The sequence below is a fragment of the Pecten maximus genome, chromosome 19 (genome assembly GCF_902652985.1).
Source record: "Pecten maximus chromosome 19, xPecMax1.1, whole genome shotgun sequence".
NCBI classification, from domain to species: Eukaryota; Metazoa; Mollusca; class Bivalvia; order Pectinida; family Pectinidae; genus Pecten; species Pecten maximus.
In genome coordinates this window covers 4,619,620-4,763,798 of record NC_047033.1, presented here as the reverse complement: position 1 = coordinate 4,763,798, position 144,179 = coordinate 4,619,620, and the positions used below count along the sequence as shown (strand labels likewise).

Here is a 144,179-nt window from a genome sequence, read left to right as displayed (position 1 = left end):
AAACATGCATTAGTTACACCTTTATTTAAATCTGGGGACAAACATATTTTTTCAAATTACAGGCCAATTTCACTACTCAGTACGGTTGGGAAAGTTTTTGAAAGGTTAATTGTTAAATATTTAAATAATTACTTGCTAGATTATTCATTAATATATAAGTTTCAGTCTGGTTTTCAACCTGGCCATTCGACAGTTCATCAACTTATTGAAATTTATCATACTTTGTGTGAAAATCTAGAAAAAAGACATCCTACATGTTTAGTTTTCTGTGATATATCGAAAGCTTTTGATCGTGTGTGGCACAAGGGACTGGGGGTGAAACTAGCAAACTATGGTATTAGCGGCAAACTTTTAAATTGGCTTTTAAATTACATGTATATAAGTGAAAGGAAACAACAAGTTTGTGTGTGTGACTCTAAATCACTTGTTAAAACTACTAACGCTGGCGTTCCACAAGGTTCTGTACTTGGTCCCTTGTTATTTATTTTATACATTAATGACATTTCCGATAATCTACAAAGTCTTTCAAAGTTGTTTGCAGACGATACGTCATTATTATATTCAAATCCATCCCCTCAAAATGTTGAATCTGTAATCAACAACGATTTAGAGCACATTCAAAATTGGGCAAATAAATGGTTAGTAAAGTTTAATCCTTCCAAAACAGACGCACTGCTTATCCATAATTCTGAGCTAGATTATGTAATTGATATTAAATTTGATAATGTTAGTGTGAACTTCGTAGAAAATCATAGGCACTTGGGAGTTATATTGGACGGAAATTGTAAATGGACTAGTCATATTGATGGTATTTGTAAAAAGGTATCGAAACAGATAAGTGTTTTGCGTAAACTTAAATATATATTAAATCGCCACACTTTATATAGAATATATACTTCGTATATTATACCATTATTAGAATATTGTTGTGAGGTATGGGATGGGTGTAGTCTCGGTGACTCAGATAAACTAGAAAAACTTCAACTAGAAGCTGCACGTGTGATTACGGGATTACCATCTTACACTAGTATACAGTCATTATATTCTGAAAGTGGTTTAGAGCCTCTTGCTATTAGACGCTCTAGGCGAAAATTGCAGCTTTTTTATAAAATTAAACATAAATTATCTCCAAATTACCTAACATCACTTCTTCCACCTTTAGTATCAGAAAATTCTCAATATAACCTTAGAAATGCCAATAATTACTCGTTACCAAATTACCGTTTACATCTTACTAATTCATCTTTCTTTCCCTCTACTATCCAACTATGGAATCATTTAGATAACGAAATCCGACAAAGTGTTACGTACTCGGCCTTTAAACATTCTCTCCAAAATTTTACAGACACAAAAGTTCCCTTCTTCTATCAAATTGGTGACAGAAAACATAACATTATGCATGCAAGATTAAGAAAGAGATCTAGTACTCTAAACAACGATTTATTTCATGCAAATTTGATTAATTTTAAACACTGCCAATGTGGACACCCTGTTGAAGATGCATATCATTTCTTTTTTGAATGTAATAATTACTCTGTTCAGCGTTTGCAACTGTTTCGTGATCTAAATTATTCCATCCCACTAGACCTGCAACTTCTGCTATTCGGAAAAAATGAACTTTCTCATCAAGAAAATGTAACTATATGCCAATCAACCCAACTATTTATTAAAAATACAAATAGATTTTTAAAATATCTTTATTGGAAATTAATGTACATTGTATTTTTGTCTTTGCGGACTCGGGTGACATTCGGGAGTGTGTGAAATGTTATAAATGAAGGACCAGAAAAGAAAAGGAGGAAGACACCACTGGCATGGATTATCATAGACATTAGACAAGTTTGAACGAAAGGAAAGTCGAATTGTGTACCAAAGTGATTGTTGCCCGAGTCCGCTTAGGTCTACCACAAAACTATTTGTCTTTTTGAAGTATTTAGATATACATGTATATCCCATATATATAAGATTATTTGTATCAATATCTTATAAAATCTCTTTCTGTCTCTCTCTTCTTTCCCCCTCCAACTCCCCCTCTCTTCCCCTTTCTCTCCGTCACTCTCTCCGTCTCCCTCTCCTTCTCTCTCTCTCTCTCTCTCTCTCTCTCTCTCTCTCTCTCTCTCTCTCTCTCTCTCTCTCTCTCTATTTCTTATAAAATTAGATTGTAAATATTTAAATAAAACTGCCATCATGTGAATTTTCTCTCAATGTAAAATTGTATCGGGAGAGGGCTTAATATAAGTTGGAAAACTTGTGCCCAATCCCTTTGTAACAAATTGTAAATTACAAATAAAATATGTTTAAATCAAATAAGTTAGAAAAAACGGCCGAATGCGATATCAGGCTGTTCTGGAAAATAATCCGAGCTAGGAAATGTCCCAGATCGGGTCACGGTCGTGAAATTGTACATGGCAATATTTCTTATACTAAGCCTGAGAAAATATCGAATGCCTTCGCAAAGTATTTCAAAAAGATCTACGATCAAGTAAACAACGACAACATTACACTGATATTCCCTCTAGCAGAAAATTCGGAGGCACTGGATATTCTCAACGCGATGTTTACCTTCAGCGAAATAAATGCCGTCATTATAGAGACACAAAGCTTAACAAAGCACCAGGAGTGGACAACATATGTAACGAGCATTTGCGATTTGGTGGACGAACATTAATCTTGAGCGTACTTAGATTGTTTAATATCATAAGAGAACTACACTTCATACCGAAAACATAAAAATGCAGATTAATAATACCAGTGTATAAGGCTTGGTTTTGGTTTGTTTTTGTTTAACGTCCTATTAACAGCCAGAGTCGTTTAAGGACGTGCCAGGTTTTGGAGGTGGAGGAAAGCGGGAGTACCCAGAGGAAAACCACCGGCCTACGGTCAGTATCTGGGAACTGCCCCACGTAGGTTTCGAACTCGCAACCCAGAGGTGGAGGGCTAGTGATAAAGTGTCGGGACACCTTAACCACTCGGCCACCGCGGCCCCTAAAGGCGGACAGAAACCTAAGAATATCACAGACAACTATCGCCCAAATTCCCTGCTTCCTTCGTTATATAAAGTAATGGAAAAGGTTATCAATGAGCGAATATAGCAATGGCTGAAAGTAACGGACAATAACTCTGTGTTCATCAACAAGGCTTCCAGAAACAACTGAGCTGTGAAACGGTAGCGTTTGACCTCAGAGAGTGTATTTATTGCAACATTGAGAAAAACAATAATGTCTTCGCCGCCTTTCTAGACACCCGAAAAGCGTTTGACACCGTTGGCATAAGGAACTCGTCCACAAAATATGGGAGTTTGGTATTCGAGGGCATATATATGACATGCGAGCTAAACTGTGGCAGCCCCGCCCTGGCAGATGATTGGTCTTTATCAGCCACAAATCCAAATACTCTTCAAAACCTGTTAAACGTATGATTTGAATATAACGCGACCGAAAGTGTCGTTCTTTTGAGCTGTTTGCGATATGTGGAATTTCCGACAAAACAGTCCTTGGAGAAAATTGTAAAAACTTCAATAGGCAATAAAGAAAATATTTTATTGAAAGAAAGACTCGACGCAAATGCTGACATTTTGAGATACCGGGGAATTCATGATACCTACCGTGCTCCTTATCTGTTGTGGACAATACCTTGTAAATCCACCAGGTATGTTACAAAAATGTTAACAACAGTGCCCACATAGAACGAGTGTCTCTGTAACATTTGTAAAGGGTATTATATAAACCCTAGATTACATTTTGAGACAAAATGTTGTGCCACTCTTGACCATCGAATAGCTTTCATGACCAGTGTTATCGAGGAATGAGGAATATGGAACGGATGTCGGTACATACTTACACACACATGTACTTGGACAATATCTCACATGAACATTTTTTTAGGTTACTATTAGGGCTACTATTTCAACTCATGCCCATTACGTTGACTTTATTCAAGATGGCACTGACTATTTTAAGAAGACTGCCATCTCATACTACAAATGAACTGTTAATGTGTAAAATAAACTGTCTCTAGTATGAGAGAGAGAGAGAGACAGTCAAAGGCAGTCTTGAATTGAGACTAATAACAATTATGATGTAGTAATTATCCACAAATGAAAATTTTACTCTTTATTTTGTAATCTCTTATCAGAGGAATAAAAAGATTTGATTTGATTTGATTTTGATTTGATTTTGTCCAGGTCATCATCAGGTTGACTTCGTCAAGACATTATGTACATTTGTATATTTTGTTCAGCTTTGTGAGAATAATCATATTATATATATATTGGCCATGTCGATCGAATACCCACAACACTGTTGTAATTAAGGATATTAACATACTTTTAGACAGCCTCTTGCCTCGGCCTTTATTGGTAAGAAAACAAAGATTGATACCCTCTGTAATTTATCTCTAAACTTACCTGGTACCCCAATATAATGTGTAAATTCGTTTTATGTTTAAACAAAACATGATATTATAAACACAAAAGCCGTGCTAAATATATTTGTCTTGCCTTTTACCTAGACGGCCGGGGCTTGATTCCACGATCGGACGTGAAAAGGTATTGGATCACCTTCCCGATCATGGTTTTCTCCGGGTTCTCCAGTTTCCTCCCGCACTAAGACCCCTCGCGCGCTTCCATCCGGGCCAACAACAGTGACTAATTGGTGTTAATTGTTTCGCAATTCTTTTGAAATAAATAAAGCTTATAATTATAAGAATTTTGATAAAAATCAAATATATATAACTGTCCTTTGTGTAGAATTGCATATGTAAACAGAAACTTCCGGTAGATTTATTACTCTGACGGACGGCCATTCAAAAGTGTAGCTATAAATATCCTACACATTAGGATAGTGTTAACGAAATTCCCATTATAGGTCAACACTTGTAAATCATTACACTCTTTCTACTAACCGACAGGGGCTTTTTTAACGTTATTTGTCATTGGATAAGAGACACGCTTTACTTTAATTAAAACTTACTTCATCAAACGGAAATACTTATGCAGCGCGTACACAAATTACCTCACCGAATTGTGATGACCTCCTTTGTGTTCGTTGATATGTCACACACGGACTAACTGTTGTCAACCGAAGATTGATATATAAACCTAATTATGTTTATTTATTTGTAAATGACATTGTCTCGCTTTTGCATTTTGTTGAGATGTATGATATAATTAAATGTTGACAATACAATCTTTGCTTGAACTAATGTGATTGTGCCGTTTAATATGATGGCCGAGTCTGCCTGCACTGATGAGAGAGCGGGATTATCAGTTTTCTATCTACAGACAGTCTAGTTTTAATAAATACTTATTAGTATTTAGGTTTTATTTTTCAAACATTCATGGCACCTTCCGAATAAATAATATATGCGCGTTTAAGCACCAATGCCTCAGCCTGCTGCAGTGGCCCCTTCTGATTAGATATGTAAAAATTTGGATTTTGAACACTTATATGTTTTGCATATTTCCATATTCACAACATATAAACCAGAGTGTGTGTTGCTGTGATTCACCGGCTTCATATTGGTTATTCGAGGTTTCCCGTTGGGGAATCCCGTCCACAGAAGTTGTAATTTTTGGCGTTTCTGATTGGTTAATATTTTTGGTATGTGTATATCTATTATTACCTTACCTGTACACCTGTACGCTCAGGTATTTGTCTTCCAATTGCCCGTTGGATTTCCTCTCTGGAATGTTCCGGACAGTTAGGATAGCAATCGAACGGAACGGAACAATGTACATCTTTGCCGACAAAAAAAAAAAAAAAAAAAAATGATGGGGTGCGGCTTCCACAGTGAAACTTAAAATTACAAAAACTTACAATTGAAAATTACAATTTTTTTTCCATCTCATTCATTAGGATAGAAGCTTTTGGTAGTACTGTGAATCATGTTGAAATCTTTCACATTCGATTGGGAACAAATCCCACACACGTTCAGACTAATGTATGTGACAGACGGTGAATCTTATAACAAACTGCACGTGCATTTTTAACTAAATTTAGCTATAAAGCTGTGCATTTTAGTAGTATACGACTTTTTGGCAGAGGCTTACTTGTAGCTAGCCACTCTCTCTCTCTCTCTCTCTCTCTTATAGAGTCATATAGAGATATTTCTCATTTGTAGGCATAATTTGGGTTGGTCTCTTGTGTAGAGTTATCCCAAGGGAGGGGCAGGGATGAATATTTTTAAACGAGATATATGGGTCGGATGCACTTTTGAATTATATTAGCATTGTATGTAAATTTTGTCATCATTTTTCATCTGATCATCACTATTACATTTAAAACGTAATAAAATGTTAAACTCTCTCAGCTGTGTTGACATTCATTGACCTATATTTACATTCCTAATGTGGTTTGCTGATATGAACATACCAAGTGAAAACAACAAACATATGACCATGAATACACTATGAAAACCGTATGAAAACATTGTCTCTCGTGCAAATCACCTGATTAATCGGGTCATATTAATACGCCATCGACAGTAAGACAGGAAGAGTAGCTTCCCTTGGATCGATAACGTTGGTACGAGATAAGTGTTAAAAATATTGAATGATTGTATTTAATATTATTTTTACTTTAATACTTCTTTCTTTTTGTTTTATACAAAATTAAACAAAAAAGACCGGAAAATGCGGAACGACATTAAAAAAATGGCATGGTGCATAGGCGGGATCTCCCGGCTGTTCTAATAATTTGGCGTTTCGTCGTATACATGACAAATTTTTCTTTTTAATAAAATTTCTCGTTTTCTCGATATAATTTTTTTTAAATCAAGGTTATGTAAATATATGAATTGAATAGATTTTTTAAATTTTCATTGCGGCTATGAATACCAGTAGCTAGCTACATATCTTCCGAGGCGCGCTACCGCGCGCCACGGGATATGTAGCTAGCTACTGGTATTCATAGCCGCAATGAAAATTTAAAAAAAATCTATTCAATCCATATATAGCCAGCTATAAAATTCGAGAAAAAGGTAGAGCTGACGAACAAAAATCATTATACGAGTGATACTTCAGGTGTCTACAGCTATTTTAACGGACAAAATACCAAATAATTAGAAAAAATGACCAACTCTATTAAAGCGATAAATGCCAAAAGAATTCCATTAGCTTAGTGATGCTCTCCGTGTATATTGTCTCTGGCACGTAAATATTATATATGATGGTGTCGGTGTAGTACATTGTGTAAGTGTAGGATACTGATGAGTCGGAAGATTCAAAGTTAATAAAAAAAAAAACTTGATTTTTAACTTGTGTAACCCCGACGCAAGCCTTTAGTGAATTCCTTCATATCAGCCTTCTGCAAAATGTTATCGATTAAAACTGGAACGAAATATAATTTCATAACGTTTGTGTTAAAATGTCTCCAGGCAATTACGATTAATTTATTCTTTCTTTATTTAGCATCGGAATGACGTAAAAGCCTCGTTCTGGTGGATGATAAAATCTTCTAAAAATAATATGCAAATAGAGTAATAAATCAACGTGTATATAAGGCGCGTGCAGTTGGAACTACGTTAGTCAAGCGATACCTAGACGGCGACCTAGATGTACATTGTACAGTTGTTTTGCTGATTAAGAAGAGCGCATGTGACAGGTTTGAATAATTTGGATTGATCTATAGCAAACAATTGCCGGTATTGAAATCTACAAATCACATTACAATATATTCCTTACGTGCCCAATTACTAATGGTGTTTACCTTTATATAACATTAATTTCGTTATGAATGCAGTTAGGCTAAATAACACAATGCGGAGATCTGATAGGCTCTAGGTTGATTTTGAGATGGCATCTCCCTCAAGGCAGGTGAACATTAACTTACATTGTTGACGCTACGAATGAAAAACTGATTGGATTTAAAGTGTCCCTAATTATACATCACAAGACAGCATAAGTAAATTGTCTTTATATAAAATACATCTCGCCAATCTGAAGTAGAAATGAAATTTCGCTCGATCAGTTTCGCAAAGAAAACAAATCTGTTGTTAGTAGAAGCAGCAAGTGAAATAAGTATTTAATAGCCATGCGATTGCACTAAAACACTCTCTATTATTTATTCAAACCGTGTTAACGTTTTAAGATAGACGTACCAGTATATCAGTCTGAGATAGTACAATAAAGCATAGCGTCACGTGCGAAACAATAGCAGGTGACATCATAAAAAAGGCATCTTGCCTCCATAATAGTATATACCCAGTTTAATTCCTCTACATTGAAACCACAGATCAGTTTATTTATTTCTAAAAGGAACTTCATATTTGTGTATATGGAATCTCCCTGGTTTTAAGTTCTCTATAATGATATGTTGGATTATTCAAATCGTCCTGGCCTTTGTGCGCCAATCACCAGGCCCTACAAAATTCTAGTTATCGCTATTTCTCGAGATATTCTTGAAAACTATCTCAGATTTTAGTCTTCCTTTCCTCTTATTTGTACATAATTAATTTTGAGAGTTATTCAATATTTCAATTGACCGGTGTAACATCCTTGAATTTGATAATAAGATTATTATCGCCAGTTTCTCGAAAAGTTAACTTTAGTTATTTTCAAATTTTATATCAAATTTGTATCTGATTTGTGATTATAATTTATTATTATGTATAATGTTCAATTTTTGGTCCGATATGGTGAAGATTAATCAACAAAACTTATAAAAAGAAAAATGTCATGCTACAGAAAGACTAGAAAATATACCGAAAATGACAAACATATATCGAAGTTCATGCAATAATGGGCATCAACAATTAATAATGCAAATTGTGGGTAGCCCAATAATATCAGGAAATAAATTTCATGATCAACTTAATCATCGTTCAATCAGTAGAGCTTTTTAAACAGATAATCGAATTACAAATAAGATGGGTATTATAGGTGTATTGGGTGTCAATACGGTAAATATATACAATTAGGCGTCGATTCGGTAAATATATACAATTGGGCGTTACTTTGGTAAATATATACAATTGGGCGTCACTTCGGTAAATATATACAATTGGGTGTCACTACGGTAAATATATACAATTGGGCGTCACTTCGGTAAATATATACAATTGGGCGTCACTTCGGTAAATATATACAATTGGGCGTCACTTCGGTAAATATATACAATTGGGCGTTACTTTGGTATATGTATATACAATTGGGCGTTACTTTGGCAATATATACAATTGGGCGTCACTTTGGTAAATATATACAATCGGGCGTTACTTTACTATATATATACGATTGGGCGTTACTTTGGTGAATATATACGATTGGGCGTTACTTTACTATATATATACAATTGGGCGTTACTTTGGTAAATATATACGATTTGGCTTTACTTTGGTAAATATACAATTGTGCGTTACTTTACTATATATATACAATTGTGCGTTACTTTACTATATATATACAATTGTGCGTTACTTTACTATATATATACAATTGGGCGTTACTTTACTATATATATACAATTGGGCGTTACTTTGGTATATATATACGATTGGGCGTTACTTTACTATATATTCACAATTGGGCGTTACTTTGGTAAATATATACGATTTGGCTTTACTTTGGTAAATATACAATTGGGCGTTACTTTACTATATATATACAATTGGGCGTTACTTTACTATATATATACAATTGGGTGTTACTTTACTATATATATACAATTGGGCGTTACTTTACTATATATATACAATTGGGCGTTACTTTGGTATATATATACGATTGGGCGTTACTTTACTATATATACGATTGGGCGTTACTTTACTATATATATATATATACGATTGGGCGTTACTTACTATATGTATACAATTCAGCGTTACTTTACTATATATATACGATTGGGCGTTACTTTACTATATATATACGATTGGGCGTTACTTTACTATATATTCACAATTGGGCGTTACTTTGGTAAATATATACGATTTGGCTTTACTTTGGTAAATATACAATTGGGTGTTACTTTACTATATATATACAATTGGGCGTTACTTTACTATATATATACAATTGGGCGTTACTTTACTATATATATACAATTGGGCGTTACTTTACTATATATATACAATTCGGCGTTACTTTACCTATATATACGATTGGGCGTTACTTTACTATATATATACAATTGGGCGTTACTTTACTATATATATACAATCGGGCGTTACTTTACTATATATATACGATTGGGTGTTACTTTGGTGAATATATACCCATTGTCAATATCTTTGGTGACGGCGTAATGTATTTAACACGTTACAACTAAAACATTCGGAACTTTCAGCCAATCACAGCTCAGTCGTTCTTAAAGGGACTAAATGGTTAAATGGTTAAATGGTTAAATGGTAATGGTTAAATGGTTAAATGGTTAAATGGTAATGGTTAAATGGTTAAATGGTTAAATGGTAATGGTTAAATGGTTAAATGGTAATGGTTAAATGGTAATGGTTAAATGGTTAAATGGTAATGGTTAAATGGTTAAATGGTAATGGTTAAATGGTTAAATGGTTAAATGGTTAAATGGTAATGGTTAAATGGTTAAATGGTAATGGTTAAATGGTTAAATGGTAATGGTTAAATGGTAATGGTTAAATGGTAATGGTTAAATGGTTAAATGGTTAAATGGTAATGGTTAAATGGTTAAATGGTAATGGTTAAATGGTTAAATGGTAATGGTTAAATGGTTAAATGGTAATGGTTAAATGGTAATGGTTAAATGGTAATGGTTAAATGGTTAAATGGTTAAATGGTTAAATGGTAATGGTTAAATGGTTAAATGGTTAAATGGTTAAATGGTAATGGTTAAATGGTAATGGTTAAATGGTTAAATGGTAATGGTTAAATGGTTAAATGGTTAAATGGTTAAATGGTAATGGTTAAATGGTTAAATGGTTAAATGGTTAAATGGTAATGGTTAAATGGTAATGGTTAAATGGTTAAATGGTTAAATGGTTAAATGGTAATGGTTAAATGGTAATGGTTAAATGGTTAAATGGTTAAATGGTTAAATGGTTAAATGGTAATGGTTAAATGGTTAAATGGTTAAATGGTTAAATGGTTAAATGGTAATGGTTAAATGGTAATGGTTAAATGGTTAAATGGTTAAATGGTTAAATGGTTAAATGGTTAAATGGTAATGGTTAAATGGTTAAATGGTTAAATGGTAATGGTTAAATGGTAATGGTTAAATGGTTAAATGGTTAAATGGTAATGGTTAAATGGTTAAATGGTTAAATGGTTAAATGGTAATGGTTAAATGGTTAAATGGTTAAATGGTTAAATGGTAATGGTTAAATGGTTAAATGGTAATGGTTAAATGGTTAAATGGTAATGGTTAAATGGTAATGGTAATGGTTAAATGGTAATGGTTAAATGGTTAAATGGTAATGGTTAAATGGTAATGGTTAAATGGTTAAATGGTAATGGTTAAATGGTAATGGTTAAATGGTTAAATGTTAATGGTTAAATGGTTAAATGGTAATGGTTAAATGGTAATGGTTAAATGGTTAAATGAGTTATGGTTAATAATGATATTTTTGACACCGGAAATGAATTAATATGTTTTTTATTGTGTCGTAGCAAAAACCATAACGATTAACGCGACCTTTAATATGCCAATGCTTGATAACACCTAATTGGGAGCTGGTGTTTATATCAAGCATTACTGTTATACTGCGAACGTATCAATTTTTAAGTACTCAAAGTTTAGCGTATAGCTAAATCTTTATAATAAGCGCAATGACTAATTAACGTTGAAGTACTTTAGGTTGAAAGCGATGACTTGTAAATGCAATTTTACACGAAATCATAATGTTTTCAACTCGAAAAGTGCTAAAATAAGAACACCTCTAAATAATGTAAGTTTACAGTATTTGCTAACTGCACGTGCGCAATCAGAAAGTTTGTCTTTTTTGTTCGTTTGAACATTTTACAGAACAAATATTTCAACATAACTCAAATAATTCATGTACACATGAATTGTTTCATTAATTTCAGACAGTCATTTCAAAAACGCCACCATGGCAACATCTAATATGACGCAAGAAGATGATATCAAGCGTGGAATAGAATCAGTGAAAAAGAAAATGGAAGAATTGATGATCAAACACACGGATGAGAGGGACGACTCAAGGGGAATAACCCATGTTTCAGATCAAATAAACATTCAAAGCGAGGAGGAAGCGAAAGTACAAACAATCACACTTCCATTCCGAGGAAATCCTTCATGGATTACCGGGATAGCAATTCTACCATCAGGGAAAATTATTCTTGTTGATCACAATAATGCAGTCGTGACCGTATTAAGTATATCGCTCATTAGCATGTGTGCAACAAGCATCCATCCGGCGCCTTATGACGTTGTATCAATTTCATCGACTCAAGATCACGTGATGTTGTCTGTTCCGGACACACGAGAACTCAGAAGGTGTGAAGTTTTAGAGGATGGCTTTGTTTTAGTGGGTCCAAAATTGAAGACCAATATAGCATGCAAAGCGATGGCATCTGATGGTCGCTTTGTAGCTCTTTGCTCCAATTACGAATTGGACATATTTGAAAGAGATGGTGAGGCTTGGATGATGGTTTTAGGCGAATCTTACGCACCTGCTAAATTCATTTACATAGCAATATCCTCCCTTGATCGGAAGGTTTTCATAACAGACCATTCCTATCATGAACCGCATATAAAGTGCATCGATTTTGACGGGGCAATCCTATGGAAGCTTGCAGATGGTCGAATCAACTTATGCACTGGAATTTGTGTCATGGGAACACAAATTATGGTGACGTCATGGGATTCAGGGAAAATGTTCACTTTTTTATCTAATGGAGACGACTTGGAAAAGTACAGTAAAAACATTATGACGTTTCCGTGGAAACTTCATATATCTTCCAAACAAAATGTTATCTGCGTTTCTCAACATAAAAATACATTATCTGAGGAGGACAAAAGAACGGTTATGGTGTTTCATATGTAATCCCCACGATACCAACGGGACATGTTATCGTAAGTGTAATATCATAATCATAAATATTTAATCAGATATGTTCTAACTGAGATGCAGCAGAAAGCCATAGCTGTAGCTGCATAGCTATCGCATTGTTTATAGAGTGAAATAGCGTTGTTCCGGGCATTTTTTCTTAGATGAAAACGCCGGTGTATCGTTGAAAATGGACCCAGTGGAAAATGGAACCCGGGTCCATTTTCAACGTTACACCGGCGAACTTATGCCATAGCGCAGCGTCCGTCATCTTATTCTTGAAAACGCTTCAAGTCCAGATTTATTGTTAAAAAATTGTTAAGTTCGAATTGACAGGATTTTGCTGAAACATTCTTGTAGGAAGGGAAGCAACTCCCATAATTTTTTAAGATTCATGTTGGTGAAGGGAGCACATATCGCGTGGTATAAACTAGGACTATAACCTTCATGGGGCGGAGGAACAGACCAAGAAAAGGTCACTATGATATATTATTGAGTTTTCAAGCAAACTTAGGCATGAAGTGTCTTTGCAATCAGGAAATCAAATATCATACTTGTTATATTACCATAAATGAGAATGCTTTGCCATTATAACCGAAAAATCCTAGAGAGCAATACATACAGTTTGGTTATGTTTGCCATCAATTGCACACTACAGTGCTATAATACAGTATATAGACATTGAGGATGTGAAAACAAGTTAAAAGCTGATATTGCGTTAATGGCATCTTCAAAAAAATATTCTGCAATAATTTTAATGAGATTAATTAACAGAAGAGCATTTTAGAAAGAAAAAAAATTCACTCATTCACATTGTATTTTGTGCAACATGAGGTCAATTATACCATGATATGGTTATAAACCGTAAATAACTCATCATACTAATCACGCGTACATTAATTTAGTAAAAACTATTACACTCCCCATACAATGAAAAACATAATATTACACTGTTCATACGTATTACCATACCCTGCTTAAATAACCAGTATCCAAACACTGTTCATAATTACTATCATACCTTCTTATAGTAACCAAATCTATACACTATTCATACGTACTATCATACCTTCTTATAGTAACCAAATCTATACACTGTTCATACATACTATCATACCTTGTTATAATAGTCAATATCCAAACACTGTTCATAATTACTATCATACCTTCTTATAGTAACCAAATCTATACACTTTTCATACGTACTATCATACCTTCTTATAGTAACCAAATCTATACACTATTCATACGTACTATCATACCTTGTTATAATAGTCAATGTCCATACACTGTTCATACATACTATCATACCTTGTTATAATAGTCAATATCCAGACACTGTTCATACATATTATCATACTTTGTTATAATTACCAATATCCATACACTATTCATACGTACTATCATACCTTGTTATAATAGTCAATATCCATACACTATTCATACGTACTATCATACCTTGTTATAATAGTCAATATCCATACACTGTTCATACATACTATCATACCTTGTTATAATAGTCAACATCCATACACTGTCCATACGTACTATCATACATTGTTATAATAGTCAATATCCATACACTGTTCATACATACTATCATACTTTGTTATAATAGTCAATATCCATACACTGTTCATACGTACTAGCATACCTTCTTATAGTAACCAAATTTATACACTGTTCATACATACTATCATACCTTGTTATAATAGTCAATGTCCATACACTGTTCGTACCATCATACCTTCTTATAGTAACCAAATCTATACACTTTTCATACGTACTATCATACCTTCTTATAGTAACCAAATCTATACACTATTCATACATACTATCATACCTTGTTATAATAGTCAATATCCATACACTGTTCATGCATATTATCACACATTGTTATAATAGTCAATGCCCATACACTGTTCATACGTACTATCATACCTTCTTATAGTAACCAAATCTATACACTATTCATACTTACTATCATATCTTGTTATAATAGTCAATATCCATACACTGTTCATACGTACTATCATACCTTCTTATAGTAACCAAATCTATGCACTTTTCATACATACTATCATACCTTGTTATAATAGTCAATGCCCATACACTATTCATACGTACTATCATAGCTTCTTATAGTAACCAAATCTATATACTATTCATACATACTATCATACCTTGTTATAATAGTCAATATCCATACACTGTTCATGCATATTATCATACCTTGTTATAATAGTCAATATCCATACACTGTTCATACGTACTATCATACCTTGTTATAATAGTCAATATCCATACACTATTCATACGTACTATCATACCTTGTTATAATAGTCAATATCCATACACTGTTCATGCATATTATCATACATTGTTATAATAGTCAATATCCATACACTGTTTGGTGGTCAATTATCTTCCCAGACCAGCATAGAGCATTTGATGAAGTTGAATGAGGATGGTAGGAAAAGATAAATTTAGCTTTGGGATAAGCATGATTGGGTGAATTACAAAAAATCATCTTTTAAAACTCACTTTCTATGTCAGTAAAGCAGGAATGCCAGATAGCCCCGATTGTATACATCATAAAGACAGAGGCCTTAGTTGCTAGTTTTTTTAAAAGAGCTTACCAAAACTGTTCCACAACTTATGTAGGTACTAAAGTAAGCGTTGAAAAAACAAAGGGCTTATGCATCGGTATAAGAAAATTAAGACTTCTAAACTTTAGAAAATAATTTTTGGGTAAAGTCCTCGGCGTAACTTACTAATACAATATTGATATAATTCAGATATTGGAAACTAGATTAACAAAATGAGAAATCTACTGAGATAATAGAAAATAGAAATCTCACACCCTAATAATTAAAGAGGCTTGCCCGCAGAGAGATCAGAAAAATTGGCTAATAGAAAAAGATTTTTTACACATGACAGATTGTTGAGTTTTTCATTTTATTTTCCTTATAAAACGCTGAAAAGTGATATTAAAACCTCATTTTTAAATATTATTTATTTAATCGCAACCCGCAATAAGTCTAATTTGATTGACACATCAAAGAAACAAGCACGTGCACAGTGCCGCACAGTGATAACTTCAAAGGCAGCGGCGATTTACAAAGAAGATTTGCCGTTATATTCCATTCATTTCCCTCTCAGGTTGAGTTTTAAAACGTCTTTTAAATACATATTCTGTAATTGTTTTCAAGAAATAAAGTCGGAAAGGCTCTAATTTTGTCACATAGAAACGTGTACTGAAGTTTATTTAGTGATCGGAGATGTGCCGTTTACCGGTCCGTCTGCGGGTAAGCCTCTTTAAGGCATTGCTATACTCCAAAGTTGTAAATGACTTCTATCAAAGGACCTTTCTTCAAGAATGTCATATACAAATAGACACCTTACTATACGAATTATATGGAATAGTAATCTTCACAAAATCTCAAAACTAGCATGCCACCCATCAATGTTAAATTGTGACTTGCATATATATATACATGTATATATACTTTTCGGGAGAAGACGGGTTATAAGTTTTAAATTTATGTCTGATCCCATTTGTATATTTGCAAATAAAATATGTTAAAAACCAAAAAGATATACTGTACATGACCAGAACATAAGGTTAATATGATATACTAGATAATATTAATTAAATGGAGGCATGGGATATCGTAGGGAGGCATTGGCTACAACTACAGGATAAGGCATTAAACATAGATTACTTTCTTTACAAATGCAGTACAACCAAAGTGTTAAAACCTCGGTAAGATACCAGATATTTACAGACAAGCTTTAATACACTGACAGTCTATTTAACAAAAAAGTTCGAACTCCACTGAACAAGGCATCTTGGAAACAAATTTATTTGGAAATATAGAAAAAACAATATAAAGACAAAAAAGCATGCAGTAAAAGTGAAATAAGTTACACATGTATAAAATATAATGGAACCGAAATGTGTTCCTCTGAAACACTACAGAATAAACTGATTAATAGGCAAAACGGGATAGCAGAGTTCTCAAAAATTGAAAAATTGATACCAAATAAGTGGTTGCGTATTCTGCCTAATACTGATGACAGCAATGAGAATCATCTCCAGACAACTGATGACTTATGTTTGCTGTATTAAGCGAAACTGATCTGTATGAATAAGCAGAAATCAAAACTATTTAAACAGATTGTGTATGGTAATACTCCGAAAGCCGAACAGATACAAAAATGGGAAGACTGTTAAAACAATGATGTCACCAATTGGCAATCTATTTGGTAAACCACTAAATATAGAGAACGGAATGTACGGGTTTTAGATGGAGATTTATTTAAAGAATGATAAATACATAGCATTAAGTAAAATTGATGATTGATGAGTAATTCAAATGGTAAATATGCTTCTTGAAAAACATCTAAGGACCCCCCCCCCCCCCCCCCCCCACCCCCCCGCCCCCCTCCCCTTTTCCCCCCCATTTTTTGTTTTGTTCATGCCAAATAGACGGATTATTCTGTGGAAAAATTCATAACATCATAAGAAGTCTTTTCTTGCTCCTAAATGTCATTTGGAAGAAAAACACATAATGTTAGCAGTGACTGACCACAATGAAAAACAGCAAATAACCAATTTCATTATTCTAACAACAAAATGATTGATAAGGAAAACAAAAACTATTATTAGATTAAATAAAAAGAATCATACTAAAATTATCATATAATTGAAATAGTAAACAACGATTGCTGAAATGGATATGTATTTGTAATTTTTGAGGATATCAAATTGAAAGGTATGTGACAATGAAAGATACATGACTGTGTGCTGTAGATTCACTTAGTAATGAGAGAAATTATAATATAAAGTATTGAGACTCATTAGCATCTGCTATATACTTAACTAGCTTTGTTTGACAATAATGGAAACCAATAAATTTCCATCAATTTCCTTTTAATCAGATTAAATCTTGAGCGTTGTAGAGTAACTGTTTGTGTATTGTGCGAAGAGTTATGAAAGGGACTGCTAAGTGAATGATTGTGAATTGAATTGATCCTTATATTGATTTAAAATTTGTTTTATGTAATAAAATATAACAAACAGATTAAGATGGAAAGAAAATGTGAAGAATATCAATAAAAATTAATTCGTGCTGGCATCATTATGATATATTTTTTTTTTATTTTTGTTTTGTTTCAGTTTTTAAATATGTTTTATCCATCCTTTGAATATTACATTTGTAGAATACAAATACATCAATTGTACAGCAACTTAAAATAGCTTTTAGTATATTACACAAAACGGTGTCAAATGGTACATTATATCTGTATTCCAAGAAGTTGTAGATTGTGTTAAAAAGTAATAATATAAACAGCACTGAGAAGTAATTTAATCAGATTATTTGTTTATTATTCCTATGGGAATGGCAATGTTGTTTATTATTCCTATGGGAATGGCAATGTTGTTTATTATTCCTATGGGAATGGCAATGTTGTGAAAGATTCAGTAAATGCCCGGCGTTTGTTTACAAAATGTCATTGGTGATAACATATAGTGAAATAATTAGTTGTGCATGTCAGACCTTGCAAAGGAAAGAGTCCAAATGGTTGGACGTACAGGTTGGACCAAAGTTATTCGTATATGAAAGAAGACAGCACCCATTGATACATTTTTTTTTCATGCGAGCCTTGACACATCGTTCGAGTCAACGGCGGACCTAAACGCCCCGCATCTGATTAAAGGTGGTCATCGCCCACGCAATAAAACATCAGAAAAAAATTACTTTCACTTACCTATACCAAGTACGGACGGTATCAAGAGAATGCAGGCTTTTTGTTTCTTCTTTGATGATATTCCCACAATTTATCCTTCTTCCAAAAAAAAAAACAAAAAAAAAAAACACCTTGGGATACCGTCTGTCACACTATCAACTTCGAGCACGTTTTCGTTCGGCAATTGTTGTTTACATCAGAACACCAGCTTTCGCAATGCATTGTTGATTAGATAGTCTTATGGGGGCCTCATTTGCATGTTATTTTGTCCTCGACGATTCAAACCGTTCAGGGACTTCAATCTGTATTTATCTAATTACACACATTTCCGGAACATAGTGTTTCGTGAAATTCAATTAGACAATAATAAATTTGCACTTTCTTCCCCTTTTAATTTTTTTTTTAATTTGCTGGGGCGGTGACTACCTTAAAATAATTATTTAATTACCGGTACTACGTCTGCATTTGCATTCCCCAATAACATACAGGTATGTTTTTAAGTCGTCAGCCGATGAGATGAATTGTCATCAAGGCATAGTTTCCGAAACAGCTTTCTATTATTTTAGGTCCCCTGTCCCTTAAAAACATCTTTTTGTTGTTGCGGAAGTTAAAACGATCATATTTGAAACCACTGGGAATAGGATGGGTTTGTTGAGAGTGAGCAAATTATCATAATAAGAGCTTTAAGAAAAAAAATCGAAAATGAAGGCAATTCTTTGACTTTTATACTTATTTTAAGAATTTGACTGATTAATTAATTCTGACGGTGATATTGTTTATAATGCTAATGTAATCTGTGATGGATTCGAATATGATATCTCACTTTTAGAAAAAGAAACGGTAGTTTCGACACTAAAAACGGAGAAAAGTCATGGATCGGACCGGACTTTTTAATGATTTTTTTCATTGAAGCAAACCAACTAACTTGACAACATTTTATGGAACTCTAACAATTACCAGTCTCTTCCTTCCTGCCTATGTAAAGGGATACATACACAGAGGTTTTGAAGTATAAAGAAAATAAGGTTTTCACTCATCAAGTGATTAGGCTAATCACCTTTTGAACAACTGGGCCCAGATGCTATGGTATACTTTGAACTGGGGAAGTTCCGATGGTAATTCTTACACAAATTAAGAATACTTACAGCCTCAATATGTTTTTGTAGCATAAAAATTCTGGCAAAATTACAAACAAAAATATATTCAATGATAGGCTATATACCCTAATGATAAAATAATGTGAGAATCCATACCGTAGTTTATCATAATTGCAATTAATCAAGAAACTACATACTCATTACGGGGTATCCCCAATGCGGCGTTCCACTTTCTAAATGTAAATGAGCCACGGAAAATATGTCAACGCGCATTCGCATTTTCTTTTAAAGAATTGTAGACTGGCGATCAAGGAAGCCAAGAGGTTCACACTCTAATTGTGATGTCATCAGAATAGATATTACAAAATTGGTTTTAAATTGTAAATTGAATCAAATCCAAACGAGTGTTTGTTAATTGGCTTATCACCTCGTGAATAGTCATTTTGAGGAGGGGACTACTTTGGTTGATTGCGGTATTTACCGAAACGGACAAAAATGGACTTGGAATTACCGAAACGCAGAAAGTTGAGGCTTACAATAGCCTTATTGTGAGAGAATTGACCCATATACATATTCTACAATGCCCAGTTGTGTCATACGTATTTTGAATTATTTTTATAATACGCCGAATGCTGTCGGAGATGAGTTACCGCAATGGACGATAATGGTGATGAAATCGACAATTTTTACAAGAGAATGAAACCCATCTAGTTTCTAAAGTGTGTATAGGGGTCATACCTTAAGTATAATTGCTTTATTTTACCTACGTAAAAATATGATAGAATCATTCTTTGATTTATAAATGTAGAAATATTGTGTTCAATTGTCTACTTTAAATTGTTTTGGAAGTAACCCATATTTCAAAAGAAAAAGCAAACTTGGAGCAATTAATGAATTGATAACTTGAAAATTGAAGTGAAGACATGATTTGATATTTCCTTAATTTTTCAATACAGTACAAACAATGATCAGATGACTTTTTGTGCCATGTTGTCACCAAATTTGCATCATTATTCTATAATTTAGTTAGTATGAGATTAAAAACTTCAAATAACGTGTTTGTTCTACTAACGATAAAAGATACTCTAAATTTGTGTGTTACATGTGTATTAATAAGATTTCCGCTACTTTACTTTAACATACATAAAACAGTATGAAGTCTATGTTCCTGTGTTATCAGAAACTGAATGTAAAACTATTACTGTAATGATGAATCTGTAACACAAATGGATATTTTATATACGATTTTAGAAGGAAATATATCACATTTAAATTAACCAAAAACAGGATTGCTAGAATTCGATTCTAATTGGAATCATCGTGGAAGTACAGGTTCAGTAGGAGGTCATCTTCACGGGAGATTAGATTCATAAATAATATCTATTTGATAAAATTACAAAATAATCAAAATACAGCAGGTGCGTGGAAATGCCATTCAGCAGTAGGTGTTTTTTGTATTTTGTTGTATTAATTCATTTTAAATTAATAAAATAAATATTTATTGTTTTACTCTTCAACTTTTAATCTATCTTATAAGCAAATATATTTTATAAGACGAAAGGCTAAGTGTATAATGATAATAATAAAGTGATGTGATGATGATCGGATATCACCAATTAACTGATCTGATATTATATTTTGGTCGCCTCCTATTATCACAGAGCATCACTGACGACTCCTAGAATGAACAGCTGTGTGGTTTAGTTTAACTTTTGCTCAGCTGTGCCTAGCTCTCAATTTGTTTCGAAAGGTATTGATATCTTGTGTGTCTTTGTGAGCAAATGCAAGTTTGTATCAAATAATGGGAGGATGTAATATACTGAATGAAGACAGCTACAAATATTTTAAAATATGTTGTATACTTTTCTTCTCTATATTTGCAAACGAAATTGAAATTAATAATGATAATGAATTTCTTAAACTGATACATTATGTTTATATATCACAGTAATACAGCAGTTTCAAATTGGTTTATAAATATAATTTAAGTAATTGAAATATTGTTATCAGGACATTAAGTAAGATATTTAGACACTTGAATTAACTATAAATAATTTGGTAATCAACAAAAAGGTTAGAAATGTTATAGTCTTCTTATTATTCTTGTATAGTAAATTAAATGTAATTTTCTTTCTCACATACCTCAGCTACTATGTTGATGTTATAATCAATTTCCCATTGTTTGTAAGCAGAATGAGCCTTTGTGATTGGTTGAGATTTTTTTTATATACCTCCAAAACAATCCGAAAATGGTGCAAAATGTGACGTCACAATACCGCCATTGACGTTGCGAGTTGATTTTTGAAAAAAAAAATCCCTTATGAGATCAGGTAAATTGTACACAAAACATGTTTTGAAATCAATTTCAAAAGTTAATTATAAGAGATAATGTCAATTCATCTTTAGTTTCATAGCGGTATGAAAAACGATTTGTTTGCAAGCTATATTTCTGCATATCCGAATTAAACTAAAAACCAATTGACATCATTGCTTAATTATCACTATATTCATTATCATGTGACATTGTATGATACAAAGATGAAAATTCAAAATAATAAAAAAAAAAAAATTAATCCAGTATTAATACATTTAAATAATATGCGTGAGAGAGAGCACAGTAGAATGTGATAATTTCCATTTTCATTTTCAAGTAGTCTTCTAAGACATCATTAATAATACAAATTGGATGTCATTACCAGCTTATATAATTACTTTAATTTAATAATCAGTATGATTATGAATTTTTTCTGGTAGACTAATTATGTTTCAGATTAAATTTCTGCATGAAATAATTGTTTGTTTTTCCTTGTTTTAGCGACTTCATATATGTACTGTACAATGAGAATTTAACACGATTCAACTACATATATATTACACCCATCCCACTCTTTAATCCACCTAACACATTCACAGTTATTGAAGTTATTTCTGCAAAATTTAAAAATATTTTTTTCAACCTCGGGATATGATTGACATGCCAGTACAGGTAACAAGGTTTTTTTTAAGACTGCTTTTATATAAATAAACAAACAATATATAGATCACCTTGAACTATGCATCAACATCAGTATGAAGTTGTCATTTATTCATATGGGATTATGGGGATTCAATGTTTAATTAAAATGTCAGTTCTCATAATATGTTCAAATAATTCAAGATATATACCTATATTTTAATATGATATACGAGAACGGTACAGTATATGATTTGATACATTCTAGCTCCATCACATTCTTCAGCGAAATAGTACACTTGCATAAAAAATCCCAAAATCATAACTAAAGAACAATAATGTCTAAATGTCTAATTGTCCTCTACATGTTTTTTCATTTTAACAAATATGATTGCACTAATACATACAAATGGATTTAAAGCAGGCATTGCATATTGAAATGTTCTCCTAAACAAGATTTACATTAAATGTTGCAAGAACTGAAGCTAGGAATTTCATCATCAGATAATACTGCAAAACATTTATTGGATAGAAATATTGATAAAAAAAATCGGAAATTCGCCCTACATCAGACTTATACAGTTCATAATACTTATAATTCAAAACATATATTCACCAAAATAAGAACATACTGTATTCAATATCTTCATAAGAAAATAATATTTAAAAAATGGTTAATCTATAAACAATATAAACCAGAATACTTGTACAAAGATAAAACTGATAAAAACAATTATGCAAATAGAATATAAATACAATCCATGGAGGCACTTAAAAATTTCGATGAGAATAACATCCGTCAAATGTATAATAAACATCGTAAAAGTCTTATCCTCAGAGTCAAAAACAATCTTATCATTTACACTGCGAAGATATGGTTGAACAGTTTTCTTTTCTGTGTGACATTCTCATTAGAAGGTTCCAGCACCTCATGAGAAAGTTTTAAGAAATTCAACTGCAAGTGAACTAAAGGTGTATGTTCAACGATTTTCATGATGAGGTAAAGGCTTTAGACAGATGATTGTTTTGTTTTTGTTTAACGTCCTATTAACATCCAGGGTCATTTAAGGATGTGCCAGGTTTTGGAGGTGGAGGAAAGCCGGCGTACCCGGAGAAAACCACCGGCCTGCGGTCAGTACCTGGCAACTGCCCCACGTTGGTTTCGAACTCGCAACCCAGAGATGGAGGGCTAGCGTTAAAGTGTCGGTACACCTTAACCACTCAGCCACCGCGGCCTCAAAGCTTTAGACAGATGATTGTTTTTGCCTACCGAAAACAAAAATGTACTAAGAGTGTTGGGTATTCCCATTTATTGGTACTCATTTTGTCTTTAAAATAATCAAAACTACAACTGAAACAAGTATTATAGCATAGTAGAGATATGTTCACCGATGATCTATTGAGAATATAAACACAGTATATACTGGGTGGTACAATATGTAATTCAATCCATCATGATACTTGAGAAGGAAATGTACAAGTTTTGCCCAATTTGTAAAAATAAGCATTCATAGACATGATCATTACATTTTCATGATAAAATCACTACCGGTATACTTCATAATGGTCCTGACATTGATTATTGATATCAGTATGTATTTTCATAAATGATAATCAACAATGATAATAATCATGATAAAATCATGTCATTCGGCTAATAAATAATTAAACTAAAAGCTTGGAAGTATGGACGGACGGCCTGCTGGCCGGACGGACGGACGTGTTTACTATAGGAAACCATATATCCGATATCAGGACCTAAATAAGAAAAAATATCTCGTCACTCCTAAAAAAGAAAGATTCACTTTGTATTTGGACAAAATCTTGTCAGGGAAACAAAACAGAAGAGGAATTCTAAAGAACTTTCAATATTTTCGCAATTGAGCCCCACACCTCAGAATCTAGGGGTTTAACGTCGCCGTCACACAAAATGGATTCGCCTTCACCAAGCATTTTCCGGATCAAATATAGAGTAGAGAAGAAGATTAACCTGATGTATAGTTATTTCGACCCGTCTCGGAACCCTTGTTTTCTAATAGGAAATAATTGATTTCACAAATTAGATGGTTAAAATATATATACCTTTATCACAAGTTGTAGTAGTGTAACAGAACACATAGCGCGAGCATTAATGAAACTACTGTAAGATGACATTACATTATTGTCATGGTGGACTATGCTACATAAAGTAATGGTGTGAACCATTTTTAGAGTTAGTACCATTTCAGAATAAAGGTGGGACTGCCTGGCTTTGCTTTTATAAGGAGCGTTTAATGAGCAATGGCATCATTGGCAGATGTCTCGATGATTTGTTGAAAAATAAAATAAAATAAAAAATGTTCTGTATTTTTGAAAAATATAAACGTTACATGCTCATAGTTGTATAATTACCAGCTAATTGTACACTCATTTACAAAGATATTCTGAAAATGCATAAAACTGTTTTTTGTTTGTTTTTTGTTTTTTGTTTTGAAGATCTAAGGTAGCATAAGTCACTTACTATAAAGAATCCCCTTGGATACTCTGAAAGAACACCAGCAAACATGGCCATCCCACGTGTTGACCAGATCCTAGGAACTTAATGCAATTTCTAAAAAGGCATGATATTGCAATATGTTGTATTTTGAAGGCTTTTTGATCATCGGTGTCTGTATCGACTCTATATATTATTATGATATGAAATTATCAGACAAAAAATCAGTATTCAGCTAACACATTAGGCTGACTTTCAACATATTCTTTATAAAGTAACTAGATATGTATATGAATCGGTTGAAAAAATACCTTCTATAATATGTATTTTGGGATACAGAAAAATCTAAGCACAGATCGGAAATGGAGATAGAAAACAAGAGGAAATGTCAATATTCCAAATCATTTTATGGTCGACAATTGATTAAAGCATTTGGAATTTATTCTGTGCAAAGAATACATCTAACAAATGACATATGAATAATTAAAAGGTATTCTTATCGGCATTATAGGACTGCTGCATTTTTAGAACAGCGATGATATTTGACATATGAATATTTAATATGGATATTGTTCATATAATTAATATGTGCATCTGTAATATTCATTTTATGGAAATACTCCTTGCGTAATTGATTACATGGAATAATTTTAATTATTTCATTAAATGAATATATTTCATATAAATATGCATGAGGAAATGCTAATTGGGATTACATTTAAGGACTCGTGCAACTAAATCAGCCAATCAGCAACTGTTTCACTTGATTATAGTTCCTATCTAAAATGAATTTTAATGAGGATCTGGTGACAATTTTTTGTATATGTAACATGTCAGAGTGTACTTTAATAAAGGTCTCGTGTAGCTCTAACCTTTAGTTACAAGATTGTAATTTTAAATATGACCCTCTGGTAGTCGCGATTTAACTCTTTTTGACCTTTGGTAGCCAAGCAAAATATACAACCCTCTGAAAGGCAAGGTGCAATTATTAAGCCTTTGGTGACAATGCTATTACTATCAATTGTGAAACACTCATTGACGGATCTAAGATTTTGTGAAATTCAATTAAAGATTATATTTATTTATATTAACATAGTCACAATGACAACCAGGAGAAAAAACATATAAACAATAGTAATACAATATTCCACTGCCTTTCAAAAACTTCCTTTAACACTTTCTCTCAATTTACTAGTCTTGACCAATATCTGTTACTAATGGAAACAAGCTATACGTAAATCCTGGTTCTATGAATATTTACTGACGTCACCACATAGGAGCAGGACACACCTCATCACCATTAGGGGCTAGGGGTACAACTGACCAGAGGACATTAAATCCCCCCCCCCCCCCCCCCCTCTCTCTCTCTCTCTCTCTCTCTCACACACACCCACACCCACACACACACACACACGAATAATAACACTACTAGCTGGCCGTAATTAAGGTAAAACCGACTTCAAATAGCTAAACTACCACTCTCTTAATCAATCACAGTGTCGGTCGGTAAAACCAACAGGAACCAACGTTTTCCTCATCTGTAAAATAATGAATGTAGTTATAAACTATAAACGGAAGTAATATTTATTCAACATAGTCACAATGACAACCAGGAGAAAAAACATATAAACAATAGTAATACAATATTCCACTGCCTTTCAAAAACTTCCTTTAACACTTTCTCTCAATTTACTAGTCTTGACCAATATCTGTTACTAATGGAAACAAGCTATACGTAAATCCTGGTTCTATGAATATTTACTGACGTCACCACATAGGAGCAGGACACACCTCATCACCATTAGGGGCTAGGGGTACAACTGACCAGAGGACATTAAATCCCCCCCCCCCCCCCCTCTCTCTCTCTCTCTCTCTCTCTCTCACACACACCCACACCCACACACACACACACACGAATAATAACACTACTAGCTGGCCGTAATTAAGGTAAAACCGACTTCAAATAGCTAAACTACCACTCTCTTAATCAATCACAGTGTCGGTCGGTAAAACCAACAGGAACCAACGTTTTCCTCATCTGTAAAATAATGAATGTAGTTATAAACTATAAACGGAAGTAATATTTATTCAACATACTAACGCTACATGTAAATGTAACGTGTAAAATATATTCCTTGTAAGCTTCGTTTGTCAATTAATAGAGGATCGGACACTGAAATATGCCATTAAACCTGTCAGAAACGTCATTTTATAACCTTTGCAATGTAGGTAAGTATGAATCTAGACAGTTGTGACATGTTTTGAACTCCAAATATTAGTTATTAGATAAATTGCTTAGTAATAACATATAGTAAAGGATTTGTGTGAGCCCATAATCACATTCGAAAATTATCAAATAGACATTTTACTTTCTAATTTCTCCTATTATCTAATTACTACAATATGATATGAGTTCTACGTATTCTGACGCATTTAAAGTTATAGTTTTAACAAGACATTCATTAATGGGATTAAATATTCAATAGGTTATGTTCAATAAGGTTCATTTGCTAAATGTCATCAGAATCACTATTACACAATTAGTTTATGCGGTCGTTTGATGTAAAACGTCCTCGTTAGATCCTAATTCAAACGAGGACATGAGTACGTTTTCAATCAAGCACACCAGAATAACACGAGGCGCAGAGGAAATGTCAACATTCAAAATCATTTTGTGATTGACAATTCGGTTATGGTAACTAGAGTTTATACTATTAATATAAATAAATCTTGTAATGACCTGTAAACGACCGATAGCATCGTATGCATATGTAAACAGCAATATTTCAAATATAAATAATGAATATGGATAATGTCCATATAATTAATATATTCATATATTATATGTATTTTATGGAAATAAGCTTTGCGTAATTCATTACATGAAATAATTTAGATTTTTTTTTCATTGAATAAATACATTTTTAATAAATAAACATTAAGGAAAGGCTATTTGGGTATCCTTTTTATCATATCCGAAAATTATCAACATTTTCATCTCTAAAAACATAAGGTAAGTTTCGAATTATAATATGATACAATATCAATTTATACGTATTTTAACGCATTCAAAGTCAGGGTATTCACTCAAAGTGAATAAATGAATTTTAAAGATACCTTACATTGTATTGTTTACTCTGCCATAATTGTAATGAAGTTATGACCTTTTTGCGATTGTTTTCCGGCAACTCCGATAATAATTACCTATCGATATTAAACATAAAATGCATCTCTCGTATAATCTTTAAGGTAAAAGAAACTTTCATGGTTTTTTCCCCCCATTAAACTGTATATATCAATTAAAACAGGAGGGGATACCGAGAACATTCAAAACGATAAAACGAGAGAAAATTAAAACATTAAACATTAAAAAAACGTAATTCAGAGCATTAAAATGATGAAACGGGGGCAAAATATGAACAATGATATTGAAAAGTATAATGCCACTGAGACCAAGTGTTCCGAGAGGGTGAGCGTCTTCTGCTTCATCGATGACGTAGTGACAACTGCACTACAAGACATGTTATCGAGGATCCAACACCTTATGGAACGCCGACAGGGTCAAAATTCCAACTGATTATTTCCTTATTCTTATATGTTATTCTTCATTACTAATCTATATATTTCAATCCAATTTCTAATTTCTTATTCTTACTTGCTATTCCTAATTCCTAATACTTATATTTCATTCTAATTTATAGTTATTCTAGCGTGATGTTTGTTGTTAGCGATACTGCTTCATTGTATGTATCTACTTTATATTCCCGTTTGCCCTAGTCCATACTTGCTTATGATATAACGCTTCTTTCTTTGTTGCATTCTGAATATTCTAACTTTCAAATGTCATTTGATTGTTATTCTTTTTCTGTATAATTAGCGTTTAACACAATGTTAACTATATTTGATTACTGTTTCCGTTTCAACTGCAGTCGGCGAGAAATTGTTGTTGTCAAGACAACATGAATGAGACATAGCACAAAGCCTAAGGGACGTTACACTATCCAAGTTCCTTATTATGACAACAGACGTCGCTACACAGCAAACAGGTGAGGGTGAAGTGTATCCCGAGCTGAGCCCGAGCTCGGGTCCCGAGCCCGCGCTTTATTTATTTTCGTTTTTCTCCTGACAACCCTTTAATTTGTAAAGCAAAGTCTGCTAATATTAACCCGGGGTGTGTGACTGATTTGATTTTCAAAGTATTGCAGAAAGCTTGGTCCATTTGACTCAAACCCTCAAAAATACTTCATCAATCATATCAGCTTAGGTGAGCACAAGTATTCCAAGAAGAAACTCTGATTATTGACTTATTCGCTCCTCAACAAGATGCTTTTTATTCCAATATTGACTTACATTAGCCCGTAATAGTAGATCGTGTAGCAGTAATTTCGTATAAAAATACGTCAATTTTCAGATTTCCAAATGCATGTTCCAGAGTTGCGACTGACAAATGATTTGATTGTTTTCATATCAAAAGGAATACACAATCAGAAATCTGTCATAATAAGGGAACAAATGCGTTTTTACTTAACTTTGGAATTAACATTTTTAAAGTATATAAAGTACGTATACGCGTGTAATTCTAAACTGGTAACAGATTTCCTAAGAAGGATAATGTGGCATACAGGGTAACGGCAAACCACACGGACTAGGTTATCCGTCAGCAGAGCTGTCTTCTGAGAAGTTTCAAAGGATAATAGGAAAGACACAAATGAATACTTTCGTCGAAAACCAATGCATTGCTATGATTATCAACTTGGTGCTTAATGGTACTGTGACATTCTACAGTATTAACATTTTAGGACCTAATTTATGTATTCCGGTGACTGAATTGATATATTAGATTTTACATACACCATCTCAAAAACACATGGCCATAGTTGAAGTATATTTAAATCATATTCGTAAAACACATTTTAACTATGGTTTTCACCGATGAAGCCGAAGCCGATTTGTCTTTTTTCAAAACCACAGCTTATTCTTTGTACCTTTCCTCTATATAAATCATTTCTTTCTTCATACAAAGTTAGACAAAATCCTGTTTAAATTGAGGTTAAACTATTCTGCCATATCACCATCCAAAGGTCATTGCCCGTCAATTTCATACTAATTCCGTGTTACATTTCAAGCGCACCGCACCAAATGCCTCATTAGGTATTTACAATTTACATTATAAATATTCAACATGACATATTGTTAACATTTGATTAGTTGACATTTTAATGCCGTGAGATTTTAAACAGGTTACTTAGAATACGTATTAACATATCTTTTTTAAATGGAAATAAGTTTGCAAAATTGTCAGTTTATAAACGTGTATCGTTGGACATTAAAATTTTAGAGTTGGAGTTTAAATGAATCTGATATTTCATTATCAATATCCTAGAAGAGCATATTCCAAATCATCAGGTGTTTTCTTTGTTTTCGTGTTATTGTCATCTAGAAAGTGTATATTGACTTATTTCAACTATATGCTTAGAGTGCAAGTTAAAAGGCTCCCAACTGAGATATATGAAATTTCAGTATTCAGAAATCATGTCTGAGATATTCCCCTATGATAACAGGAAATGCCGACATTTTAGTTTGTGCTATGTTTAGACAATCGGGAACCGTCGGCACTTTCCGTAAACGAGAAAATACGTATTTTTTCGTTTACGGAAAGTGCCGACGGTTCCCGATTGATGTTTAGAGTCGCATTCCCGGATCCGATCCCTATAAAATCCCGTGATATTGTCATACTTGCTTCCACTCCAAAACAACTGGCTGCCAACACAACCACACCTGAAATATGTCTTCTATACCACGTGACCTGATCGATCACACGAATAACAACACATTTACATGATGTCGTAATAGAGATGAATGAAGATATGGACAGTACCGCTTTGTCGTTGCAGTACATGCAAATGTAGTATAGACACAGGGGCCCGTCAAGATCGCAGGTCTTTGCATTCGCTTGAGTAATATGTTTTCTCACTATAAATATATGGAATAAGAATAAAAAACAAGACAAAATATGTAACAACATGTCGTGTTATGTTATTAGCTCATACGTATGTTTTCTTATTATTTTTATTCTTATCCGATAAAACGTTGCTTGTTGTGGTCTGCATTGTGTTTGAGCTTACCGGGTAAAACATGTGCAAAATGACCGTCAGGCTACGCATCCGCAATTTTGTGATATTGTTTCCTCATGGATGTAGCTGGAAATATTATTATTATTATTTCATTTTTTTCTGCTATAATTTTTAGATTTTTGTTTTCTTTCACTGTGGCTCCTTCATATCGAAATATGATATAGACTGTGAATATTTATAATATACATAACATATATTTATAGTATATTATAGCGATGGTTCTGTGTTATACCCATGGAAACTTATCGTATCAATCAAGCAGAAGATAATCTGCGTTTCACAATATAAAGATATGCTATCTGAAGAAGACAAGCGAGCGATTAAAATGTTTCGAATGTTATAATTAATACACATCCAAAAACATAATAATAATAATATAATCATCATAACATCTGCTTGTGCAGGAATCAAAAGGTATAAAGGTCAGTGTGAGTAGAAATTGGCATTTCACTGTGATTGCACTATAAAAGCGGCCAACAGTGTCTCCATCATTTGTCGGAAACTGTTCGTTCTTGAATTACTTGTGTTAATAGGATGCAAAACAACACTAAACCAATTCAAACCGGCAGTAACCATGCTCTATACTTCCCATAGAAAGTTGTGCTGCTGCACACTTAACACAGAATGTATGAGCATAATGATGTTTTGCAGAGGAAAGTGAATACATGTTATAAACATAGGGTAGTCTTGATAGATACTCAAGAACGCAGAAATAGAGAAAAAAAATCATATGATGTATCAGGTGAATCATCAAATTTGCCTTATGTCTTCCCTTAAATATGGCAGCCAAGGGGTGAGTAAGACATTGTGTGCTAATTTTTGTCCAATATGTTTTGGGAAAACAGCAGTAATGAGGCAATGTCCACATCGGCAACTAGCTGCTTAATACCCATATGTGTATCTTTTTTTCGGCATAGCCGTATAATATTCTTTTGACCCCGGATATGACGCGACAGGTGGCGTTACTGGTCAAGATGAAGTATGTGATTGGTCAATGTAGCGGTAAATGCAAAATGAAGATATGCAGTTAAAAACGAAACAAAGTTAAGATTGAATGTAAGCTGAATAAGTGGATGCATTTTTTTTTCAAATGACACATTTAACTTATATTTCTAATTCAAATGCAGTCTTATTATCACCAAAAATGATTCAAACTGATTTGTTATCATTGCTGAAACCAGAGACTTGTATATCATGGTATATACGTCTCTGCTGAAACGCATTAGTTCGTTAATTTATTTCACCAGTAGTTTTACATATTATATTAACCACCCGAATTAAAACTATGCCGTTTATCTTTTTTAAAGATATTTCTTGTTTTGTATTTCCAAAGTTTTGGGAATGTATCACAATTTTGCATCAAAACTTGGTTTGCTTATATGTCATATTTCCATAATAAATGCTTTATTGTTTTTATCATGTCGAAAAGTAGGGACATGTTTTTGGAACACCCTGTATATGTAGATTTGGTATTACATGTATGAATTTTCAGTGAGACTTCGTGTGATTTTGTAGAACTTTTAGTTTACATTCTGTGCAAATGTATGTTACTGAGAAGTTACGCAACATTTCCAATTTCTCACGGAAAAAAATGATCGTCATGCATGAAGTCAATTGAATAAAACATGTTAAATCATTTGACTATCGACATATAGGCAACGCAGAATGTAAACATGGCCACTTTACCAATAAACTTTCCCATATTGACGTGTTCTATAGTTTAATCACAAGGAATCATACTGTAGCTAGCTGCCAGTCTTCTCAATATCTCCTGAACGTTTGCATGAATAAGTATGCCCATTACTTTTTAATTTTATGGATTGAGGAAAAATATTTTTGTTTTGCGTAAAAAAAAACCCAATTAAATCGGTGAATAGCGTGGTATCTAATTGACAATTACACGTTAGGTTGTATTTGTTTATATCTGTTATCTAGATTACATGGATACTGACAGTGACATCAATTTAACTTTTGATTGGCATGTTTACAGTTTCTTATGTTAAACTCTGCACGACATGTCTTTCTTTAATCTTTCTTTTATCTTACACTCGTTTGACCCGGTGACGCATTGGCATGGAATTCTCCAGTCTGACATGAATATCCATATTCATATTCATATTATAACAAAGTTCGAAGCATTTCCGTGATTAAGGTTTCTTGGATATTTCGGCGCCAAATGCATAAATACTTTTGTATTACGAAATCAAAATTTGATGTCGTAAACAAACATGAAGACAATTTAGATATCAGCATTTTTACAAAAAAAAACAATTCTGAAAGTAATCTTCAAATATAGAATTTGGGTTTCATCAAAATGGACATACATTTTAGATGATCCCAACAACATATAATAACAATTGTGTCCTTGCCTTTTTAACAATCCTTTAGGACAATCAGTTCGGTCAACAACAGATGCAAAAGTGTGTCCGTACCATGTTGGAAGATACCGTATATGTTAATGCATGAACATGTATGTAAATCTAAAATTATGACATTTTCGCAACAAAAACACGTGTCCTTGTCAAAGATGAAGAGCTATTATGTTAAATATAAACTTCACATGTAAGCATTAACAATAAGGAACATACAGGACCTGCACTTTCCGGAAGGTACGTAAACAATCCTTAGAATCTCTCTCAATGCCGATCTTATCTTTGTGTGCGGTGTTCCAATGAGTGACAATATAATTTATGCAAATATATAACACGGCTTTGTAGTATTTTCCGTCATCATCATTTATTATTCTCTCTGCATGAATGTACCCTTGCCTTAACATAACTTCTTATACTTGTTAGCTTCAAAGTTATCATCAAATTCTACTTTCATTTTCAGCATAATATCCGTTTAATGTTGTCATTATACCGGTGGTTGTTGATCAGTTATAGATGGTTTATTGTATAAAAACAATACTTGATTACATTCACATTTGTATATACAAGACACTGATTCGGAACCAATGGTCCATATTATAGGCCGAATGCCTAACCAACACCACCCTAGTCTAACCATAAACTAACCCAATGCCACTTAATGCCGAACCAACACCACTCAAGTCTTACCCAATACCTAACATATGCTACTCAAGATGGACCAACGCCACCCAAGTCGAACTCAATACATAACCAATGCCACTCAATGCCTAACCAACGCCACTCAATGCCTAACCAACGCCACTCAAGTCTAACTGAATACATAACCAATGCCACTCAATGCCTAACCAACGCCACTCAATGCCTAACCAACGCCACTCAAGTCTAACTGAATACCTAATCAATGCCACTCAATGCCTAACCAATACCTCTCAAGCCTAACTCAATACCTAATCAATACCACTCAATGCCTAACCAACGCCTTGCAAGTCCTACCCAATGCATACCCACTGCCACTCAATGCTTAACCAGTGCCACTCAAATCTTACCCAATTGCCTACCCAATGCGATTCAATGTTTCCTCGATTCAAACAAAACCAATGCCGACACAACTCTACCAATTGCAAGCCAATAACATCCAAGACTTACCCAAGTCGCCCAAAGCCTTCCAAACTACCAAATACCACCTTATCCTATCCATTGATTGATACCAAATGCTAATCAATATCACCAAACAGTACCCCGCGGTCTACTAAACGCATATCTAACGCCATCTAAGGCCTATATAACGCTACTGGATGCCTGCCCAATGCCTTCCCGATGTCCCCCAAGACCTACTCAGCGCCTACCCAATGCCAGGCTTCCTAATAAAGACCAATGTCATCCAACACTTAACGCCTACAACATGTCATCTCCCGAACGCCTTCCCAATACCATCTAACACCTTCCTAACGCCTACCCTATGTCACCAAACACCTTCCTAACGCCTACCTAATACCATCTAACATCTCCCGAACGCCTTCCAGATGTCATCCAACACCATCCTAATGCCTACCCAATACCATCTAACACCTTCCTAACGCCTACCCTATACTATATAACACCTTCCTAACGCCTACCCTATACTATATAACACCTCCCTAACACCTACCCTATACTATATAACACCTCCCTAACACCTACCCTATACTATATAACACCTTCCTAACGCCTACCCTATACTATATAACACCTCCCTAACGCCTACCCTATACCATCTAACACCTTCCTAATGCCTACCCTATACCATCTAACACCTTCCGAACGCCTACCCAATACCATATAACACCTTCCGAACGCCTACCCAATACCATCTAACACCTTCCGAACGCCTACCCTATACTATCTAACACCTTCCTAACGCCTACCCTATACTATATAACACCTCACTAACGCCTACCCAATACCATCTAACACCTTCCTAATGCCTACCCTATACTGTCTAACACCTTCCTAACGCCTACCCTATACTATATAACACCTCCCTAACACCTACCCTATACCATCTAACACCTTCCTAACGCCTACCCTATACTATATACACCTTCCCTAAGACAGCCGACCCTATACTATATACACCTTCCTAACGCCTACCCTATACATATAACACCTTCCTAAACCCTACCCTATACTATATAACACCTCCTAACGCCTACCCTATACTATATAACACCTCCCTAACGCCTACCCTATACTATATAACACCTTCCTAACGCCTACCCTATACTGTCTAACACCTTCCCTAACGCCCTACCATACTATATAACACCTTCCTAACACCTACCCTATAACTATCACACTTCCTAACCCTACCCTATACTATAATAACACCTTCCTAACGTCTACCCTATACTATATAACACCTCCTAACGCCTACCCTATACTATCTAACACCTTCCTAACACCTACCCTATACTATATAACACCTCCCTAACGCCTACCCTATACTATATAACACCTCCCTAACACCTACCCTATACCATCTAACACCTTCCTAACACCTACCCTATACTATCTAACACCTTCTTAACGGCTACCCTATGTCATCTAACACCTTCCTAACACATACCCTATACTATCTAACACCTTCCTAACACCTACCCTATACTATATAACACCTTCCTAACACCTACCCTATACTATCTAACACCTTCCTAACACCTACCCTATACTATCTAACACCTTCCTAACACCTACCCTATACTATATAACACCTTCCTAACACCTACCCTATACTATATAACACCTTCCTAACGTCTACCCTATACCATCTAACACCATCCTAACGCCTACCCTATACTATCTAACACCTTCCTAACACCTACCCTATACTATCTAACACCTTCCTAACACCTACCCCGTACTATCTAACACCTTCCTAACGCCTACCCTATACTATATAACACCTTCCTAACACCTACCCTATACTATATAACACCTCCTAACGCCTACCCTATACTATATAACACCTTCCTAACACCTACCCTATACTATATAACACCTTCCTAACGCCTACCCTATACTATATAACACCTCCCTAACACCTACCCTATACTATATAACACCTTCCTAACACCTACCCTATACTATATAACACCTTCCTAACGCCTACCCTATACTATCTAACACCTTCCTAACACCTACCCTATACTATATAACACCTTCCTAACACCTACCCTATACTATATAACACCTTCCTAACGCCTACCCTATACTATCTAACACCTTCCTAACGCCTACCCTATACTATATAACACCTTCCTAACGCCTACCCTATACTATATAACACCTTCCTAACGCCTACCCTATACTATATAACACCTTCCTAACGCCTACCCTATACTATATAACACCTCCCTAACACCTACCCTATACTATATAACACCTTCCTAACACCTACCCTATACTATATAACACCTCCCTAACGCCTACCCTATACTATATAACACCTTCCTAACGCCTACCCTATACTATCTAACACCTTCCTAACGCCTACCCTATACTATCTAACACCTTCCTAACGCCTACCCCGTACTATATAACACCTTCCTAACGTCTACCCTATACTATATAACACCTCCCTAACACCTACCCTATACTATATAACACCTTCCTAACGCCTACCCTATACTATCTAACACCTTCCTAACGTCTACCCTATACTATATAACACCTCCCTAACACCTACCCTATACTATATAACACCTCCCTAACGCCTACCCTATACTATATAACACCTTCCTAACGCCTACCCCGTACTATATAACACCTTCCTAACACCTACCCTATACTATATAACACCTTCCTAACGCCTACCCCGTACTATATAACACCTTCCTAACACCTACCCTATACTATATAACACCTTCCTAACACCTACCCTATACCATCTAACACCTTCCTAACGCCTACCCTATACCATCTAACACCTTCCTAACGCCTACCCTATACTATATAACACCTCCCTAACCACCTACCCTATACTATATAACCACCTGGCTAACGACTACCCTATACTATATAACACCTACCTAATACCTACCCTATACTATATAACACCTTCCTAAACACCTACCTATACCATCTAACACCTTCCTAACACCTACCCTATACTATATAACACCTCCCTAACACCTACCCTATACCATCTAACACCTTCCTAACGACTACCCTATACTATATAACACCTTCCTAACACCTACCCTATACTATATAACACCTTCCTAGCGCCTACCCTATACCATCTAACACCTTCCTAACGCCTACCCTATACTATATAACACCTTCCTAACGCCTACCCTATACTATATAACACCTTCCTAACACCTACCCTATACTATATAACACCTTCCTAACACCTACCCTATACTATATAACACCTCCCCAACGCCTACCCTATATTATATAACACCTTCCTAACACCTACCCTATACTATCTAATACCTTCCTAACGCCTACCCTATACCATCTAACACCTCCCTAACGCCTACCCTATACTATATAACACCTTCCTAACGCCTACCCTATACTATATAACACCTTCCTAACACCTACCCTATACTATATAATACCTTCCTAACACCTACCCAATACTATATGACACCTCCCTAACACCTACCCTATACTATATAACACCTCCCTAACGCCTACCCTATACTATATAACACCTTCCTAACACCTACCCGATACCATCTAACACCTTCCTAACACCTACCCTATACTATCTAATAGCTTCCTAACGCCTACCCTATACTATATAACACCTCCCTAACACCTACCCTATACTATATAACACCTCCCTAACGCCTACCCTATACTATATAACACCTTCCTAACACCTACCCGATACCATCTAACACCTTCCTAACGCCTACCCTATACTATCTAACACCTCCCTAACACCTACCCTATACTATATAACACCTTCCTAACGCCTACCCTATACTATCTAACACCTCCCTAACACCTACCCTATACTATATAACACCTTCCTAACGCCTACCCTATACTATCTAACACCTCCCTAACACCTACCCTATACTATATAACACCTTCCTAACGCCTACCCTATACTATATAACACCTTCCCAACGCCTACCCTATACTATCTAACACCTTCCTAACGCCTACCCTATACTATATAACACCTCCCTAACACCTACCCTATACTATATAACACCTTCCTAACGCCTACCCTATACTATCTAACACCTTCCTAACACCTACCCTATACTATATAACACCTTCCTAACACCTACCCTATACTATATAACACCTTCCTAACACCTACCCTATACTATATAACACCTTCCTAACACCTACCCTATACTATATAACACCTCCCTAACGCCTACCCTATACTATATAACACCTTCCTAACACCTACCCTATACTATCTAACACCTTCCTAACACCTACCCTATACTATATAACACCTTCCTAACACCTACCCTATACTATATAACACCTCCCTAACGCCTACCCTATACTATATAACACCTCCCTAACACCTACCCTATACTATATAACACCTCCCTAACACCTACCCTATACTATCTAACACCTTCCTAGCACCTACCCTATACTATATAACACCTCCCTAACGACTACCCCGTACTATATAACACCTTCCTAACGTCTACCCTATACTATATAACACCATCCTAACGCCTACCCTATACTATCTAACACCTTCCTAACACCTACCCCGTACTAAATAACACCTTCCTAACACCTACCCTATACTATATAACACCTTCCTAACACCTACCCTATACCATCTAACACCTTCCTAACGCCTACCCTATACTATATAACACCTCCCTAACACCTACCCTATACTATCTAACACCTTCCTAACACCTACCCTATACTATATAACACCTCCCTAACGCCTACCCTGTACTATATAACACCTTCCTAACACCTACCCTATACTGTATAACACCTTCCTAACGCCTACCCTATACTATATAACACCTTCCTAACACCTACCCTATACTGTATAACACCTTCCTAACGCCTACCCTATACTATATAACACCTTCCTAACACCTACCCAATACCATCTAACACCTCCCTAACACCTACCCTATACTATATAACACCTCCCTAACACCTACCCTATACTATATAACACCTTCCTAACGCCTACCCTATACTATATAACACCTTCCTAACGCCTACCCTATACTATATAACACCTTCCTAACGCCTACCCTATACTATCTAACACCTTCCTAACGCCTACCCTATACTATCTAACACCTTCCTAACGCCTACCCTATATCATCTAACACCTCCCTAACGCCTACCCTATACTATATAACACCTTCCTAACGCCTATCCTATACTGTCTAACACCTCCCTAACGCCTACCCAATACCATATAACACCTCCCTAACACCTACCCTATACTATATAACACCTCCCTAACACCTACCCTATACTATATAACACCTTCCTAACGCCTACCCTATACTATATAACACCTTCCTAACGCCTACCCTATACTGTCTAACACCTTCCTAACGCCTACCCTATACCATCTAACACCTCCCTAACGCCTACCCTATACTATATAACACCTTCTAACGCCTACCCTATACTATATAACACCTTCCTAACGCCTACCCTATACCGTCTAACACCTTCCTAACGCCTACGCAGTGTAATATATTAAACCGTCCCAACGCCTACCAATGTCATCGAACATGCACCTTCCTAACGTCTACCCAATATATAGTATCTTAAACCGTCCTTACGACTACTCAATAACATTTAAGACATTCCTAACGCCTACCAATGTCATCAAACGAATGCCTTTAAAACATAAAAACAGTAATTATTCATTTCGTCATAGAGGTTCCCTTGAACACAAAGCTACTAATACGCTATATAGAACTTTGACTTAGCGTAATGATTGAGAGAAATGATTCCTTGGAAAATCGTTAGCTCTGTGAAGCCAGTGACAAGACAATCTATTGCATTTCTGTAACGAAAATCAATGTCAAATTACGGAGAAGACAGGTTCCGGATAAAACAGGATAAATGTACATAGATAATGTAGTTAATGTCACCAGTTGTTGTGGATATGGTCGGATGTTACAGGATGTCGTTATAGTCAGTGGTCGGTAAAGTCAGGTACATCTGTTCATCATATTGACATTAATAGTGTAATGCATGTCTCCGGTTTTGATGGATATATAGTCGGGTGTTACAGGATGTCGCTGAAGCTAGTGGTCGGTAAGGTCAGGTTTCACTGTATGTAAATATTGACAATGCAGTGAATGTCGCCAGTTCTGGTGGATATGGTCTAATGTTATATATCAAAGCGCTGAATTTTATATATTTGCCATAAATACCAAATTTAATTTATACATCAAAATAGCCAATGAATATATATGTGTGATTATATTACAATTATTTTAAAAAGTAGCTAGTGCTATACATGTTGATAATTTTGAAGGTGCAACAGTCACATGTATATTTCAATGATGCTAGATATAAATAAAAAATATTATATTGTCATAGAAAAAAAAGTTTATTTTAAACCTGCTGTAGGTTTCCTCTATTATCTATGTCTATATGTTATTTTGTATATAAAATAAATGTAAAACAATTTTGTTCAGGTTACACTTAAGAGTTCCGTCCCCTAGTGATCCATTATCAAACCGAGATGCGGATATATAACAATATCTATTGTATAATTTATATCCTTGATTTTAATAAAGGGATCTTGTAAATACATCAATGAAAAATACAGCGTTCAATATGCTGTGTCGAGCAGCTTGGTTCTGTGCATATTTTTTTCATAAACAGTCTACTTCTTTTATATAAATCATTTTTTTAGGGAATTCAATAAAACATGTTTTGCCCCCCATAGGCGTTAACGTTGCATTGGATAGTTCGATCGGTTTCGGAACGTTAGAGTTACGTCCCCTCCATGTTCGGCTATTTCCGTCATATTCGTATTGATTTTCGATGTAAACATGGCAGACTGCAGATGATGACTGCATATGTAATGACTTTTGTGTCCCTGTCAAGCTGTTTGGGTACTTCTCAACAACTGTAATTGGAAACACAGAAAGGGTATAAAATGGCCGTGTTTTAATTTACATTATAAATCAAATTTGTTTTAAATTGTGCCGAACAAAACCGTATATGCAGTCGAGTCTTTCGTTGACGTTGTGCCCCCCCCCCCCCCCCCCATTTTTCGCCCGGTGCAGACGAGATGTTTCTTTATATAAACTATGATATAAAACTAACTCTGAACACGAAGTATGTAATTTAAAGACACTCGCTTAGTTCCAGTTATGATTATTGCGATAGTCTACTGATAACTGTTGACACATACTGACCATATTTTAGTTTCTACTCGGTAGACAAGGAGTTTTTATTGTATTTTGATAACTCTGCACATAGATCGGTTTTCACAATGCACCTGTTTTAATAACTCGCATTTACTAAAATGTCAGTGTGAGGTTTCTGCTCATAGACCTAGACAAGTGCTCTACTGTTATGTTAATACTGGAAATTTCTCACTTAATCAGACTCAGTTATACATGTGTAGCGGAGCTGAATCGAGTTCATCTTCAGTGACAAGGTAGCTCAATTAGTAGAGCATTCGGTTAGTATTTGAAGGTCCCGGGTTTGAACCCTGGTCTGGCGATGTATTTTTCCACTCCTCTTACATTTGGTACCTGTGACCAGACCTTGTTTCAAGTGAGGTGAATTTAATACTTGAAAAATTTTAAGTCCCAAGGGTATACCCGAACCAGGGTTATGAGCTGTTAGGTCTTTGAAAACGGGAACTGTGTAGCAGAGTTAGATCGGGTAGATCATTGACGACCCTTATAACTCATGATCAGTTAGTAGAGGGTCCGGTCCCAAGTTCGAACCCTGGTCTGGCCATGCAGTTTTCCTGTCCTCTTACAAATGTATATACACTGTACAGTTGTCCATATCTGTAGAATTTTAGATATGAAATTAATCATTACATATATTTTAAAAGTCAGTGTCTTAACTTGTAATTGTGATCATTGGGATTTTCAATTATATTGTTTACAAATTAAAACAAAATATTAAATCATATTCCTACTCCTGTCAATTAAAGTTATTCTTTCATTCGATTCAGGCAGACGCGAAATATGTTGGTCCCCGAATTTGATAGATTTGATTTCATTCCCTGTGAATGCACATCATTATATAATGAAAAATTGAGATAATATGCACTTTTGTACAAAATTCTTGTTCTTAAAATATGTAGTACATATGTAGTCTGTGAGGTCTAAAATAATTATAATGTACACAGAATAAAACTGTTTAATCTTTTTTTTTTTATTGAAATTGATGAAAAAAAAGATATTAATATGTACATGTATTTCAAGTTTTAGTATATTATTGCCTTTTCCCAAAGAGTATATATGGCCCTTTGAAGTTACAGTGTGTATGGCTTTCAGGGGCTTGTATAGTTGACATGCTATGCTTTAGTAATACTCAATGAACATGTGCTTATTTAATTTGAGTACTACTGTCACTTGTTAATATTTTATATGTGTTTGTTGTTGCAGATAAAAACTTATACATCAACACATTAAATAAAAAGAGGAAGCATAGCTTCAAACCCAAAGTGTTCCAAAATGTCGTAAGTACACAACTTTTTTATCAAATGTTTATACCATGCAGTGTTAATTACAAAAATCGTAATTTCAAGATTTCTAACTCAGCTATGAAAATAAAAAGAGTAATTAATATATAGCATACTTATAATTTAGAGATGTGACCTGAAAAGTGGTATGTCGCTTTACTTTCGTATAAAGCTATGTGGTTTTGTTAGTGTCATTTTATCAACAGTAAAATTTGTGTATTTTAGCTTGCTTCATTATGATAATAAGCAGAAATTTGTATCCAACTAGACCTGTTGGTCATTAGGATTTTACTGAACACATATAATATATTTTAACCTGACTGATTTTTACAAGTAGACACGGCTATTCTGGCTCCAACTATGACAAATATGTGGAAAGAACTGAGACATCTACTCTTCATAAGATGAAAGAGACATTCTGGACGACAAAACAGGCAGTCATACAAAAGCTGGGCAAAAAGGAGGATGAGCATGTGGTTGCTTCAGATGCACAGCTGGACTCAAAACTTGAGGTAAGTGTAAAAAAAAATCATGTGAGTCTGGGGGATAACATTATTTCCAAAATTTTGTTGAGTTCCAATACTAAGAAATACTATATAGCTCTATATATATCTATACTGAATGTGTATTCAAAATTTGAAAAGCTTTAATCCAGGACTCTAATATCGAGTCCCAAAAATCACTTGAGTCCCAAAATATGTGGAAAGAGATTATGAATTATGATTACAAAGTTGTGATTCTGGACAATTCGAACTGTTGATACCTGATGGCTAGATATAGGATCGCAGGATTAATTAAATTTAAATCACTGTCTCCGCTAGGGATCGAACCCGGGACCTCTGGCTTACTAGTCTTACGCTCAACCGATCGAGCTAAAGAGAAGATCTCTCTAGCCGAGTGGTATATTGCGGCTAGTATTTACCAGGGAACAAGTTAACAGTCTATACGGAAAATAATCCCTTGAAGCATTTGGATACGATGTTGAGATTTCCATTATTTAAATAAATTGTTGAGTTTTAAATTGATTGTATGATACAAAGAACAATTATTCTGTTTCGTATGTTTTAGGTGTTTAGAGCAATACAGAAATCCTCCATGGAACTTCTTCGTGTAATAGAGAAGTACCAGGACAGGCTTTGTGGTATGTGATAATGTACATTTGACATTTTCTACTACAGTAACTTACACATTGTATGATTGATACATGAAAAATATATCTGTGTTAGACATTATCTAGTGGAGTCCTACAGTCATGATGAATGATTGATAGAATCTATTATGGGTCTGTTCCTCGGATAGGGATATATCTCAACCCGAGTGTAAGAGTTTGGCCAGTCAGCACGAGGCTTGCAGAGTGCTTGCCAGCCAAACTCTTACACGAGGATTGAGATATTCTTGTTCGCGGAACAGACCCATGATTGATTATTTTTCTCACATACTTGCAACAAAACCAAAGTTTTTATGAAAGTTTTTCATCGCACCATCTTTAATGCTCCTTGGAATGTGCATCAAAATTTATGACATCATCATTTATGACCTGATTACTCAACGTAAAATGATGGTGTTACGTTATTGTGAGCAGCGTCATATAGCGCATGCCGACTGTCTTTACCCACCCTGTGAAAAATCTATTTATCTTGACCCTAGCGACCACCGGATAACCCTGTGAAGTATGTGAGAAAAAGATAATTGCTACTCAGCATGGAACAATAAATACAATCATGCTCTATGACTGGCTTTAGGGTCCTAATCAGACCTGTCCAAGGGATCCTATACTTTGAAGTTAGAGAAACAAAACAAGCACTTTTCAAAATGTGGCAGGATCATTTTGAAAGGTGAGGTATCAGAGATCATTAAAAAACTGTATCCACAACATCCAAATAAGGAAATATTTCTTTTCTCTTTGAGCAGTAAGATTATGAGACAGACTTCCAGCAATTGTGGTATCAGCATCAACTGTTAATACATTAAAAAAACAGACTTGATCAAATTGAATTTATCCAGAAATAAATTATAATTCCAGAACTAACACACTCTAGATCTGTTATACATGATATTATGTCCAAATTTAACTGTATGCATACACAATTTTATATACATGTATATTTGTGTATATTTTCATGAAATCATGTTTGAGTCCAGGTATTTTCCTACAATAGAAACAGGGCCCATTCCCCTAAAAAAAACTTGTGGAAAATTCCCAATTTGCCACTGAAAAAATTCCCATTTTGCCACTGAAAAATTCCCAATTTTGAAGTCACTTTTGAATGATTATAAGTATGTTTTATATATAAAGACCTATACAAATGCAATTTTTGAAAACAACAGCTACAGATAACAAAATGAAATCAAAATAATATAAAGGCAATATTCATCAAAGAAAAACTGAAATTTTGTATGAATTTCACTATTTTTTGTTTTTTTCCAATGTCACATTTTGTCACGTAGAAATTCCTAATTCAATGGACCAATGACCCAGTTAAGAAATTGCTGGAAAATCCCTGAAGTCCTGTGTAGAGGATCTTGAGATTAAACTTAATTAAGTTGAAATATCCTTCTTTGTACACATACACAATCTTTTTGTTCATGTTGAGGGGAGAAAACTGGTGCTGTGATATGGGATGAGTCTTCAACATTGGTCTCGGATGTCTTGTTCAGACATGTCACAATATAACTAGCCTCATTTAAGTTGTGTAATACACTACTGCCACCCATTAAAAACTAAATACAATGTTTTGCTTGTTGGTATATTATAAGTGTATCACTCTGACAAACTTTGCAAATTTCTTGAAGATTATTTGTCTGTGACAATGACAAATTCTTCTGAAAATAACCTATACCTTGATGAGGTTTCATAGAGTATCATGGGAGGGATCATTTAATTTGTAGATATTCCAAAAATGCATAAAGACCTTTCAAGATGGACCATAACATAACACTTGAATATCTTGTTATCTAAATCTTCTGAAACAGTGTTAATACCGATTACCAACATAGTTAATAACAGATGGATAGATACCTGCATTAATGTATGTCTTAACATGTTAGTACCTGTGAATGCAGTCCTATTCTTTTGCTACCTGATGGGAAGCTTGTAAGGTCTTGGTGCATCTGATAAAGTCAACTGTTTCTATGGCAGTTATTCCCCTTTGTCCATGTTTGTAGACAGAACCTGTGTTAACTGAACTACTGGCCTGCTACTACCCCTGTTATCTTTATCAACAAGTTTATTGTGTGGAGTGTCCATGGGAATCAGTATGGAGGGTATTAGTCAGTCATCCGGCCAATTCTACAGTGATCAATCTACAATTTAATTTTTTCATTAGTCCTTTTTAACTGTATTGCCAAAAACAATGAGTCCAAGAATGTGGAGTTTAAGTATTGTCAGAAATTCTGTGAGTCCTATGAAAATTCTGTGAGTACAGGACTCAGAAATTGTATCAAAATATATCACTAGTTCTAGTTGTTAGCTCACCTGGTCCGAAGGACCAAGGTGAGCTTATGCCATACCGTTGCGTCCGTCGTCCGTCGTCCGTCAACAATTGACTTCTTCTTCATAACCACACATCAGCATTTGACCAAATTTGGTCAGAAGCATCCCTATGGGTAGGGGACTCAGAATTGTACAAATGATGGGGCTGACCCCCTGGGGGCCTCTGGGGCGGGGCCAAAAGTGGTCATTTTTGTGCTATTGATATAAACGACTTCTTCTCTGAAACCAAGCAATGGCTATCACTCATATTTGCCTGGTAGCATCATTATGGGGTGGGGATTCAAAATTGTACAAATGATGGGGCTGACCCCCCAGGGGCCTGAGGGGCGGGGCCAAATGTGGTCAATCTACGACTTCTTCTCTGAAACCAAGCAATGGCTATCGCTCATATTTGCCTGGTAGCATCATTATGGGGTGGGAATTCAAAATTGTACAAATGATGGGGCTGACCCCCCAGGGGCCTGAGGGGTGGGGCCGAATGTGGTCAATTTGGCTATATTGATATAAACGACTTCTTCTCTGAAACGGAGCAATGCCTGTCACTCATATTTGCCTGGTAGCATCACTATGGGGTTGGGATTTAAAATTGTACAAATGGTGGGGCTGACCCCCAAGGGGTCTGAGGGGCGGGGCCAAAAGGGGTCAATTGGCTCTCTTAATATAAACGACTTCTTCTCTGAAACCAAACAATGGATATCTCTCATATTTTATTGGTAGCATCACCTTGGGGTAGGAATTTGAAATTGTACAAATGACGGGGCTGACCCCCTGGGGTCTGAGGGGCGGGGCCAAAAGGGGTCAGTTTTACAGAATTGATATTTAATATAAACGACTTCTGCTCTGAAACTAAGCAATGGATATTACTCATATTTACCTGGTAGCATCCCTATGGAGTGGGGATTCAAAATTGTACAAATGGTGGGGCTGACCCCCAAGGGGTCTGAGGGGCGGGGCCAAAAGGGGTCAATTTGGCTCTCTTAATATAAACGACTTCTTCTCTGAAACCAAATGATGGATATCGCTCATATTTGCCTGGTAGCATCACTATGGGGTGGGGATTAAAAATTGTACAAATGATGGAGCTGACCCCCCGGGGGCCTGAGGGGCGGGGCCAAATGTGGTCAATCTGGCTATATTGATATTAGCGACTTCTTCTCTGAAACCAAGCAATGGATATTGCTCATATTTGCCTGGTAGTATCACTATTGGGTGGGCATTCAAAATTGTACAAATGGTGAGGCTGACCCCCCGGGGGCCTGAGGGGCGGGGCCAAGTGGGGTCAATTTGGCTGAATTGATATGAACAACTTCTTCTCTGAAACTAAGCAAGAGATATCGCTCATATTTGCGTGGTAGCATCCTTTTGGGTAGGGATTCAAAATTTTATAAAGGAAGGAACTGACCCCCACTCCCCCCGGGGTGCAGAAGGCAGGGTCAAAAGGGGTCAATTGGTTTAAACAACTTCTTTTCTGAAACTAAGCAAACATTTGTGTGGTAGCATCCCTATGGGGTTGTGCCAAAAGTTGATTTTATTTCATGGATTAATGCATTTTTTGACATCAAATCCGCACGTACCCATATAAAATGCCTATGATATATTGACATAGCAATACCAGTGACAAATATACTTAATCATCATTCTTGTTTCATATCTCATGAAATCCAGGTGAGCGATACAGGCCCTCTGGGCCTCTTGTTTTAGTTAGATAATCCATCCATTAGCATTTAAGTGTCACAATAAATTGTTAATATTGACTGCGTTGATCAGGATAGAATGATATTGTGTTGTAGATATATTTATATAAAAGTCCATTTTCTATACTGAAAGAGATGTATGTAAGTAACAGCTAGCTTGGTTTCCCTGTAAATCTCCTTTTAACTTAGTCTGAGTTTCCTGTGGCCCTGATACCATGTCTGGTGTACAGTAGTTCCTTCTGGCCCTGACACCATGTCTGGTGTACAGTAGTTCCCTCTGGCCCTGAAACCATGTCTGGTGTACAGTAGTTTCCTGTGGCCCTGGCACCATGTCTGGTGTACAGTAGTTCCATCTGGCCCTGACACCATGTCTGGTGTACAGGAGTTTCCTCTGGCCCTGACACCATGTCTGGTGTACAGGAGTTCCATCTGGCCCTGACATCATGTCTGGTGTACAGTAGTTCCATTTGGCCCTGACACCATGTCTGGTGTACAGTAGTTCCCTCTGGCCCTGGCACCATGTCTGGTGTACAGTAGTTCACTCTGGCCCTGACACCATGTCTGGTGTACAGTAGTTCCATTTGGCCCTGACACAATGTATGGTGTACAGGAGTTTCCTGTGGCCCTGACACCATGTCTGGTGTACAGTAGTTTCCTGTGGCCCTGACACCATGTCTGGTGTACAGTAGTTTCCTCTGGCCCTGACACCATGTCTGGTGTACAGGAGTTTCCTCTGGCCCTGACACCATGTCTGGTGTACAGTAGTTTCCTCTGGCCCTGACACCATGTCTGGTGTACAGTAGTTTCCTGTGGCCCTGACACCATGTCTGGTGTACAGTAGTTCCCTCTGGCCCTGACACCATGTCTGGTGTACAGTAGTTCCCTCTGGCCCTGACACCATGTCTGGTGTACAGTAGTTCACTCTGGCCCTGACACCATGTCTGGTGTACAGTAGTTCCCTCTGGCCCTGACACCATGTCTGGTGTACAGTAGTTTCCTCTGGCCCTGACACCATGTCTGGTGTACAGTAGTTCCCTCTGACCCTGACACCATGTCTGGTGTACAGTAGTTTCCTCTGGCCCTAACACCATGTCTGGTGTACAGTAGTTCCCTCTGGCCCTGACACCATGTCTGGTGTACAGTAGTTTCCTCTGGCCCTAACACCATGTCTGGTGTACAGTAGTTCTCTCTGGCCCTGACACCATGTCTGGTGTACAGTAGTTTCCTCTGGCCCTGACACCATGTCTGGTGTACAGTAGTTTCCTCTGGCCCTGACACCATGTCTGGTGTACAGTAGTTCCCTCTGGCCCTGACACCATGTCTGGTGTACAGGAGTTTCCTCTGGTCCTGACACCATGTCTGGTGTACAGTAGTTTCCTGTGGCCCTGACACGATGTCTGGTGTACAGTAGTTCTCTCTGGCCCTGACACCATGTCTGGTGTACAGTAGTTTCCTCTGGTCCTGACACCATGTCTGGTGTACAGTAGTTTCCTGTGGCCCTGACACGATGTCTGGTGTACAGTAGTTCTCTCTGGCCCTGACACCATGTCTGGTGTACAGTAGTTCCCTCTGGCCCTGACACCATGTCTGGTGTACAGTAGTTTCCTCTGGTCCTGACACCATGTCTGGTGTACAGTAGTTTCCTGTGGCCCTGACACGATGTCTGGTGTACAGTAGTTCTCTCTGGCCCTGACACCATGTCTGGTGTACAGTAGTTTCCTCTGGTCCTGACACCATGTCTGGTGTACAGTAGTTTCCTCTGGTCCTGACACCATGTCTGGTGTACAGTAGTTTCCTGTGGCCCTGACACGATGTCTGGTGTACAGTAGTTCTCTCTGGCCCTGACACCATGTCTGGTGTACAGTAGTTTCCTCTGACCCTGACACCATGTCTTGTGTACAGTAGTTCCCTCTGACCCTGACACGATGTCTGGTGTACAGTAGTTTCCTCTGACCCTGACACCGTGTCTGGTGTACAGTAGTTTCCTCTGACCCTGACACGATGTCTGGTGTACAGTAGTTTCCTCTGACCCTGACACCATGTCTGGTGTACAGTAGTTCCCCCTGGCCCTGATAGTGTGTCTGGTGAACAGTAGTTCTCTCTGGCCCTGACACCATGTCTGGTGTACAATAGTTTCCTCTGGCCCTGACACCATGTCTGGTGTACAGTAGTTCCCTCTGGCCCTGACACCATGTCTGGTGTACAGTAGTTTCCTCTGGCCCTAACACCATGTCTGGTGTACAGTAGTTCCCTCTGGCCCTGACACCATGTCTGGTGTACAGTAGTTTCCTCTGGCCCTGACACCATGTCTGGTGTACAGTAATTTCCTCTGGCCCTGACACCGTGTTTGGTGTACAGTAGTTTCCTCTGGCCCTGACACCATGTCTGGTGTACAGTAGTTTCCTCTGGCCCTGACACCATGTCTGGTGTACAGTAGTTCACTCTGGCCCTGACACCATGTCTGGTGTACAGTACGTAGTTTCCTCTGGCCCTGACACCATGTCTGGTGTACAGTAGTTTCCTCTGGCCCTGACACCATGTCTGGTGTATAGTAGTTCCCTCTGGCCCTGACACCATGTCTGGTGTACAGTAGTTCCCTCTGGCCCTGACACCATGTCTGGTGTACAGTACGTAGTTTCCTCTGGCCCTGACACCATGTCTGATGTAGCTTTAGGCCTACACAAGACATGGTGTCATAGGCCAGAGGAAACTCAGGCTTCTTTTGACTCTGTCTCATGAAAGTTATATATCGTTACATTTCACAGATATAGCTTTATTCAGCTTTATAAGCTACTTTTAGTCTGACACATGCACATAGAGATGTACAGTCAGGGCTTTTTCTGGGGGCTTTTGGGGGTCATTAATGGGCCCCATTCTCAGTTGAAATTATTTCATATTTAACCCAAAAATTTCAGTTTACTCCTGCAAAAATCTTTCCCAATTTACCAATTTTCTTCCCAAAAGGAGACAAAAAGGCCCCATCCCAAACCATTGAGAAAAAGCCCTGACAGTATCTATACTCATAACAGGTAGCTGTAATCTTTCGGTCTTCTTACAGCCCTGTCACAGGATGAGAATGGAATGGGTCGTTTCTTGAAGTCACAAAGTAACATTGACAAGACGAGGGCTGGTAAAATGATGGCTGCTGTCGGCAAATCTCAAAGCTTTGCAGCTCAACAAAGGTGGGATATAATTACTAAATATTTAAATACATTATGTATTTCAGTATAAAAAAACAATCAGTTTTGGAAAACATCACTTAGGTGATCTTTCTGATTACAGGTTGGAAAATATCACTAAGACCAAAGATATGCAATGTAATTCACTTAGGCAAAATAAATTTCAAACACTGAAGCATTTTTTGAACATCGATAGGAAAGAGTCAAAGTCTGTTAACAATGTGTGAATCTTTTATTCAAGTTGAAGTTCTTGCTGTTTGGCAACTACAAATCTTGTCTAATGATAATATTTTGATCTTGCATTTTTTTTTTCACAGGCTTTCATTACGTGTTCCATTAGTTCGTCTTTACCAGGAAGTGGAAACCTTTCGGTACCGTGCCATTTCGGATACGTTGATGACGATTAACAGGATGGAGGGTGCACGGACAGAATATAGGGGCGCGCTCTTGTGGATGAAAGCAGTTTCGGAGGAACTCGACCCTGATACATTTAAACAATTAGAAAAATTTAGGAAGGCAAGAATTTCATAATGTCTATTGAAACAACTGATAACTTGAACTGAGTTTTAAGTAGTTAGACAAAACATATCTATACATCATGTCTAAAATTATTTGTCAGATGGGATGTAGATTTCAATCTGTCTTTATTGCCTGTGTTATTTTTTGATTGACCCATTTCAGGACTGAAAAAAATGCCTTTGGTACATGAAACAATTACCAAAATGTTACAAATGACAATTTAATTTTGTTACAGATATAATTTGCTGTATGACAAACCATACAGATCTTTATTCAGCTAATGTGTAACATGAAATGTGCACTTTCTTTTGTGGCTTGGAGATTACTTATTTAACTTATGCAGTTACTTATTATAAATAAAAGTAACAAATATAATATTGGCAGATAAATTGGAAATTTACTTATTTAACTTATGCAGTTACTTATTATAAATAAAAGTAACAAATATAATATTGGCAGATAAATTGGAAATTTTATTTGTGGTGAAAAAGATACTAAATTGATATACTGTGAGAGGTTAAGAAATTAAGAAAGTTTCAGTATAGTATACCACAATCCTGTCATACATGACCTTCCAAGGGAGGTAATAAAGGGAGTCGCATGTGACAGGCAGTCTCTTGATACAGGTTCAGGTAGCTAGTATAGTAAATAACTATGGGAGGAAAATGCAGTCATATATGAGAGGGAGTCCCTTAACTCAGATGGTCACTAAGGCAGGTTTGACTACCGTGTATAGAGTTTGAAAAGGCTGTTATCTTTTTAACACAAATGGCAACTGAAGACTATTTACAAATTTTCAAAAGTGTCTGTTTCATCTATTGGTAGGTTTTATCTCATCAGCTATAATCAGTTCCATTTTCATTTCCAAAATATTTTGTTTAACAGGTACAAGGACAGGTGAGAAAGACTAAGGCACGGTTTGACAAGCTTAAGTTAGATGTGATGCAGAAAGTAGATCTACTAGCAGCCAGTCGATGTAACATGTTCTCACATGTCCTAGCTAACTATCAGTCAACACTGCTCCATTTCTGGGAGAAAACTTCTCGCACCCTGTCCGCCGTCGCTGAGAGCTTCAAAGGCTATCAGCATTACGAATTCAGTATCATCAAGGTAAGATTGGACTTAGTTTAGACCCTGGCCTGATTGTATAAACAAAAGAAGCCTGCAACCCCGAGCCCCGTTCGACCCTGGCCTGATTGTATAAACAAAAGAAACCTGCAACCCCGAGCCCTGTTCGATTTGCACTCTTCTCATTCTAGAATATATCTTCCGGTCACTCGATTTGAAGCTCTTCTGCTTCTGGAAGATCTTCTACCTCTTCCGTCTCGAAGCTGGAATATTTATCTTCCAAGATGGTTGCGACCATGTTTTAAGTGTGCGAGTGATGAGTTTCACTAGAGAAGGATTTATAACACATACATGCACATGTTTGTGTCATCGTGTTTGAGAAAACTTAAAAACTTGCTTATTTTTTGTTTTATTCTCCCGGTTTACTCGATTTACATATAACGGAATACGATCTTCTTAGAAGGCTTCTCTTCTTAGAAGAGTACAAATCGAACGGGGCTCTGGCCTGATTATATAAACAAAAGACCCCTACCACCAATTAGCCTATAATTACTGTAGCTGCCCTGGCCTGGGGCTCGGAGGAGTCGGGTCATGCGTGTCGGTGTGTTACATTACAACTGTGCATAGGTGGCTTAATTTGACACGGTCAGTTAATTTTGTGATTACAACTAGGATACATCACTTCAAGAACAACTACTGGTCATATCTAGGTCTGTCAACAAGATTTACTCACATAAAAGCCAATGAAGCCTTTCTTAATCGTAGCTTGCGGTACCAGCATTTGTACTGCCGCCATCTTTAATTAGTCAACACTTAATAAGAGTCGTAAACTGCCACAAATATACAGGATTTCAATTTGAGTCAGAAAAAAAACTTTTGGTTTTAAGAAGTCAGTTTATGTCAAAAATATAAAATAATTAGTAGTAACACAAACATAATTAATTTATCATTGTGTGTTTGTTTGTTGTTATTTAAGAAAGAAAGAGAGATAATTTGATAAATACATTTAGTAATATTTCAGAACAAAATATGAAAAAAAGTTACTTTTGTATCCAATAGACTATTTTCAGTTGTTTTGTCTTGGACTCAACAAATCATATCTTATTCATGGGTTTTTAATCGAAAAGTCTTTTTGATAAAGATTTAACCCTTCAAAGAAATATAATATATAATAATGTTCAATATAACAAGTTATTTCTGGCAATTTCACGAGAACTAGTTGCTGCGATAATTTTGACCTGTCTATAAAGGCAACCTGTCTGTAATGACCGTTTTTTTCCGACTCCCCTTGGGTGGTCTTTATAGACAGGTTTTACTGTATATGGAATTACAAAACATTTCTTATGCCTTCGTATTATAGTGACAGAGGTGGTCAAATATTTATTGACATTTTAGGAATTAGCAGAACCCAGTAAACGTTTGGAGAATTCCTCGCGTCTGGAGCCTGCGGAACGTGACACGGACGAAGAGTTTGATCCCACAGCGTAAGTGACCCAACAAATTAGAAACCTTTAGAAAGACACCACCTGTAATTTGACACCACCTGTAATTTGACACCACCTGTAATTTGACGCCACCTGTAATTTGACACCACCTGTAATTTGACACCACCTGTAATTTGGCGCCACCTGTAATTTGGCGCCACCTGTAATAAGAGACCACTTGTAATAAGACGTCACCTATAAGGAACTGTTTTATAGATATGTGGAGGTGGTCTCTACTCCAAGTACAGATCTGGCTGCAAAACTGATTATATCTTGTGTTGTCGCAATGTTAGTTTTTACCTACCGATGTATTTTGGGATACTTTCGCTCATGAATTTTTATCATTCATTCATGGTAGATTTCATATTTGTTCATGAGTATTAATTTTATCATTCACAATAAACGTAACATGTATACAACGTATTTGAGGATTAATGTAACGAATTCACCCACACTTTGGAGTGCAGTGAAGGTGAAAATTCAATCAGCGAAAGTTCCCCATAATACATTGCAAGTTTGACTCACACTTGATGTGTTTTTGTGCTAGATATAATACTGTAAACATACATGTTTTAACAGAAATCTCATTTTCACAATTTTGTAATGGAAGCATCCTGTTAATATATGCTTTTAGGTAATAACACTTTCTATATACAATTTCTACAGCAAATAATGTGGGTGCATCAATACATCATTGTGCTAGATATGAATTTGATAGAAATTGCACTGAAAATGAGTATTTCAAAATAAGTATGTTTACAGGTAATGAATGTATTAAGAACATTACATTAATAGTCCCCTACCAGTAAAACTTTAGATTTCCTCTCCGTAGTTCTTGTACTTACATATGTAATGCCAAAGTTGGTCAGCACTCTAGTAGCTTCATTCCTTGAGGATCTTTGATCAAAACTCAAACATTGAAAATTGACCATAATATCTCAGACAAGTTCAAGTTTCAGAGTTTACTATTTCTAGCGGGGGCGAGTAGGGGACATGTATTTCTTGTTTGATTTTGTGGCTGTTACTTTTGAAAAAAGATTGTTAACTGACATTTCTGTATTTCTATTTGATTCAAAATTGTTTTCTCTCACAAAGGATGTCTTAAATAATCTGCAGTGGTACTGACTAGAAATTATAGAATTTCAATCTGTTTTATTATAGCACAAATTCCAGTCCATTATATATTATATACTAGTCTAGAATTTATGAAATGATTTCCCAGTCAATTTGTTTAATTTTTTTCTCTCGTCAAATTTTGGAAACTGGAAATGGATTTCTCTACAAAATTTGAAATTCAAAATAAAATATTGGTCCCTTTGAAAGGAACTTTTTAAAAGTTAGAAATTTCCAAAAAACAACCACCAGTTGAGAAAACTTTGATGTTGAAAGTATATGTCAAATTAATGTTTTGCTCCTTGACAGTTAACAACTGTGAAGTCTTACACAGTTTACAGTTCTACATGTATGTTGTATGCTTTGTATAGTTTGCATGTGTTGTTTTGCTAGTTGATGTACTATTGTACCACCAGTATGTATAGTGTTACATATATGTTTAAGTGGAGCCTTGTTAATCCAGCCACCACTAGTTCACGGGCATGGTCCCATTATCAAGCTACTGGGCCACTTGTCCCACAACCCAGCCATAACTGATCTTGTTGTCCCACTATACCCAGTCACCACTGGTCCACTTGTCCCACTATACCCAGTCACCACTTGTCCCACTATACCCAGTCACCACTGATCCACTTGTCCCACTATACCCAGTCACCACTGATCCACTTGTCCCACTATACCCAGTCACCACTGATCCACTTGTCCCACTATACCCAGTCACCACTTGTCCCACTATACCCAGTCACCACTTGTCCCACTATACCCAGTCACCACTTGTCCCTCTATACCCAGTCACCACTGGTCCCACTTGTCCCACTATACCCAGTCACCACTGGTCCACTTGTCCCACTATACCCAGTCACCACTGATCCACTTGTCCCACTATACCCAGTCACCACTTGTCCCTCTATACCCAGTCACCACTTGTCCCTCTATACCCAATCACCACTTATCCACTTGTCCCACTATACCCAGTCACCACTTGTCCCGGTATACCCAGTCACCACTGGTCCCACTATACCCAGTCACCACTGGTCCCACTTGTCCCACTATACCCAGTCACCACTGGTCCACTTGTCCCACTATACCCAGTCACCACTGATCCACTTGTCCCACTATACCCAGTCACCACTTGTCCCTCTATACCCAGTCACCACTTGTCCCACTATACCCAGTCACCACTGGTCCCACTATATATACCCAGTCACCACTTGTCCCACTATACCCAGTCACCACTTGTCCCACTATACCCAGTCACCACTTGTCCCACTATACCCAGTCACCACTGGTCCCACTATACCCAGTCACCACTTGTCCCACTATACCCAGTCACCACTTGTCCCACTATACCCAGTCACCACTTGTCCCACTATACCCAGTCACCACTGGTCCCACTATACCCAGTCACCACTGGTCCCACTATACCCAGTCACCACTGGTCCGACTATACCCAGTCACCACTTGTCCCTCTATACCCAGTCACCACTTGTCCCACTATAACCAGTCACCACTTGTCCCACTTGTCCCTCTATACCCAGTCACCACTTGTCCCACTATACCCAGTCACCACTTGTCCCACTATACCCAGTCACCACTTGTCCCACTATACCCAGTCACCACTGGTCCACTTGTCCCACTATACCCAGTCACCACTGGTCCACTATACCCAGTCACCACTGGTCCACTATACCCAGTCACCACTTGTCCCACTATACCCAGTCACCACTTGTCCCTCTATACCCAGTCACCACTTGTCCCACTCTACCCAGTCATCATTGGTCCACTTGTCCCACTATACCCAGTCACCACTGGTCCACTTGTCCCACTCTACCCAGTCACCACTTGTCCCACTATACCCAGTCACCACTGGTCCCACTATAACCAGTCACCATGTGGTCCCACTATACCCAGTCACCACTTGTCCCTCTATACCCAGTCACCACTGGTCCACTTGTCCCACTACTAAGCCATTACTGGTCTATAGCCATTGTTTGTAATTGTTGCCCACCATCTTTCCACTACCTGTAGCATCTGAAGCACAGAAAACTGTGTTCAAACTTAATACAGAGGGACCCCGTTTAATCTCAAAAAGGAATCTCCATCACTCAGCCACCACTTTTAAAGACTGTTGTCCAAGTAATCCTACCAGTAATGACCGTGTGTCATGAGTCACTACTATATTATTGTAACAGTTTCCCGTAACCCAGCCATCACTAACCCTGTTGTGCCAGCTTTAGTGTCCCTGCAATAATGCATCAGAACCACTGGATGATCAAGGCTCCGCTCTATTTTCTAGTGTAGTTGTATGTTGTAACGTGTTGTATTAGCCTGCATTTTTGCTTTTTTGGCCAGTGATTTAGAGCAAGTCAGTGAAGATGAAACAACTGACCGTAGTCCGGTGCTGAAACCGTCCTGTTTGACCGATGACACAGGCCAGGATTGTTCTGATGATAAAGACACTCAGGCCGAACCAGCTCAGGAAATACCGAAAATTCCCGCCCCTAATCATCATACATCCATCCATGATAGACTTGATCCTGATCAGCAGGAACTAGATAACCTAATAGACTTACAGGTCGATTCAGATAGTGACAGGTAGATACACAGGAACTAGATAACCTAATAGACTTACAGGTCGATTCAGATAGTGACAGGTAGATACACAGGGACTAGATAATCTTATAGACTTACATGTCGATTCAGATAGTGACAGGTAGATACACAGGGACTAGATAACCTTATAGACTTACAGGTCGATTCAGATAGTGACAGGTAGATACACAGGAACTAGATAACCTAATAGACTTACAGGTCGATTCAGATAGTGACAGGTAGATACACAGGGACTAGATAATCTTATAGACTTACATGTCGATTCAGATAGTGACAGGTAGATACACAGGGACTAGATAACCTTATAGACTTACAGGTCGATTCAGATAGTGACAGGTAGATACACAGGGACTAGATAACCTTATAGACTTACAGGTCAATTCTGATAGTGACAGGTAGATATACACAGGAACTAGATAACCTTATAGACTTACAGGTCGATTCAGATAGTGACAGGTAGATACACAGGGACTAGATAACCTAATAGACTTACAGGTCGATTCAGATAGTGACAGGTAGATACACAGGGACTAGATAACCTAATAGACTTACAGGTCGATTCCGATAGTGACAGGTAGATACACAGGGACTAGATAACCTTATAGACTTACAGGTCGATTCAGATGACTTAATTAATCATTAAAGTTGACCCAGATGGTAACAAATCCATAGTTTATATGTGACAGTAGTAGAATCGCGATACACAACCAATAATGAATTTTACTGATTTGATAAAAAATTGTTGGTACGCTAATTATGCTGATGTACACAAACTAATGATGTAGTACACAAAATGATGATATGATTTAATACAGATAATGATGATGTCATACACAATCTGATTAAGAACACATACAGATGACGTAGTATTATGTACTTTACATAGAATGATGATGTAATACACACACTAATGATTTAGTACATATTCTGATGATGTAATACACATATTAATGATTCATTACATATTCTGATGCTGTAATGCACACATTAATAATTGAGTACATATTCTGATGATGTACTACACATATTAATGATTCAGTACATATTCTGATGGTGTAATACACATATTAATGATTTAGTACATTTACTGATGATGTCATACACATATTAATGATTTAGTACATATACTGATGATATAATACACATATAATGATTTAGTACATTTACTGATGATGTAATATGCATATTAATGATTTAGTACATATACTGATGATGTAATACACATACTAATGATGTGTTACAGGCTGTTGTCACTGGAGGATGAGAGTGTCGGAGAGGACGATAAACCACAGACTGGCAGTCTACAGAACCTGTATGAAGGCGAGTCAGACAATACAGACGGTATGTTTATCCTTGACGAATTTATCTGTATATGACCAGAAGGTGTAGCATAATATTAGATACCTGTGAACTAGTTCAAACTGGGATAACTGTGAAATATACAAAAAGTATATTCAGTAGGCCTTTACGGGGGGGGGGATGATACATGTTATTAGTGGAGAATAGGATACAATGATAGAATGTATCGTTTTCTCCCACAGTTCACAGGTTTATCTCCAGTTTTTTAGACGTGAGAGATTTCTGTCAACCCCCAGGGTATGACGGATTGCACGTGCTAACCTTCTGAACCAGATGTACTTATGGAAGTAGTTGAACTCAAACTAATTTACCTTCTAGATGACGTTTTAGTTAATTAAGTGCAGTAGGTCCGGTCCCGAGGATCCCAGATGGTCACCCAGAAGACGGCGTACATACATAAATATACATGTATATCGTACTTCATATTGCTTGATTCTACATGTTTCTTCACTGTTTCCGTAATTGGGCTAGTTGGGACCGGCAAATTATCTTTGGTTACTCTTTAAAAAAAAAAAAATGGTGATCTGTGTCGTGGATATGCCAGTGAAATAATACAAGAAAAACTACATATGAATAGGCATGAAAGCTTTATTTACATTGAAAACAACTCACTTCATTCTCAACAACAGATTCGGGACCACAGATATTTTTTTGTTTAGTACACTTTTATATAGCCTATAGGCGTATACAGGTAAATGGAAATATCGCCGGCCTGTTAACCACATTCGCAAATTTAAGGTCATTTTGAGATCATAATTTGCGAAGTTATGTATTCGCAAATAAGTCGAATGAGGTGAGTTTGCGAAATTAAATACTTGCAATATATATGTAATTTACAGTAGTATCGCTGATACCTTATTTCAGTGTCTTTTTAGCTCATCTCTTCGAAGAGGGAGAGCTTATATTGTCACTCCGGCGTCTGCATCAGTTTTACAAATGTTAAGTTTTTGTTGCAAGTGTTGAAAGGCATAGTAATTTATGGTGATATGGTCCCTGTGGGGGTTAAGCTACCCCCTGCTGGAGTTAACCTTAAAGATTTTTTTGGGAAAAAAACAGATTTAAAAAATTTTTGGACTTGGAAGTGTTAAAAGGTTTTAATACATCACTTTATAATTGTACTAGGGTGCTGATATTTGGCAATAGAGTCCCTCTGGAGTAAGACTATCCTTTCCTGGAGTAAAACTAAAAAAAAAAATGGATTTCTTCTTCTATAAATTTTTGGACTTTGCATTAAGTTTATATATGTTGCAAGTGTTGAAAGGCATAGTAATACATGGTATTAGGGTCCCTGTATAGTAATACATGGTATTAGGGTCCCTGTATATATAGTTATACATGGTATTAGGGTCCCTGTATAGTAATACATGGTATTAGGGTCCCTGTGGGGGTTAAACTTATCCTTTGACGGAGTTAAACTGAAAGATTGTTTTGGGGAAAAAACAGATTTTTAATTTTTAAGTGTTGAAAGCTATTAACACATCACTTTATAATTGTACTAGGGTGCTGATATTTGGTAAAAGAGTCCCTCTAGAGTTACACTATTCCTTCTTGGAGTGGAACTGAAAAAAAAAAACAATGTGAAAATGCTCACATTAGACAATTTATACCGTTCCACATTTTTTAAGGGAGACAACTTTCAGTAGGATAATATTTTATCAAAAAAACGAAGAAATAGGTCCAAAAGCAATTATTTCATATATTTATTTAATCTACAACAGCATAGCTTGTCTTCTGAATGCTTGTCAATAAATAATTTACATATATATAAATTGGTATGGTTTTGAAAATAATGCATGAATACACAATACACAATCTGATTAAGTAAATAATATAAATATTATTAATGCAATTTGCAAAACCATACCAATTAATATATTTTGATTATTTATTGACAAACATTTGTGAGACAAGCTATGCTGTTCTCCAACAGCTCTTGTTTGGGGTTGTGATGAGTAATTTTTCAAACGAGGATATGAATGCACCAACCATGTTCATTTGTTTACAAACATACCTTGACCACCGATTTGATAATCATTCCCTCCCTAGGGATCAGTGTGAGAAAGACATCTCAACATTCGGGGAAATTCATGAATGTCCAACCCTTGCAATTGGCAAGCCTCGGATTGGACGTTCATAATTCCCCCTTGGGTTGAGATTTCTTTGTCACACCCCCAAGGCAGGAAAAGATTCTATTAGTCAAGTGAGTCAAATACATTCTGAAATATATGTAGTTGTATAGTGGAACTATATATATATAAAACTGGGCTTCACACCTGTGGCAAAGTAGCTTAAATATTTAATGTCTGGCTGGAGTTTGAAAGTCCCTGCAGGTTCAAGTCCTTGTCTGGTTGTTCTACAGGTGTAATAACACATTTAGGCTGGGATAATTCTTGTTTCATGAATATTGTGGAAGAATTTTTCAAGAAATCACATTGTAGATGGGATTTTCTTTTATAATGCATTTTATCGGGTATATATTCTGAGATTTTCAGTAAAAATGTGAGAAAAAATTCCCAGATCTCACCCACAAGCTATGTCTGTTTCAGGCCTTATATGTATCAATATATCACAAAGATAAGAGATTTAACATAATAAATGATTCTAATTACCTTTTTTAAATGTTTCAGAAAAACGACTAGAAGGCAAGACAGACATACAAGACGATGGCCAGACTTTCATGGATTTTGGGGACCTTGTAGATGATTCTCAAGAAGACTTTGATTTTAGTGGAAAAATTTTATCATTACAACAGAAGCATCCCATGTCAAAACTGGATAAAAGTAAGTCACTCTAATGTCTGTAAATGTACATGTAGCTGGGACCATATCATGAAATACTTGATATAAGATTGTAAAAGCTGTGAGGTTTGATCTACTGGCTCATGGATATTGGTTTTTGTTTTATCTGTAAGCTGAGTTGGATTACAGAATTTCTTTTCCTGTTAAGTAGTGGTTGTGTCCACGACTCCAGTTTCCATGGGTATATATGATACCTTACACCAATTGCTTGTTAGTCCTGTACCGGTGAAACTTGGGGGGGGGGGGGGGGGGTATATATGTTTCCTACCTATCCGTTCGTCCTCCGTCTGTCTGTCCATCCACTCAAATTTCTGTATTTTACCCAGCCATGCTTCGTGGTATGTTAGTGAAAGGTAATATGTAACAGTATGAGTAGCTACATGTCAAGTTTCAAGTTTCAGGTCACTGTTACTATTTTTAGCGGGGACATGTATTGCTTCAGCAATACCCAGCATGCTTGTTTTGAATGTGACAGGCCTTCTGTATGTTGTTCCGAGAGGTAGCCACATACCAGCCACTATAAATTGAACCTGCCTCAAAAAGGCCCTGGCTGTTATTAAATGCGTCTTTTTCCATTGAAATACTGGTTCTGTAAATGCTGTATAAAACTTGTTTCATTTCATCCTCATAATATTCTAAAATGCTTGATATTGATATATTGAACAACCAGATAACAACGTGTGCCGATGTTCAAAGATTTCTTGTGTGTTATTGTCTTAATTTGAAGGTGAATTGGCAATAACGTCTCGCCTGATATTATAAAACACATAGTATACTTTAGAAAGACTGTTTTCAGCTTGCCTGCTTAAGGGAAAATGTGTCTGTCATTCATCTGTGGTATTCTTTGTTAAGGGATCATCTTCCTATAGGTATATCTTTGTATGATGTTGCATTATATATACCCTGATCAGTTATTGCACCAACAAAATAGAAAACTGAATGTGACTATATATTATTTCTAATACCTCCAAAATTTTTTTTAATGAATCAGGCACTGAAAATAATCAAATCAGCCATTTTGACTTTTTGATTATTTTTGATTTTGAATTTAACAAATGTTGGAATATGCTTTGCCTAGTAAAAGAATTAAAAAATATATTTAATAATGAAAATAAAAGAAATTGAATTAAATTGAAAACTAAATATTTTACCACCTTTGTGCATACCTGGTATTTGTCCATTATAATAATAAGGCATTTTATTAAGTGATTAGTGAACTTTTTATTTTGTTCAATTTCCCTTTTGGTATCTTATTTATTTGATGACGAAAGTTGCAGCTGATGAATTTGATATATGTGGCAGAATATTTTTGAACTTTCCTTTTCAGGTCATTTTCTTTGAACCTGTATTAAGAGACCACCTTTCATATGGTACCTTTTGTTATTGGCTCCATTGGAAGGTCAAATATGACAGGTGTGACAGTTAATACAACTGTCTTTATAAAGGGGCGGATTTAATTGGTTATTATAATTACTTTATTGAATAGTATATGTGATGTCAGATGTTCATACAGTTTCATCTATCTTCCAAATTTTAACAACAAGCAATGTTTCATTTAATTTCATTTTCTACATAAAGTCTTGCATTAAAATTTAGTGAGAATTATGAAATGCTTTCACTCCAGGTATTGAGAAATAACTTCATATGACTAATTTTAGATGGTTTAAAAAAAAAAACATTTTTGCTGTAAATATTGCTTTACTTAAGATAGACATTTATAAAAGTATTTGACTCAATATATATCAAACCAGCAGAATAAGTGTGTCCGTCACATATAAGTCGATTCATTGATATCTATCACACATATCTATAGACCTTGACTTGTCCGAGTGCTTCAGTGACCACCAATGTGTCATTAGTAGTGGTCAGTGCCATGGGATGCCACAGACCATCAGCCTGTGTCAGAAGTGGCCTCTGGAACTGACCGTCTGGTTTAAGGAGAAGGATCCGATCATTATTATTGTCGGCCACAAAAAGATAGCCATACCTATCACAGCAGACACCGTAAGGCTGCAGTGTCTGGTTGTCCCGTGTGCCGTATGTGCCCTGCTGGGACAGATACGCCCCCTGGGGGGAGAATACTTTGATGTTCGGTGCTGCAGTGTCTGTCACTAAGATATTTCCCAGACTGTTGACAGACACATAGAATGGGTCAACAAGTGCATTTGTGCCATCCTTGTTGCGGGCAGTGATGGTGTTGAGAAGACTGCCATCTTTTGGGTCATGTACAGTGAGTTGAAGTTTCTGACAGTCGACCACTATGATTTGGCCCTTGTTATTGGTTGTGATGCCACGTGGGTTACGGAAATGTCCTTTGATTGAGAAGACATACTTGCCTGTCTGTGTAAAGACTTTGACGTCCTCACATTCACGGTCTGTAACTGCAATGTTGGAGTTTGTTAACACAGTTAAATCAAATGGTGTCCCAATCTTCCCCTCTCCCTCCCCACAAAACACGAGCTTCCTCTCACCATTGCTACTGAAAATTTTAATGTTCTTGTTGTCACGGTCAGCTATGACAATGCTGTTGTCTTTGGTGATGGCTACTCCTGTCGGCCAAACATCCTTGATATCATCATCACACTTGGTAGAGAAGGTGAGAGTGGTTGGTGGTGTGTTCTTAACAGAGGGCAGCAATGTGGAGGAAAGATTGGTTGCCATGGAGACAGTTTCATCACTGTTCAGTGGCACATGTCCCAGAGAAAGGCTACCAAACATGGTAGACACTGCTGCCTTAGTAGGACATGTTGGGGTGAAGTTGAGGCGTAGCTTGCTGTTGATGCCGTCCAATTCTAGATGTGTAAGTTGTGTGAGGCGATGAGTGACCAAATGATGGAGTGATAAGAGTTCTTCCCCCTGACCATGGACCAAGAGGCACTCCAAGTAATTCGCATTATCACCTAGGGAAAGTTGTGCCCGTTCCAATCCGGATATTTTATCTTCCAACAAACATATTTCCTGGGCACATGTAGATGCAACACGTTCCATTGTCTGGTTTTTGTGCTCATCGATCATGGTATGGAGTGTGTTTGCCTGGTTTTCCAAGTCAGAGAAAAGCTTGAGCTTTGCCTCCTCTACAGATGTACTGATAGAGGCCAGAAACTTACAGTACTTAGAAATAGATGGAATTTGTTTGACAAGCCCCCTTATGAGCCCTTGCATTGCCAGTTTGTACCTTGGCACAGCGGACTCCACAGAGCATGTGCTATGACCTTTGTGACCTGATGACATACATTGGCTACAGACAACTTCTTCACACTTGTCGCAGAACAATGTCACATTTTCTTGTGTATGGTTGATGCACAATGGTAATTGATGTGCACGGATATCATGGTCATACATTCCCATTTTGATCTGTTTGTATGGTGCCACCTGGTGGCTGCGTGTGACCTTTGTACGGCGATGTGCATCACTACAGCTATCACATATATGGTCATGGCAGTCGAGGCAAAGTGCAGTCGCTGGAGTTGATTTACCAGTAAAGGCACAGTAATCACACACAGGTGTGGGGCCATTTTTGTAGGTGTATAGCTCCACCAAATGCTTGAGGAAGTTGTTCACTGGGAAGATTTGAGTATTGATACTTGATGCACATATAGGACACTGGAACACCTGCCCAAATTCCTGATCTTCAGAGGAAGTGCCTTCACCACCATCGGTGGTCTGTAAATCGCATGACTTGCCGTTAGAGGAATTCTGTGTAGTTGTGGGTTTAGTCCCTAGGTTAGATTTCTTTAGAGTACTATTTCCCATGTGAGATGATTTAATGTCTTTGGAATCACAATTCTGGTTTTGGAGTTCCTGATTAGAGTTGTCTGATTCATGTATTTTGGACCTGCTGAGGTCCTGAACACAGTCTGCACAAAGACTGTGGAGGCAGGGGAGAAGGAGGGGGGATGTAAACTGTTCGGAACAGCCAGGACATTTCAGTAAATCTGTCTCAAGCAGCTCTGCTAGTGTTTGTTTTCCCTCCCCACTTACTCCAGGGTTCTTATCCCTCTCCATTGTCACCTAGAAATGTGGAACAAACATGCATTAGTCTTAGGTACATACAAATACACGAAAACATGGTTATTCTGTATCATACTTTCACTTCTTGACAATTATCCACTGGTATCAAAACGAAAAATGAATGTCTGGATAAAAGGGAAATAACTCAAGCAATAGATTAAAAAAATCACCTGTACATTGCCTTATATTAAATGTTTTTTTTATGGTTAAACACCCACTGAATAGCAAGTCATTTTGAGGTGAGGTATCGTTGTAGTAGCTGGTGGCTACCTCACTGAATAACATATAGGATGCCCATTGCAAGGCAAGGACATTTATTACAACAGCGCAGACCAGTCCATTTCTCATCCCCGAGACACACAACCCGACACGGGTAGGGAGCATCGAACCACGCACCTCAGATCTGCACCTGAGGTTATGCAGGTTGATGCATGCTCTCACTGACTGAGCTATCACAACTCCTTAGGGAGAAAGCTGTTAAATTTTCTATGTCTAAGGGAAAGTACTTATTTAAAAGAAGGACAAGTGTGTAGTGGAAATGTTCTTCGTAATTATGACTGTCTGAGTTAACACATTGTTAATATAAAGTTACACAATAAGACATTGAAATAAAGGGAGGTAATCCCATTGTTAGCCTTTGAATTTAGCCATGCATTCAATATTGATGTAGTCATTGTTACCAGAGTTAATGAAATAGATTTTCTCTAGAGCTTAATCTCAGTAGAGCACAGGAATGGTTAAAAAATGATCATATATACATGTAACCACAATGTAAATGCTGATATGTGATTATTATTTCTTTACATTTTCAAACAAATTATGAAGAAATGTAGATCATAGCTGATATTGATTGCTGCTATTTTCCTATTGTATTTTTTGCACAAAAAAATCCTCAGTAATTCTTTAAAATTTCACATTATGGATAAATCAGGAAGTTAAGATAAAGATAATGTCACATAACATATCTGGCTTGGCTTGTTATAAACACGCGACTCACCTGCGGAGGATTTAGTCCTGGTGTCCCTGTCAGTAGTCAGAACTGTCATAGAAAGTATGTTTTTATGTTACCTACGACGACACTGTCGGTTCTTCCATTTACCATTGTAATCCCACCAGCCATTATAGTCTGTTCCAGAAAAGTTTATTAACAGATTTATTTTCTCCCCACACACAGCATGAAGCTGTAAAGCTCTTTCAACATAACTAAGCTTGTCAGGTATTTTATGGCTGACATTGAGTGATCAGTTGAATTCAGATTTTTGGATTGAACAATTTAAGATATTTATTTAGGTTATATTTTACAGTTTGGTCATGTTTTTTGGGTGCATGGACAAAATGTTGGGGGCTGTAAAATATTCAGATGGACAGGGTATTGAGGCAGTCAGTTGTACAGAGTGAACGAAGTATTTGTACTTTTATTTTTTGAGGACAAGGTCTTTTCTCTATAAGTGGACCAGGATACATGTGTATCATTTACTATTCGTGTGTTCGGCAGATAAGATTATGAGTGCATGGCTGTTGATAAGGACAAAGCAAATGTGTGCTGGGGAACTGAGGTTCGGAAGAAAGAGAGACAGATTTCTTGACATTTAAAAATAATGATTTAGAACATAATGAAAATAAAAAAGATATTTAAGAGACAATTTTGATATTTTTTTAAATTTTTACATTATGCAGGTATCAACCAGTATTGTGGTTCAAAATGTGCCATGTTTAGTGTAGTCGCGAGTCTTTTTTCAGGTTTCCAGGATCAAAAAAAATTGTTTATCTTGTAGTTATTTTATAAAATTTTGATAACAAAATCTGTAGATTTATGATATGTTCCAGTATAATTTGGAACAGACTATAATCAGAGTCCTGTGTCTAGGCACTGCAAGTGTTTGGTAATGTATTGAGTATTTAGTTGATTGGTTTTTACCGAGTCCAGTTCTATAGAGCATCGTTAGTATAACAAACAAAAATCAAACGATTCATTATAATCCATTTACATGCATTTTTACTAAATTATAGTAATCTACTTAGCATATTAATAAAGTTACAATTAATAAAGAGGGAAAAATGAAAATGAGCTTAACACATTTAGTATATTGTGATTGACAGTTTTCTTTAAGCTGACAATGCTTAGGCATGAAGTAGATTATTGATCAGTTCATTGATCGCGTATTGAAAAGAGGCTTTCACCACATTTTATATGGCTGAGGTTTTACTCTACACAGCACTATATAAGTGTTTAAAATGACAAAACCTCCCCTAGTCTGATCGGTAATGCTTCCTTAATTATCCAGTATTCAGAGAAGGACAATGCATAACTACAGGTATGTGGCATTAAAAATGAAGTTGTTCTATTGGATATAGCTGTTTTGTTATATTTAAATGATCGGGTATTCAATTCTGAATTTCACGGCCGTCTTTCGTTATTGAGTTTGAAATTGGTCTCAGATCCACAGAATGTATATGTATACTTAGACATTTTAATATCAGCTTTTCACCGTTCTTAAAGTAGAGGGAATCATTTAAGTTAAAAGATATTTAATGCTTCATATAATTATGCTTTTCAATTTAAAAGTTAGAGTATGTACATAAAAAGTAACTATAAAGATATTTTCTAAACTTTTAATTTTGAAATTACTGTTTTTTCAATTAATCTTTTAATGTTTTCATTTTGGACTGAGAAAAAAATGACAATTTCTTTAAATTTAAAAATAAAAAAAAATAAAACAAATTAGTAAACAGCTATTTTCATGACTCGGGAAACTTTCAAAAGGACAAAGTGCAGATTTTCACTTTGATAAATAGTGAATTAAAACTTATTTGACATATGATTGTGCAAAATTGATGATTGTTTTGGCTGTTCTGTACCATGAATTAAGATAATACAATTTAATGAGAACCAATACATTCATTTAGTTCAACTGTTTTTCAAAAGTCATAATGAAGATTTAAATTGGTGTCCTTCCCTAAAATAGGAGGAATAGTAGCATTAGTATAAATAAATCTTCAGCATTGTACAAACAATTCAATTTCTTTATATCGAAATGCAAGAGATACTGCATGTATAGGAGTTAAAATATTTATACATGTAAATATATATATTACAATTACATTTATTTAAGATAGTGGAGAACATCAATTAAAATACAAGACGAACCATATAAATGTTGTCAACATACAAAAGAAAATATATAAGCCTTGTCAGTAGCTAAATGATGGAACATACACATTTTATCAGGTATTAAGGACTTCATTTTAGGAGTAGCCTGAATTAAATACATATGTACCAGGGTTTCTCAATTGTTTTACATCGTTTCATGTGAATAATTAAAACATAAATAATAGTGTCTATTAAACTAAATACAAATACAGTACATTTTATTTGAGTGTCACACATTATTGTAAAATACAGTGATATAAACAATATACAATATTACTAACAAAGGGATGTCCAGACAAACCAGACTTGAGACACTTTCGGTAAACATGTATATACAAAAGTCATCATTAATATACAAATAGTATATTTATAAATTAAAGCAACAATAATTATTGTAAAACTTTGAACAGACCAAGATTTGTTATAAATGTTAATATCAGTGTCTCATCAAAGTATATTTAAATGTATATCAAATGTATATAGAATTACTTGTCTCAATCATGCACTTTGAGAATAGGGGCCGCGGTGGCCGAGTGGTTATTTAAGGTGCCCCGACACTTTATCACTAGCCCTCCATCTCTGGGTTGCGAGTTCGAAACCTACGTGGGGCAGTTGCCTGGTACTGACCGTAGGCCGGTGGGTTTATTTCGGGTACTCCGGCTTTCCTCCACCTCCAAAACCTAGCACGTCCTTAAATGACTCTGGCTGTTAATAGGACGTTAAACAAAAACAAAACAAAAATTTGAGAATAAGACTCACTGAATAGTTTGCCAGCTGGTTGTCCACACAGCTCTCTTTGTATGTATTGTAAGATGAAGAAATATACAGGTGTTTAAAAGGAATTCAATTATTAGGTTCAGTAAATAGTGTGTTGGCACTTTGATTGTAATGTTAAGTCAACCCTGATATTGGCCATTAAAATACATTGTAAAGAGGGATTTCCCAAAATCTGGAGATTACTGTATTTTTTAAATATATAATCAGGAAACAAAACTAGATTAAAGTTTAGAAGTGCTAGAATTTAGCAGTTTTTTGCCTAAACCTGGAAAGCTATAAGCAAGTACATAATATGTAAAATCATGAAAGTTTATTTTTAAAAAATATTCAGGTTGGAACTTGACTGAACACGAAGTACATAATATATTACTGTACATAAATCATCAGATTTTACTTTGGGTTCATAGGGCAACTTTATAGTTAAAACAAAAAAAATTACTTTAAGCTCAACGAAATCTGATTCATCAATTAAAACATTGGAATAAGATTTTGATATGAGCTTAAAAATGGAATACTTCTTACCTGTAGCTAAAACAATATTTGATTTCCCTTTTAGCTCAATGGATGACTAAAAAGTCAAGTAATTAAAATTGATTAAAACCAGATTCAAAAAACATTTTAGAACATGATAAGAGCTCAATTAATCGTAACTTAATGATTTCAAGGTTTAAAAATATAAATATAAATTCCAGTTAGAATTTCATAACATTTTTTGCTATATCATAACAGAGTTGTACTTTGTATATTTATAATGAGGTTAAACTGGTTGGGATAGAAATGATTGAAGAGGTTTATTTACAGTAATGTATTTAGATGTGTATACATGTTTGAGGGGCCAAGTGGTTAAGGTGTCCCGACACTTTATCACTAGCCCTCCACCTGTGGGCCACGAGTTCGAAACCTACGAGGGGCAGTTGCCTGGTACTGGCTGTAGACCAGTGGTTTTTCTCCAGATGCTTCTACTTTTCTCCACCTCCCAAACCTGGCACATCTGGCTGTTAAAAGGACGTTACATAATATAAAACCCAAATCAATACATGTTTGATGTTTTACAGGTAAACAGGACTTACTCTGTGATGATATTGAACAGGAGGAGGTCGAGAAGGATGACATGACAATTCTCAACGAGATATTAAATGCCCCATCAACAGGGGGTGACGACTTCACGCGGGAATGGCAGGCGGTTTTCGGAAATGTGCCACTGTCTTCAGGGACGACGTACACACCCGTGGAAAGTGACCAACCAGCTCAGCCCGCCGAGTTCATGCCGTCAAATCTTCTCGACCTCAGCAAGCACATCAGTAATCAGTCTAGTAAGTTTGGATCATGTGACAGTCATAACACTGATACCATATCTCTTGAGAGTCCTGCATCCTGTACATAGCCAGGGCAGAATTTCAGTATAACTCTGCTGTGTACACACTGAATGCTTTCTGAAACAGTACATATATAGATAATGGTAGGGAAATTTGAATTGTCTCCCTTTAGAATCTACGCAGAAATGACAGGTTTACTCTGAAAACCAACAATAGGAATTTTGAAAAGTTGACCTATTAGAAGTGAGCTAGTGATGCTTGAATATTTAATATGAAAAACAATAGGTGCAAATGTATTTGTATTTGTACACCAAGGATCAATAAGAAAAGAAAAACATTATTGTTAATTCTTGAAAGTAATAAAAATCTGCAGATATGTATGTATATTGCGAATTATGTTTCTTATAGGTGTATCAACTAATGCAGGAACACAAAGCTCCAAACATAACAGTGCTTCCGGTCAGGATCTACAGCAATCAAAACCTAAAGGGGCTAGTAAAAAGGTAAGGGGTCACAAACTACAGCAATTAAAACCTAAAGGGGCTACAAAAAAGGTAAGGGGTCACAAACTACAGCAATTAAAACCTAAAGGGGCTACAAAAAAGGTAAGGGGTCATGAACTACAGCAATTAAAACCTAAGGGAGCTAGTAAAAAGGTAAGGGGTCAGGAACTACAACAATCAAAACCTAAAGGGGCTAGAAGAAAGGTAAGGGGTCACGAACTACAGCAATTAATACCTAAGGGAGCTAGAAGAAAGGTTAGGGTCACAAACTGCAGCTATCAAAACCTTAAGGAGTCAGTAAGAAGGTAATTAAGGGGTCACGAACTACAGCAATTAAAACCTAAGGGGGCTAGTAAAAAGGTTAAAGTCCATGATTTAAGAGCCAATGGAGCTACATGTATTTAAAATTTAAGGGGTCAGGGACTAGAGTAATGGAAACCTAAAACCTAAAGGAGCTATTGAAAAAGTAAGGGGCCAGAAATTACAGCAATTAAAACCTAAAGGAGCTAATAAAAAGGTAAGGGATCATGAAATATAGCAATGAATACCTAAAGGAGCTAAATGTAGAAACAAGGTAATTAAAGGGGCCAGAAACTACAGCAATCAAAACCTAAGAGAGTCCGTAACAAGGCAAGGGAAATACCGCGATGAACACCTAAAGGAGTTATTATAAAGGTAAGGGATCAGGAACTATTGCAATCAAAACCTTAAGTAGTAAGGTAAAAGAAAAGATGCCAGAAAGTATATGCAATTAATACGTAAAGGAGCTGTAACAAGGTGAGGGATCAGGACTTCATCCAAAGGAGGCTAATTAAAAGATAAACGGTCAGCAGCTACAGTAACGATGAATGTAAAAGTTTAGAACCTTTTCATAAATTTGAATGGTGATCAGGATCTACTGACTTAAAAACCCGGGCCGCAGTGGCCGAGTGGTTAAGGTGTCTCAACACTTTATCACTAGCCCTCCACCTCTGGGTTGCGAGTTCGAAACCTATGTGGGGCAGTTGCCAGGTACTGACTGTAGGCCGGTGGTTTTTCTCCGGGTACTCCGGCTTTCCTCCACCTCTAAACCTGGCACATCCTTAAATGACGCTGGCTGTTAATAGGACGTTAAACAAAAACAAACAAACTTAAAAACCCAAGGGAGATAATCAACTGATATTAATATTTAGCAATATTTTTTTTTTTTTTTTTATTTATTTATTATCTGGCCTCAAGGGCGGGTGAGCTTATGCCATGGCACAGCATCCGTCATCCCTTGTTTGGCATCAAACATTTCTTTTAAATCCCTACTAGTTTTGAACGCCTAAATAGATTTTGATGAAATTTTGTCTGGAGCATTATTTGGCAAAGGAGTCCTTATGTTGTATAAACCGAGGATGTGGCTCCCCAGGGGCCCAAGGGCTCTAAATTCCTACTAGTCCTGAACGACTTTAATGGATTTTGAAGAAATTAGGTCTAGAGCATTATTGGGCAAAGGAAAATCTGATGTTGTATAAATCAAGGATGCAACTTTTATGGGGCCAGAGGGGTGGGGCCAAATATTGATAAATAGAGGTAAATCTCTACTCATGGTCCTGAATAACAAAATGGATTTTGTCTGTAGCAATATTGAGCAAAATCCTCTTAATCCCTGCTAGTCCTGACACCTGAATGGATTTTGATGAAATTTTGTCTGAAGTATAACTGGGCAAAGGAGATACATGGAGGATGTGGCTCCTCTTTGACTGGAGGGGCAGGGCCCAATGGGGGAAATAGGGGTAAATGAGTTGAATTTCTACTGGCCTTGAACAAATGAATACATTTTGATGTAATTTGGTCTGGAGCATTATTAGGCAAATGGGATCTAACGCATGACAGGATTTGGGGCCATCTGTAGTTTGAACAATTGTTGGGAGAGGCAGTTCAAAAGTAGGAAAATATTTTAAATATAACTTAAATGATGGTTTTTGCCCTAATTACTGAAATATCCAAGTAATCAGTGTAGGCCCTCTTGACCTCTTGTATTGATAGTAATTCTGTAATTCATATGCTGGTACAAGCAAAAAAAATTCAGAATTATCTTAAGCATCATAATGGAATTTGTGTATGCATTTGTAAAAAAATTAAATAGAACTTTGCATATACAAATGTACATCATGTTCAGTTAAAACTTTGTAATAAATTTTATTATTGTTTATATAAATATCTGTGTGTAATAGGATTTTATTTCTTTCCAGGGTGAGAAGAAAGACATGTCAGCTTGGTTCAACTTATTCGCTGACCTTGACCCTCTGTCTAATCCGGACGCAGTCGGTAGATCAGCTGACGACATGACTGATGCCCAAATGTAGAAATGTTCAATTTTGTTCTCTGTACCATATTAGTAAGATTCAATCTGATGAAAATGTTGATGATTTCCTACCGTCATTAGTGACCAAGTGGAAATTATTGATTCAAGGACAATGTACGGAGCTACTTTTCTAAATTTGAAGATTCTGTTAATATAATGAGAATTTAATTTCAAGTTTAAGATCTAGACAATGTTACCAATGTCTATAGCTTTATGACATTGGTTCAGGTACATGTAGGTTCATTCTCAGACTAGGTTCATTCCCAGACTTGGAGACACTTTTTGGTTTCCGTAAGATACAGATGAATGTGATTATCCACAGAAAATGTATTCGGGTGATAATTTAGAAACAGTTGTCTTACGTAAAAGTCTGACTATTCTTAAAATAGCCTTTCTGATATTACAATGATTAAAGTCTGTTAGTGTGTTATACAAAGTACAATCAATATGAGTGTCAAATGACCAATTCATTGTACACAGTGATTAAATTACTTAAAACTTGTCTATAACAAATTCCATCGGACCAAAGGAAATTTTCTGTTATATCCAAAATTTAAGATTAAGAAAGCTGATCCAAAGTTGATGGTTTTAGTTTATTTCCTCTTAGGAAAGTTTTACGGTTTCCCGTAGTTTGATTCTTGTACTAAACTCTCTAACACATCCTGACAAGATCTTCTATATATTTCAAAACTTTTTCAATTTAAGATCTGAGAAACTGATCATGAAACTAATGTATCTTAGAAATTCCTGTTGAATCTTGTTTTTATCGAACACTAGGGACCTAATTCAATAGTTATCGACAATATTTACAAAAAATGATGTTTGGAAATAATTGTGTCAAAACAATACAATGTATTGACACAATTATTTCCAAACCTCATTTTTCATATTTAGAATTCGGTCTTGCATCTGTAGATTCAATATATAGTAGTTACTGTGTCCATCAGGCCATGCAGGTTTGTTTCCAAAGATTATACCAATAACCAGAATTGTTCATTTTTTGAAATTCCATAATTAAAAAGTGCACTGTTTTATATATATTATAAATGTGGATGTGCAATATAGATTAAGAATATTTCAAAAAAGTGTTGGGGATAGGAGGAAGTCCTAAAGTGAATTTTTTTTTATGGTGGTGCATTTTTAGGTCATCTGACCCGAAGGGTCAGGATGACCTATAGTCATCATGCTTCGTCCGTCGTCGTGCGCCGTGCGCCGTGCGTTGTGCGTCGTGGGCCGTGCGCCGTGTGCCGTGCGTAAACTTTTCACATTTCAATCTTCTTCTCAAGTTCCACCAGTGGGATTAAGCTGAAACTTGCCTGAAATGATCCTGAGATGGTCCTGACCAAGTGTTGTTATTTTTCGGGTCAGTCCGAAATCCAAGATGGCCGCCATAGCTGCCATTTTGAAAACACATTTTAAACTTCTTCTCAAGTTCCACCAGTGCTGTTGGGCTGAAACTTGCCAGAAATGATCCTGAGATGATCCCGACCAAGTGTTGTTATTTTTCGGGTCGGTCCGAAATCCAAGATGGCCGCCATAGCCGCCATCTTGAAAAACACATTTTAAACTTCTTCTCAAGTTCCACCAGTGCTTTTGAGCTGAAACTTGCCTGAAATGATCCTGAGATGATCCTGACCAAGTGTTGTTATTTTTCGGGTCGGTCCGAAATCCAAGATGGCCGCCATAGCCGCCATCTTGAAAAACACATTTTAAACTTCTTCTCAAGTTCCACCAGTGCTATTGAGCTGAAACTTGCCTGAAATGATCCTGATATGATCCCGACCAAGTGTTGTTATTTTTCGGGTCGGTCCAAAATCCAAGATGGCCGCCATAGCCGCCATCTTGAAAAACACATTTTAAACTTCTTCTCAAGTTCCACCAGTGCTTTTGAGCTGAAACTTGCCTGAAATGATCCTGAGATGATCCCGACGAAGTGTTGTTATTTTTCGGGTCGGTCCGAAATCCAAGATGGCCGCCATAGCCGCCATCTTGAAAAACACATTTTAAACTTCTTCTCAAGTTCCACTAGTGCTATTGAGCTGAAACTTGCCTTAAATGATCCTGATATGATCCCGACCAAGTGTTGTTATTTTTCGGGTCGGTCCAAAATCCAAGATGGCCGCCATAGCCGCCATCTTGAAAAACACATTTTAAACTTCTTCTCAAGTTCCACCAGTGCTATTGAGCTGAAACTTGCCTGAAATGATCCCGATATGATCCCGACCAAGTGTTGTTATTTTTCGGGTTGGTCCGAAATCCAAGATGGCCCCCATAGCCGCCATTTTGAAAAACACATTTTAAACTTCTTCTCCGGTTCCACCAGTGCTTTTGAGCTGAAAATTGCCTGAAATGATCCTGATATGATCCCGACCAAGTGATGTTATTTTTTCGGGTCGGTCCGAAATCCAAGATGGCCACCATAACCACCATCTTCAAAAACACATTTTAAACTTCTTCTCAAGTTCCACCAGTGCTGTTGGGCTGAAACTTGCCTGAAATGTTCCTGAGATCATCCCGACCAAGTGTTGTTATTTTTTAGATTGGTCTGAAATGCAAGATGGCCATCATATCCGCCATCTTAAAAAACACATTTTAAACTTCTTCTCCAGTTCCACTGGTGCCATTGAGCTCGAAATTGGTGAGAATGTTAAGGAAGGAGTGCCAACAAAGTGTTGTTATTTTTTCGGCCTTGTAAAAACTTTGAAATGGCAGCAATGGCGGCCATTTTGTAACATGATTGCGCAATCATGGTTTTCCTGACCGTTAAGGCCCCTGGGCCTCTTGTTATGAATAAGAATGTGCAATAAGAGTTTAACGAAGTGGTATATCCCATAATCGTACAAGATTCTAAAAATAGTACAGGGGGATTCCAGGAAAAGTAACTGAAACAACTGGACTTTTTCTGATCTGTCAGTGTTATTGTTTTCATGGGAAAAAAGCTCTGATGCTGATTTACATACCAAAAATTGTGTTAGTTACCCAATATTATGATTCGTTACTGTGTTCGTCCTCCATCATTTTTGTTTGTTTTGTTTTGAAGTCTGTCAATCAGTTGGTCATTGTAAGCCTCGCAATCCACAACATATTTTCCTGAAATAGGCTATAGATTTGTTAGTCAGTAACCATTGAAGTAGATTTGAATTTGTCAACAGGCAATCAAAGTCCTTGGATGGTAGTGCTATAATTGGTTGCTGTACCAGCCATATTGTGGGGTATGCACATGGATATAAATAGTCTACTTTGATTGGCTCACAAGCATACTTCATACTCAGTGATTGGTTACCTGCTGTCTGTGATGTCACTATTCCTAGGGTTACAATTGGAGAAATAATTGCAAACAAAAGGTGCTTGATAAAATCAGAGAGATCTGAATAACTATATAGGATTTTTGGACATTGATCTGCTATTCCACACACGGCGGCCCTGTTATTTGGCTATAGTCAAAAATAGATAAAATTAGAGAGACAAGCCTATGAGAGAAACTCCACAGTACCATCTGACCAACAGGTTATCAGTTGCTGGCTCTTGAACACCAAATTATATCTCTCTGGAATAAATTCTCAGCATAAATATGCAAGCTTCTATATAACCATCTATCTAAAATTTTACTAAAATATCTGCTCACTAATATATAATACTGTATGTAACACTCTTAGCTTTTTAGAAAGCTAATACCTGTGGCCCTTTATTCACAATTTCTTACTTTTTCACGGGTATATCTTGCATATTCTGTCTCCTAGATTTACACAGTACCAGACAACCGGTAGTTCTTAAACTTAAATCAGCTCTAAGTTCTGATATACATAAGATTATGGCCCTTTGTCTTTGAGATGGAGGACAATTTATTTTTACAGCAATTTGCCTAGCTACTATGCTAGGTATTCAGATATTGTATTTGAAACCTTGACCTAGGATTCCTGATGTTATTTGGGTATAATTTTAGTAGCTGAGGTATATTTGAGGAAATATTTGAATTCTTAAAACATAAAGGATTAAGGAGGGTACCAATTAAAGGTTGTTGCTCCAAAATGGAGCCAACAGTGTTTTAAGAGAACACCTGCTGTGTCTAAAAATTGGATTAAATATGGCTGAATGAAAGAGTTGTGAGTCTTGTGCATAAAAGAATTGATAACAATGGCTAACTTTGATGTGTATATTTATGATATTTATATATGGTAGTTATTAGTATCTGTAGGTCAGTGTTATTAAACACACATGAATCTCAAGCTACCGATCCAAGGTGACCTTGAACTAGTGATGGGACATCAGTTGCAAATTGACTATTAGTTATAATGGGAAAGGCCTTCCGATGTATGTACATGAAATAAGTCAATTACATAATTGGATAACTGCTCTTGGTTAAGAGAATTATGAGTGACAGACAAAAGCTATTCCCTATAATGGCTGTCTACAATTGTATATGTATTTCAGTTTCCTTTAAAATAAATAAATCATCTTTTTCTTTTTTTTTCTTTTATAAATTAAGCTTCAAAATATCCAACATACTTTGCTGAATATGAAAGAAGTCTACTAATCTACAGTAACAATTGACTATCCTTATCATGCATTTAAATGTAGGATTTGAAATTTGCTTGATCTTAAACACAGGGAAATACTTATTAATGCACTGACCGATAATCAATTATGAAATATTGAAATTGATTACAACATCAGTTTGTATTAAATGATAAGTTAATTGATCATATTCGATCATTGTCCATCACTACCTTGAGCATAATTTCATTAAAAAAAAAATATCCGTGTTTATATTTTCTTTCATGTAATTATTTCCACAGAAATGTCATTCCAAACTTTTAATATGTAGAAGCATTTCTCAAAAAACATAGTTGTCATTTTTCAGAGGAAATTCATACAATGTATGTAATACGGAGGGAGGGAAAGGGTATTGTGTAGTTTAAGTAGATAGCCTATTTTTAGTTGTGAGATAAAATTTTGTTTATCTATTTAGCTCTATTATGGTGTAAAACATTTTATTTTAAATAGTCTATTTATAGTCCTGTATTGTTACAAAGTCTATATATAGTCCTGTATTGTTACAATATAATCGTTACCTGCTTCTCTTGGTCATCATTTGTTATTGTTTTATATTATTTCTTCAATACCTTTGTATAGAAGCTGATCATGATCTTTATTTTAGTTGTAGTAGTTTACTAAAATGTTTTATACAAATATCAATTAAATTTTTTTTTTTGAAAAGTGAACTGCGCTTTCTATGACATGTACCTCTCTTTTGAGGAGTTCCACAGTGAAAAACCTATAAAGTATAATTATATAAAGAATTCTGGTTTTGTCAAATCGATATCAAGGAATGGATGTAATGAATTCCTTCTGTACAACAATATCACATAGTGATAAACACTAGTGAAATTCAGATGATAACTAACACATGAGTGTAAAGTGTAAAGAAGCATGCAGCCTCTTCTGTGTAAATTATTGATCGGCCTTCTGTGTGTTGTCTGAAAACAGTAAGGATAAAATATTGAACTGGTTGGAGGGGAGATAACTCTGTTAATCTTATGGATATGTGTACACTGGCCAAAGATCTCATTATATAATTATATGGTCTGTCATTCCTTATCTATACATTGGTGTCTTGTGTTATACAACAAGTGATGCTTTATACTGGGTTAATGTTGGTGATCTCTCCTTACTTTTGTTCACATGGGGATATTTCCTGTTTATATATCATGATGTTTACATTCCGTTATCATGATATTTATGTAATGTTTATAATCATGGTGTTGACATATTTTATAATCATGGTGTGCCCATCTGTTTATAATCATGGTGTGTCCATCTGTTTATAATCATGATGTTGACATCTGTTTATAATCATGATGTTGACATCTGTTTATAATCATGGTGTTTATATCTGTTTGTAATCATGATGTTGACATCTGTTAATAATCATGGTGATTACATCTATTTATAATCATGGTGTTTACATCTGTAAATAATCATGATGTTGACATCTGTTTATAATCATGATGTTGACATCTGTTTATAATCATGGTGTTTATATCTGTTTGTAATCATGATGTTGACATCTGTTAATAATCATGGTGATTACATCTTTTTATAATCATGGTGTTTACATCTGTAAATAATCATGATGTTGACATCTGTTTATAATCATGGTGATTACATCTGTTTATACTCCTGGTGTTTACATCTATTTATACTCCTGGTGTTTACATCTGTTTATAATCATGGTGTGTCCATCTGTCTATAATCATGGTGATTACATCTATTTATAATCATGGTGTGTCCATCTGTTTAAAATCATGGTGTGTCCATCTGTTTATAATCATGGTGTTTACATCTGTTTGTAATCATGATGTTGACATCTGTTTATAATCATGGTGATTACATCTGTTTATAATCATGATGTGTACATCTGTTTATAATCATGGTGATTACATCTGTTTATAATCATGGTGATTACATCTGTTTATAATCATGATGTTTACATCTATTTATAGTCATGGTGTTTACATCTGTTTATAATCATGATGTGTCCATCTGTTTATAATCACGGTGTTTATATCTGTTTGTAATCATGATGTTGACATCTGTTAATAATCATGGTGATTACATCTATTTATAATCATGGTGTTTACATCTGTAAATAATCATGATGTTGACATCTGTTTATAATCATGGTGATTACATCTGTTTATACTCCTGGTGTTTACATCTATTTATACTCCTGGTGTTTACATCTGTTTATAATCATGGTGTGTCCATCTGTCTATAATCATGGTGATTACATCTATTTATAATCATGGTGTGTCCATCTGTTTAAAATCATGGTGTGTCCATCTGTTTATAATCATGGTGTTTACATCTGTTTGTAATCATGATGTTGACATCTGTTTATAATCATGGTGATTACATCTGTTTATAATCATGATGTGTACATCTGTTTATAATCATGGTGATTACATCTGTTTATAATCATGGTGATTACATCTGTTTATAATCATGATGTTTACATCTATTTATAATCATGGTGTTTACATCTGTTTATAATCATGATGTGTCCATCTGTTTATAATCACGGTGTTTATATCTGTTTGTAATCATGATGTTGACATCTGTTTATAATCATGATGTTGACATCTGTTTATAATCATGGTGTTTATATCTGTTTGTTATCATGATGTGTACATCTGTTTATAATCATGGTGATTACATCTATTTATAATCCTGGTGTTTACATCTGTTTATAATCATGGAGTTTACATCTGTTTATGATCATGGTGATTACATCTATTTATAATCATGATGTTTACATCTATTTATAATCATGGTGTTTACATCTGTATATAATCATGGTGTTTATATCTGTTTGTAATCATGATGTGTACATCTGTTTATAATTATGGTGATTACATCTGTTTATAATCATGGTGATTACATCTGTTTGTTATCATGGTGTTTATATCTGTTTGTTATCATGATGTGTACATCTGTTTATAATCATGGTGATTACATCTGTTTATAATCATAGTGATTACATCTGTTTATAATCATGGTGTTTACATCTGTTTATAATCATGGTGATAACATCCGTTTATAATCATGGTGTTTACATCTATTTATAATCACGGTGTTTATATCTGTTTGTAATCATGATGTGTACATCTGTTTATTATCATGGTGATTACATCTATTTATAATCATGGTGATTACATCTGTTTATAATCATGGTGATTACATCTGTTTATAATCATGGTGATTACATCTGTTTATTATCATGGTGATTACATCTGTTTATAATCATGGTGTTTACATCTATTTATAATCACGGTGTTTATATCTGTTTGTAATCATGGTTATGTTTACATTCCGTTAATAATCTTGATGTTCACATTCTGTTTATAATCATGATGTCTATATTCCGTTTATCATAATGTTTAAATTCCGCTTATAATCATGTTGTTGACATCTGTTTAGTGTCACGGAGTTTACATCTGTTTATAATCACAATGTTTACACTCCGTTAATAATCTTGATGTGTACATTCGGTTGATAATCATGATGTCTATACATTCCGTTTGTCATGATGTTTAAATTCCGCTTATAATCATGATGTTTACATTCTGTTTATTAAAATGATGTTTGCAACCGTTTATAAGCATGATGCTTCCATAATGTTTATAAACAAGATCTGATCGTATTTACATTATTATGGCTGCAATTTTTACAATTTTTGTCTTCATAACATTGATAAACAAGATATATAAAAGGAAAACATTATGTTCCCGTTCATAGTTATATTAATTACGTTTCTGACATAATGGTTAGGATTCTATAATGTTTATAATATATTCATAGCTTTTTACGTTTCTGAATGTGATCATTATCTTAATGAATACAATGTTTTATATTAATGTAAATCATTCATTTGGGGATAACAGTGCAAAAATTCCTGTGTGTTTATAAAATTAAGAAATCCTGCTTATTATCATACTACTTGTGTTACGTTTGTGTTGTGTAAGCTCTGGGGGGAGGGATTATCGGAGCTCTCTCTGTCTCCCTGACACCCGGGGCTTGTTGTTGAAGCTATCTGTATGGGCAGTCTCTAGATCTTGTCAGAGCTTTGTGTATTCTTGCACCTGAATCTTGATGTCTGAGCTGTCTTCTGTGCTTTATCAAATAATATATCACTGTTCTCAGAATATGTTGAATAAAAGCTAAGATACAATGAAAAATTAAATCGACATTGTTTTATGGTGTATTATTTCTACTAAGACGAGGCTTCAAAAGACATACTGTGATTGCCATTTTGTCCATCTTCGTCGTGCATCCTCCCTCTAAACAAATTCATTTTGGTAAAAACCAAGAGAACCAGAGTCATGGCAGGAGGCTTATGGCATGCTGAAGGAAAGGCTACCAAGTCTGTTCAAATGGGAAACATTGATATACTTTTAAGGTCTCATCCATCAAATATATTCAAATCTTTGGGCCATTAGCAAGCTGAGATGAAAATTCATATTATTTCTTCAAATGAGGAACTCGGCCATCCTCGATACTTCAGCTACGGGTTATGCTTACTTTCACTCTCTGCACCTCTTGAATATGTCGATGCTTTGTTACCACCATCATGCGGATAAAAGAATTATTTGATCTTTTGAAGCGAATCTCGAGGATGAAATACTGTTTAATTGACTAGCTTTGAACTTGATTTTCGCTCATCTGTGATATTCAAAAGAAATGTATCTTCCTGGCACTTATCAAATAGCTATTTGTAGGCCTTTAATTTATCCATGACATATTCCAGGGGTGAAGAGAACAAACGTGAACATATCTTGCGGACTATCGAGTAAGACCTCGTCCTACTTTCAAGGTCACAGGAGTCAAATGTGGTAGAATCCTAATTTAAAACAAAACGTATGCACATCAGAACACGGGTGACCATTAACTACAATAGACATCTTACGAAAATTTGCTTTGGTTTTAATACTACTAAGGGCATTGGATTGACCCTGGAATTCAATATTTTGAACCCTTGCATCATTGACGTGTCATAGAATGACGAAACAGCTGTATGATGTCCCTATCATCACTGACGTGTCCCAGAAGGACGAGGCAGCTGTATGCTGTCTCTAACATTACTGACGAATCCTAGAAGGACGGAACAGCTGTATGATTTTTCTTACATCATTGACGAGTCCTAGAAGGACGAAACAGCTGTATGATGTCCCTAACATCACTGACGAGTCCTAGAAGGATGAGGCAGCTGTATGCTGTCCCTAACATCACTGACGAATCCTAGAGGAACGACACAGCTGTATGATGTCCCTAGCATCACTGATGAGTCCTAGAAGGATGAGGCAGCTGTATGCTGTCCCTAACATCACTGACGAATCCTAGAGGAACGACACAGCTGTATGATGTCCCCAACATCACTGACGAGTCCTAGAAGGACGAGGCAGCTGTATGCTGTCCCTAACATCACTGACGAGTCCTAGAAGGATGAGGCAGCTGTATGATGTCCCTAGCATCACTGGCAATTTCTAGAAGGACGAGGCAGCTGTATGGTGTCCCTAACATCACTGACGAGTCCTAGAAGGACAAAACAACTGTATGATATCCCTAGCAGCAGTGACGAGTCCTGGGATGATGCAGTTTTATATGGATAACCCGGCATATGCTGTGGCACTGAATCAGACTTGTGTCATGATCTGTTTATCCACTAGATAAAATAATACATTTTTGTACCTGTTTTACGCTTACCCTGCCGACCCTATATATTTTTGTGTTTACCCTGTTTTTGTTATTGTTTTTGTTTTTTTTGTTTTTTTGTTTTTTCTTGTCTTTTCTTTTTTGGCCAATTTCGAGAAAGGACTATTTAAGTCAAAATTACTTGTCTATAGAACTTTTTGTAAAAAAACTATTTTAAAAACACGTACCCTATATTTTCTCCCATGTTAGCGGAAACACATATATTAATGTTTTATCCCTGTCACACAGTAATAAATATATTAAATTATCTCGTGACTTCCCCTTTTATATATAAACATGTCTTTTGATCAGATTTTATTTTCCTGCACACTTTTGTCTACCTAGCATTACTGACGAGTTCTAGAAGCACATCCGTAAGGCAAGCCAATTAGTCATTTATTAACGAAGCAATGTCGATCCAGTGTATATCTTATTTCTTTTGTAAGATAACTCATAAAGTATATAAGATATCTTAGCTTTCAAATGTTAGTCAATCATAATCCTTGAACCACGTGATTAAAACTATAGTCCCGGTCAAAGGTCACCGTGTCAACCAATCAAAACGCGTAAAACGTTCTTTATACGTGAGGTATACACTGTTTGTTATTCAATAGTTGTAATGGTTATTTCATGCTTTGGAAGTTAAATAAAACCCATCTATTGTGGTAGAAATAATACATCTATGTTAGAAAAAAAAATCTTAAATGTATATAAGAAATCTCATAATGTATATATCTTATATAAACGAAATCTCATATAATTTGGTTGGATTAACATTCCTCAATGCTTAAATGATAGCCTGGCTTGACATAACTCCTTTGCACCTGAGGTTACGTTGACCGATTCTCTATCAACTTGGCTTTCTGCAGATCCAAGAACAGGAGCTTGAGTATTATCATAAAAATCTACATTGTGTACGGCTTGGCACATCTTATTGCCACCGTTCTGTCTGAAAAGTGTGTTTTACTGCTGGGAGCGAATACACAGCTTGGCGTCAGGTAATTTACATCAATACGGATAAAAAAACAAAATCCAACTGCGTAGGGATAACATTTAGCAAACATTTTGTATCCATATTTCCTGCAGTGAGTTCTTGCATTTTCTTGCTTTGAAGCAATACAGTATAGACGGGAATGAACATTCGAATCCTCGCTTTGAGTATTGTATATAGTAAAAGAAAATAAATAAATAGAAACTGATATATTGTTCTAGTTGTAATACTTAGAATATTTCGTTTCATTTCTGTCCTTTCTGTGTATCTTTAGATTTATATTTAGATTCCCGAAGTACCTTCATACAGTCATTTGACTATAAAATCAATCGACGTCGTCAGCCAGGACCACCTCTCACTGGACGTTTCGACTCCTATCCTGGAACGCCCTAAAGGTGGCGAGTCGACAGTGATTGGCCAAATCACTGTCCGTCGATGGATGGCTTCCAGCTCTTGTCCTCCCTTCTCCACCAAAGCCAGCTGGACGACTTCTCTGCTGTTGTTGCTAGTCGTTGTACAGCTGCCCTTCGGTCTTTTACCCGGATGCAGCAGCATCAAACATCCTCCACATGGACTGTGCAGGGAATCCTCTGCACCCCATGTCTACTGGCATGGCCACACCCATCATCCTTTTGCTCTTATGTCATCAGCAAGGTTGGTGTATTTCTATCTTTTCCGCTCGTATGCCTCTTGACATCGCTCCTCCCAGGGGACAGTAAGCTCAATTATTATCATTCTCTTCCCTTGCTGTGACCAGAGTAGAATATCTGGACGAATCTCCCAGTTCTGATTTACGTCCAGTATCCCTCCCTGCTGTGCTTTTGTTTTGCTGTCTGACTCTCCAGACCTTACAAAGTTGATGTAGGGATGTTATTTCATACATCTTCTCTTTCTTTGCCTTCCTATCTCCAAAGTGTCTGCTAGCTCCCGCAGAACCTTGTTGTGCCTCCATGTATATCTCCCCTGCGTCAAACCAGTGTTGCACGATGACAGTAAATGGACGATTATACAGCGAGCAGTTGACATTTTCTGTCATTCCCCACTGATGCAAGTTGGTAGATGTTGGTAGAACATCGTACACTGAATTACCGGTGTCTTGCTGTGATGACACATCAGCGGAGTGGTCCTCAGCATTGTGGTGTGACTCCTGGCTGGGAACCCCCTGCGTCTCGTCAGGTCTTCTATCTGTGCGCTGCTGATGTTTTTTCTCAGGTTGGCACCTCGCTTTCGCCTGGTGGATCCGCAATCTAGACCTTTCCACACTTGCACCTCGTTTCCTTTGTCTTTTCTCCAGTCAGTCCATTGTACTAGCATAGTCGTTGCCGTATTATCTGCCATCTCAAAAATATCAAAAACTAGATGAATAAAATTTAATCACGAATTATCGCCTATTCCAACTTAGGTTGAGACTCAGCCGTCGCTTCTAGAAACGATGGTATACAACTGTTTGATCATCGGAACTTGCTTCCACTTTTTGAAACGATAATGATAATAATATTCATCCTGGTAAAAAGGTACACTTTTGTAAACTTATACCACTGTAACTTAATATGGTATCTCAGATTATACAATCACAGCACTAAAAACGTAGCAAAAGTAATATCAAGTAATATGCGATGACGCAAATCTAGACCTCCAAGGTCTACTCTATTTGCGTCACCGCAGCGAGACATAAGGTTAATTAATTATCGAATTACCGGAAAGAATTACCTTTATGCCTTTAATAGCCCAATAAAAACTGATAAAGGTTGATTTCCAATGGGGTCCACTACAGCATAGCATTGTTTAAACAATCAGGTACATATAATAACGAGGAACTTAGATCGTAAACGACACTACTGTTATACCTCAAACAACTGATATTTATCATTGGAAACCACTTCCGGTTTTGGAAACGATGACGTAAGCTATTATATATTATTTGAACTCGCTTCTGCCTGACGAAACAATGGCGAAAACTGTAATATATTACTGTTACTCACTTCCGCTTCTAGAAACGATGACGTACACGAATATGTATCTCTCATTGAAATTCACTTCCGCTATAGAAAGGATGCCGGACAACTGTTTTGATATCTTATATATATATCACTGCAACTCAATTCCGTTTTAGAAAAGATGGCGTTCAACTGCTTGAACATCTATTATACATTGTATATTATCACTGCAACTCAATTCCGTTTTAGAAAAGATGGCGTTCAACTGCTTGAACATCTATTATACTTTGTATATTATCACTGCAACTCAATTCCGTTTTAGAAAAGATGGCGTTCAACTGCTTGAACATCTATTATACTTTGTATATTATCACTGCAACTCAATTCCGTTTTAGAAAAGATGGCGTTCAACTGCTTGAACATCTATTATACTTTGTATATTATCACTGCAACTCAATTCCGTTTTAGAAAAGATGGCGTTCAACTGCTTGAACATCTATTATACATTGTATATTATCACTGCAACTCAATTCCGTTTTAGAAAAGATGGCGTTCAACTGCTTGAACATCTATTATACATTGTATATTATTATTGGAATTCACTTCCGCTTCTTGACAAGATGGTGTTCAACTGCTTGAACATCTATTATACTTTGTATATTATCACTGGAACTCAATTCCGTTTCTAGAAAAGATGGCGTTCAACTGCTTGAACATCTATTATACATTGTATATTATTATTGGAATTCACTTCCGTTTCTAGAAAAGATGGCGTTCAACTGCTTGAATATCTATTATACATTGTATATTATTATTGGAATTCACTTCCGCTTCTTGAAAAGATGGTGTTCAACTGCTTGAACATCTATTATACTTTGTATATTATTACTGGAATTCACTTCCGCTTCTTGAAAAGATGGCGTTCAACTCCTTGAACATCTATAATACATTGTATATTATTATTGAAATTCACTTCCGCTTCTTGAAAAGATGGCGTTCAACTATTTGAACATTGACATACATTGTATGATAGTTGTGAACTTATTATTATTCATCCTATATTGTAAACAAAGTATGTCCACATCCGAAGATTAATTTGCTTTTGTATGTACTTGGGAAAGGAATCAATATAAGCTTTAAGCTTGTTTTCAGATCCCAAATTATGAAAATGTATGTATATATTTTGAATAAATTTGAATAAAATTATTGTTAAATAAACTACTTGAACATCTACTTTCTATTATTGGAACCCACTTACGGTTTTAGAAACAATGGTGTACAACAGTTAATCTATATTTATAGAGAACACTTCCAGTCCTGGATCTGGTAACATTAAATGTCTATTCATCATCTTGATACGAGTAGGGGCCGCGGTGGCCGAGTGGTTAAGGTGTACCGACACTTTATCACTAGCCCTCCACCTCTTGGTTTCGAGTTCGAAACCTACGTGGGGCAGTTGCCAGGTACTGACCGTAGGCCGGTTGTTTTTCTCCGGGTACTCCGGCTTTCCTCCACCTCCAAAACCTGGCACGTCCTTAAATGACCATGGCTTTTTATAGGACGTTAAACAAAACCAAACTAAACTAAACCAAACTGATACGAGTAATACTAGTAATTGCTGCTTGTAAGCGGTTAATATAGATCTAGTTATATGGTGTTATCTGTCTAATGAAACCTGCTGCGGTGTTTTAAAACTTGTTAGTGTCCACATAAAGCTTGATTAGTTAAGTTAAACGTTCATTAATTCAGTTCTTAAAGCATACAATGTATGTATCAATTCTTTAAAATCACGTGTTTTCATTTGAAGTATTTTTCCTATTCTTGTTACATACACAGATTGAATGCTGTTTTATTTTGATGGAATAACACCCATGTATATATAAATTCTTATTCGCCAGTGGAGAACATAATTTAACCCTCTGTAGGGGCCCAACACCAGACGTGGTGTAAGGGCTCAAGGGAACTAGGGCTACAGAGAACACAATTTGTAAGTGGTAGATTTATTTTTAAACACTAAACACCAAAACCTATATATACACACAAAAGGCCGGTGTGCTTTCCATGTCGTGACTTCGATTTACGTATGACAATGAGGAATCGGGTGTCGTAGAGATATTTTTAAACCTGGTAGTAAATTGTACTTGTGTGTTTTATTGAAATTATATCACCTATATCCATGTACGATGTTTGCTCTTAAATGTCTATGAGACCTCAAAAATAAACCAAAGGCGTGTTTTTTGCTTGTTTTATCTTTTGTTTTTGTTTTTCTTTTGTTTGTTTGTTTGTTGTTTTTTTTGGGTTTTTTTTTACGGGCTTGTCGGAAAGTGTCGAAGATATCCAATTACACATGGTCAATGTATTTGCGAAGGGGAGATTAGGAGTTATGTTTCCGATAGGCAACAATGTATTCAAATGGAAACAGTACCCGATGCCTCCGTTACAGTGGTGAACATTTAACTAAATTCCAAAATTGAGACCGTATCAATGGGGATAAAAGGAAGAAAGGGTTTTTTTAGAAAGAAGATAAATGACTTCAAAACCTCTACTATTTTTATAGTCGAAACAGTTTTGCAGTGTTTTGTCAGTTATAATAATCAAGAGAAATAGATGTCCAAATACTAGTGCGCTATGGTTTATAGAAGCGGAAGTAAGTTCCAATTTCAAAACCTCTTTAAAAACTCAGATAGAGGTATGACATAAATGTATATGGGCCCTGGGTTGGGAATCTCTGCCAAGTGTTTGTACGGCTATGCTTGGTTATATTAACTCACTGTTTGTGTAACTAGATACATGTACAATACACAGTCGTTTGTAGAGGCTCCCCTATTGTAATCCGATAACCATTGGTCAGTTCATTCAACACGCCATATTGTTAAAATAGCTTAGGGTGATTTCTACAACTTGATAATGCTCTGTTCTTTAAAACACATTGAGGTTGTATTTACCATTATAAATGCGTCTACGTATAGTTTGATCAACACTGTAAGATAATATTTTATTTTTGTAACGTGTTTTGGATAATGTTGCCTTCAAAACACTATGACAGTAGGTCTGGCATCTCCTGAAAGCTATATAGACGACGGTGGATGCACATGTAATTAAGATTAAGTATCATTTAATATTCTAATCAAAATTGACAAAATATAATCCGTTCCGCGTGCATGAATATAAAGTACATTATGTACAACTAGCGTTAAATACCGTGTATGTAGGTGTCATACATTTTTGTTTTTGGCTAGGCTTGGCGTTGGGTGTAAATCTGTACTAACTGGAATGTTTTGTGAAATGTATAAGGTTACTTATATAAACACGTCAGCAATTTGTGTATATAAATACGTATACTTATCCCAATCGAGGTGTAACGTATGCATGCACATATATAAAACAGTGATTTGATTAGTATCGAGACATGCGGGAGTCTCAAATGTCATTTTCCTAATAAAACGACACTAGTAGGTCTCCATTTTCAAAATGCACTAGATCTATCATTTTAAGTCGCGAAAGATAAATTCCAGTTATGGGAAAACGCCACCATACATCAAAGAAGTCAAACAATACTTATATCGATGTCATTCAGTGATTCAGTGATTGTCTAGATGTTAAAGTATTACATGATCACCAAAGCAAAATTGTCGTTTCTACCCGGGTCCCTGTAATCTTAGTATTTTATCGATTCTACTCTGTGCACCGTGGTACAGGGAAAGGATTTATAGTATAAACCCGACTATATATTGGATCAATTTGTTCAAACGCTGACGTGAAACAAGATAAGACGTTTTAGTATCATTATAGATTGTACTGGTAGTATTGTACAATCGAATTCCTTCCATTTCTTCTGTCACGGAAGAGTAGAAGTTACAGCAAGTCACGATACGCTCTACTGCATGACGTCATTGTATCGGGGTGGATGGCTATTTATATAGGCATACACAAACCTCTCTCAGAATTTGGTCACGATCGAATCTCTGAATGATCATAATCATTCCACGGCAAACCATCAGGAAACATGGACTTGCTTTTTATTCGACTTATATTTTTAAGTGTTTTGGGAATTATTTCTACTACAGCAATCAGATTTCAAGGAAAATATGACTGGGAAACTGAAGGTAAGTACTGAAGCCTGATCAGACGACATCCGATGTTGGCACTATGTGGGTATCATGTACCGCGAAAAGCATTCTGGGAACATGATGTGGTACATAGGTTCTTGTTCTGAAGTGTAGTAACATAAATATAATAATTAAAAGTTGGATATTTCTGTTGCGTGAATCTTAACGTTTTTCAATACAACACAAAAAGGAAAAATCTTTCTCCCATACGATATGTTTTCTTAAAACTCTGAACCTCATTCGTTCTGGGATATTGGTCTGCTAAAACGGGTTAGTTTCGTTTTCAATGATGACACAAACATATGCTTACACAAGTATCGATCTGCGTTTGACGAAAGGACTGGTAGTTCACGCTCTAGATGTTTCGGTTATAATGTGTATACAGTACATACCTAGCGTACCATTTAAGACTAACTCATTATGTATTTGTGTAGTATTGACCCGGATTTGATGTGTGTTTGTAAGCGGGCGAAAGCATTTGTTAAGTATACTAGTATACATTTACGAAATTTAAAGCCGTATGTACATATATTTGCCGTAGTTGACCCATCGTGACTGGGTGTGGACATATACCCATATAAATGGCCCATTGATTGAATGTGTGTACACTGGCGACTCTTTTATGTATGTTACTCATTTAACAGTAACATTGACCCTGTATAAATAGAGATGATCCCGCAGAACTAGCCATTGAAAACCTTAGACGGGTACGCCCAGAAGTTATTGTACTGCTGTCACGCCAGTCTTTACTGACCCGTGTCTGACCGGGTACATGTACTAGTGAGGGATGGCGATTAATGCATTCTATTGACCAAAAAAGGAAACGAATTGGGAAAACTGCGGAAATGTTATAAACCCCATTCAACTAAAATACGGATAGCATACAACACAACAGGCACATTGTTATCTTGGATTGCCTTCTAAATTTATCCTCCTCGGCGAAGCTTGTCGACCAATTTGAAGCGAGTTGAACGTTTCAAAAATAACGACCGAAACTTTTTTTATTTTGATATGGCCGTTAATAGCATTCAATACTTTTTTCGGCATAGCCGTATAATTTTCTTTTGGCCCCGGATATGACGCGACAGGTGGCGTTACTGGTCAAGATGAAATATGTGATTGGTCAATGTAGCGGTTAATGCAAAATGCAGATATGCAGTTAAAAACGAAACAAAAATAAGATTGAATGCAAGCTGAATAAGTAGATTATCTTTTTTAAATGACACATTAATAAAATCATATTTCTGCTTCAAATGCAGTCTTATTATTACCAAAAATGATTCAAACTGACATAATTTTGTTATTCGTGCTAAATTTATTTCATCATCAGTTTTACATTATAACCACCAGCATTAAAACTATGCCGTTTATCTTTTTAAAAGATATTTCTTGCTTCATTTTTTTTCCATTGAAGATGAGGAGTGTTATGCATTTTTGCCTACAAACTAAATGAGAGGTAGGCGAGTTGATCCAAAAGGATTTATGTTATGTGCATTACCTCTAATAATCCTCTCTTAATTTTTAAACGAAATTTTTTAAAATTAAATGAAGTTGATTTTAAAATTTAACAGCGTAAATTTTCAATTTCAAAATTGCTTTGATATCACTTTTACCGTACGTTTATAGTCTGTGTGAAAAATGTTTAAACATAAACATCTTCAAAATGAGCTGTTTGCTAAATTTGTGTCCTTTCAGACATCTCGCCAAATATATAGCATTTTTGCACTGAGGGATCTTTCTCATCAGCTGAATGTTATGCTTAAAATATAAGAAGAAGAAAAAAATCATCATGCATTATTTGAACTTTTTAAAATATATAACTCTTTTGCGTTAAACCTAGGCCTCTCATGTCGTTCGTTTTCCTTAAAGTAAACACGTATTCCATTCGTTGAAATGCATCACTATCCAAATCAGGGACGTACATAGACTATTTGTATGTATATACGTCCCTTTTCAAACATAACGAAACCTATTAAACTATGTGATAATTCACTTACATTTCTAAATTTTGGTTTTCTGAATTTCCCCCTTTTTTATGAATTTCAATATTTGGAGCTAATATCACAGAAGGGTCGTGCTATGAGGGCACAGTTTTAGGATTCGCAGTGGTAATGGCACAGAAGGGTCGTGCTATGAGGGCACAGCTGAAAGAGTCGCGGTAGTAATATCACACAAGAGTCGTGCTATGAGGGCACAGCTGTTACAGTCGTAATTTGGGGGCACAGCTGTAAGAGTCGTACTATGAGGGCACAGCTGTTACAGTCGTACTATGGGGGTACAGCTGTTACAGTCGTACTATGGGGGTACAGCTGTTACAGTCGTACTATGAGAGCACAGCTGAAAGAGTCGCGGTAGTAATATCACACAAGAGTCGTACTATGAGAGCACAGCTGTTACAGACGTAATATGGGGGCACAGCTGTTACAGTCGTACTATGGGGGTACAGCTGTTACAGTCGTACTATGGGGGTACAGCTGTTACAGTCGTACTATGGGGGTACAGCTGTTACAGTCGTACTATGGGGGCACAGCTGTTACAGTCGTACTATGGGGGTACAGCTGTAAGAGTCGTACTATGAGGGTACAGCTGTTACAGTCGTACTATGGGGGTACAGCTGTTACAGTCGTACTATGGGGGTACAGCTGTTACAGTCGTACTATGGGGGCACAGCTGTTACAGTCGTACTATGGGGGTACAGCTGTAAGAGTCGTACTATGAGGGTACAGCTGTTACAGTCGTACTATGGGGGTACAGCTGTGACAGTCGTACTATGGGGGCACAGCTGTTACAGTCGTACTATGAGGGTACAGCTGTAAGAGTCGTACTATGAGGGCACAGCTGTAAGAGTCGTACTATGAGGGCACAGCTGTAAGAGTCGTACTATGAGGGTACAGCTGTAAGAGTCGTACTATGAGGGCACAGCTGTAAGAGTCGTACTATGAGGGCACAGCTGTAAGAGTCGTAATATGAGGGTACAGCTGTTACAGTCGTACTATGGGGGCACAGCTGTAAGAGTCGTACTATGAGGGCACAGCTGTAAGAGTCGTACTATGAGAGCACAGCTGTTACAGTCGTACTATGAGAGCACAGCTGTAAGAGTCGTACTATGGGGGTACAGCTGTTACAGTCGTACTATGAGGGCACAGCTGTAAGAGTCGTACTATGAGGGCACAGCTGTAAGAGTCGTACTATGAGGGCACAGCTGTAAGAGTCGTACTATGAGGGCACAGCTGTTAGAGTCGTACTATGGGGGTACAGCTGTTAGAGTCGTACTATGAGAGCACAGCTGTAAGAGTCGTACTATGAGGGTACAGCTGTTACAGTCGTACTATGGGGGTACAGCTGTTACAATCGTACTATGGGGGTACAGCTGTAAGAGTCGTACTATGAGAGCACAGCTGTTACAGTCGTACTATGGGGGTACAGCTGTTACAGTCGTACTATGAGGGCACAGCTGTAAGAGTCGTACTATGGGGGTACAGCTGTTACAGTCGTACTATGAGGGCACAGCTGTAAGAGTCGTACTATGGGGGTACAGCTGTTACAGTCGTACTATGGGGGTACAGCTGTAAGAGTCGTACTATGAGGGTACAGCTGTTACAGTCGTACTATGGGGGTACAGCTGTTACAATAGTACTATGAGGGCACAGCTGTTACAGTCGTGCTATGAGGGCACAGCTGTTACAGTCGTACTATGAGGGTACAGCTGTTACAATCGTACTATGAGGGTACAGCTGTAAGAGTCGTACTATGAGGGCACAGCTGTAAGAGTCGTAATATGAGGGTACAGCTGTTACAGTCGTACTATGGGGGTACAGCTGTTACAGTCGTACTATGGGGGCACAGCTGTAACAGTCGTACTATGGGGGTACAGCTGTTACAGTCGTACTATGGGGGCACAGCTGTAACAGTCGTACTATGGGGGCACAGCTGTAACAGTCGTTATATGAGGGTACAGCTGTTACAGTCGTACTATGAGGGCACAGCTGTTACAGTCGTACTATGAGGGTACAGTTGTTACAGTCGTACTATGAGGGTACAGCTGTAAGAGTCGTAATATGAGGGTACAACTGTTACAGTCGTGCTATGAGGGTACAGCTGTAAGAGTCGTACTATGAGGGTACAGCTGTTACAGTCGTGCTATGAGGGCACAGCTGTAAGAGTCGTACTATGAGAGTACAGCTGTTACAGTCGTGCTATGAGGGCACAGCTGTTACAGTCGTACTATGAGGGTACAGCTGTTACAGTCGTGCTATGAGGGCACAGCTGTAAGAGTCGTACTATGGGGGCACAGCTGTTACATTCGTACTATGGGGGCACAGCTGTAAGAGTCGTACTATGAGGGCACAGCTGTTACAGTCGTACTATGGGGGTACAGCTGTTACAGTCGTACTATGAGGGCACAGCTGTTACATTCGTACTATGAGGGCACAGCTGTTACAGTCGTACTATGGGGGTACAGCTGTAAGAGTCGTACTATGAGGGCACAGCTGTAAGAGTCGTACTATGAGGGCACAGCTGTAAGAGTCGTACTATGAGGGCACAGCTGTAAGAGTTGTACTATGAGGGCACAGCTGTTACAGTCGTACTATGGGGGTACAGCTGTAAGAGTCGTACTATGAGGGCACAGCTGTTACAGTCGTACTATGAGGGTACAGCGGTTACAGTCGTACTATGGGGGCACAGCTGTTACATTCGTACTATGAGGGCACAGCTGTAAGAGTCGTACTATGAGGGCACAGCTGTAAGAGTCGTACTATGAGGGCACAGCTGTAAGAGTTGTACTATGAGGGCACAGCTGTTACAGTCGTACTATGGGGGTACAGCTGTAAGAGTCGTACTATGAGGGCACAGCTGTAAGAGTCGTACTATGAGGGCACAGCTGTTACAGTCGTACTATGAGGGCACAGCGGTTACAGTCGTACTATGGGGGCACCGCTGTTACATTCGTACTATGGGGGTACAGCTGTTACAGTCGTACTATGAGGGTACAGCTGTAAGAGTCGTACTATGAGGGCACAGCTGTAAGAGTCGTACTATGGGGGCACAGCTGTTACAGTCGTACTATGAGGGCACAGCTGTAAGAGTCGTACTATGAGGGCACAGCTGTAAGAGTCGTACTATGGGGGCACAGCTGTTACAGTCGTACTATGGGGGCACAGCTGTTACAGTCGTGCTATAAGGGCACAGCTGTTACAGTCGTACTATGAGGGTACAGCTGTTACAGTCGTGCTATGAGGGCACAGCTGTAAGAGTCGTACTATGGGGGTACAGCTGTAAGAGTCGTACTATGGGGGTACAGCTGTAAGAGTCGTGCTATGGGGGTACAGCTGTTACAGTCGTACTATAAGGGCACAGCTGTAAGAGTCGTACTATGAGGGTACAGCGGTTACAGTCGTGCTATGAGGGCACAGCTGTTAGAGTCGTACTATGAGGGCACAGCTGTTACAGTCGTGCTATGAGGGTACAGCTGTTACAGTCGTACTATGGGGGTACAGCTGTTACAGTCGTACTATGGGGGTACAGCTGTTACAGTCGTACTATGGGGGTACAGCTGTAAGAGTCGTACTATGAGGGTACAGCTGTTACAGTCGTACTATGAGGGCACAGCTGTTACGGTCGTAATATGGGGGTACAGCTGTAAGAGTCGTACTATGGGGGTACAGCTGTTACAGTCGTACTATGAGGGTACAGCTGTAAGAGTCGTACTATGGGGGTACAGCTGTAAGAGTCGTACTATGAGGGTACAGCTGTTACAGTCGTACTATGAGGGCACAGCTGTACAGTCGTACTATGAGGGTACAGCTGTTACAGTCGTACTATGAGGGCACAGCTGTTACAGTCGTACTATGAGGGTACAGCTGTAAGAGTTGTACTATGAGGGCACAGCTTTAAGATTCGCGGTGGTAATGGCACAGAAGAGTCGTACTATGAGGGCAAAGCTGTAAAAATAGCAATAGAAAGGAAGGGCTGTATCATGTAGTCTTAATTCATTACCCTACATACACTATTATACATTTATGGACTTCAGATGAGGTATATACCTTATTTAATTCTTTGAATGAGCAATATTTACCGTTGACTCCGATGAATATTGTTCAGACCAGGTTCATAGATCAGGGATAAACAGAAACGGAAGCCTACAATTGTTTTAGATGGTATTTCATAAGTTCACAAGGTATGTCTACCTGGGATATTCCCACTACCGATTGTACAGCCGTGCCTCTCACGGAAAGGGTTGCATACCATGTTGATATGGCGTTTGTGACGTCACAATGCCCAAGGTCTGTAACACTTTTTTCATAGAACAAGGTCTGTAACAGATCATCCAATCAGGGTTGGGAATTAGCACCAGTCATATACCACAGTATTATTATATATAAATCCTTCTACCCCCGTCGTGCATTGTAAACAGCGGTTTAGTTGCTTATATGTGAACAACTCTTTAGCCAGTTAAATAACAATTCTGGTATCTTTGCCTGTATTGCATTTTACGATTTTAAATAAAATTATAAAACAATTCAACACTTATTGATGATTTTATCTGTATGCCCTTAATTGTATCGTTTCTATTTAAATAATAATTATCTGAATGTGATAAAAATGTCACGTATCGTTCGTTTCATAGTGTTGTATCAACTGTAATATAAACAATTTGAAACTTCTTCCAGAACACGTGACATTGCACATCAGTGACACAGGACGCCATAAAAGATCAGGCGGTGGCGTTATTTCCTTTCCGGATGATTTAGGGATACATTTTGACACGGAAAACTCCTCTGTCAGTCTCTCTTTACGACGTAACTATGCTCTGAATGAGAACGTGCCTGTCTACGTCATTGAAGAAAACGGCATAGTCCAACAAAATTTACCTGTTGTAACGGTAAGATATGATATTAACATATGGCCATGTTTATCTCTCATCTAACAAGGATAAGACATATTAACGTTCAGATTTAGTAATTCTAAAAATATATCTTTTGATAACAGTTATGATCATTAAACATGGTAACTGAAAATTGACCCATTTGTCAAAATGGTTTCTCAAAATGGCAGCTTTGCACTGGCAACATTGTAAAATTCCCGAGTTGAAAATACTTTCATCCTTGTGGTGGTAAAATGCATTCGCATATTGGTAGATTTAGCTTTGTAACAATAAAGATCACCAATAGTTAAGTTCAGATCTAACGATATGATTTATTCAAAGTAACGGTTAGATTTGTTCGTAGTTAAGGAAAGATACACTATTGTAAAGCTGACGTTGAACACTTTTGAAAAATTTCATTGTTGCAATGTCACAGGATACAGCATATTACCAAGACGTAGAACATGGGGCAGCTTTTACGGTCAAATTCGACGAAAAAACATCAAAAGTTTCAAATCTGGTAAGTCAATTATCAGCGTTGTACAAAAAAGATTATTTTCGATAATTGGAATTTTCGCTGTAATACAATTTTCTTTTTTAATTTTGAAATGGAACATGCTTCATTATTAATTTTATTTTCATTGAAAATATTTCTTAGTCTGTTCTGTATCTGGGAATTGAAATAAATGCTACTAATAACACTATACGAGTTCCAATTCAGCAAGTCTAGGAAGGCTTAACAGTTAAATCTTATCGAGCAAGGAAACGATGATCAGGGATTGATTAAGGAACAATTTCAAATCATTCACAGAGTGCTACAAAAACAGTTATTCTGAAATGTTTATCTTCACAGTTTGGGACACTGAGATTACGCAATGCGAATTACTTTCTGGAGAGGTCTGGTGACATTGACAGCAATGACAATTCACAATTTCGTCTGCGGAAGTATAAGGTCAAGGCCGGCATGGTTGTGGACTTTGTACGAAAAAAAGGTGACTAAAAATGTTATTTATTACTCAAAACCTCTTGACATATAATATACTCGTCTTATGTGTTTCGAATGTCTCGAGGGTTATATTTTAAAATGACATTAAACTACTTTAAGGCTATTTGATTGCCTTTGTAAGCAATTGAATGGAATACGATTGAGGTATGACTATAACAAAACCCTTTCCATACAACATCACATGAAGTTAATAAGTAATGAAATATTCTTTGTGCTAGTGGTCAGCTAAATTATAATTCTGACTAGCTATGTGTTTTACACTGTATATACTGTAAGTAGCGGGTGATAGTCCGAATATTTCTGGATACATAAGGTGTTATTTATTTGTTTGGCTTTGTACAATTCACTTACAAAATTTACCTTGTTACAATGTACCTCAAAGTTAGTGGGGTCACGAAGAAAAAGAAAATTCGAGATACCCGACGTTTGAACTGAATGATCAGAGTTCTAGATAACAACGTTTGACTGTAACTAATTATTCACATCATTTCGTCACCATCACATCTGCCGTTCCATAATGGACAAAACCATCCTTTGTGCTAGAATGTTTACTTGTTATGGTATAGAACCATAAAGGTTTCATCTATATAAATACAGTCAAACTTCGATGTTTCGAAGTTCAAGGGACTTGCAGAAAAACTTCGATACAGCGGGACTTCGAATTATTCATGGTTGAAAATAGGTCGACCTTTTTATGATAATGACCATAAATCTTATATAATGTAGCTGTTACATGTCCTCAATGTCGTAGTGTCGATCGTCACCTGTCAGACTCACATTGAAACGTTAAGTTGATTTACTTCAAACACAACAAAATAAAAGATACTTTTCATCCATAAATCATTTTATTAATTAAATAAGTATCATTTTTATAAAACAATTAGATATATCACATTTTAGCAAAATAGAGAAGTACAAGGCACACTTACGTTAACGTTTTCCCCCTGATGAAGACACGTGTCCCTTTTAGTTAGTGAATACACAAATAGATCCCTATACAGGAGTATACCTCAACAATGTCATCGTGATTTCGTTGGCAGCCTCTGATCTTTTTTCGTTTGATACGCCTTTATCAAATCACTAAAGGCGATGAACTTTATGCCTACATCAAACTATTAAAGGCGACGAACTTTATGCCTACATCAAATTATTAAAGGCGACGAACTTTATGCCTACATCAAATTATTAAAGGCGACGAACTTTATGCCTACATCAAATTATTAAAGGCGATGAACTTTATGCCTATGTAAGAGGAGTGGGAAAATGCACGGCCAGACCGGGGTTCGAACCTGGGACCTCCGAACACTAGCCGGATGCTCTACCGATTGAGCTACCTGGTCGCCGATGATCGACACTGTCCAGTTCCGCTACACCTATATCAAAATATTAAAGGCGAACAACTTTCCGCCTATATCAAATTTTTAAAGGCGAACAACTTTCCGCCTATATCAAAATATTAAAGGCGAACAACTTTCCGCCTATATCAAAATATTAAAGGCGAACAATTTTCCGCCTATATCAAATTATTAAAACTATTCACACAACTCCAGCTCCTTTTACATCATGGGGAATGTAGGTATATCCGTTAGAATTATTTTGAATTATCAGATTTATAGGGAACATGTTAGCGTTTCATTACATCATGGAGTGAAAGCCGCTTTATATATGAAACATGAAGTACAGGTATGGATGTTCATTATGCGTTCCAGCCAAAAGCAGTTTACACCAGGTTATACCAGATCTTTTGTAACCGAACTAACAATGTAATTTGAGAGAAGTTTCGTGATGCCGTAGTCAATTTGTCCTGTGGTTAATTTCGAGGAGTGGTCACAATCCACGTTATGTCAAAGTGAATACCTACCTATCTTAATAGAACGTAACGATACACGGGACCCTGCAGTGCCTGGCAGTTCGGTCACGATCTTGTACACTTAACACCTCAGATTGCATACGCCCAGCTGATCAATTGTCTGATGAAGGTGGCGGACTGTAGTCATCGAAACGGCATGACGTAATCGTATACTTATAACATATACTACTGTCCTCAAATCCTATATTTACAATACAACTATCGTTAAATCCTATATTTACAATGCTGTTCTCCTTAAATCCTATATTTACAATACTGCTGTCCTTAAATCCTATATTTACAATAATACTCACCTTAAATCCTATATTTACAAAACTGTGCTCCTTAAATCCTATATTTACAATACTACTCACCTTAAATCCTATATTTACAAAACTGTGCTCCTTAAATCCTATATTTACAATACTGCTGTCCTTAAATCCTATATTTACAATACTACTCACCTTAAATCCTATATTTACAATGCTGTTCTCCTTAAATCCTATATTTACAATACTGTTCTCATTAAATCCTATATTTACAATACTGTTCTTCTTAAATCCTATATTTACAAAACTGTTCTCCTTAAATCCTTTATTTACAATACTGTTCTCCTTAAATCCTATATTTATAATACTACTCTCCTTAAATCCTATATTTACAATACTGTTCTCCTTAAATCCTATATTTACAATACTGTTCTTCTTAAATCCTTTATTTACAATACTGCATTCCTTAAATCGTATATTTATAATACTGTTCTTCTTAAATCCTATATTTACAATACTGTTCTCCTTAAATCCTATATTTATAATACTACTCTCCTTAAATCCTATATTTACAATACTGTTCTCCTTAAATCCTATATTTACAATCCTGTTCTTCTTAAATCCTATATTTACAATACTGTTCTCCTCAAATCCTATATATTACAATACCGTTCTCCTTAAATCCTATATTTACAATACTACTCTCCTTAAATCCTATATTTATAATACTGTTCTTCTTAAATTCTATATTTACAATACTACTCTCCTTTAATCCTATATTTATAATACTGTTATTCTTAAATCCTATATTTATAATACTACTCTCCTTAAATCCTATATTTACAATACTACTCTCCTTAAATCCTATATTTACAATACTACTCTCCTTAAATCCTATATTTACAATACTGCTCTCCTTCAATCTTATATTTACAATACTGTTCTCCTTAAATCCTATATTTACAATACTGCTATTTATAATGCTGTTCTCTTTAAAACCTAAATTGATTATACTGTTCTCCCTAAATCCTAAATTTACAATACTACTCTCCTTAAATCCTATATTTATAATACTGTTCTCCCTAAATCCTAAATTTACAATACTGCTCTCCCTAAATCCTAAATTTACAATACTGCTCTCCCTAAATCCTAAATTTGCAATGCTGCTCTCCTTGAAAATGTTGGCCTCTTTATAGAAAAGATATTGAAATTATTGCATATGCTATAAACTTTATTAACTGTTTAAAATACGTCGAGATGTCAAGACCGTAAAGAATAGGATGGTGTATTTGATAGTCATATATAATAGTCATACACATAATAGTCATATACATAATAGTCATATACATATTAGTCATAAACATAATAGTCATATACATAATAGTCATATACATAATAGTCAGATACATAATAGTCATATATATAATAGTCATATACATAATAGTCATATACATAATAGTCATAAACATATATATAATAGTCATATACATAATAGTCATATACATAATAGTCATATATATAATAGTCATATACATAATAGTCATAAACATAATAGTCATATACATAATAGTCATATACATAATAGTCATATACATAATAGTCATAAACATAATAGTCATATACATAATAGTCATATATATAATAGTCATATACATAATAGTCATATACATAATAGTCATATATATAATAGTCATATACATAATAGTCATATACATAATAGTCATAAACATAATAGTCATATACATAATAGTCATATACATAATAGTCATATACATAATAGTCATATACATACTAGCATATTTGGTTGTGAACTTTGTGTATACGAGTGCTCAATTTACCCTGTATAATTGTTTTCCTTTCGTTTGTTTGCGTGTGTTTTTTCCCGTCTAAATGAATAGTATGTATTTTCCATCTACTTATCATATGTACAATGATAGCTTATACTAGTTGAGTATATACCAACCCGAAGCAAATGTTTCATTTGCCGAAATTTCCTGAGATCCCATGTTAACTGAAGTATGTCGTTTAGGGAAAGTTTACTTAACTAATATCCATTCCTTAAATCCGGTGACACTTTCCTGTGGGCAAATGTTCACAAAATTGGAGTCAGACTATTAACAAAATATCAATTTCACATGAAAACAATGAAAAAAGAAAAGAAAATGATGAAAAAATATCGGTAGTGTTCACGTCTAATATTATGGGCTTACGATCGTGTATAAAGTCATCATGTGATTGTACAGTACTCTGGTCGCAAGAAATAAAAGGAAGCCTATTTCTAGGCCATATAACCGCATAAGTAGAAACTTTCTATGCATTAAAGCTATTATCATAGACGGATCCTAAATTTTGCCAAGTGACCATTCCGCAAGAATTTAAACGAAGAATTGTATTATAAGATCAAAAGTTCATTACAGAATCCCCCCCCCCCCCCCCCCCCCCCCCCCCCCCTCAAACCAACCAAAAATCCTGATGAATCCATATATGATTACGCATAATATGATAATATACATTTATAAGAAAATAGCAAGTATCCTAACCACACATATAGTAACCATACATATATAAAGATACAGATCAGCAAAATTATCTTAAGACAGATTTCTAATTAATCAATTCCCTATCATTCATTGCTATAACTGTTGCCTTTGAATAAAATCACCATGTGAGATAGACGTTTAATAAACACATGACCTAGCATGGTTGACAGTAAATTACAACTTTAAATAAAATCTCAATTCTCTTTCATTAAATACCACAGGTATGTTAAGATGGTTTAATCCTGTTTCTCCCAAAACTGAAAATCCAGGTAAAAATTTTTTGGGAGAAACAGGATTTGTTTACACAGGGGTCTAATTATTAAGTAAACACATAAGGTCATTATCTCTCTCATTCATTTATTTGTAAAATCCAGGTAAATCCAGGCAAATACAGGTAGATAGGTGATAGAACGACAAAAATGTCAATTTAATGTTATAGTTTTATATGTGAAATTATGTATTAAATTTTATTGACATAATCATATATATGTGAACATATATTCCAAACATATTCTACACTTTAAAAAAGTTAAAAACAATGCATATATATTACACACATATATGTACTTTTTACTGATGATATGATACTTGTTCAATTGATAACTAATAAGCACTATTATCTTCAAAATACAATATAATAAACACCACATATGCATTCATACATACATGTACATTACAAATAAGCACTATTTATATCATAAATAAACCAATAGTTTACCTTCTCTGTATAATATTTGTACTGTATTACAAAAGATGAATTTATATTAAGAATGATACATGTATATTGTTAACAGAACAATATGTAACTACATATATAGTATGTTTTATTTCACTCCATATGTAATAAATATGTTGCTCGGTCGCCATAGTTGATGTAGTCTATGTCGCCGTTGCGTAGAAGGGTTTTCAGTTGGGTTGTTTAGTTGTCGGTATCTGCGTCTCTTGGGCATTGGCAGTCCTCTGGCAGCAAGCTGAAGTCGGGTGATGTCGTTTGTAGCCTGGATTTCTTCGAGTACACGGATGAAGATGTACATGTTTAGATGTGCGTGTGGGATCCTCTTCTTACATTTGCTGTGTCATTCTTCCAGGTTGTTGGTCATAATGCGTCGGTTGTCTGTGTTGTCATCAAAGAGGAGGAATTGGTCACCGTTATTGGTTAGAGTCCATTCATCTTCCAAAATGATGTCTGCCAAGGATGTCGGTAGCTTTGGTAGTAGTTTGCTTCTGGAGTGGTAAAGGGATGTCTTACAGGTTGCGTAGGTGGGAATCTGCTCAAGTAGTGGTCTGTCAGCTGCTCAGTCTGTGTCTGTAGTTTAGATACTTCTTCGTCGTATATGGCGGGTATGGGTTTGAGTTCCTTCCTACACCATCATTGTCTTCTGAACATCCCCCTGGAAATGTTTGGGTGAGTGGTTGTGTTGATGACCGAATTTTAAAGTTTGCAGTAAACTGGACGTGTACTTGATAGTTAGCCATACTGAGAATGATGAATTTTTCGGTGATAGACTGTTATATGTACTTAATTAATATATCATCTTATTAAATTGCACGTTTTATTTTTAAATTAAAACCATCTGTGGATATATGGATAAATCTAAAAGAAGCCAATTATAATCACTTCTATAAGTTTATTATAAACTATACACATAATGTTTTATTTTTATTTATCTATTTCTTATCAAATTGCACGTTTTATTTTTAAATTCAAACCATCTATGAATATATGGATAAATCTATTATTTTTCTTTATTTGTCAACTGATACATTCAGTAATAGACACCTTAATTTACCTGTACAGGTAACAGGAACGTTGATTTACCATTACTGGTAGCAGTTAACTTAAATGTTAAAACAACACTCCTCCTATATTGTTTACATAAGTTTTTGGGAGAACCAGGACTTGTATTTTTCAGTTTTGGGAGAAACAGGATGACACCGTTAAGATAGCTATGGAAATGTTCTAACAATGAAACCACAATAAAAACGTACCAAAGACCAAGTATACATATAGTTACGCTTTTGTGAACATGGTGATACTTATGATAAAGTCTCGTAAATTGTATTGACACAATTAGCTAAATTGTAGTCTGTCATGCCCTCCGACTACAGGTGTCCAGTCAAGCGTACCTCAGCTTATATCAAATTATACTCTACATAATGGAAAGTCTAAAATCAGCTCAGTACATGTGTTGTACAGTCTCTAACAATTTAAAGTTAGTACGTGTTGGCGTTAGATAAAAACCTAACCAACGACTTACTATGATAACTTTTTACCAATACAATACTTATTTATTTTTACGAAGGATAATAAGAGAAAAAGAGGGCTAAAATAACATTTTCTTTTTAATAAGATCTCATAGATGACAACAGTATTTAATTTAAGAAACAAATCCATATCCGCAAAGTTATCATGTTTGGGTGCCTCTTTTGTCCTTCACTTAAACTACTGGGTGTTGATTTCTTTAAAACGACCATCACTCGACTGTTTGATACGTTGTAGTTGAAACTGATACCCTTGTCCCTATTAAGGTCAGAATATGTTTTATAGATAACTCACATCTGTGTGACGAGTTTTTGTGTTTTACTCTGTATTTAACTATAACTAGATTACTCCTTTTATAAATTGTAAAATATCGCCAAGTTGAGAGTTTACAGTACAGGACATGAGTCACATATACCCGTGTATAACCAACGGAAGTCTTAAATACGAAAGTAACTTGACAGCCAAACAAAGTACTTTTTGATGCCTCTTTCATGCATTCACTTTTTGAAATACGGCATATATTTCATAGTTTTCAAGTGTTTTTAAATACATGTAAATGTAGTGTGTTTTTTTTTTTTTTTTTTTTTGTAAACAGGTTGGTGTCAGTAACATCAGTATTTCTCCTTCTCTAAATAGCTTCAAATATCTCTATCATCAAAGGAGGAGTAAGCCAAAGGCATGATACTGCTATTTGGGCCTTCTTCATTTTAATGACTTTTAAAGTGTATAGATTTTTCTTTGTTTTTTTCTTCAAATTAAAGAACTAAAAAATACAATGCATTGAAGTAAAAAATAGCTAAGCAGCAATAATCACTTGTTTGTCCACAAATATTTTCTAAACAACACAAAGTAATATTTAATATTTCACGTAACCTACTGAGAATCCTTTACAGGTTATGCTTACTTGATTGAAATAGAGCGAAACTATCAATTTGCTTTAAAAACAAATAGCGGTGTAGATGTTTCATACACAAGTGCCACTAGGAAATCTTGAGAAGAAAAATACGTTTTACTTTCGAAACATCAACATGACTAACTTTTAATTTGTGTTGAGTTTTTAGTTGACATTTCATAGAGAATTATGTTAATACATGAAGTCATTTAAAGTTCCACTTAGCTGGTATTTTGAATATCCCTGAAGGGTTACGCCCTACCAGGGACATTGTGTTCTGTAATTTGCCTTGTCATCTAAATCAATATATACTCCTTTGTTGTTGAATATATAACGAAAATACTGATGTAAATCGTATGTAATTTTAAACTATGATGGGCATAAACAGGTTTTACTCTTAACAGTCCATTGAAGATGTGAAATCACACCCAGTTCAGCTCATTAAAGCAGGTGTAGTAACCATTATTGTGGCTAGACTTGGTATACAGGTATATCACTACCTGTATATAATTTGTGCGTAATGTTTCGGTAAATACTCCCTCACCTTCATCAATCAAATGCAACAGTATAATACATGTATATCTATCCCAATGTTTTTACCTGGTATTTTAACATAAAACTAACCGAATATGCCGACGTCAACTCTATAGACCGTCCAACAAGTACTTGTAGAAAAAGTGGGAAACTGATGATAATCTGAAAAGGACTTGGTAAAAAAACATTAGGTCTTAAAAAACAACGTTTTCATTAATATTTTCAGTTGATGATTTTGTCGGGGAAAAGGACGATACAACTTATTTGGGCGAATCTCGGAACAGAGGCAAAACTGGAAGTGGACGCAGGCTAGATGATCGCATACCACCCATTCCCAGTCCACGGGTGAAACGGGCTGCTGTTCAACAAACAGTAGAAATTATGATCACATCCGATCATACCATTTACAGCTAGTAAGTTAATATTAGAGTAATAGCAATATTAATAAAAAGGAAATCTAGTATAAGACATTTTTTAATGATGCAGTGACGTTTCCTTATCATATTATTTTATTCTTTGTTTCGAATTTTCTATTGTATCGTTGTTATTATTCCCTCGCGAGCAGTCGGAGATGGAAACATATATATGTACGACGTTCTTGCTCTACCAACTTAATTAATGATCCAATTAAATTGAAAATTCACACACTCACTATAACGACAATTATATCTTGTACCAGTTTGCGTTTCAATCATAGGGGGGAAGTGAGGTCATTGTTACAATAAATAAGGTTTTGACGTCCTCGTTCTATCGATTTCATTAATGATCCTGAAACTTCATGTACTTGCTTACAACATTCATTTCTTGTACGAGTCCCCATTTCAATCACCTGGAGTCAAAATAAGGTCATTGCTACTATAAATATATTTTGAAGTCCATGGTCATTAATAACTTGATTGCCCTAAACAGAGACTTAATACACCTACAGCCATCATGTCTTGTACGAGTTCAGGTTTCATCCACCTGGGTTAAAATTAAGGCCACCATCATCTCGTGTTTCACTCACCCAAATTAAGGTCTCTTTTACTATAAATAGATTTTCATCGTCCTCGCTTTACCAACTTCGTTAACTATTTGATATATGCAGTTCTGTTTCATCAAAATCTTACAAATGTTATCTCTTCTTATGATATTTGGTAGCGTTTTCCTGAGCGGCATTGTGATAAGATAATTATAACCATCTTTTGTTGCATATCGGTCAATGTAAATTAACGAAGGGATATGTACCGCTTGAGATGCCTTGTTAAGTTTAGATTTGTATCTTTTGATATTCTTATTGTAAATTTGATAAACATACTGTTGTTTTCATTATTCATAATGTATTTTTCTTTACTCTTATTTTATCTTTATAATTTATGTTGTATTTCTTATATTCTTATTGTTTATTTATCGTTACTGTTGTATCTTTGTTTACATGTACATATATATATAATATACGATCGATCTAAGTATATAGTATAATACAGTCTGACCTGGTTTTATTGTAAAACTAGATTCGATAATAACAATATCGAACGATACAATTAGATTGTCGAATGGCATCGTGGTAACACTTTCACAAAGATTCCATAGGACCATATGGGTTTCCTTCCACAATAAGACACCTCGTGTTCTTCTATATGGGCAAACAAAGCGATACACATAATTTTCTAATAGATGTTTTTTTTTTGAAAATATATAAAGTTTACAAAAGGTTTAATATCAATAACAAAGAACATTATAAGATCAAAACATTAATTATATGAATTCAAATTTTAGACAATACCACATCACTGTATCCTGGGACACTGATTTTGCTTTGTACCCATCTACTTCCAAATTTAAAAATAATATTTACAAATATAACTTTGATTTTGGTCTATCTGTTACAATGTCAGTGTTTTCTAAACATTGGATAGTCAGCGTGGTTATGATTGTTGTAATTTTGGCGATAATGACGGCAGTTATATGAAGTAAATCAAGCGATCCTTCATACCTCATAACTCGGTATAATCACAGTTTTCACGTCAGTAACACTGGCGTCTCTCTCCAGTTCACACCAGTTGTAGTACTGAGTAAATCACGCAGATAAGGATGAAAGGGTTTCTTGATTGAATAGAAAACGCCGATGAATTTGTTCATATTGAAAATGACTCCGTTTTGGCGCACAGAAGTGATCCGACAGTGTTCGCTTAGATAATCTTCGATCGTCCCGAGAACCTGAGAGAAGTGTCAAAATACGACACAAGTGAGAAAAAACAATAACATATTTAGGTCTAGTTAGACCATCTGCACTTTTTGTGGAAAGCATGATTTGTTTAAACATGACTTCTGTATATACGCTTAACATATACAGTAATATATTACAACTCCAAATCCAAATTCAAAGTTTGAATAACAATTTAAAGGGAGACAATTCTAATAGATCGGAATAACACACCACCATGTAACTTCAGAAAAAAAAACAGGTTTTTTTTTAAAAACAAGGAATGCGTTGTTCTTTATTGTGAACATTTAGACTAGGTGGACAAACTCAAAGACTGAATTATTTCATCATTTTGGTATCCAATTACATTTTACCACTTACTTACATAATAGGATCAAAGATATGACATAATAATATTTTATTTTTGTTTCTTTAGTTGGTATGACGACAGCAATGCCACATCGACTGCACAGAAAGACACGGACGCCATGGCAAGCATCAGGCAGCACTACGCTCATTCCATGAACGAGGTTAATCTCCTAATTAATACAGTATACAGCATTTGATAGATAAATAATAAACGACTTTACATATTACTGATCATAAACGGAGTATATACATACAGGTTGTCCTCTAGTGTCAAGATACATTGAATGTATGAACACATGCGATATTTACATTTAAGGGACCAACGAACCAATTGTTTTCCCATAGACTTTAGTGTTAACGTTTTGGAGTATTTCATTCAAAATCTTGAATTCAATATGACAAGTATGGTTTATAACAAAAGTTTAGGGTATGATATAACACCTAATCAAAACAAAAAATTGTGTCCTTCAGCTCAGATTTTCTCCAGGGTAGCCATTTTGAAAATGGGCGAATTTCGCAGTAAAAATTCTCAAAAATCTTAAATGTTTACCTGTTATTTATTATTACCTGAACTTTTAGGAAAAAAATCAATCGGAATTACGAAATTTATATCAACATTTCTTATTGATAGTTGCCTATCAGGCTACATATCTATTTTCTCGCTTCATAACATACTGGCCAATCAGTGGCTGCCAGACTTATTATCCTTGGCTCAACTTTCTATACACAGGGGCTGTTTCAAAAAATATATTTTTTTCAATTGGTTGGTTCCCTTTTAAAGATATTAAGATACAGGCATATTAAAAATAAGATGGGATTCTATATAAACTTGCTATACAAACTTCTTAATTATAAAAGTACAGTGACTTACACAGATTTGGTAAAAGATTCAATATAAAAGCAACTGATATTCATATTATTTTTCAAAAATATTGTCTTCTGTCCTTAATATCAGAAATGAATATCCCAGTGATTCATTGGCGTTTTATACATTGACATTTGAGGATTAAAGGTGGTAAAAAAAAGTATCAGTAATGTGGTTAAGATAATAATATCATGTATCATAAATAGGAGGTCTGTACACCCCTATATCATAGCAATATAACAGTCTCGGAGTGGCTAATGAAGTATTTAATTAATATATTCTTGCAATGTAATTAGGACTCGTTGACAAGTCGAACAAACACACACCACCAATATAATCTAAATTCTATTGAAAGTCCTCTGAGATTAAAATCAAATTTGTTAAGATTCAAGTCTCTTTGGTAACAAAGCTTTATACTAAGTCTCGTTGAGTGAGTGGATGCTTAGGAAAACAACAAGCAAACAGGCAAAAATTCCATGATCTGCCATAACATACTTAACTAGTGTATACAAATGGTTACATTGTAATTATATACGTCATATTTAAGTCCAAACGTCATGCTTTAAAAAAACAATCACTACTTCATAAAATGTGCGTATTATATATTTATTCAGAAACAATGGGCAATATGAAGCTACGTCAAAAAAGTGCGTTTTAAAACGAATTATTTGTAATGTTGATTTTGTGATTGCAGATAGATACTATGTATGCCAGTATTGATTCGTCATCGATTTCCATAAAAACAGTGTTTGCCTGTATGGTCGTTTCCAAAGTAAGTATATCGACGGGTATTTAGTCCGACTGTGTGTAACTCTCGGTATGTGTTTAGTCTGACTGTGTGTAGCTCTCGGTATGTCTTTTTGTCCGACTGATCGTAGCTCTCGGTATCATTTCGTCCATTCATTCTCACTGCGTGCAGCTGTCGGCGTGCATTTCGTCCTACTGCATATAAGTGCGTAATGTTGAAATATCTGTAAAGAAAAAAATCAGTTTACACATCAGTTTAAGATAAAAAAAAAACCAAGAATTATTCTTTTTATTAACATTTTAACCTCATTTAATTTTATTAAAAGATTAAATCAGCATTCTTGTTTTTGGCGTTATACGTATAGACGTAACAGCCGGACAATTAATGGAATCTCTAAACAGCCGATTCCAATTTGGCGGGAAAGGTTGAAATAAACAAAAACATAGCTCCACAGTAACATCGTGTTTTATTCGATTCCTGTAAGATAATTCAAACAATTTATTTTTTCATTGTTATATTTCAGCTAAATCTTCCATATTTCAATCATATTTTATTGGGAAAAAAGAAGAAACGAAAATAGTTATTGCGCATTCTCACTAATTACGCATATGTGAACCGGTGCGGCTATGAACAATGTTATCCTACGCGTCAAATGTCATGTTTACACACTTGTAAACGATGTTTTCGTTAGTAAGGTTATACAATAAACACATGCCATCAATGTAAATATATAATTACTAAAGACTAGAATATTTGTTGACAATTCAACTACAGTTGACTCTTTCTACACTTGAATCCATTCGGATAATTTGGCAGGTTTTAATACAATTTCGGACTGTACTGTTATTGTTTGTGAGTTGATCTAGACCAGGGAAATTCCTCTCATACCACATCAAGTAAGGTTTTGAATCGGCGCACAAGCACATTTGCAATGCCACCATGGATACTTGATGTGTATTAAATTCATGTTCTCATTTTGGACATTTGAAGGACAGTTTAGTATATTGATACTCTTTAAAAATATTAACAAATACTTTTAATGCATTCTTGCCAAACTACATTGCTAATGATGAGCCAAAAACAACTGTTCTTCGCTGCTATATGCCCGGAGGAAATATTTCAACATAGAAGCGATACCGGCCTTCATGTACCTTGTGCCATGGGCATGAACTCTTTCCGTTAATTCCATGTTGTTGTTTTTTTTGTTTTTTTTTGTTTTATTTTTTAGTCCACAACAACGTCCGAATGGACAGTGCCTCGTGTTAGCGATGGGAAGGTGGACTCCAGTGAAGTACTAAATAACTTCACTGCTTGGGAACGACAAGCACTTCTTAATTGCAGCTACGATCACGCCATGTTGTTTAGCAGGTGCGTTACCGTGATTTTCTAATTTACATCACCTGGTTATTATGACTCGTTGGTTACCAATATGTTATGGGCGCTGAAGTATGTTTGTTGTCATTTGGTTTAAAAAATCTTAAATGTTTAAGGTTGCCGTCATTTTGCACTATTGTTAACAAATACAATTGATACTATGCTAACATCAAAAAAATAATTTAAAAAAAAAATAATTAAAAAAAAGAAATAATTAAAAAAAATAATAAAAAACCCAAATAAAACCCCAGAAACTAGATCGTTTACAAAGGATATTTTATAAGACTTAAAGCTGACAATTCCGGTTAAAAAACGTCCAATCGATTAAAATCAATCAGATCAGAAATCGTTTTCGAGCTAGTCCTCTATGAATGTAAATATGTTTCCAATCAGAGCAAAAACTAGAATTCCTTAGATATGATGGCCGGAACATTACGGTTATATCTCAAAAACGATTTCTGAATAATAAAGTTTCGTATACATGTATATTTTAAAACTCAGTTCGAAGCTATTGAACTTGCACTGTCCGCTTAAAAATCCGAAAATTGTATAGATGTTTTGAAATGATTTATTAAGAAAATTGTGCGCAATGCTTAAAAGAAATTGTATATCAGTAAGCCGCCAAAATAAATGATTCCTTAAGACGGGTAAAGGAGCAAAATAGTAATGCACGCGAAAGTCATTGTTGTGAATTAAAAAAAAAAATGAAAACACAATGATAACATTCTTGCATTGACAACTAACCCGATAAAAGAGAAAATACAAGTTGGTGCTTATCTCAATAAAGAAAGCACATCTGTTATGATATGTATTTCAACATATTTTTATTGTGTATTTGTCATAGGTACGACTTCACAGCAACGGTCAACGGGGTGGTCTCGGATTCCAATGCAGGTAAACACTATTCTTTCATAGTTGGCGTCAAACACAATGGTAACAAAAAGACTTTTAGTATTTTTCAGATATTTTTTTTTTAAATTCAAGTATACCCATTTTAAAGCTAGCATATTGCATTTTTTCCAGAACATGTAGTCAATCGATACGGGTGTAGTGGAATGGTAATTATCATAAGAATATCTGAAAAGATGGAAGGTTTTTATTCTATTTTCACTGAAATAAAATAGCTTTGCGGGATCATACTAATCAATATTATTTCATGGTACTAAATCAAAAAGACATATTTTAGATCATTTAATACATATTTGTCATACAGTTAGTTAATGGTGTCGTCGAAGAAGCGTAATACGCGTACTACGAACGGAATACCTGGTTCTTTTCTCCAGGAACGTTTTTAGGATTTTCCTTGCAAATTCTTAGTTTGTATTTTTGTCTTTTAATCGATGTTGACCTTGAATTATGGTTTCGTTATTATGTTGGTATTCATTGTTGTTTTCGTGCCCTGGATATGTTACAAAATTATGATACTACATTGTATATTCCTTTCTTTAACAAGCTGTCTCTTACTTGTCTAAAATGCCCCCTCATTTAACAATCAGTGTCTTCTTTGCCCACAATATACCCTAAATTAACAAGAAGTGTCTTACTTGTATACAATGTTCTCTCATTTAACAAGCATTGTCTTAATGGTCTACAATGTCTTTCAATTAACAAATGGTGTCTTATTTGTCTACAATAATTCCTCCTTTAACAAACAGTGTCTTAGTTGTCTTCGATATCCACCCCCCCCCCCCCCCCCCCCCCCAAATTAACACAAACAAACAGTGTTTTAATTGTCTTCAATGTTCCCTCTACTCCATTAACAAACAGTGTCTTATTTGTCTACAATATCCTCCCAAATTAACAAACAGTGTTTTATTTGTCTACACTGTTCCTTCAATAAACAGTGTCTTATTTGTCTACAATGCCCCATTCAATTAACCAACAGTGTCTTAGCTGTCTTAGCTGTCTTCAATATCCAACCCCCAAACCCCCATTAACAAACAATGTCTTATTTGTATACAATATTCCCTCAATTAAGAAATAATGTCTTAGTTATCTTCAATTAATATCCACCCCTCCCCCAAATTAACAAACAGTGTCTTTCCTTTCTTCAATACCCCCCCCCCCCCCCCCCCTCCCAATTAACAAACAGTGTTTTAGTTGTCTACAATGTTCCTTCAATAAACAAACAGTGTCTTATTTGTCTACAATGTTCCTTCAATAAACAAACAGTGTCTTAGCTGTCTTCAATGTTCTTTTAATACACAAACAGTGTCTTAGCTGTCTTCAATGTTCCTTTAATACACAAACAGTGTCTAAGCTGTCTTGGTAGCCCTGAAGTTGACAGGTTTCAAAACCGGCGAGTTATAGACTTCACTGACAGAAAATGTCTTGTGAGTTTCTGCGAGTAGTGGTCACTGAATAAGCGACCATTAGTTGTAAGGCGATAGAGATATGCTGGTCATTGCACAAGGAAACCACTGCTCGTACCAGTGCCAAGAACACTTACTAGTGCCGTTGCGCTGGGCTGGATAAGCCGGTGCATAACGTAGTTACTGCGCTGTAACACTACCGGGATCAATTGCAATAGGCGTACTTGATTTGGCAGTGCCGTTGCGTTGGGTAAATGTTGTTGTTGTACTTGTATTGTTGTTTCGGAGACCCAGCGGCAGGCAGCATTTAGCTCTATAGATCAATCATTTGTAAAAGGTACTGATTCCATTCCGAATGAGATTAGGTTTTCTTAGGTCCAATGCAGGCAGGAGCGAGACATGCGCTGATGGCACAAGATATCCTTAGTGACACTTTGGACGGACTTAACAGTACCGACCAGATGCACATTGCAATCTTTATTCCTTGAAAAGTAATGTCTTCATTTCTTGTAATGTTTTAATTCATATTTTGAAGGTTTGGCGTGGTTATCTGCTGCTTGCAGAACTTTCAAACAATCCATAACGGAGTATTCATTTGACACTAGCATGAATGGAGTAGCGGCTCATGAACTCGGACACAAGTGAGTCAAGCTAACGGACATACTAAAAGGGATATGGATTCCTGCAGATATCAATACATACTAAAGATGTCTCATTAGATGTTTGTAGCATTAGGGTTTTTATTTTGAAATATTTTATGCGTCATGCGTCCGTAAACAATTTGCATTTCCGACTTCTTGTCAGGTATCTCCGAACCAATTATGATGAAACCTTGAAATGTTCAAAGGTCAACCAAAATTGTGAATTACATGGTCCTCACCCTCCACGGGACTGAGAAACGAGACAAAACGGTGTCAAACTGACTGAAATTTCTAAAAGTCTTCTTCTGCAGACAAAAATAAGGATGAATAAAATAATCTTCATAGATGGAAAGGTACTTTACCTAAATTAGGAATTTCATAAACCTGTGGTTTTACGTTTGTTTTTGGAGAGGGGGTAAACCTTACTATAGTTAATATAGGGAAATTACTTTTTTTAATATGATTTGTTGAGTTTCTATCGTAATGGATTCTTACTTATCAGTATGGATTTGCAGTTTGGTGTTATGCACATATTGACCCTGACTGACCCTCAGAGACTGGCGGATAAGACATAAAATGGTCGAATTATTTAAAGAAAAAAATTCCTTTCGTACATTTTTAAGGGTCTCTTGCAAATCTAAATTTCAATTATATTATGATATATAGTTATATCATTAGATTTCTATTTTCATAGTTTACCTTGGTTTTGTCGATTTTTAGCTAGAATTACAGTTTTGTCATTGTTTATTGTGATATAGTCTTGGAGCTGATCATGACCAAGACGGCAATGCTTGCTTGAGTAATAACAAGTACATCATGGCGCCAAGTCTGGGACAAGGTCCTAGTTCAGCTAGGGATAACCCATGGAAATTCTCAACCTGCTCCGTCACGTACTTTGAGAATTATATCGCAACGTTGGACTCGTAAGTTTTTAAGACGATATGCGTTTTGTTATATAATTATATGAAAACACTGAACAACACAACTACAGTTAATGAATTAAGGCACTAATGGGAATTTTAGTAATATCAACCACAAACATACAAAAACCCACGTCACATACATGAAGTTCACACTTCAAACATCTATAGGGCACATCTACAAACATACACAAAAACCCACGACACTTACATAGAGTCTTCACTTCAAAAATCTATAGGGCACATCTACAAACATACACAAAAACCCACGACACTTACATAAAGTCTTCACTTCAAACATCTATAGGGCGCATCTACAAACATACACCAAAACCCACGTCACATACATGAGATTCACACTTTAAACATCTATATGACACATTTAGACGACACACACCACAAACATACAAAAACTCACAACACATACGTGAGGTTCACACTTTTACCAGCTATATGACACATTTACAAACATACACCAAAACCCACGACACTTACATAAGGTCTTCACTTCAAACATCTATATATGATACATTTAGACGACACACATATATTATAACACACAAAAACACACGACAGTGGTGTCACGTGATTCACACGAAAAGGACATGTTTATTCGACAGGATTCAATTTGTGTTCAACCACATTTTTACTGATAATTAACATTTAAGCGAATAATAAGTTATATGTTACAAATTGTACGTTTTCATTCAATTTTGAATGTCAATTTGCCTCACGAAATGCTGATACCAGGGCCCGTATTCATGAAACTGTACTCATGCTCAAACTCAAGGTTTTGTGCTCAAAATAAAGTTTTCATCTCTGTTGCTGCTATGGTCTTTATACATGACGTGATAACAAAATACCTTGGTATCGACTTAAAATACGAGTGTAAAATCCATGCCATTGATCTTAATTGTTGTTTGTAGAAGCAACAATAATTGTCTTTTGACCTTGAGTGATACTCACAACTCGACGGCATTGTCTCCGTATGACCAGGAAATCCCGGGCCAGGTGACCTCGGCTGATAAGCAGTGCGTTCGACTAGAAGGAGCTGGATCCCACCTATGCCGGGTAAGCGTAATACAAATGTGATTTATAAGATTTGTCAGTTGTATATTTAATGAGGTCATCACTAGCTCACAGCAAATTGTAGTTCTTAATTCTCAAGTGATATTTTTACTCTTTTTTTATCAGGAATTGTACTCTTCCGGTTTTTCCAGCATGTGTTACTCGATGTGGTGTCGAAAATCTAATTCCAATGTTTGCGGTGGTTACACTGCTGCTACCGGAACCACATGTGGTAACCGAAAGGTAATGTCAACCACTTTTATATTTTCCCCAAAAGGCTTTGTTTAAGGGATACATTTCAGCAATTTTCCCACATATGCAAAGATATTACATTCATGAAAAGTTGAAACAATATCTAAAAGTATTTTCAGATACATATATAGGTGAATTCAATTCAGAAATTATGATTAACATCAAGTGGGATGAATAAACATAATTATACACAAATGCATTTGTTAAAATGAATTTTCATCGAACTCAGGAAAACCGATTGTTTAGCTTCTAATATCCCAAAATCCATACACTATATTGAGTGATATGATAACGATATAGGCGGTTTTTCTCCATGATGCATCATCCAAGTTGGCTGCGCTGCGTTCATCTCATCTCTCGGTATGTTATTGAATTTTTGCGTTCCGGTAGAATTAAATGCTTGCCGGGCTGGTTTTTACGACGATATTGATTTTAACATGCTAAAATGCTCACAGTGGTACATGTATTAATAGTAATTTTTTTTCCAGCGCATTTTTTGCACATTTGACTACATATTCTTATCTATTTCATATCTGTTTTGTAATATGGCCACTAAAACAAATGAATAAGAAAAATCCCAAGGCCACTGTCCAAATCATGTTGACCAAAGTTGTCAAATTTGGCATGCAAACTGACCTTTGGCACTTATGTATTGCCGAAATAATCTTGTTGCACCTGAAGTATTTGTCCGGGTGTTCAACAGGTCTGTTTCCTTCAAAATATCTTGTAAAGTTGTTGGGGTATCTCGTCTGCCAAATTGTAAACAAAGTGATGCCGAGCAATCGTTTGTTTCCGGAATTCTGATAGGCTCTTGTCCAAAGTAACTAGTTGTATGAATGGAGGCAAATATTCTTGTGAGGAAAGCGGGAAATTGGCCAATGAAAATTAAGCAAACACTCCAGCCATATTACAAAACTCGATAACGTCGCAAAAACTAACCCGACAATCCATGCAAATACTCTATCAGGACGCCAAAACTCAATAACATCATCAAATCCAACCGCCAAGTCATATACAGACTCTACCGGCAAACCAAACTCTTACGTCGTCAAATCCAACCCGGCAAGCGAATCTGCTGTACTCGTAATGGATCGCATCGTTCCAACAGAATTGATCCGGTTCACGTGGTTCGTTTTCTGAAATGTACCGATTTGATCCAAGATGGCGGAACTGTATTGTTTCATTCGCCATACTAATGTACGTTTTGTTAAAAACGAGACGAGGAATGAAATTGTATCAATCATAATGTGTTAATATGACGGAACTATTTAGGAATTAATTTTACATCAGCTTTTTACAGTTGAAGTGAATACTTCATAGAAACGGCCGCCATCTTGGGAACTCACTTGAGATTGAAATGCGTTCCATTACATGGTAGGCTTTCCATTACATGGTAGGCTACCGTACCTGTTGAGTACGAACCAAATATAGGAACACACGGGTAGATGGCTGGGGTGTTTACCCATTATACATTATCCAAGATGGCTTAGCCGATTTGGATAATGCAATATGGGAACAAAACCCGGCTATATCGTCATCACATCTCTCTATATTGATTAATTTACTTTTTCGGTACTTTCCAGCAAGCTTCGTGTTGTTCCGATTGTGATTGAGAGGCCCAGTAAACATGACATTAACAAAAATGGTTTTTTGTTTTGTTTTTAGTGGTGTTACCAAGGTTACTGTGTCTCCAATTCCACAGCACCTGCCGTCAGTGGTATGTATGTCTCCACAATAATCTTATCTTGTTTTTTAAAAGGAAGTATTGCCATTTTTCTCGGATTTTGTGAGATTCGAAACAGGGAAGGCTATGAAATCTTAGTACTTTGTAGTTTAAGTTTTGTTTATAGTTAAACATCTCACTCATTTTCAGTCATTTATCTTTTGTGAAGACCTGCTAGCATTCGTAAATGTTACGGTGCCTCAAGCTTTGTTTGAATTGAGACATTCTTCTTGTTTTGTTTTTAGGTTTTATACATATCGTTATATCAATTTGGCAGTGTAAGTTAACAACCATATCTTATACATCAAGCAATCCTGCAGCAATATCGTCCTGCAAATTTTGCCAGACATACAATAAACACATCGTTTTATTTACAATATACGCAGGCATGTATAATCTATATATGAAGAACACTACAAAAATGTGTTTATTTTCATTCTGGATCAAAACGTTTCATCTTTCCCCCTTTCGTTCTATGGATGCATCACACGTGATCACTTCATTGACGTTCGTTTGATATTTCAGATTCGTGCCCGTATGGTGACAACCCCGGTGTTGTGTATACAGCAGGAAATGATACCTACACGTGCGCTACGCTTTTCACGAGCTTTGGTTTCAACAATTGCCCCACCTTTTACTCCTCCTGCTGTGATACGTGCTCAGCATATGCCCGTAAGTGTGATATAGAGATAGGGACGAAAAAGGCGATATCTTGTATCTCCGTACAGAATCACCCCAGAGCAGGGAGGATGAAGTGGATAGACTGTATTGCGGTATTATGTACATTATATTACTGCAGAGGATAATTCGTGGGTTTTTTAAGGGGTTCGGGGTAAGAGGATCATCCCAGGGATAGGGGTGGATTGGTTAGTTTGTATTGTTGTAAAGGATCATCCCAGGGATAGGGGGGGGGGGGGGGGGAGTGATTACCTTGTATTGTTGTACAGAATCATCCCAGGGATAGGGGTGGAATGGTTACCTTGTATTGTTGTACAGGATCATCCCAGGGATAGGGGTGGAATGGTTACCTTGTATCGTTGTACAGGATCATCCCAGGGATAGGGGTGGAATGGTTACCTTGTATTGTTGTACAGAATCATCCCAGGGATAGGGGTGGAATGGTTACCTTGTATTGTTGTACAGGATCATCCCAGGGATAGGGGTGGAATGGTTACCTTGTATTGTTGTAAGGATCATCCAAGGGATAGGGGTGGAGTGGTTCATTTGTATTGTTGTACAGAATCATCCCAGGGATAGGGGTGGGAGTGGTTACTTTGTATTGTTTTACATGATCATCCCAGGGATAGGGGTGGAGTGGTTACCTGTGTACACGTCTATGTAAAAAATAATACAGATAAATCACTCCCTTGTATACCCCACAAAGGATCTTTCTTATGTAAAAATCATGTCGTTGTTCAGCAAACACAGCAATTGATGATAAATTATAATTCATTTTACAGATATCAATAAAATGTTATTGTTCTACATTACAGCAACGACTACCGCAGCTCCAACAACTACAACTACCACTCCAACAACCACAACTACCACTCCAACCACAACTACCACTCCAACAACCACAACTACCACTCCAACAACCACAACTACCACTCCAACAACCACAACTACTACTCCGACAACCACAACTACCACTCCGACAACCACAACTACCACTCCAACCACAACTACCACTCCAACAACAAACAAATACCAAAACCACACAAAATACACCCACAAAAAACAAGACAATAAAAACAACACCAAACAAAACAAACAAACACCACTAAGACCACCAAACCACAAATAACGCAACACAACAAATACCACTCAACAAACCACAACGACACGCCAACAACAACAAGAACACCAACACCACACAACCAAAACACCACGACCACTCCAACAACCACAACTACCACTCCAACAACCACAACTACCACTCCAACAACTACAACTACCACTCCAACAACCACAACTACCACTCCAACAACCACAACTACCACTCCAACCACAACTACCACTCCAACCACAACTACCACTCCAACAACTACAACTACCACTCCAACAACCACAACTACCACTCCAACAACCACAACTACCACTGCAACTACCACTCCAATAACCACAACTACCACTCCAACAACTACAACTACCACTCCAACCACAACTACCACTCCAACAACCACAACTTCCACTCCAACAACCACAACTACCACTCCCACAACCACAACTACCACTCCAACAACCACAACTACCACTCCAACCACAACTACCACTCCAACAACCACAACTACTACTCCAACCACAACTACCACTCCAACAACCACAACTACCACTCCAACCACAACTACCACTCCAGCAACTACAACTACCACTCCAACCACAACTACTACTCCAACAACCACAACTACCACTCCAACCACAACTACCACTCCAGCAACTACAACTACCACTCCAACAACCACAACCACCACTCCAACACCCACAACTACCACTCCAATAAGAACAACTTCCACTCCAACAACCACAACTACCACTCCAACCACAACTACCACTCCAACAACCACAACTACTACTCCAACAACCACAACTACTACTCCAAGTACAACTACCACTCCAACCACAACTACCTCTCCATCAACCACAACTACCTCTCCATCAACCACAACTTCCACTCCAACAACCACAACTACCACTCCAACAACCACAACTACCACTCCAACAACCACAACTACAACTCCAACAACCACAACTACCACTCCAACAACCACAACTACCACTCCAACAACCACAACTACCACTCCAACAACCACAACTACCACCCCAACAACCACAACTACACTCCAACAACTACAACTACCACTCCGACAACTACAACTACCACTCCAACAACTACAACTACCACTCCAACTACTACAACTACCACTCCAACAACCAGCACTACCACTCCAACAACTACAACTACCACCCCAACAACTACAACTGCCACTCCAACAACTACAACTACCACTCCAACAACCACAACTACTACTCCAACCACAACTACCATTCCAACAACCACAACTACCATTCCAACAACCACAACTACCACTCCAACTACAACTACCACAATGATAACCACAACTACCACTCCAACAACCACAACAACCACTCCAACAACTACAACTACCACTCCAACCACAACTACCACTCCAACAACCACAACTACCATTCCAATAACTACAACTGCCGGTCCAACTACCACAACTACCACTCAAAAAACCACAACTACCATTCCAACAACCACAACTACCACCCCAACAACCACAACTACAATCCCAACAGCAACAACTACCACTCCAGCTACAACTACCACACCGACAACCACAACTACCACTCCAGCAGCTACCACTCCGACTACTACAACTCTCGGAACGACTACTTCTACTTTAACCACCACTCAGCCAACCACCACTCAGCCAACCACCACTCTTCCAAGTAAGTGTTTACCTAGTGTTTTATGTATAATAAGATGTCTGCTTTTATAAAGCAGTTTCTATCCTGAAATATATAGTCTCATATTCAACTGTTTGAAACGATACCATCGTTTTCAATTTTTGTATCTGCGCTTGCTAAATAACATGTCTGTTTCAGATACTGTCCAGAGAGTATGTTCGATCAGGATTCAGGTTGTGATATCTCTCACGATAGATCTCAGTAATTCCAACAGTCCAGGTTACCAGGAAACAAGTCAAACCGCCCGCGCTGCTGTAAGTTATTATGCTAGATTTTGCCCGCCTTCTATTTGAAGTTTATGCTGAGATGACATCATGTGGATCATTGTCAGATCTTGTCTGCAGGTCATCTAAGAGTATCTCAGAGGAGCGGAAGTTACAAGTCTAATTTCAATTAGACTGCTATTTTGATATATAACTGAGTAACGAAATACAGTTCTGGATTGTCTTCATACTTGTCTTCTAGGCTTATTCATGCCAGGGATCATGATCAGAAAATATTCCTGTCCATACCATTTCTTTATTTACCCCCCTTTTCCAGGTCGTAAGCTACTGGTACTCCTAGTAGTAGAAAGTAGATATAGATATTCAACATTTTTACCAGAATAACTCCAAACAAGGTGTCCGGACACTTTATCACTAGCCCTCCAACTCTGGGTCGTGAGTTCGAAACTCACGTGGGCAGGTGCCTGGTACTGACTGTAGGTAGGTGATTTTTCACCGGGTACTCTGGATTTCCTCCACCTCCAAAACCAGGCACGTCCTTAAATGACATTGGCTGTTCATAGGACATTAATCAAACTAAACCAAACCAAACAAGAATAAAAATTGAAGAAATGCATGCAGTTTGTTTAAACTGTAAAATCTTAAGATAGTCAAATAATTACCATATATGAAATGTTTTTATTAACCTGTGATGCGATAGATAACCTATGGCGATGTCTATGATTGGCGTACACAAACGGGGAATCTTTACCCGAACAGTGTTTCTATAGCTTTACTTGGGATTAACAACCAACATATGCTGTATAAAGATACTATTATGTTTCCTTTCACGGAATAATCTATTTCTTTGTTGCATTTCAGCTGATCGTTTTCTACAGAAATGTTGCTGGATTCATTGACGTCATTATCATCTCCTTAACGTAAGTTTGATATTTGCTGCTGCTGCTGCTGTTGTTGTTGTTGTTGTTGTTGTTGTTGTTGCTGTCGCCTTTCCACTTCTAAGATATATTATATTTGATATGTTTTCTTCTTATTTTTACAAAGACGTGGAAGTCTAGTTGTTGACCATAGAATCGTGACGTCGGACACCCCGGAAGCTAATGCAGGGATCACCAATGCGCTTGTTGGATTGGCTTCCGGTGACACCATGACTTATGGAAACCAATCTGTACAAACCTCTGCCATAACTCTGGAGAACAATGGCGGTACACAAGGTACGTCAAGTCAGCACTGGAGTAGTCACAAGACAATAAGATAAATCGTTAAGGGTTGCTCACGTAAGGCGTATCTAATTGATGACCACATGGCTGTACAACGTAAAATGACAACATATGTTTCATTCATTTGGTAACATATTAGAATAGGATTCCATTCTAGCAAACTTCATTTTATGTACTGTATAATGTGTTGTATCGGCGGGGGAATTAATTGCACTATTTATCATGCAACTGGCGTCGGAATACACCCATTAATATATATTTGCTGTATTTGACAATGACAGAAAACAGCGGTATTTTAGAATCTTAGCATGTGCATCAATTCGACTTACTTACTTCCAATGAAACAACGTTTAAAAGGCGAGCCTATTTTGAACATTGTTGATACCGTTTTCCTTTAAAAAATGCTTATTTTGGATGACTGTTGCAGGATAAATATAATTCATGGTTAGTGTCTTAAGATAGCAGCTGTATTTCGGCTCGGGACAGAAAGACTAAATTGGCTCGCCACTTTTGTCTTTCTTTACCCGCGCCAAAATACAGCTTACATTGTTATACAATGACCATGAATTCTCAATATGCATGGTCATTAAATAATACCAATGAATATTATAATGTATTTGTACTTGTAATTCACATTGCCGAATATTACGAAGTATGGTTAAGATAATTTAATACCCACGTCCTAGGTCAGAGTGGGACTACTGTGAAATATTAGTCTTTTAAAATTTAATGTAAATTAAATATTCAGAAAATAAAGATATATGACTTTGAGAACACAATATTTTAGCTAGATGTACACGAAAATGAAGCAGATGACACATCATTAGAACACCTAGAATCGTTGTACTGTTTCGCGGGTCTCCATCTTTTGTTAAGGTCCTGTTTCAAATATTTTGAATTATAGTTATTGTTTTGTATACCCGTCAGTAACCTAGGTGATGCTTTTTTTTAGAAATGAAAATTTGATAGAAACTACAAACACATGCATTGTCTGAATCCACCTAAACACTTGATCCGCTTAATGACCCAATATCTTACTGTTTTATAGTCCCGATAACGGTGAACTCTGACCCCTGCGTCCTGTTTACTGCGACAACAACGGCTAACTGTGGTGACGGGAAAACTTGTGAGGTGATTGGAGGCAACGCTACCTGTGTGTGAGTTTCGACATTACACATGCTTTGATTAAACATATAGGTAGCATAGGGCGACGAACGTTTACCGTAGTTTCTTTCGTATATTCCGCACAATATATGATATTATATGGGGGAAAACGTTTTTGGATATTTTGGTTAATCGGACGAAGGCGAATGGACCTATCTTGTGAAGCGAGCTATCAAATTAATAGGGCTATCTATTGAGGAGACCTATTTAAAATGAGTTTTTGGTAAAGGTAACTTTCGAGTAATTCGGGCTGTCTGGCGAAGATAACTATAAAGTAAATCGAGCTATCTAGTGAAGCGAGCCATATGGCATGGCTCTCTGATGCAGCGAGCTATCGAGTAACTTGTGCTGTCTGGTGAAGCGAGTTATGGATTGGATTCGGCTATCTGTTTAAGCGAGCAATCCGGCTATTTGATGAAGCGAGTTATCTGGTGAAGCGAGTTATCGAGTCAATTGTGCTATCTAATGAATCAAGCTGTTGAAGTGAGCAACAATATATATATGTTAAGCGAGATATTTGTTCAACGAGCTATGTGGTGAATCCGGCTCTCTTGTTAAGCGAACTATCGAAAGACTTGTGCTGTCTGGTGAAGCAAGTTATCTATTGAAGCGAGCTGTGGATTTGGATCCGACTATCTGTTGAACCGAGCAATCCCGGCTATCTGGTGAAGCGAGTTATCGAGTAAATTGTGTTATTTAATGAAGCAAGCTATCTGGCGAAGCGAGCTATTGAGTACATTCGGCTCTCTATTGAAGCGTGCTATCGAATAAATCAAGGTATCTGATGAAACGAATTATCTGGCGAAGCAAGCTATCAAGTAAATCGTGGTACCTGGTGAAGCGAGCTATCGAGTATATCGTGTTATCTGATAAAGCGAATTATCTGGCGAAGCGAGCTATCGAGTAAATTCAGCTCTCTGATGAAGCGAGCTATCGAGAAAAAGGTGAAAGGTGGAACGATCCATTGATCATGATGTACATTCCAATTAATCAATATTTACATTCCCATTGATTATGTTGTACATTCCCAGTGATTATGATATACATTCCTATTGGTCATGATGTATATTCCCATCGATCATGATGTATATTCCCATCAATCATGATGTATATTCCCATTAATCATGATGTATATTTCCATTCGCGTTGAAATATTACTATATGTATCTTCTGTCCTTGTGTCAATGCCTCTCTCATTCCCATGCATTCATTGGTAACATCAAAGATGATGACGTGATGCGAGATTGTTTGATTTTCTTCTCACTCTGTCCGCCGATGTGCTTAGTTATTCTATTCTATTTTTTTCTTTCTTTTTTTTTTAGAGAAATCCAATCTTCAGGTAAGTTTTTTTTATGAAATTGAGCAAAAACGTCAAAAAGTATGTTCTTCATTTCCCCGATATTTGTTTGCACAATCATGTAAAATTTTCCTGCAGTTAATTACGTTTTTCTCATTGTCTAATACTGGTTAATGCTTCTCAAACTTGAACAAGCAAACTTTATGTTGATCGCTTTTTGAAAATTGATATGAATAAAGCAAAGAAGAAATTATGAGCAAATTAAACGAAACGAAACTAGAAAACGTCGTATCCCCTTTATTTAAATTCCGTTAGTGTAGTTTGGAATATGTAAGGATAGGTTATTTATGCGTTGTCAAATACAAAAGGAAATAAGGAACATTTTATTTCGAGATTAAATGAATGTAGAAATGTACCTTTTCAATGTAGATGGATTGGGCGTTGTTGTTGGTCTCGGCGTTGGAGTGTCGGCTGTTCTTCTTCTCGTCATAATAATACTAGTATGGATGTGTACGAGACGCAGGAATAGGAGAAAACATCAGACAACGAAAAAGACACTCAGGTATCAAATATGTATATATAATGTATATATAACAGGGTCTATGATGAAATGTTGGTACAATCATCTGAACTGGTGTTCATTGAGTAAGTGTTGTAATGGGGCTAATATGTTGGCGTTGTTGATATTATTAAAAAAAATACTTATTTACAATAAACCGTAAACATTGAAACGGATATAGTCTAAACGGCGTGTGTTTCTTTATGTGTCCTACATTCTACCAGGCTATGCATACTGTATAGTTGTTAAATTCCATGTAGCTGAAATCACGCTGTTGTCTCAGTCGGACCCAGTTCATAGATATCTATTTTCGCGCATCTGTGCCTTATAAACATTCTGCAGTTTACACTTTAATACATTTGTTTGCATGTATAAATATTCGCTTGGTATTAATTTTCGCGTTATGTTTAATGACAGTCAATAAAGCGAATTTAAATCCACCGCGAAAATTATAAGCTGTACACTAGCAATGCCAGAAAATATGTTATTGATGCTTTAAATACAGCCGGCATCGGGAAATACCACATTTGTGTCGTCGATGAAACAAAATACGCTTACCATTTCGCAACAAATAGTCTTAACTTTGTTTTTCAAGGTTTGTATGGCGGATGTCGTCGATGAAGCATTAGCACAATGTAAAATTATAGTTAATTTATATTTATCAGTTTTAAGTTTCGTTTGCCTGTCAGTATTCTCTGTTTGTTGTCTTGTCAGACCTCCGGGGACACCGGCTGCCCTTCCAACGCGGTTCCAGGCTAACACACCAAGCTGGAGCCATCAGCCATCATTTTACTACAATAACGGGCTAGACCTTAATGAATCGGAGAAGTCCGTACCAGCTTCTTTTAGAAATCTTCCATCCTACAATTACCTGGATCACGATAAGCGTAAGTTTTGCTTAACTTACCATATACTTATTTTAACAGATAGGGAAAGGAAATGTCCATCATTTTATGGTTTCTTGATGAAAACGATCAGAATTTGCCATTTGCAAGTCTCTCCATTAACTCTCACATATTGGAGATAGTCTTTAAGGATTGCTTACTTGAAGCTACAAATATTAATCCAGTCATGTTTACATTTCGATTATCAAATAAGAGAGTTATTGGTACAACATTTTTATTGACCTGTAATGGTACAAAGTTGTATCGACCTGTATTGGTACAAAGTTTGTATTGACCTGTATTGGTACAGAGTTGTATCGACCTGTATTGGTACAAAGTTGTATCGACCTGTATTGGTGCAAAGTTGTATTAACATGTATTGGTACAAAGTTGTATTGACCTGTATTGGTACAAAGTTTGTATTGACCTGTATTGGTACAAAGTTTGTATTGACCTGTATTGGTACAAAGTTTGTATTGACCTGTATTGGTACAAAGTTGTTGTGACCTGTATTGGTACAAAGTTGTATTGACCTGTATTGGTACCAAGTTTTCATTGACCTGTATTGGTACAAAGTTGTATTGACCTGTATTGGTACAAAGTTGTAGTAACCTGTATTGGTACAAAGTTGTAGTGACCTGTATTGGTACAAAGTTGTAGTGACCTGTATTGGTACAAAGTTGTAGTGACCTGTATTGGTACAAAGTTTGTATTGACCTGTATTGGTACAAAGTTGTATCGACCTGTATTGGTACAAAGTTGTATTGACCTGTATTGGTACAAAGTTGTATTGACCTGTATTGGTACAAAGTTGTATCGACCTGTATTGGTACAAAGTTGTATCGACCTGTATTGGTACCAAGTTTGTATTGACCTGTATTGGTACAAAGTTGTATTGACCTGTATTGGTACAAAGTTGTATCGACCTGTATTGGTACCAAGTTTTCATTGACCTGTATTGGTACCAAGTTTTCATATACCTGTATTGGTACCAAGTTTTATCGACCTGTATTGGTACAAAGTTGTATTGACCTGTATTGGTACCAAGTTTTTATTTACCTGTATTGGTACCAAGTTTTTATTTACCTGTATTGGTACCAAGTTTTTATTGACCTGTATTGGTACCAAGTTTAATTTACCAACCTGTATCTATGTATACCACAGACCACATGCGAACCGATGAAAAGTGTACTGTTAGTAATGATGGTACAGAGTGTCTGTTCAAGTAGAATTGTAATGATATATTGTTGTCATTTTAGCTCGAAGAAAACAAGACCGTGGACGTAGAGAGGAAGATACGTATTATTTCAACTCGTCAGGCTCAGTAAGTATTTTCTGACAAGATATATGTCTGTAATCTTATACCTTATATGTTTTAGTGTTTTAATTAGCCATGCATACAGTTCAATTATGATTATTTTCTTATTCTTTTGTTTTATATTAATATTATTTTCCTATATTTTAATTTATAATCTTTCTTTTTAATTTTATTTTATTTTTACGTGGGCCATGATTAACATCAATATTTTTTTATTTTGATTTTGAATTTTTTGTTTATATTTCTCTGCTTCTTTCCTGAACAAATGTTAAATAAACATGAAGTACAACCATAATTATCATTGTTGTAGGAGAGCAGACGACATTGATTATAGGATTCAGTAATTTCGCTGAATTCGCTGAATGGAAGTCTCAGGTTTATAAGATGGGGTATGGTGCCATTTACCGAAGGGAGACACTAGTAACACCAGTATGTAGATAGAGCGGCGAGAACAATCACTTATTTATTAAATTCTACTGTTAATATTCAAGTTTGCTCTGGATAGTCCTTATATGGATATTTTAAATACAGTATTATATATACTGGGAATTTATCATTTGATGTATGATTATCATTGTAATGTTGTAAGACACTGCTGATAGGCGAATACTAGTAAAGAATAAGTAATGTATTTCAATGTAAAAAAAAATGTTTTACTAAACACGTGTACTGAGCTTTATTTTAACCGGCAATATCAATGTGTATATCACAATTTGCCATATTTGTTTTTGATTTGAGGCTTACATCTCTGTAATACATGGTATGGTTACATGTCATGCTTTAACGCAAGTACAAAATGCGATTTTATTGTTCCACTTGAATACAAATATTGTGTTTGTACGCTTCTGCTAATCTATTCTTCCAAAATGTCAAAACAATGAACGCTGTGATGTGTCGACACAAATAGCAATGCACAATAGTTTTGTGGTTACTTTAGTTGTTAAATAACAAAGATATGTTGTTTGTTACAATATAAATATAACATTATCTTCACTGTAAAATATTGTTATTAAGTTATAATTGAAATGAATCATCTAAAACAATGCGTTATTACTGAGTATTTATTACAATTATAAGGTCATAGGTCATTTTATCGAATGATGAGGTAAAACTATTAAGATGCTACATTCCGACAAAAAGAATAATAATAAACGAATACAATATATAATAAGCAATTGTGTATTGATACAATATTAAAAATTCAATACGCTGCGTTGTAACTACCCTCAAACAGTTACATAAATTGTGTTGTAACTACCCTACCAACAAGTTATATTTTTTGTGTTATAACTACCCTTCTAATGTTACATTCTTGGCTTTGTAACTACTTTCCAAAAATTACATACTTTGCGTTATAACAACCCTCCAAAAATTACATACTTTGCGTTATAACAACCCTCCAAAAGTTACATACTTTGTGTTATAACTACCCTTCAAAAGTTACATATTTTGTGTTATAACTACCCTCCAAATATTACATACTTTATGTTATAACTTCCCACCAAAAGTTACATATTTTCTGTTGTAACTACCCCCCATAAGTTACACATTATCTGTTATAACTACCCTCCAAACGTTACATACTTTGTATTATAACTACCCTCCAAAAAGTTCATACTTTGTGTTATAAGTACCCTCAAACAGTTATATACTTTGTGTTATAACAACCCTCCAAACGTTACATACTTTGTATTATAACTACCCTCCAAAAAGTTCATACTTTGTGTTATAAGTACCCTCAAACAGTTATATACTTTGTGTTATAACTACCCTCCAAACGTTACATACTTTGCGTTATAACAACCCTCCAAAAGTTACATACTTTGTGTTATAACTACCCTCCAAATGTTACATACTTGGCGTTGTAACTACATTCCAAAAGTTACATGCTTTGTATTTTAACAACCCTTCAAAAATTAAAAACATCTTATTAAAATTACCTTTCAAAAATATAATACATTGTGTTATAACAACCTTCCAAAAGTAACATACTTTATATTATAACTTCCCTTCAAAAGTTACATATTTTGTTTTATAACTACCCTCCAAAACTTAACACTTTGCGTTGTAACTACTTTCCAAAAATAACATACTTTGCGTTATAACAACCCTCCAAAATTTACATACTTTGTGTTATAACAACCCTCTAAAAGTTACATATTTTGTTTTATAACTACCCTCCAAAACTTTGCGTTGTAACTACTGTCCAAAAATTACATACTTTGCGTTATAACAACCCTCCAAAAGTTACATACTTTGTGTTATAACTACCCTCCAAAAGTTACATATTTTGTGTTATAACTACCCTCCAAAAGTTACATATTTTGTGTTATAACTACCCTCCAAAAGTTACATACTTTGTATTATAACTACCTCCAAAACGTTACATATTTTGAGTTATAACAACCCTCCAAAAGTTACATATTTTGTGTTATAACTACCCTCCAAATGTTACATACTTTATGATATAACGTCCCTCCAAAAGTTACATATTTTCTGTTTAAAACTATCCTCCAAAAGTTACATACTTTATGTTATAACTTCCCACCAAAAGTTACATATTTTCTGTTGTAACTACCCTCCAAAAGTTACATATTTTCTGTTGTAAATACCCTCCAACAGTTGGATACATTATGTTATAACTACCCTCCAACAGTTGGATACATTATGTTATAACTACCCTCCAACAGTTGGATACATTATGTTATAACTACCCTCCAACAGTTGGATACATTATGTTATAACTACCCTCCAACAGTTGGATACATTATGTTATAACTACCCTCCAACAGTTGGATACTTTATGTTATAACTACCCTCCAACAGTTACATACTATGTTATAACTACCCTCCAACAGTTGGATACATTATGTTATAACTACCCTCCAACAGTTGGATACATTATGTTATAACTACCCTCCAACAGTTACATACTATGTTATAACTACCCTCCAACAGTTGGATACATTATGTTATAACTACCCTCCAACAGTTGGATACATTATGTTATAACTACCCTCCAACAATTGGATACATTATGTTATAACTACCCTCCAACAGTTGGATACTTTATGTTATAACTACCCTCCAACAGTTACATACTATGTTATAACTACCCTCCAACAGTTGGATACATTATGTTTTAACTACCCCCATAAGTTACACATTATCTGTTTTAACTACCCTCCAAACGTTACATACTTTGTATTATAACTACCCTGCAAACGTTACATACTTTGTATTATAACTACCCTGCAAACGTTACATACTTTGCGTTATAACAACCCTCCAAAAAGTTCATACTTTGTGTTATAACTACCCTCCATACGTTACATACTTTGCGTTATAACTACCCTCCAAATGTTACATACTTGGCGTTGTAACTACATTCCAAAAGTAACATACTTTATATTATATTTACATTTGGATGGCAAAGCCATGATATAGACAAACTAAACAAATTTGCAGTCTATGAGAGTATAACTGACACCCAAAGCGTGACACCATTCTATGCATAACTGACACCCAAATCGTGCATTCGGGTGTTATTCATACGCGACCGGATCCCCCGGAACTACTTGCAACCAATGTAAACAAATGGCATCTTATCATTGCTCATCATGCTATCGGATAGAGTACGAGACCAGAAAACAAATCTTAAAACGTAAAACGAAAATAAAGGTAAGAATGGTTAACAATCACGAAAATGGAAATAAAACAAGATTTAATAAACACATATGTTGACAGATATTTGTTCCGGGGCCAGAGTGGAAAATCATTACACACCACATTGTTTGCGCGCCACCGCCATCCAGTGTTTGAATGACAAAAAAATTGAAACCCGACACATCATGTTTATGTCAAATCATAAGAACGAGGCTTCTCTCCGGTCGCACAATAGAACAGTTTCTTCTTCACAAAAGAAAGCATCAAGTGGTGCATTACCGTGTCTAACGCATCCTAAACTTGAAACAGCCATGGTACCCGTCACAAGCAAAGTTGTCGCTGAAGCTCGTCTAACTCCCTCGGCCACTGTCACTTCTCTCATTGGTCGTATCCCTGACACCGGTGCTGTTGTAGCTACTATAAACTGTAATCAGGTTTCCATGCAATCAAAGAACATGTTTACATCTGGTTTTTTGGCGAATTCCACTTTCTCCCACTGCACATTCAACTTTCATAGCTAAACTCTGTCAATGCTGTCAGCCGTTGCGTGCGCGTGGTGACGGGTGAAATTTCCATCCGCATAATTGTTCCGGATGGTAAATTTTTAAATAAAAATCCGAAATCGTTAACAAACTGAATAATTCATCCGTATATTCTGAAATACTGACTACCAATATTATTGATATTGTTATTAAAATATCTGATGATGTTTTCAGTATTTTTTTAATGATTTCCACGCACTATTTTTTTTATTTTTTTTTTGCCAATCAGCACGTGAATCACAATAGGCTGTTCTATTTGTTGACCTCTGACAGTGGAAACGTCGGTAAAAGTCAGATTTCAAATTATAATGAAAATTAAAGTTGAAATCGAAAAGAAACTAATATAGAAAACGTAAATATAAACATTAAACTGTCTTTTTATGGATTATATGGTCTATATAGATGCCAGAGCTTTGCAGACAATCATTTCATAATGCGCTAGCGCGCATTATGAAGATTGTCTGCAAAACTCTGGCATCTATATAGACCATATAATCCATAAAAAGACAGTTTAATGCTTAAATAACTTTCCTTCAAAAGTTACATATTTTGTTTTATAACTACCCTCCAAAACTTAACACTTTGCGTTGTAACTACTTTCCAAAAATAACATACTTTGCGTTATAACAACCCTCCAAAATTTACATACTTTGTGTTATAACAACCCTCCAAAAGTTACATATTTTGTTTTATTACTACCCTCCAAAACGTTGCGTTGTAACTACTGTCCAAAAATTACATACTTTGCGTTATAACAACCCTCCAAAAGTTACATACTTTGTGTTATAACTACCCTCCAAAAGTTACATATTTTGTGTTATAACTACCCTCCAAAAGTTACATATTTTGTGTTATATCTACCCTTCAAAAGTTACATATTTTGTGTTATAACTACCCTCCAAAAGTTACATATTTTGTGTTATAACTACCCTCCAAAAGTTACATATTTTGTGTTATAATTACCCTCCAAAAGTTACATATTTTGTGTTATAATTACCCTCCAAAAGTTACATATTTTGTGTTATAACTACCCTCCAAAAGTTACATACATTATGTTATAACTACCCTCCAACAGTTACATACGTTATGTTATAACAACCCTCCAAACGTTACATATTTGAGTTATAACAACCCTCCAAAAGTTACATATTTTGTGTTATAACTACCCTCCAAAAGTTACATACATTATGTTATAACTACCCTCCAAAAGTTACATATTTTCTGTTGTAACTACCCTCCAAAAGTTACATATTTTGTGTTATAACTACCCTCCAAAAGTTACATACATTATGTTATAACTACCCTCCAAAAGTTACATATTTTCTGTTTAAAATACCCTCCAACAGTTACATACTATGTTATAACTACCCTCCAACAGTTGGATACTTTATGTTTTAACTTCCCCCAAAAAGTTACACATTATCTGTTTTGTCTACCCTCCAAATGTTACATACTTTGTTTTATAACTACCCTCTAAAAATTAAATACTTTGTTTTATAACAACCCTCCAAACGTTACATACTTTGTTTTATAACTACCCTCTAAAAATTAAATACTTTGTTTTATAACAACCCTCCAAACGTTACATACTTTGTTTTATAACTACCCTCTAAAAGTTAAATACTTCGTTTTATTAACAACCTTCCAAACGTTACATACTTTGTTTTATAACTACCCTCTAAAAGTTACATACTTTGCGTTATTACTATCGTAAACTGAAAGGAGTAGGGGATATTGATATTTCAGTTGTAATTGTAATGATTTTAAAACTCAATTTAGATACATTTAACAAAATGAGACCATGAAAGATTTTAAAATATTATTCATAAAATCAAGTAGAAAACCCCTGAATTACAAAGATAATGTCTGAATTGATGAGTGTACCTCTTGCAGACTGTATACGTATTGGGATACCTGTCATATCCTACACAATTATTTGGTCGGATAGAACAGGATTTTGTTTTACACAGACATTATTCATTTTTGTATGTGATATTTAGTATAGACAAGTTTCACTTAACAATATATCCAACATGTGTTCATTTTTTATGAAAACCAATATATTTTATTCTCATATTAATGACATTTTATTTGTTGATATTTTTTCAACGTTGTGGATGGTATAAAACAGATATCTTAATAGATATATATATAAATTATTAAATATTTGCATAGCAAATGACTGTTTTTAATCTCAGAAAAAAACAGCAGGCATTGGATATTTCTGTGAATATTTTTCCACATTTCAAGAAGAATTCACGTGAAATGAGTATAATTTGATCATGTATGTATTGGAAAACACATTCCGATGTTCATGCTGGCATGAACGCATGTTTATGGTTTTTATTTTCCATGAGGTCCATGTACCATACGGAGTTTGATTATATAATGTACTTCGATGTTGTCTTGTAAAACATAGTGATTGTAGATACTATTAGATCAATCAATCACTTGTGGATTAAATGTGGTGCTCAAACTTGAAAAAAAGCATGCGCATTCATTTCGGTGGACATGCCTACATTATGTGAAAGTGATGTGATCAACCATGTTCCCTGGCGTATGTTTGATCTCCATAATTTTTACGTTTATATTAGTAATTTCATTCTGCAGGTATCATTGTGAAGACTATTGTTGTATCCTTATGCAGTATCCTTACCGTCGTCACAGAACAATAGATACTTCTTGATATTCTAATTTGTATATAGATATCCCTGTTATGAAAATTATTTATGTGATAAGTGTATTTGTACTTCAAAAAATATTTCCTCGAATTGATTTTGCCATATTTCTCTTCAAGACAATAGCTGTAGTTTGTAAAAATAATATGACAAAAAAGAAACATTTGTCTCAACTAGTTATTACGACAAAGAAAATATTGGATTATTGACCAGTTTAAAAATTAAAATAAATCACTTTTGTGTTACAATGTACAATCACCAAAGCTATGTTATCATATCGTATGCTTATTAGTCGACCCCTGTGATTCAGTTTGTTAATACCCCTTTCTCATTTTGATAACTTGAAATTACTTGGAATATTTAGATAAGGTATGTCATGTCCACTGAGCTCGTATACAAGAGTGTCTGTGTGTCTATACAAATTTGTTTGTTCTAATCGATTAGTATAATTAACCTGGTGATGTTCATGTAACATCTTATATCTAAAATACTTTAAATGTTACAAAACTCGTGTACTTTTCAAATTTTCTATCTTACTCGTTAAGCAAATAGTTCTAGTTTGTAGAAAAAAATAGTATCAACGAGTTAATATTTGACAATTGGCAGGTTCAAATGTCGACTTCAAAATCTCTTGAAGAAAAAAGTAAATATTCACTTGTGTAGCATGAATATCCTGTATAAGTTTCATATGTGTTTATCCTTTGATTTCATTATCATCCCGAATCTCACTCTGACAACTTGAAATAACTTGGATGTGACAAGATTAAAGTACATGTATATTATGTTGTCCATATAGAGGTCGAGTGCGTTCAAGTATGTGTGTTCCTATACAAATGCGTCTGTTATTGCAGTTCTTATTAATTATTTTATGCAAAATCGTTACATGTATGAAATATATATAAATAACTATGTGTGTGTGTGTGGGGGGGGGGGGGGGGGTGGGTCAAAACTACTTAAATGTTGCAAACCTTGTGAACTGTGTAGTGTGTAATATTCGCTGTCATTACATACAACGCGAAAATAACTACACACCGAGTATTGATACCGTAAACCATCAATTTATATTTACACGAAGGGGTTTGGCGAAATTTAATACCTGCGAATAAGTTCCTATAGGGACCGTCGGAAAATATTTAGTCCCGCAAAATTAACTTTGCAGTGCTATCCAAATCTGGCATGGAATACTCGGATATTTTGTAATAATTATTTTTATAATTTTCTATTTTCGATTCATGTTAGAAACTTAATATACTGCAATGTATATTTTTATTTTGTTATAAATATATATATATATATTTGAAATAAAAATGAAAACTGTTTACCTCATTTTCTTCTGTGGTTTCATTAAAAGCTTTGATAACTTACGTATTAATCCCCCTTTCCCACATTCAGTCACTGCGATACATTCTGTACCACTACTTGCGTTTGACTTGTTTAAATATAGGTGCATCAGAAACTTGAACGTTCTTGAGGATTATTAATCTATCATTGACCATTGCAAATTCTTGTGAAATTAAACCGATAAAGTTACGGCGAGGTTTAAAGAAATGAGGCATATATCCCTTAGATATTCAAAATTTCATTGATATATCTTGTTTAAAGATACAAGGTAGCAGTATTTTCTAAAAATGATCCATTAAAAATATGATTTTATTCCTTGAAAAATACTCCTTATTTAACATGACATTGCATTCATGTTTTCACTTTTAGGATTTATATCATCAATAACTGTATCGAAAATCAATTGACTATAAAATAATTATTATAAGAAGTTCTGAAAAAATTACAATAAGCAACTTTCAATAAATCTGATTTACGGAATTTCAAATTTTGTTTTGTTAAGTGTTAAGAAAATCATATAGGGCAGGGTATGTCGAATAATTCATAAAATTTATTACAGCTGTTTCATCTTTCAGCAGTGCTAGGGGCAAAAAGTGTGGAAGGGGTTAGGGAAACCACAACAGGCCCAACACAATCTCGCACAAAATAAATACAGTTTGTCTTATCTCAAATTAGTCCGTTCAAATTGCGCTTCCTTTTTTTAATCTGAGCTTGTCGGAACGTCTCGAAAAATATCCAGTTGCACATGGGAAATGTATTAGTGCCGGGGAGACTCTTAGTACAAATCTCTGGTAGGCAACACTGTCTCAAAATGGAAACAGTTTCCGATGCCTTCCTCACAGGGACGAATTCTCGATAAAAGCACAAAAAACTAGATTTGATCAAGATCAAAACATGTGATTTCCACCTAGGAAATGATCGCAGACATGTTATCATTCTGACTGTCGCTTCAGTACGTGTTATCTACGTTTTCTCAACGTTTTCTCAACGTTTTCTCTTCGTTTTCTCTTCGTCTCCCTTCTCTAAGCGGACATTTGATTTTGAACAGTGTCCTTGACCTTGAACATCAAAGGTCAAGGTCAACGATTTGCATAACTTTTGTAGCCAGTGATTCCTGCTATAGATGTGCCAATTATCAAGTCTGAAGGTGACAGAGTAAGGGGATAAAAATAGTTAAAGTGTAAGTTAAGGATAATTTTGAATTTTGGCGGAAAAATGTTTTTCAAACTCCTGTTTCTTCATTATTTTTGATGATATGACCTTGAAACGTTGCAAACATCTTCAAGAGAGCATTTTTTTCTTCTAATTACGGTCAAAATAGACCATTTAAAAAGAGAATTTTCGATTTTTGATCATTTGACCTGTGTGACCTTTAACGAAGGTCAAGGTCAATGAAAACCAATAACGTTTGTAGTCATATGTACATACTATCTCTGTGTCAAATATAAAATCTGAATATGTCAAGATATAGGAGAAGGAGAAAAATGAATGCATTTTAGGCGGGAATTTGAATTTTTTTTTATATGCATTGAAAAAAATATTCATTTTAATTTTTTTTTTTTGACCTTGATTTGACCACGTGCTATGACCTTGACATTGACATATTTTTCTGATAACATGCTTCCGAGAAAAGTTTGCCAAGACCATAAAATACACGATGCACTGAGCATGCAAGGAATAGAACAAAACGACAAAGAACCTGGTTCGAGAGATGTTTTTTTTTTTAATTTTTAATTTTTGAAGTTTGTGACCATGAATGAAGGTCAAAGTCAATGAAAAATGATATATTTTGTAGCCACTCTTACATGCTACTGTTGTGCCAAATATCCAGTATGTATGTGTATAATTGAAGGGGCTGAAACATTTTAAGTGCATGTTTGTCCTATTTTTGAATTTAAGCGGGATAAACTTTGCATTTTTTAAAGTGCCATATCACATCTCAGTGGATCATGTTCTTACATGTGCAATGAAAACATTACTCAGTTTGAGAATTTTGTTTCGACATTTTGTTTTCCCCATAGCGATGTCGTGACATTGACATATTCTCTGATAACATGGAGTAAATAAAGTTAGTCCCGACCATGATCTACATGACACACTGGGTGGGTATGAAATTGAACGAACTTAATTATGGTCGTTCTAAAAACGTTTTTAAAACATATATTTTAAGATCTGTGACCTTGACCTTTCAAAATATTATCACCAAAATGTTAAGGTTAACTGCAGCTTCCATATCTCGATCATGTACTAAAATATGAACGTTTTGTCTGTTTTCGTTTTTACAATGAAAGCGTTTTCATGATGTGGTAATAATGATGATAATGATAATAATAAGAAGAAGAAAAACATAACGAAAACAATAGGGATTTCCATTTCGGATGGAAATCCCTAATAAACAGTGTCAAGGGGGACATACGGACGAAAAGGGCTGCTTAAAAAGAAGACATGGCATGAAACAATAGAAAACAGTTGAGTTTGAATATAGATTTTACTGATAGTATTGTTCAAACGAATTCATTCCCATTCTTCTGTCACGGAAGAGAAGAAATTATAACAAGCCACTCAACGCTCTACAGGTTGATATTGTATCGGGTTGGTTGGATGGTTATCTATAAAAACGTACATCGAAACTCTCTCATAATTTGGTCACGCGTCTCTGAATAATCATAATCATTTCACGACAAACCTTAAGGCAACATGGACGTGTTCTTTATTCGATTCATATTTTTAGGTGTTTTGGGAATTATTTCTACTACAGCAATCAGATTTCAAGGAAAATATGACTGGGAAACTGAAGGTAAGTACTGAAGCCTGAGCAGACGACATCCGATGTACCATTTGGGTACAATGTGTAGCGAAAAGCATTATAGGAACAAAATATAGTATTAAGTTCTGAAGAGTGGTAACTTTAATATAATATTTGAAAGTTCGATATTAATGTTGCGTTAAGTTTTGCCATTTTCAAAAAAAATACACAAAGGAAAACCTTGGGCACAGTCGATGTTTTCTCACAGTTCTGAACCCTAAATACGCACACACGCATGCTTACATATGTATAGATATGCGTTTGAAAGCAATATTGACAGGGTTTCAATTTTTTTGGGAGGGGGAGGGCAAAATGACCTTTCCGGATGTACGATGGCGGTGTTGAGCCCCACCTTCGTGACAAATTGGCAAATGCATATAATTCTTGAAATATCTAGTCAATTTGGCATCTAGTCAATTTGCTAGTAATTTCTCAACCAGACTGATTGCATGAAAGTTGTGTCTTCCTTGGGTTTATTGGTCTCTGGGTGACTGGATAGTTCTTCTAAGTCCTATAAGTCGAGTCAATATTTGTATTAATTGATGCTACTTCAATCATTTGATTCATTACATATTTTGTTGTATTGCCCTTGGGATCATTGGTCTTTGGGTGAATGGCAAATACCTGAGAACTGTAAAACTTCAATAGCTAGGTATTTGGGTTTTTTTAATTGAATTGTACCATTTATTTGGTCACCCATGGGATTATCGGTCTCTAGGTGACTCGACGTCGTTTTGAGTTTTAATAAACGTTCAGTACGTCTTTGTCATTTCATTATTGCCCACGAACAAGCAGCTTACGGTGATTTAACGTAAAATGTGTTATTTATTTATGTACACAAACACAAAAACAAAATGAGAGTTGACCCAAAATGACATGTGATATTGTGCACATAGAAAGGAATGGCGGCATCATGTAGTCGTTCATACACTAATATATATTCATGGACTGTAGGTGAGGTATATATGTTTTTGACGGTCCTGGTATGAACAATATTGACCTTCGGCTAGGTAAATATTCTTCAGATCAGGTTCATAAAATACGGATAGACCGAAATGGACGTCCACAATTACTTTAGATGATTTTTCCACATCATCATCAAATCAATTCGTCAGTCACAAGTTACATCAGCCAACCATTAGCCATGTATCACAACAATATTATCAACTACATCATCATCATCATCATCATCATCATCATCATCAAATCCACTGATCTACCATGCATATCACCCAACATCATTTATCAAAACCATAATTATCAACGCATATTAAAACACCTCAGATCATCGACATCATCATCACTTTAATTATCATCACATGATTGTCATATATCATTCGTTATATACATTCATCAACCCATCAACATATTAACAACCAACATCATTGATTACAACATTAATTACCATCACATTAAAATATACAACAAAACCTGAGCGCACCATCATCACTTTCATTATCAACACATGATAATCATATATCATTTATCAATCTTTATATACACTCATCATCATCATCGTCGTCGTCGTCGTCGTCGTCGTCCAGTAAATTGATAAATATATCAGCCATCATCAATCATTTTAAGTTCAATCATGTGTGAAGACTAGAAATCAAATATAAGAAATGTCAATTACCTACATTTGTTTCAGTTGCAAATCTATATTTAACACATCACTCTACACTCGCCATCTATTCACACTCACACTCGCCCTTATCTGCACTTATAATCATATACACATTTATATATACACATACACTATAGTGAGGAATGGAGAGAAATGAAAAAATAAACGAAATGCTTTTCTTTTGTTCAACTCTTTAGCCAGTTAAATAATATTTTGGTGCCTTGCCTATATTGCAACGTGTGTTTTCAAATTACATCATAAAACAATTAAACACTCTTGATTATTTTGCTTGTATGCCTTTACCTTTATCCTTTTATCTAAATGTGATAAGAATGTCATGTATCGTTCGTTTAATAGTTTTGTATCAAACATAATATGAACAATTTGAAACTTTTTCCAGAACAAGTGACATTGCACATCAGTGACACAGGACGCCATAAAAGATCAGGCGATGGCGTGATTACCTTTCCGGGTGATATAGGGATACATTTTGACACGGAAAACTCCTCTGTCAGCCTCTCTCTACGACGTAACTATGCTCT

At 35.9% G+C, this 144,179-nt stretch overlaps 4 protein-coding genes and 1 long non-coding RNA gene across 7 annotated transcripts in view; 4 read left to right on the top strand and 1 right to left on the bottom strand.

Moving 5' to 3' along the window:
* The first annotated feature begins 41,781 nt into the window (after positions 1-41,781).
* LOC117317372 (islet cell autoantigen 1-like) lies at positions 41,782-75,993 on the top strand. Of its 3 annotated transcripts, none has more exons than XM_033872177.1 (14): positions 41,782-41,888; positions 43,370-43,443; positions 43,784-43,958; positions 44,515-44,587; positions 51,692-51,815; positions 52,130-52,328; positions 53,217-53,441; positions 54,795-54,883; positions 58,349-58,591; positions 59,853-59,950; positions 62,596-62,748; positions 71,761-72,018; positions 72,430-72,524; positions 74,744-75,993. In XM_033872177.1, the coding sequence occupies exons 2-14, from the start codon at positions 43,439-43,441 to the stop codon at positions 74,855-74,857; spliced, it is 1,851 nt and encodes a 616-aa protein (XP_033728068.1). In that variant the 5' UTR covers positions 41,782-41,888; positions 43,370-43,438; the 3' UTR covers positions 74,858-75,993. The 3 variants fall into 3 exon arrangements, with proteins under 3 accessions (XP_033728068.1, XP_033728067.1, XP_033728069.1); XM_033872176.1 differs by having other exon boundaries at positions 43,781-43,958; XM_033872178.1 differs by lacking the exon at positions 58,349-58,591 and having other exon boundaries at positions 43,781-43,958.
* LOC117317370 (tripartite motif-containing protein 3-like) lies at positions 64,224-67,889 on the bottom strand. The gene is made up of 2 exons (XM_033872172.1): positions 67,775-67,889; positions 64,224-66,777 (listed from the first exon to the last, which is right to left on the bottom strand). Exon 2 carries the CDS (start codon positions 66,769-66,771, stop codon positions 64,564-64,566), a length of 2,208 nt encoding a protein of 735 aa, XP_033728063.1. The 5' UTR covers positions 66,772-66,777; positions 67,775-67,889; the 3' UTR covers positions 64,224-64,563.
* A 21,637-nt stretch (positions 75,994-97,630) lies between the features above and the next one.
* Positions 97,631-121,832, top strand: LOC117318058 (zinc metalloproteinase-disintegrin VMP-II-like). The gene is made up of 16 exons (XM_033873059.1): positions 97,631-97,943; positions 98,816-99,027; positions 99,446-99,529; positions 99,863-100,001; positions 108,589-108,775; positions 110,984-111,077; positions 112,476-112,553; positions 113,758-113,897; positions 114,748-114,797; positions 116,751-116,856; positions 117,615-117,779; positions 118,703-118,847; positions 118,971-119,087; positions 120,762-120,813; positions 121,345-121,491; positions 121,816-121,832. Exons 1-16 carry the CDS (start codon positions 97,631-97,633, stop codon positions 121,830-121,832), a joined length of 2,046 nt encoding a protein of 681 aa, XP_033728950.1.
* A 2,097-nt stretch (positions 121,833-123,929) lies between these two features.
* On the top strand, positions 123,930-132,242 carry LOC117318057 (cell wall protein DAN4-like). The gene is made up of 10 exons (XM_033873058.1): positions 123,930-124,296; positions 124,453-124,568; positions 125,400-125,458; positions 125,583-125,752; positions 126,807-126,915; positions 128,245-128,261; positions 128,649-128,781; positions 129,493-129,665; positions 130,922-130,986; positions 131,291-132,242. The coding sequence occupies exons 1-10, from the start codon at positions 123,930-123,932 to the stop codon at positions 131,306-131,308; spliced, it is 1,227 nt and encodes a 408-aa protein (XP_033728949.1). The 3' UTR covers positions 131,309-132,242.
* An 11,830-nt stretch (positions 132,243-144,072) lies between these two features.
* The window catches only part of LOC117317711, a 1,126-nt gene continuing 1,019 nt past the window's right edge, over positions 144,073-144,179 (top strand). Inside the window, exon 1 of the long non-coding RNA XR_004530232.1 lies at positions 144,073-144,179. This exon is cut by the window's right edge and continues 70 nt beyond it. This is a non-coding gene — a long non-coding RNA (uncharacterized LOC117317711).

Excerpts from the sequence above, each read along its gene's own strand:
- LOC117317372 (XM_033872176.1), top strand. Across the intron at positions 43,959-44,514 it reads AGCTGGACTCAAAACTTGAG|GTGTTTAGAGCAATACAGAA; the intron begins GTAAGTGTAAAA and ends CGTATGTTTTAG. Across the intron at positions 44,588-51,691 it reads GTACCAGGACAGGCTTTGTG|CCCTGTCACAGGATGAGAAT; the intron begins GTATGTGATAAT and ends GTCTTCTTACAG.
- LOC117317370 (XM_033872172.1), bottom strand. The coding sequence starts at position 66,771 with ATGGAGAGGGATAAGAACCCTGGAGTAAGTGGGGAGGGAAAACAAACA.
- LOC117318058 (XM_033873059.1), top strand. The coding sequence starts at position 97,631 with ATGGGGGTACAGCTGTTACAGTCGTACTATGGGGGTACAGCTGTTACA. Across the intron at positions 99,530-99,862 it reads CATCAAAAGTTTCAAATCTG|TTTGGGACACTGAGATTACG; the intron begins GTAAGTCAATTA and ends TTATCTTCACAG. Across the intron at positions 112,554-113,757 it reads CCTGTATGGTCGTTTCCAAA|TCCACAACAACGTCCGAATG; the intron begins GTAAGTATATCG and ends TTTATTTTTTAG.
- LOC117318057 (XM_033873058.1), top strand. The coding sequence starts at position 123,930 with ATGATAACCACAACTACCACTCCAACAACCACAACAACCACTCCAACA. Across the intron at positions 124,569-125,399 it reads GTCAAACCGCCCGCGCTGCT|CTGATCGTTTTCTACAGAAA; the intron begins GTAAGTTATTAT and ends GTTGCATTTCAG. Across the intron at positions 128,782-129,492 it reads ACAACGAAAAAGACACTCAG|ACCTCCGGGGACACCGGCTG; the intron begins GTATCAAATATG and ends TTGTCTTGTCAG.